At 43.2% G+C, this 144,179-nt stretch overlaps 1 protein-coding gene across 2 annotated transcripts; it reads left to right on the plus strand.

Moving 5' to 3' along the window:
* Positions 1-1,852: 1,852 nt before the first annotated feature.
* LOC117530362 (transcription factor COE3-like) lies at positions 1,853-79,980 on the plus strand. 2 transcript variants are annotated; one of them, XM_034193213.1, is made up of 16 exons: positions 1,853-1,974; positions 4,503-4,659; positions 4,931-4,994; positions 5,117-5,172; positions 5,441-5,514; positions 7,460-7,528; positions 33,136-33,217; positions 34,381-34,498; positions 55,586-55,719; positions 55,885-56,011; positions 59,825-59,913; positions 70,820-70,885; positions 76,850-77,012; positions 77,110-77,301; positions 78,130-78,300; positions 79,923-79,980. In XM_034193213.1, exons 1-16 carry the CDS (start codon positions 1,853-1,855, stop codon positions 79,949-79,951), a joined length of 1,713 nt encoding a protein of 570 aa, XP_034049104.1. In that variant the 3' UTR covers positions 79,952-79,980. The 2 variants fall into 2 exon arrangements, with proteins under 2 accessions (XP_034049104.1, XP_034049105.1); XM_034193214.1 differs by having other exon boundaries at positions 55,589-55,719.
* The last annotated feature ends 64,199 nt before the right edge of the window (positions 79,981-144,179 follow it).

Consider the following 144,179-nt stretch of genomic DNA (forward strand, 5'->3'; position numbering starts at 1 on the left):
CTCCTCTTTGCAGAGTTGATCCTCCCCTCAGAGCCTCGGAGGCCGGCCGACTTCAACCCTCAGCAATCTGCCTGACAAAGTCTTTGTTCTGGAACAAACCGATTGGTTTTTGATATTTTTATGAAATGTTCCGAGTTTCCCAGATACCACAGTGGCTGAGAGAATGCGGCGTTTTCGCACGTTGGCCTGCAGGAATCTGCTGAAATGTGTCGCGTGTGCAGAATGGACAGATGACTTGTGAACAGGAACAGGTTGTTTGTATACAAAAGCAATCATTTCAAAGATAATAGACTGGATAAAAAGCCCAGTCTTAACTTCTTTGAGGTCAACTACAAAGTGATTTTTAAGGTTACATGTTCATGCAAACAGTTATCTCACCCCTGATGCACAGTTCAGATTTAAAAATATGCAACTAAAAAAGTCAATTTAGTTGTTGTAAGTACAGAGATGAATGAACAGGATGGAGGTCAATCACAGTTCTAACTGTAAACTGTGGTATAACAGAAAACCGATGATGTGATGCCTGATAAGAACCATATCCCAGACACCGTCCTCTTGTGGTTGTGTCCTGATTCCTTCAGAACCGCACTTGATGTCAACACCTTAACTTCATGTTTGAGAAGCTCATGAGAAACTTTAACATAAGTGCCGTGCTGAGTGTTTTTTGTTTTTAAAGTCAAAATGCCCTCTGATTCTGCATGAATAACATTACATCATCTGCAAAGAGGAGCACAATAAGACACACTGATATTTTAAGTTATTCATAGAGCTGATGAGTTCCTCCAGTGGGTTGTTTGTTAACCTCTAGGTTCTCTTCCCAGTTGACGTGACATGTTCAAGAATTTAAAGGAGAATCTGGATTGATGAATCTTACGGCAGGTCCGGATCAGGTCAGTGGGCCAACATTTACCCATCATGTTGTGTTATTCAATTACTTGTAGGTGGTTACTTGTAGGTGGTTACTTGCAGATGTTGAAAACTAGACCTGTTGTTTTGTCAGCCTGTTCAGTCCAATCAGATGTCTGATGACAGGGGGTGGGATCAAAGAGAGTAAAAGAGAGAGAGAGAAAGAAAGAGAGAGAGTAAGTAGATGGATGAGTGGGCTTCTAGCTCTCCTTCTCTTGGTTGGTTGGCTCAGGTACCCGCCTCCTCCTCCCTCCCACTGTCTTTATTGCTCTCTCCCACTCTTTTTTCTTACTCTTGCTCTCTCCCTCACACCACTCCCTCTCTCTCTGTGTTTCCATATATGATCAGGCTCCGCCCTGTGGCTCTGATGGCGTCAGCGGCTCTGAGGAAGACCCGTGGGGTTTTTGGGGTTTGGCGTCCAGTCCTGTGGGGCCGCAGGGCTGAGAGTTGCTCATCCCTCCTTGTTCTTTCCTCATCCCTCCATCTTCTTCCTGTCTCTCTTCTTTTTCTTCTTCTGTTCTCTTTGGGGAAAAGAAAAAAGCCATTTTGCTTGCGTTCAATTCGCCGACCCGACTCTTCCTCCTCTGAGGATTTTATTTTTGTTTTTTCTGTTCTGCCTCTTTTTTTTCTGGTTGGGGTTCACTGTGAAGCAGAGACGGAAAATATCGTTTAAAATCACTTAAAACTGAAAAAAAGAAAAAGATAATTCTGGCAGATTTAAAATTTAAATAAAAAATAAGAACATCCCCCTTCCCCACCGTTAAAACTTTTGTAGACAAAAAGTTTCATGTTATTCTTTCTGTTTTCTTCTCGTGCTGCTGAACTCTGCATCGTTTCGATGCTCAGGAAGAAGATGACCAGCAGAGACAAACATTTGTCTGCGTCTGTCCAGTAAAGTTTTTCCTCTTCGTTTTGTCCTGTGCTTTTTCCTTGGTGGTATTCCGAAATGTTTGGGATCCAGGACAATCTTTCCCGCGGTGCAACTGCTAGTATGAAGGAGGAGCCACTGACTGTTCGTTCCTGGATGCACTCGGCCGGCGTGGTGGACGCCAACACAGCCGCTCAGAGGTAAAATCCCCACCGACCCAAAGGGATTCTGGGAGGTGTAGTCCCAGAGGAGCACGAGATGAGCAGATTGGCCCTTTAAAATGTTAATCGTCTTCCAAATTATACTTTGATCATTTTAATATTTATGATCTTAGGAGTCCACAAACTCATATTTTAATTTTGTTTTAAATAACTAAAACACTGGAAATAATAAAACTGAATCAGCATGTAAAACATGTAAATTCTCTGTTTAACATTTCACATTTTCTGAGAAAGATTAATCAGCATTTTTGATGATGAAATGTGTAGAAATGTTTTTTTTTATATTAATACTTTAATAAAAACTGACTCACTTTATGTGTAAAAATGATCGGTTTTTAAAATGATCAATAATATTTCTTTTTACAAGTTTAAAGAGATATTTGTAAATTCTCTGCTATTTGCTGAAGGTGAAATGTATCAGGATTTTATTTTATTTTATAAATGACATTTTTTATTCCAGACAAAATATTGCTATTCTGAGAAACAAGGACAAAAATTATTTTGATCAAAATCTGATACTTTACATGATGTGAACAGTTAAATAAAACATATTACTTGTGTTACAAAAAAATCCTAAAATGACGGTTTTGACTCAAAGCTTCAGGCCAAAAAAATACAATAAGAAATCAATCTATTAAAACAAATTAAAACATTCCATCAGTAATTCATGTGTCAGGTTTTATAATTCACAATCACTTCATCATAAATGAGCATGTGTATCATCCACTATCAATATTTATCTTTGATTTCTGAAAAATAAACAGATTAATTGAAATGTTCAGAATAAATTGTTTATTCATTTCAGTCTTTTTATTCCTGAACATGTTTCAGGCATTTTTCCTTCAAGCTGCACATCCTAGAACAGAAAATCAAAGTAATGTCCAGATTTTATTTTGTGAGAAATGTTATTTCAAATGGGATGTTGCAAAAATGGCTTTAAGAAAAGCTCAAAGTGAAAGAATTTCATGCTTATTTTTTTTTTTTATATTTGTGTAGAATTTATATTTTCAGACCAGAATCCAATCAAGCTGAAACACTTAACATTAGATCAGCATCCCAAAAATGTATTAAATTATTAATTAAAATAAAGGTCAAACCTAATTTTCACACAAATGCCACATTTAAATTTTAGAACATTCATTTAAAATGAGATGTATAAACATGTAAATAACTTTGTTTTTAAATTAAAATGACTTAATTCATAAAATAAAACCTTCAACAGTCAGTGTGTCTGAGACTGTACTCCAATTTATTTTAGTTTTACTGATTACATTAATGTTGCTGTTGTTGCCGATTTAAGCCTCTGTCACATACAACATGCTTTTTTACTTTTTTATTCAATAGTAATTCAACATTTTAGTGTCACATTTGTTATTGAATATATTCTATGAATACATCAGTCCTGCTAAACTGTTACATTACTTTTAATTGTCATTAATTAATCTTTAATGTTTTGAAGCAATGTGCTTTATTTATCTTGATGACTTTAGTATTTAACAAATACAACACTAAAGATAAATGTTTTCAGATGAGAGAACATTTGCTAAATTGCTTCTTGGCCCCCTGAGGTGATTTTTCTTATTGATCAAAATGACTGACCATATCAATCAGTGTGTGTGTGTGTGTGTGTGTGTATGTGTGTGTGTGCATATATGGTCAATTTTTCATCTGATTACTTTCAAATCTTAATTCAGATTCAAACTGCACTAAGATGCTTCAGTTTCATTGCTGAAAATACGTTTCTGCATGTATATGTTTGTTAATGTTTGTTTAAATGCAGTTGCTTAATGTTTAAGATGGTGTATTAGAATATATTTCATTACATTTTTATATTGCAATTTAATGTTTAAATGTAACTCTTTATTATAGTTTATTTCCATTTCCTTTGATTTTATTTTTTCACTTTGCTTAAATGTAAGTGCTGAAGTTTGATAATGTTTGTTTGATTATAACTTTTATTCATTTTTGAAAATTAATTCATGTTTCAGGTCTGTTTACTTCCAAATGTTTAAAGTTTTTTTTTTGTTCACTTCAATTTTATGGATTATGTTTATTTGAATTTTGCTGATTGTGTTTAACTTAAATGTTAATTTAAATTTAGATCATTGTTTTGCATTTAATTGATTTTCTTCTGTTTTATTTTTTATTTAAAGTCTCATTGTTGAAGTGAAAAAATATCAGTTTAGTTATTTTTTGTTTTCTAATTTTGAAGATAAACCAATGATTGATTGATTGCTTGATTGACTGACTGACTGATCTGTTGATGAATTTGATAACAGTGTCACTTGAGTCTTGACTTCTTGTTGTTGCTGGGTGAGGAGCGTTGGAATTATTTTCTACTTTGCCACAGTTTCAGGATGCATTAGGAAGACTTTAATGTGGAATTATTTCAATTGATCAGTGGTTCAGTGTAAATTTCCTCCAGGTTACTGCGGTTTCCTTGTATTGTCTAAAGTGTTGATGTATAGAACCCGTGTGAGCAGTCTGTGTGTTTGTGTGTCCGTCAGCGGTGTGGGGTTAGCTCGTGCTCACTTTGAGAAACAACCACCATCAAACCTGAGGAAGTCCAACTTCTTCCACTTTGTGTTGGCGCTGTACGACCGGCAGGGTCAGCCCGTTGAGATTGAACGAACCGCCTATGTCGACTTTGTCGAGAAAGAAAAGGTGAGACACAAACCAAACAAACACACAACAACGCTACGGCAGAGAACCAGTGTTGAATAGGAGATGAAACCAAATACACCCCAGAGTGAGGACAGAACTGAGATATGAACCAAACACACCCTGCACTTTTCTCTGTGTAAAAATAAAAATAAATCACATAAATTCTTTTTAATTTTTTTTCAATTCATTGATTGTTTTTTTTTTATTCCTAATGAGGTTTATTTTTAAATGTCACCCTTGTATGATTTTTTTTTACATTTTCGTTTCCTAGGAGCCGACGGGAGAAAAAACAAACAACGGGATTCACTACAAACTACAGCTGCTCTACAGTAACGGTGGGTATGCTTGTTTCGTTGCCCAGCACCACCACGACACAGCTTCACTTCCGCATATCTAATTATCTGATTGCAACGTAATCAATAAATTCTGAATAATAACAGTGTATTTGGTTGAGCAGGAGTGAGGACGGAACAAGATCTGTACGTCCGCCTGATTGACTCCATGACCAAACAGGTGAGATATTGATTAATGATTGCGGTAATTTGCTCGTCAATTAACAAAATATTGTTTTTGATCAATAACAAATGAACTCTGATGAATTAGCTCATCAAATCCTCAAGCAGATCAAATCACCGTACTTAAAGAAACTGAATTCTGTCATGTCTAGTATTGGCAATGGAAGACCTTTCAAATTAAAAGCAGCGATCTCGCTTGGCTCATAATGATGCTAACGAGACAGACATGCCCATCATACCTGAGTGTGCACATGTGCATGTTACAGGCCATCATGTATGAAGGTCAAGACAAGAACCCAGAGATGTGCAGAGTTCTGCTCACACACGAGATTATGTGCAGGTAACAATTACTCAATTACTGCATAGACTACTACTACTGCTCCTGCATGGTATACCACTTGTAATGCTAAGGTTATAATTACTACTAATGCATTGAGTACTGCCTGCAATACTACTGCAAGAACACCAACTACTGCATGATACACTGCCCATAATACTGCGTGCACAATCGCTGTACTAAGTGTACTACTAAATATGTGAGTCACGTTTTACAAGAAAACATGCGTGCTATTGTATATACTGTACTACTGTCCTTCCTCTAATTATATGTATTTAGGTAGCAGTAGAGATGTTCTTACATTGTTCTTTGTACTTGTGTGTATACTGTGCTTCCTTATCGATGTCTTTTACCAGTGCACCTGAGTGCTAATATTGCATGCAATACCTGTACTACTGTATATATGGCATGTGATTTTGAGCTATAAAAAATGTACTTACTTTACCGTACTACATGTTGTACATACATGTTGTACACGTAGTTGACATCTTTTTGCGTCCCATATGTTCCTGCTGTGAGCGTAACGCTGTCTATGAAGGACAACCAAACCTTTAGTTATACACCTATTAATGTAACGGCGCTGCCACACCTTGACCATTTAGCCTGCATATGCCGACGTATTAAAAATTTGGTTATTGCGCCGGCGTACGTCTAACAAGTTACGGGTACATTTTCTATAAACGGACGTTGAAGCATACACTCTAAAAAAGAAACTGCTGTCTCAATGAGAAAAATTGATGAAACAATTTGCATAGATTTTTTTTAAGTTATTTCAACTTTCAACTGAGTTAATGCCACAAGACTTCCCTAGTTAAGTTGAAATAACTTTTAAAAAATCTATGCAAATTGTTACATCACTTTTTCTCTTTGAGACAGAGGCTCATTTTTTTAGAGTTCACTGGTATACGTCGTAGTACGGCAAGGTCATCAAAAAATTTTGTGCATGCACAATATTTTTAATGCATGCTAGTGTATGTCTGATACGTCCTGCATACGCGGGCCATAAGTTGTAGGTAAGTTATGCAATTGCTGACACATTAGTTGTAAGTTATACGTCTATCACACCATGACAATTTTATGCTGACTCGTGAAAAATTTGGTGAATATGCTGGCGACATTGAATAAGTAAGTCAAAATAAATCGAGATAATGTCTAGTGTACCCAAAACGTATTTCTAACCTATGAGTAACTTGGTTTGAACCTATGTGTAACTTATAGAACTTATCTACAACACATATTGATGTATGCAGATGTTTTTGACATGTAACAGAGGACCACAGAACTCAGTGAACGTGTCAGCTACCGTAGAATGGCGTATCGGCAGCATTTTTGATATGTCGCATACTCTAGCTAAATCGTGAAGGTGTGATAAGCCCATAATCACCAAATATTTACTTAAACAAGCAGACATGACCAAAGTGCATGTACTACCTCTAACTACTATATGCTATATGATCTGTAGTAAAAGTACTAATTCAGCACTATAATAAATGTACGACATAGTACCTGGGTTCTAAATCATCTATGAATGTGCAGCAGTCATCATCCTCCATCAAACGCGTTCCCTCCATCCATCCCGATCAGCCACCACAGCTGTGAGCTCCTCGGGAATGCAGGGAAGGTACACGCGGGACAACCCTCAGAGGGGAAACCGCGTTCGCACCAGCAACGACCAGCACACTGCAGCCTCTTCTCCTGTATGTGATGGATAACGCAGCACTGCTACACATTCATAGTGTTTTCTGTACAACATGTACTGTGGTACCTGCAGCACCTGTATAAATGAAGTGCTTGATTGGAAGTATGACATGTAGTCCACAGTCGATTATTTTTGTTTAAACTTGAACGTAAACAGAGAAAAGCATCTTTTTATTGGTAAAAGATGAACTGAGAAGTTGATCGTCTGAAACACTTCTCTTGATTTTGTGTTTCATGAACCATGTGTCAGTCGCTGCTGTGATAAGAAGAGCTGTGGAAACCGAAACGAAACGCCGTCTGACCCCGTCATCATTGACAGGTAACACACACACGTGTGTGTGTATGTGATGACAGTGGTGATCAGGGGATAATTATAAGTGTGTGTGTATGTGTGTGTGTGTGTGTGTGTGTGTGTGCATGATGGTGGTGGGAGATGAGTGCACATGTAGGTGTGTGTGTGAAGAGGTGTATGCATTTGTAGATGTGTGTGCATGTGCGGGGGATGAGATATGTGCAGGTGTGTGTGTCTGTGGGTGCAGTGGATGAGATATGCGTGTGTGGGGGGATAAGTGTAGATGTAGGTGTGTGTGCATGTGTGGTGAGATATGTGCACATGGAGATGTGTGTGATATGTGTGTGTGTTGGAGTGGTCAGATGTGTGCATGTGTAGGTGTGTGTGTGATATGTGCGTGTGTTGATGTGTATGTGTTGGAGGGGTCAGATGTGTGCACGTGTAGATGTGTGTGTGCGCGCACACATGTAGATGTGTGTGTATGTATGTGTGATACGTGCACGTGTAGATGTGTGTGTTGGAGGGGTGAGACATGTGCAGGTGTACAGGAGCAGTCACACAGACGTTCAAGTGTCAGATGTTTCATCCACACACACAGATCCAACACCAGAAAGAAAACCTTTGTGTGTCTGTGTCTGTTTGTGATTGAAAACTGGAAGTGCTGAAGAGTGTCACCGTGAGTCAGTCTAACTCCAGGACCAGCTAAGTCTAAGTCCAGGTCAGGATTCTGGGATGTTTTAAAGTCTTCAGTACTGCTGTCAGAACACCTGTGTGATCCTATGTACTAGTGGGATCATCAGGACTGTACGGCTGATCTGGATCTGGATTGTTTTCCAGCAGTGATCTAAGTGTTGGTGAAGATGGTGGTGATTACATTTAAAGGTGGTTAGTGTTGGAATTAAGGGTCCAAAAGTAACTGGAAAGTGATCAGGTGTGTTATTATTTACATTTAAAAGGTCAACTGTTGCATGATTTCTCAAAAAAAAAAAATAAATAAAAATAAATAAAAATGCAAAAACAAACAAACAAACAAACAAAAAGGCAGGTGGCCAGATCAAGAACACTGTGCAGGAAGTATGACTGTCTGTCTGTGTCAAAGTCATCAGTCAAGAATTCAGAGTAAATCCAGAGTTCATCACAAGACGGAAAACTTTCCTCAAAAAACAGAAAGTCCAGCTTCAAGTTTAACAAATTCATTGAAAAATACAAGCCTAAATATTTCTAAAAAAAAAAAAAAAACTAAAAAAAAAACTAAAAACATCTTGAAGACAAAGATGAAGCATCCCATCTGATCTGTGAGCGAGAAATGATTCTTTTTTTTTTTTTTGGGCTGAAAATCTGACTTAATTCAATCTAGTGTTTGCTCATGAAGGTCAAAGACAGAGACGGCGTATGAACCATGTTTCTGATCGCCACTCCATGATTTCTGATTGGCCAGTTGTTCTAATCATTTACTCGGTCCTGTATCACCTGCGGGTGTCAGAAACACCCCCCCCCTTTTCTCTTCCTCCTTCTCCTCCCATGAGGAATCACTCACTTTTGTCCTCTCGCCTCCCCCTCTTCCTCTTTACTCGTGCTCCCCCATCTTTTTCTCTCAGGCTGTGGGGGAGGGAGAGACGGAGGCGGGAGGATACAGGGGAATGGCTGCTGATTTTTTTTTGGGGGGGGGGGGGGTGTTCAGACTGCTGAAATGCGTGATGAGACGGTCTCCTGTGTTTTTGGTGGAGTGCACTGAATGGGAAATATGTCAGGTTTAGACTGCTGTGTTCATTCAGCCTCAAAATGAAACTGGATTAAAACTCAGTTTTAAGACTAAAGTCTGACTGTGGTCTAACTAAATCTGTACTTAAACTAACCTGTCAGACTAAAGTCTGACTGTAGTTAACTAAATCTAGATTTAAATTAAGCTTTAAGACTAAAGTCTGACTGTAGTCTAACTAAATCTGGATTTAAACTAAGCTTTAAGACTAAAGTCTAACTGCAGTCTAAATCTGGATTTAAACTAAGGTTTAAGACTAAAGTCTGACTGTAGTCTAACTAAATCTGCATTTAAACTAAGGTTTAAAATGAAAGTCTGATTGCAGTCTAACTAAATCTGGATTTGAGATTTAAGACTAAAGTCAGACTGAAGTCTGATTAAATCTGGATTTAAACAAAGATTTAATGAGGAAAGTTTGACTGTAGTCTAACTAAAGATGGATTTAAACTAAGATTTAAGATGAAAGGCTGACTGTAGTCTAACTAAATCTGGATTTATACTAAGCTTTAAAATGAAAGTCTGACTGCAAGACTAACGTCAGACGGATGTCTAACTAAATCTGGATTTAATATAAGATTTAAGACTAAAATCTGACTGTCGTCTCACTAAATCTGGATTTAATATAAGATTTAAGACTAAAGCCTGACTGTAGTCTCACTAAATCTGGATTTATTTTAAGATTTAAGACTAAAGACTGACTGTAGTCTAACTAAATCTGGATTTAAACTAAGATTTAAGATGAAAGCTTGACTGTAGTCTATATCTTTATGAAAATACAGATTTCGGACTATAGCCTGACTCTCGTCAAACTGGCTTTAAACTAAGTTCTAAAACTGACTGAAACATCATAGCATTATCTACAAAGTCAAGGTCGGTAAACCTTTCCTTGCCAAAAGCACATAAGATCCTGGTTTCCACAACCTGATCAACACCCAGTCCATGCAAGCATTGAACAGAGTAGGAGCCAGAACACGTCTCTGAGGAACACCAGTATCGGGGTGGGGGGATTCTACCTCTGCTGCCTACAGCAATCACAGCACTTAGGCTAGCTGCATAGGCTGGCTATAATGACCAGTAACTTCTTGGGGATCCCACAAATTGTCAGGATGTCTCAGAGCAAAGTCAAACAAATTTGAAAAAAGCACAGGCTGCAAAGTAGCACTGCTGAAATTCACAATATCTAAACTCGCCCTCAAGTCTAGATCATGACTACAGTCTGATTAAACCAGGTTTAAATTCAATTTTAATACTAAACCACACCTCAACTTTTTGACTAGTCTGAATACTCACTGTTGTCATCTGCAGTGGGTCTGCTCTGTGTAAGTGTGATCCCATCAGATCTCAGAAGCTAAGCAGTGTGGCATCTGGTTAATACTTGGATGGGAGACCTCTCTGAAACGCCATCGGGTGTGTGTGTTTCTCCAGGTAACACTGGAGTTGTTACAGGAAGGGCATCCAGCATAAAACTTGTGCCAAGTACCAGTGCGGATCTATCTGCTGTTGCGACCCTGAACAAAACGGGAGCAACAACAACAACTCATTGTTGTCATCTCCTTCTGCCTCGAAAGACAATGGACTGCGCCGGAGATGTAATTTTGCTGTTGAACAGAGACACCTGTGACTGAACAGTCCGATTTCTGAGTGGCAGTTTCTATCGCAGTGCCTGCACAGAAAGGCACTCGGTAGTGCAGAGGCAGAAGCTGCTCTCATCCTCTGTCGTTCTTTCCTGTTTTGCCACTGTTGTCCTCTCTTCTCCACCGCTCTCTGTGCGCCTTTCTTGATGGTGTGCTGCCAGTTGCTGCAATTGTCTGCAGTGGTCTCCCATGTACTTGGGTTAATTTTGGTGGCCTTCATGTCCCTCTTGCAAACGTCCTTGTATCGCAGCATTGGATGGCAAACTGGTCTGGAGCCTGATGCGAGTTTGCCATACAGAACGTCTTTTGGAAGGCATCCATCGTCCATGCAGTGAACATGGGCAAGACATCTTAGGCTTCACTGGGACAGGAGTGCAAACATGCTCAGATGTTTGCCCATTGAAGTACCTCCCTGTTTGGTATTTGATCCTGCCAAGATATGCTTAAAATATGCAGCAGGCACCAAAGGTGGAAGCTGTTGAGGCGGCGCTCTTGTCTTGTGTATACTGTCCAGGTTTCGCTACCATACAGTAGGGTGCTAAACACGCAAGCGCTGTACACAGAGATCCTGGTATTTGTAGTGAGCTTGTTGTTCTCCCATACTCTCTTGGACAGTATTGCCATGGTGGATGCGGCCTTGCCAATGTGTTTGCCAATCTCAACCTTGAGGAACAAGTTCTTAGAGATCGCTGAGTTGAGTTACGTGAATTCCTTGACGATTTCCACCCTGGAAGTCGTCAAGGACAGTGAGTTAGTGAGTGAGTTAGTTAGTTAGTGAGATACCCAACATCGCCAATGGTGATGTTGGTTATCTCACTAACATCCTGCCTCATCAAGTTAGTCTTCTTTAGGGTAATGGTGAGACCGAATACCCTGCAGGCATGTGCCAGGCAATTTATCAGCCTCTGGAGTCCTGCATGTGTGTGGGAAGCTAGAGCAGCATCATCGGCAAACAGCAAACGGATTTTGGTCTTTGCACTCAGTCATGAGAGATTAAACAGCTTGCCATCTGATCGCCTGTGGAGAAAGACTGCATCAACTGATGCACCAAAGGCATAGGACAACAACAGAGAGAAGAAGATGCCAAAGGCTGTGGGCACTAGGACACCCCCTTGCTTCACTCCGCTTTCAATGGAGAAGGGGGATGAGCCGTTGAACAGTACAGTGCCTTTCATGTCCTCGTGGTATGAAACGATTACAGCAGCTTCAGTGGGCATCCCATCTTCTAGAGGAGCTTGAAGAGGTCCTTCCTGCTGACAACATCTTAGGTCTTGGTTAAGTCTATGAAGGCAAGGTACAGAGGCTTCTTCTGTTCTCGGCACTTCTCCTGGAGCTGTCTCCTGTAGCTCACTGTGAAGATCATATAGATCAGGGGTGGGCATCGAGGGCTGAGACACTGCAGGTTTTCCATGCAACCATTCACCTCAGCAGGTGGGTTGCTGATGAGCTTCTCCTCTGAACATAAACACCTGGTTGTCAATGAAATCACCTGCTGAGACACCTGATCATTAATGAAATCACCTGCTGAGGTGACTGGTTGCACGGAAAACCTGCAGTGTCTCGGCCCTTTATGGCACATGATTGCCCACCCCTGATATAGATCATAGCCTCTCTGCTCTGTAGCTGCAATGAGACTCGGGATGTACTCGCTCAGTCTCTTCAGTACTACCAAATGCCTTCCCCACGGTGCTAAGCAGTGAGATACCCCAGTAGTTGTTGCAATCACTGCGATCTCTCTTGTTCTTATATAGGGTGATGATGTTAGTGTCACGCATGTTGTGGGGGACTGAACTTTCCTCCCCACACTGGAGGAGCAGCCCATGGAGGCGGGGGAGGAGGGTGGGCATGGTACACTAGAGAAGCTCTGCCGGGATGACATCATTCACTGGGGCTTTGCTGTGGATGAGATAGTCGATGGCCTTGCTGAGCTCATCCTCTGTGGGTGGATTGTCCCTCAGGAAGTTCCACTTTTCTTCAGCTGTGCTGACTACTGGCATCTCTGTTAGGGCCATTTCAATACAGCCAGCAAACTGAGTGCTGAGACCCAGATCGGACGTCTTTGCAGTGTTGATGGTTGGGGTTCTTCTGTGCTTCGACTAGTGGTTCTTCTGTGGCAGGAATCATAGTTTGTTACAAATCATTGTGTGGTCCGTGGAAATTGTGTGTGATGCATACATTTTTCAGCTGGGTGCTTCTGGTGATTGCCAAGTCCAGCTGGTGCCAGTGGTGTGATCTTGGGTGTCTCCAAGACACTCAGTGGTGTGGCTTTGTGTTGAACAATGTGTTGGTGATGCAGAGCTTGCAGTAAGAACACAGTTCAAGCAGTGTCTGGCCACTGTCGTTCATCATGCCAATTCTGAAGTGTCCAAGGCAGTCAGGCCAGGAGCCATGGTCCCCACCAACACTAGCATTAAAGTCCCTAAGCAGAAACAGATGCTCCGTAACTGGAACTTTGCCAATCACGCCATCAAGCTCTTTGTAGAACTGGTTCTTGACTTCCAGCGAAGAGCAGAGAGTTAGGGCATAGACACTAAGCATAGTGACGTAGCCTGCAGAGGTGGAGAATCTTAGGGCAAGGATGCGTTCTGAGCTATCTGTTGGTGGTTTGATGGCAGGCAGGAGGCTGTTCACAGCGAATCCAACACTACCCAGTCTCACTTCCTCTATAGCTTTACCCTGCCAAAAGAAGGTGTAGTCCTGTTCATATAGCAAGCCACTGTCAGCTAGCCTGGTCTCTTGTAGGGCAGCAATGTCCACATTTATTCTAAAGAGTTTGGCGTTCATGATGGTCATTTTTCTGAAGTCGTCAATCTGACGCAGCTCGTCAGACCAGGAAACATGGTCCTTACATTCCAGCTCGCGAGTCGCAGGGCTGATAGTTTCTTTTTTTTCTCTTTATTGTTTCGCCTGGTGCAATGGTGCAGTCTGCTTTTCTGTTTATATCCTTAGCTCCAAGCAACCACTGAAGTGGACAAACTGTGGTGGGTCATCTCCTTACTAGCTGGGGGCTGCCCAGCTTAAGGCAGGCAGTAACTGAGCAATGGGACAATGATGATTCCTTCCACTGACTGAGACAACGCACAGCGTCCCACCCTACACCGATTGGGCCAGACTTATCACTCATAGACTGCTGCCTCCCGTGTTGTGGGCCAGACTTTTCACTCATAGACTGCTGCCTCCCGTGTTGTTTTTGTCACTTTGCAGCAGCACTGAAATTACCACTCTGGGGCACAGAATACTGGGCAGGGTGTACGGAGACTCTGCAGTGCCCAGACACCAAAGTCCCCCTGTCCGCCTTGCTGATGTGGTCCAAAGGAGTGTAGAGCAGTACATCTGGCACCAGCATAGCCTCAGGAGTTGGCAGAAGGGTGGTTAGTATTCCATCCAGCTGCCTTAGATGCTCCATTCCAGATTTGTGTAGGGCAGTGGTGTCCAAAGTATTCCAGAAAGGGTCAAGAGGGTGCATGTTTTCTTTGCAGCCACTGACTCCTGCAGGTGATTTCACTGATGGATTCCCATCTGCTCAAAGTGGTGTTGCCTCCCCCCCCCCCCCCACCCTGCCCTGCCCCCCGCCAGGTCAAGACTTTTTTTTAATATCAGAACTTCCCTGACATAAGAGATGAAAGAAGGACAAAAAAAAACAAACAAAAAAAACAAAACTGATTTTAAAGAGTTTTATTTGGCTCACCACACTCACAGATGACATTGATATAGTGAGGAAAATAAGTATTTGAACACCCTGTGATTTTGCAAGTTCGCCCATTTAGAAATCATGGAGGGGTCTGACATTTGAACACCTACCAACCAGCAAGAATTCTGGCTCACAGAGACCTGTTAATTTTTCTTTAAGAAGCCCTCTTATTCTGCACTCACCTGTATTAATTGCACCTGTTTGAACTTGTTACCTGTATAAAAGACACCTGTTCACACACTCAATCAATCACACTCCAACCTGTCCACCATAGCCAAGACCAAAGAGCTGTCTAAGGACACCAGGGACAAAACTGTATACCTGCACAAGGCTGGGATGGACTACAGGACAACAGGCAAGCAGCATGGTAGAAGACAACAACTGTTATGATTATTTATTAGAAAGTGGAAGAAACACAAGATGACTGTCAGTCTCCCTTGGTCTGGGATTCCATGCAAGATCTCCCTTTGTGGGGTAAGGATGATTCTGAGAAAGCTCAGAACTACACAGGAGGACCTGGTCAATGACCTGAAGAGAGCTGGGACCACAGTCACAAAGATTACATTAGTAACACATGATGCTGTCATGGTTTAAAATCCTGCAGGGCAGCAAGGTCCCCCTGCTCAAGCCAGTACATGTCCAGGCCCGTTTGAAGTTCACCAGTGACCATCTGGATGATCCAGAGGAGGCATGGGAGAAGGTCATGTGGTCAGATGAGACCAGAATAGAGCTTTTTTGGAATCAACTCCACTTACCATGTTTAGAGGATGACAACAACCCCAAGAAAACCATCCCAACCGTGAAGAATGGGAGTGGAAACATCATACTTTGGGGGTGCTCTTCTGCAAAGGGGACAGGGCGACTGCACCGTATTGAAGAGAGGATGGATGGGATCATGTATTGCGGTTTTGGCAAACAACCTCCTTCCCTCAGTAAGAGCATTGAAGATAGGTCATCCAGGTCTTCCAGCATGACAATGACCCCAAACACACAGCCAGGGCAACTAAGGAGGGGCTCCGTAAGAACCATTTCAAGGTCCTGGAGTGGCCTGGCCAGTCTCCAGACCTGAACTCAATAGAAAATCTTTGGAGGGAGCTGAAAATCTGAAAGATTTGGAGAAGATCTGTATGGAGGAGTGGAGCAAAATCCCTGCTGCAGTGTGTGCAAACCTGGTGAAAAACTACAGGAAACGTTTGACCTCTGTAATTGCAAACAAAGGCTACTGTACCAAATATTAACATTGATTTTTACAAGTGTTCAAATATTTATTTGCAGGAGTAACATACAAATAAATTATAAAAAAAATCATACATTGTGATTTCCAGATTATTTTTTTTTTAGATTATGTCTCTCACAGTGGACATGCACCTAAGATGAAAATTTCAGACCCCTCCATGATTTCTAAGTGGGAGAACTTGCAAAATCGCAGGGTGTTCAAATACTTATTTTCCTCTCTGTATGTGCCTGGGTGGTTGCCATCCAGGACCCAGTGTGGTTCCGTGGGATGGTGGTTTGTGCTGCCTTGCTCATGGGCAACTCTAGCAAAAGAAATATGTTTTAACAGTTGAATCAGCAACTTTCTTTTGACTCTCATTTCTAAAGATCAGGTCCAATCATGCAGGCTGAAAACAGAAGGTCAGCTGTGGTGCATGATGGGAAAATGTCCCAGAATGAGCTCCAACACTGATGCTGTCAAATGTCTTCAGTGAGATTTGGTTTCTGCTCGATCTTTGACACTTGTTCTGAATACCAGAAGTGAACATTTTTGGCTATACTCTCCATCCATGAAGTGTCTCTGGTGTCTTCAGCATGGAATTATGGGAGGACAGCGTGCTGTCAATCATTGGGCGAGTGTAGGTGTGATTTCCGTCTCGTGGTGGAGGTTGGTTCTGGATGGAATCTCATTACCGGCTGTATTTCAGAGTGACTGACAGCAGAATAATGTTTGGGGCCCCAGAGGGCCCCGGCCAGCTAAATGTTAAATGTATGAAAGCACAGCAGTCAATGGAGAGATGAAGTGTATCTGAATATTTTTCACAGAGTGACCCTGAACACACCATCAGTTCTGTTTCACTGCTCAAACACATGAAACATGTGACACCTGTGTGTTGTCATATTACAACACGTTAAGACATAAGACTTAATAAGAGGAGCACTCATTACCGTTCAAACCTCCATCGAGGCCCAAATCACCCTCCTTATGAGGTTAAAGGCTTGGCGTTCCGATTCTTCATCTCCAAAAATGACTGTTTTCTGTTTCAGAGATTTTGTTGATTGATGTTCACAATACCCACACCAAGGGTACTGACACCCCCATACCCTCACAGATTTTTACATTACCAAGCCGTGGCCACTGACACCCCATACCCTCACAGATGTTCACGTTACTCATAACATAGCTACTGACACCCCCATACCCTCACAGATGTTCACGTTACTCATACCATAGCTACTGACACCCCCATACCCTCACAGATGTTTACATTACCAAGCCGTGGCCACTGACACCCCCATACCCTCACAGATGTTCACGTTACTCATAACATAGGTGCTGACACCCCCATACCCTCACAGATGTTCACGTTACTCATAACATAGGTGCTGACACCCCCATACCCTCACAGATGTTCACCTTACTCATAACATAGGTGCTGACACCCCCATACCCTCACAGATGTTCACGTTACTCATAACATAGGTGCTGACACCCCCATACCCTCACAGATGTTCACGTTACTCATACCATAGCTACTGACACCCCCATACCCTCACAGATGTTTACATTACCAAGCCGTGGCCACTGACACCCCCATACCCTCACAGATGTTCACGTTACTCATAACATAGGTGCTGACACCCCCATACCCTCACAGATGTTCACGTTACTCATAACATAGGTGCTGACACCCCCATACCCTCACAGATGTTCACGTTACTCATAACATAGGTGCTGACACCCCCATACCCTCACAGATGTTCACGTTACCCACACTATGGGCACTGACACCCCACAGATGTTTACTGTACCCACACCATGGGCAATGACACCGCCATACCCTCACAGATGTTTAGGATCCCTATGCTATGGGTACTGATATGCCTATACCCTCACAGATGTTTGCATTACCCACTCCATGACCACTGACACCTCCATACCCTCATGTGTAAATTCAATGTCTTTTCATGATGCATTTTGTATTATATACAAAAATTGAAGTATGATATTTTGTACATGAATTTCCATGTTTGCACAATGTGTGTTTCATACTTAACGTTAAATGTCTAAGGAAACGTTAAATGCAAGTTCATGTTTTCATTAGGGATGGGGTTATTTTCCAAAATAAACAAATACAGTAAAGTTAAAAAAAACTAGTCTCCAGAGGAACACTGGATATGTCCTTCCTGCCAGATAGCAAAGGAAGAATAGAAATATCAGCAGCAGGAAGGCTGTTACAGTTTTAGATCCACAACCCTCTCAAACCATCTGTCCTCTCTGTCCAAGGTGGTTCATCTTGTGTTCCTTCAAAGTGTGTGGCTTTTCTATTAGATGAAGGTAGAATCCTGATCTGAAGTGAAGTTCCTTCTGTGCTGGACCTTGTGTTTGTGCAGTAGCTGGTTCGTTTCGCCAGTGTACATGTCTGAGCAGTTTTCACTGTAGCAAATATAAAAGCACATTACGGTTCTTCATTACTGTGTACGGACGGTTGCTGTGCCCATACTTTGTTCAATCATAACACAGGAGCTAAGCACAAACACATGACTTTTATCAATGTGCTCTGGTTTGATTTGAGTATGGTTGAGGATGTCCTGGGTGGTTGCCATCTGGAACTCAAGGTGGTTCTGTAATGTGGTGGATGTTGTGACGTGTGGTGCCAATGTATACTCCCAGACGTGACCTGATCTGCTACAAGCAAACTTTAAGTCTGAAACAACTTGCGTTACACATCCATGGCATATATCACAGAGGTCCATGTGTTGACCTTTGTTTTTCTTGTTATCCCCGCCCACACATGATCTGTGGAAGAGTTTGAGGCAGCAGCAGCTCCTTTCTATTCCTTCATCTCATCGTAGACAATAAGAGTTTGCACCTAGAATGACCACATATGTTTAACACTAACTCCAGTTAGCGTTTTCTGTAACCTGGTCTGTCGGTCATCGAAACAACCACTGATACAAACAGCTCTGTACTCTACTTTCTGATCTTCAGTCATTCCTTGGAATTTTTTTTTTAATCACTGGTATTAGCTTGGCAAAAGGTGTATAATATGATCCCTTTAATATGAGCGATGATAATCTGTTCTCATAATGAAGAACAACATGAGGAAGAGGAGCTGTCTGTTTCCATTTAGAGGATGAGAAAAGGAGAGATGCAGGGATGACGTCTTCATATCACTTCTTTGTCATTTAATTACCTCTGTCATTGTGACTCTCACGCGCAATTCTTAATGACAAAGATTCGTGGAAAAAATACCAAAGTGATTATACGAATGGGGGGGAGTGAGGGAGAGCGGGAAGAAGCAGTGATTGACAGGTGACATTAGGATGTTTAGCAGTAAAATGTCAAAGTCTGAATATTCCTGTCGATCTGTTTGACCCGTCTGTCTGAGGGAAAGAGGAGGTGAGGAGGAGAAGATGGAGAGAAGAGGAGGAAAGAGATGAAACAAACGAGTTGAAGAGGAGACTTCAGCTTTGTATTTTCAATGCACAGATAAGAAACATGCACGAAACACGCATCTGTAACCCAACATGCATTGACTTCGAGCCAGATATATTAGATTATTGCCAGCATTTCTATAGCTGTCTGTCAGAACATATCAACATTATAAAATTAAAAGGATCATGTTTGAAGGTAATTTTTTTTATCCAAAGTCAGCTGGGCGATGCAGGAATGACGGCACAAATTGCCCAAAGATGAAAGTTACAGAGAGCTGAGTGATACAGATGGACAAAACAAACAAACGGATCCATGTGTGATGTGCTGCTGAACACGCCTGTGACACATTTCCACTTTAGCGCTGTGTTGACCTGACCTTCAGTGTGTGGTGTGTACTCATATGTGATCTGTTAATTAGCTCTGTGTTCACACACACAGACACACACACTAATTTCCATAAATCCTGTCAAACATTCAGCAGTAATTAAAACAACAGGCCTGAACACATCTGACAACACACGTGTGCATGTGTCATCTTATGCCCTGGTCACATGGCAACCAGCAATAGTTGGAGGAAGGATGAAAAGTAAAAAAAAAAAAAAAAAAAAAAAAAAAAAAAAATCAAAGATCGTCGGCAAAAGGTGGACGAAAGATCCTGCATCTGTCCCATCACTGAAAGGTGTGTGAATCAAGCAAAATCAAACAGAAAATGAAACAAAACCAAAACTAACGAAAGAAAAACGAAGTGAATGTTGACCTTGACGCGTTAAGGAAATCAACATGAACCATCCACGATCACATGACCTAAAGCGGGTATAAAACCAAACTGTCTCTGGCTTCATGGTATCAGCCATGGGGAACTGTCCCCCCCGAGTGTCAGATGAAGGCTATACTCCAGAAGACACACAGGCGCAAGTGCATGCAGGCAAACCCAGCCACAAACAGTTGAAACGTGCGTAGATAGTTAAAGTAGTTGATAAAACATTCTTAACGCTATTGTTTCTGTATGGAAATGTTGCTTTCCCATCCCATAAATGAAAGATTCACTAGCGATACAAGGTTGTGTCGTTCAGCTCGCCAAAGCTTTAGTTATTGTTCCGTTCAGATATCATTGCGTTTGTCAACCTTCGTTCAATACGTTGGACTTTGGAGGTTGGACGAAGTTGGACAAAAGTTAAAATGAAACGCTAACGTTACAAAAACTAAGCAAATGAAACAAAACAGTCAAGAATGAATGCAAAACGAAATATGGACAAATTGAGCATGTCGGCGGTATTTGTTCACATTTTTCAACACTTTAAAAATTCTGACAAATCACCAGCTGCAGGAACAAAGCTGAACAAAGGTAAAACGATGCTTCTGAAGGTCAACAAAAGCCCAGATTTCTTGTTTCGTTTGGGCTTCATTGTCCTTCGTTAGTGCCGTGTCACTGGGCCTTTTGCTTTCACCTTAAATGTGACCAGCATTGGGTTGGGTCGACTCCCATGTCAATCATATTTATGGCCTTTTATAATTGCCATCCCAGTGACCCAATCTCAGATAAGCGGTTGAAGATGGAGTATGTATACTTGCCATTTCTCAGGAAAACTGCAAATTTAGACATAAGCAGAAAGTTGAGCTTCTCCAGAACAGAATGAATAGCCTCTGGGCTGAAAGGTAGCTTCCTTACTTCCTACTGAAGCAACATCTTGCAGAGGTTTAAATTTTGAAGTCTTTCACATTGAGGGTGAGGTCTTTTACATTAAGTTGACAGCAGACCAGCAGAGGATTTGACTGAGTTGATGGTACCATCAACTTCTCTTCAGCCACACCAACATGCGGGCTTCTTTTTTCTTTCTTTCTTAATTTCTTTGTTTCCAAGGGTCAGCTGAAAAGTTCTGCCGCCAACGTGATTCTTAAAATAACAAGAAAAATATGGCAATGAAACTGGTTCAAGAATAATCCTTTATTTATTGGCTGTTGCTTCACCAAATGGTTTTTCCTATAATTTCATGGATGTGCACAATCGTTCTCCACTTAACACATGAGCACAGTAGTCGGTACAAAATGGCGATGTACATGGACGTGCGTTTGAAACAACGTGCTGTTTTTGAGTTTGTCACAGTGGATGGTTGTCTGTGGTCATTCATCGAGTGAGTGTTTCTATGGTGATGCCTGTGTGGGTGTCAGTACAGTCAGGAGGTGGGAGGAGTTTGAAGGGTGAAAATCCAGGCACGTCACGTCTGCATGACCATAACAGCCACATCAAGTCCAGGTGTAATGGCATAGTCCTCAAAGAATTCTTGGAACATGGCAACACTGTCAACTCTAATCGCTATATGGACACTTTGTAAAAGTGGGTTTGTCCTGGAAAAGATACAATTCTGCAGCACCACAAAGCTTGTTCACACAAGAGTGAACAAACACACAGGATGCATTGCAGCGGTTCAAATCTCACCCGTCGTCCAGTCCAGCTCTTATGTCCTCCACCTTTTTCCTTTTTCCTGAGCTGAAAAACACTTAAAGGGACCCCATTACACTAAAGACAGGGAGGTACAAACAGCTGTGTGTCGCAGATGCAGAGAGAAGACACCCCATTTCTTCAACTACAGAACGTAAAAACGTATCTGGCATTGGTGTAAGTGTGTGGAAATATGAAACAGTAATGACACTGCCTGATCGAGAACATTCCAAGCTTTAAACAGATATGAGATTCGTTTGAGTTTCTTGTTTGTTCTTCAAATAATCGGATAAGAGGCAGAAGTCATATTTATTTATGTACAGTATTATGATGCAAAAATCAAAGATAGCCATTTTTTAAACTTGTTTAGTAAATTCATTTTTTTTCTACAATTAGTGTTAATAAATTTAGCAACAAGAGGATGTGGCAGCCTGGAGGTTAGAGCAGCAGGCTTGTGACCAAATAATCCCTGGCTTGATTCCTTGTAACAGAGGCACTTACTAAGGTCTCCTTTAGCAAGGACCTTAATCCCCAAGTGGAGCACGTTGAGTGCTGTTTACATAAATATTTAAGTATTTGTATCATCATTGCTTAAGCTATAAATGTTTAAATATGATGCCAGCTCATTTCCCTTACATTCTTAAAGACTTTGTGTCAGTTGGTGCAAAGTAAATGACCTTTTTGGTCCACGGTACTGAAGTCTTATAGGCAGACAGAGGGTCCAACCCAATGTCCTCCCGTGAGGTGTATCACTGGTATTGTGGGGGAGCTTCAGTGTTGACATTTTGGCCATGTGGTGAGGTTCTCTGTGCATCATCCAGCACAGAGGAGCCTGAGTGCTGAGGACCACTGTGGTTGTAGAAGGCCAAGGACACACCCATGCTTCACCAGGCTGCAGCAGATAGTGGTCAGTTTTTTTTTTTAATCCACTGAATGCAATATGCTTCCATAGTTGCCATCTAGGACCCAAGGCAGTTCTGTGGTGTTGTGGATGCAGTGACACACTACACCGTGGCACGCTCCAAGACTTGACGTGCCTCTGGCCGTGGTGCTGAATTGTTGTTGGCAGGGAGACTTTGAGACACGGTCAGACAACTTTTCACCACAGCACAGATGTTGAGAATGAACATTTAACAGACACTCACTAGAGAAGATCCCAAGGACAGAGTCAGAGAACATGAAAAGAACTTGGGGAGGAGCATACTGAAGACTCATTGGTGCCCTACATCTCCTCTAATGTCCAATTACAGCAGAGGTCAGAGGTGAGAACGGATTCACCATGCTAATCAAACGATGAACATAGTGTGAATTAAACATGGAGCTCAGCCAGGTGTGAATTACAGAGAATTAGGGGGGACTGGGAGGGGGGGCACAGAGAGAGAGTGAGAAACTGAGGAGTAATGGAGCAGAATATACTGAAGGTTTTTTATTATCAGGGCCAGTGAATTCAAACAAAGTGTGTGCATGTGTGTGTGTATTTGAGAGAATAGACTGGTATATAAATACTTTAAACTCATGTATCCTTGTACAGTTAAAAAGAACAAATTATTTGACATCTTCCTTATCCAGGTCTAATCACTTCATATCTGGTTAAAACATATTTAACATCTCTTTGAACCAAAAACTAACTATATTGTTACTTCCACCAAGGAGTTACTGTAATGCTTTTGGGAGAAGAAGAAGAAGAAGAGTTTCTTATATAACGTGGGTAGCCAACGAAAGTCTACGACTTGTTTCCAGAAGGGCCCACAGCACGTGTCACTCCTCCCCCAAACACTGACATTAAGAGTGCCAGTCGGGAGCGTGGTTGCCATCGGGAAGCAAACCCGAGTCGCTGGCGTCCCAGTCCAACGTGCAAGCTGTTACACCGCCACCTCCCTTTTGGTGCTATTTATCTATGAGCAGGTTTATGCAAAAACAACTGGACCAATTTTATTCAAACAGTGAAATGGGATATAGGCCAAAGAAATTCACAAGAATGTTGAAAAATCAAGCCAGGTTAAGGAAAGACAATCCTGGATCTGGCCCTTGAATTGGATCTGCTACCAAAACATATTTTCTTTCTTGGCCCATACTGTTTCACCAAATTTCAAGAAAATCGGGTTAACAGTTTTGCATAATTCAGCTCAAATTTACCTCAAATACAATCCCCAAATCAGAAGACATTGGGATTGGATGATAAAAAGCAAATGAAAAAAACTAAATACAAAAGAACAATGCAGTAATTCTGACACTGACTTTTTTTTAAAATTGCAGACAGTATTAACTCAAGATATTTCATGATTTTTTTTCTGATCAACTTATTTAACAATATTCATCCATTCCTGCATTTAAGACCTGCAACACATTCCAAAAAAAAGTTGGGACATTAAAGCATTTAGAACTTTGTGATGTTGCCATTCCTTCTCACAACACTTAAACACATCTGCAAGTGTGCAACAGTTGGGGGTTGCCATTTTTGCATTATTTGCTTCAAAATTCTCCACACATTCTCTATTGGGGATACATCAGGACTGCAGGCAGGCCACTCCAGCACCTGTACCCTCTTGTTCTGGAGCTACATCTTTGTAACGTTTGTAGAACATGGTTTGCATTTTCTTGCGGAAAATCTATGGACATGCCTGGAAAAGATGTCATCTTGAAGACAGCATATGTCGCTCTCAAATCTCAGTGTACCTTTCTGCATTAATATTGCCATCACAGAAGTGGAAATTAGCTTTGCCAAGGGTACTGACAGAACCCCAGACCATGACAGACCCTGGCTTTTTGGACATCATGCTGATAACAGACTGAACGGTCCTTTTCAACTTTGATCCAGCAAAAAAAAACAAAAAAACAAAAAAAAAAAAACTGGAATACTGATTTGTCTGACCACAGTACACATTTCCACCATGTGATGTTCCAACCCAGATGCCTCAGAGCCCAAAGAAGTTGATGCTTCTTTTGGACAAGGCTAACCACATAATACTGCTATTTTGTGGAGTAAAGTTTTAAGTATTGTAGTGCTTGACAATGGTTTCCCAAAGTAATCCCTTGTCCATGTGATTATATCAGCTATTGATGAATGATGAACAACTGTTTTTGATGATGATGATGATGATGATGATGAGTGACTGTTCTTGATGCAATGCCATGAGGGGGAGGACAGTGGAATAGTGTGGTTACAAGGAGTAGAGGTGGTTAAGGTAGATGAGGTTAAATGCTTGGAGTCAACTATCCAAAGTAATGGAGAGTGTGATAGGGAGGTGAAGACGATGCAGGCAGGGTGGAGTGGGTGGACAAAGGTGGCAGAAATTATTTGTAACAGAAGGATATCTGCAAGAGTGAAGGGCAAGAGTGGGGAAAGTCTACAAGACAGTAGTGAGACAAGCTACAAGACAGTGAGACCAGCTATGTTGTACGGCTTAGAGACGGTGGTGCTAACAAAAAGACAGGAGGCATAGTTGGAGGTGGCAAAGCTGAAGATGCTGCGATTCTCTGTGGGAGTAACGAGAATGGACAGGATTAGGAATGAACATACACTCAACAAAAATATAAATGCAACACTTTTGGTTTTGCTCCCATTTTGTATGAGATGAACTCAAAGATCTAAAACTTTTTCCACATACACAATATCACCATTTCCCTCAAATATTGTTCACAAACCAGTCTAAATCTGTGATAGTGAGCACTTCTCCTTTGCTGAGATAATCCATCCCACGTCACAGGTGTGCCATATCAAGATGCTGATTAGACACCATGATTAGTGCACAGGTGTGCCTTAGACTGTCCACAATAAAAGGCCACTCTGAAAGGTGCAGCTTTGTTTTATTGGGGGGGGGGGATACCAGTCAGTATCTGGTGTGACCACCATTTGCCTCATGCAGTGCAACACATCTCCTTCCCATAGAGTTGATCAGGTTGTCAATTGTGGCCTGTGGAATGTTTGTCCACTCCTCTTCAATGGCTGTGCGAAGTTGCTGGATATTGGCAGGAACTGGTACACGCTGTCGTATACGCCGGTCCAGAGCATCCCAAACATGCTCAATGGGTGACATGTGCGGTGAGTATGCCGGCCATGCAAGAACTGGGACATTTTCAGCTTCCAAGAATTGTGTACAGATCCTTGCAACATGGGGCCGTGCATTATCCTGCTGCAACATGAGGTGATGTTCTTGGATGTATGGCACAACAATGGGCCTCAGGATCTCGTCACGGTATCTCTGTGCATTCAAAATGCCATCAATAAAATGCACCTGTGTTCTTCGTCCATAACAGATGCCTGCCCATACCATAGCCCCACCGCCACCATGGGCCACTCGATCCACAACATTGACATCAGAAAACCGCTCACCCACACGACGCCACACACGCTGTCTGCCATCTGCCCTGGACAGTGTGAACCGGGATTCATCCGTGAAGAGAACACCTCTCCAACGTGCCAAACGCCAGCGAATGTGAGCATTTGCCCACTCAAGTCGGTTACGACGACGAACTGGAGTCAGGTCGAGACCCCGATGAGGACGACGACCATGCAGATGAGCTTCCCTGAGATGGTTTCTGACAGTTTGTGCAGAAATTTTTTGGTTATGCAAACCGATTGTTTCAGCAGCTGTCCGAGTGGCTGGTCTCAGACGATCTTGGAGGTGAACATGCTGGATGTGGAGGTCCTGGGCTGGTGTGGTTACACGTGGTCTGTGGTTGTGAGGCTGGTTGGATGTACTGCCAAATTCTCTGAAATGCCTTTGGAGACGGCTTATGGTAGAGAAATGAACATTCAATACACGAGCAACAGCTCTGGTTGACATTCCTGCTGTCAGCATGCCAATTGCACGCTCCCTCAAATCTTGCAACATCTGTGGCATTGTGCTGTGTGATAAAACTGCACCTTTCAGAGTGGCCTTTTATTGTGGGCAGTCTAAGGCACACCTGTGCACTAATCCCACTGAGCTCTCTACTCTGCGTAGCCATCATTGGAATTCGTGAAGTAATCTTGCTTGCCTCTACTGGTGGTTGGCTCTCACTGCGGTATTGTATCACTTCCTGTTCCGGAGCACAGCTGTGTTTTGCTGTATCTGTTAGCTGTTTAATCTGCGCAGTTAGATTGATCTAGTTACCTAGATAACGATTTGCTTCACAGTGTAATCTTCACGTGCCTTAACTAAAGCACTCCCTCTGCTGAATCACCTCTAAATTATTTACACATTATTCACTTTGTGTGTTTTTAGGAATCCGCTAGCTTAGCGCAGCTACTAGCTCTTAGCCGGTTTAGCATGGTGGCTTCTCCTGTCTCTCCCGCACTTTTCTGCTCTGGGTGTGAAATGTTTAGTTATTCCTCGGCCTCCTTTAGCAGTAATGGTACTTGTAATAAGTGTAGCTTATTCGTAGCTTTGGAGGCCAGGCTGGGCGAATTGGAGACTCGGCTCCGCACCGTGGAAGATTCTACAGCTAGCCAGGCCCCTGTAGTCGGTGTGGACCAAGGTAGCTTCAAGATGATAATGCATCTTGCCATAGAGCAAAAACTGAAAAAAACATTCCTTGCAAAAAGACACATAGGGTCAATGTCATAGCATAGGGTCAATGTCAATGAGCAGATCTGATTTGATGCAGGTGTTAATTTGGGGGATGAAAATTTACAGTTGGAGCCATGATTCATGTCAGTCCACTTGGTGCAACAGCTCTCCAAGGTGTGTTCACTCCTTTTTAGATGCAGACTAACGAGCAGATCTGATATGATGCAGGTGTTAGTTTTGGGGATGAAAATTTACAGGGTGATTCCATAATTTTTTCCTCAGAATTGAGTGATTCCATATTTTTTTTCCTCTGCTTGGTCTAAAAAAGTAACCGTTACTGACTGCCACAATCTTTTTTTCTTGATTTCTTATAGTGTTTCTTAAAGCCAGAAAGTTGCCATTTGAAATGACTTTAGTTTTGTGTCATGTCTGTGATCTGCTTTTTTTCTACAAAATTAAACAACTGAATGAACATCCTCCGAGGCCGGTGATTCCATAATTTTTGCCAGGGGTTGTATTTGCTTTGTTTAGAGATTAAATTTAACAATCAGTAATTATTCATGTTTCATCAATACAATGAAACATCTTCAATAAATATTGAAACAGCACTTAAACATTTTCATTGTAAAGTCCCACGTGTTCTCTTCCAGCAAGACTGAATTTATTTATTTATTTTTTACTCCAAATGATATATGCAGTCTATCTTTATAAGTTCATACATCATATATCCACTGAAGAGAGGGTAGTTTGTGTGTCTGTGTGTGTATGTATGTGTGTGAGAGAGAGAGAGCTGTAAATCACACTGTGGAAGTACATTACTGTGATTCGTTTTCACGCTGCAACATTTTCTACATCATAGAGCAGATTAACTCTGTCACCCTGTGTGTGTCTGTGTGTGCGTGTGTGTGTCAGAGAGAGAGAGAGAGAGAGAGAGAGAGAGAGAGAGAGAGAGAGAGAGAGAGAGAGAGAGACCATTTCCTGTGTTTTAGGTTTGCACTTCACCTAACTTTTATAATATTTCCCTCAGAAACATGATCAGTAAAACAGGAGCAGCAGCAGTTTACATGTGTGTGTATCAGGATTTGCAATAAAATTAAATAAAAATGGAATAAAATGAACAAAAACAGTAATTAACATCTCATGCTGCATCTCCTTGCACTCATCTCTCTGAGTGTCCCAGTTCTTTTTCACCAACGTTTTTTCTACTTAACATCTTCGTTCCATCACCAAGTCTTCTTGTCCTTCTTCCTCTGTCCAGATGTCACACCCAGCTGTCTCCTTTACCACATCTGCAGTTGTTTTCCTGTTGTCCAAAATCCCTTCGCCTCCATTCAGTGCCTCTCTCACCTGCTATATGAATTTCACATGACAGTCTTCTTCCTTCAGCTTCCACCATCTGACCCTTTGTTGAGCTCTCACGCGCTTCTTCTTCTTCACTTCAAAGGTCATCCTACAAACCACCATCTGATGCTGTCCAGCGTCACTCTCTCCTGCCACCACCTTACAGTCTCTAATTTGTTTTTGGTTGCATCTCCCACAAAGAATGTAGTCCACCTGTGTGCACCTTCCTCCACTCTGTCACCCTGTGCTCCTCCCTTTTCTTAAAGGAGGTATTCATGACAGCCATTTCCATCTTTTTTTGCAAAATCTACCTTCATCTGTTCTTCCACATTCCTGTGCGTGACACCATATCTACTCATGACTTCCTCATCACCTCTGTTCCCATTGAAGTCCGCTCCTATCACCACTCTTTCATGCTTGGGCACACTCTCCACCACCTCATCTAACTCACTCCAGAAACCTTCTTTCTCCTTCATCTCACAACCTACCTGTAGGGCATATGCACTGATGATATTCATCATCACTCCTTCAATTTCCAACTTCACACTCATCACCATCAGACATTCACTTAACATCCAACACACTCTTAACTCATTGAGTGCCAGCCATTTTCAAAGTTCAGAACATCCCAGTGCCGGGATTTCTTCAGCATTTGAGTGTTTTTTCAAGACCCATAGGAAATTGAGTTCTATGTCCATGTCAACAACAAACATACCACAAGAAAAGAAAAGAGAAGAAAAGACATTGGCTCGATGATACGTCTTTGGCACGGGGCGTTACTATCGGAAAAGACGCGTTTTAGAGTCAATGGCATCGAGTGAGTTAACATACTCTTCTTTTAGAATAACTCCAACATCATTTCTCTTCCCATCCACACCATAACACAACAGTCTGAACCCAACTCCAAAGCTCCTTGCATCACTTCCCTTCCATTTGGTACACTCAGTAAATTTACCTTTCTTCTCTCCATCATATTTCCCATAACCAGTCACACTGTCAACTCTTACTTTCACACTCTCACTTTCATCCTCTCCCACTGCCTCCAGACATGGTCTCCACCTCTTCTTCTTCACTCAGTTTCCACTGGCAGCCTGTTGGACAACAGCACCAGTGGCTGTTAACCAGGGCTTGTACTGGCCCAGGATTGAAATTTGATTTATAATCTGCATGTTTGGTTTGGGAAAATTTATCCCAGATGCCCTTCTGGCTTCTACACTTCAGGCTTGGGACTGGCACTCAGAATGTACTGGTTATACACCGCATGTGGCACAGCTAGACCTTTAAAAAACAAATGCAATTTGTGGCTTTATGCATTTAATGGAGCTAAAACACCTAAACGAAGGCTAAAGTGTTGTTTTACAGTAACTTAATTTATTTGATGTCAAGGTCAAAGGTCAAACTTTCCAAAAATGTTCCAGAATGCAGCGTTTGGATCATAAATCAGTTTTAAATGAGCTTCTGTCTCCAAAACCATCTGTTTCTCTCTTTTACTGTCGCTCGCTCTCTCTCTCTCTCTCTGTGTGTGTGTTTGTGTGTCAGCACTTTGTCCTTCTGTGGGCTCATTAGAAACGAGCAGCAAAGAATGCTGGGTAATCAATATTGTAGAGACCCTCTGAGACCAAAATCATGCCTGACAGACATTTTTGTCTTTTTTGTCCTTGTGTGTCTGTTGTAACCCATTACCATGGAAACCTGTGTGATTCTACAGACATGCACCGCTCTTTAAATTACTGACAAATCAAAGTTGCACCTGTTGTGACTGGCACCTGCCAACAAATCATCTGACAATCAAACACTGGCAGAATCAAGGCATTTCTCCAAAGTGAAGGAAAGATTGTCAGAGTGGAGCTTCAACGGAGAGACACATGGAACTGTTGTGTCCCTCAGCATGGGACAGTTAGTGTTGAATCAGCCTGCTGCTCTTATTTCACCAACCTTTTATGCCAGCTGCACACTATTTAATGATACGATAGGAATGCATGTCATGGCAGGATCGGAAGGAATGCATGTATCTCGATTAGATACACAGGAGTCCGCTTAAATCACGTAAATCCCACAGATGGTTGGTATCACACAACTTTGAGCATGCAAATGTGTGTTCAAGAGGTCAGTGCCGCAGTATTTCTACAGAGTGAAATTTTTTACTATTATTTATTTGCTAGCATTAATTAGCTGGTGTCAATAGCTTGGTGATGTTAGCTACACTGATAGTACAACAGCTGCAGAAGCAATATGCCAGTCGTACTTTCTAATACACGCACATGAACCACCCATTAGAAGATCGCTCAGTCCACAAAAATCTGTGTTAATCAATCATCTGGATTCAGTTGATTTTGCCTGTTAGGTTTAGCTCACTTGATAACACTGAGGCAGGGCATGTTTGGGTGTCATTTGCCCTGCTCAGGGAACCCTGATGTTGTCCAAACTCCACCTCTTTACGTATTTGTGGGCTGGCCAAGAGTAAAGCCCCGGTCACAACCCACCGTGTGTTTTTTTCGCCGTATGTTTTCTGCGGATGCCACGGCCACTATGTTTTTGTGAAACCGTACGGAGGTAGTAGCAAGAGGAGGGAGGGAGTACGTTCAACGCACGTCTCTAGGAGTGTAACGATAAAGAGAGTTGACAATAAAACAGCATGTGTGTGTGTGTGTGTGGGGTCGGCTTTTCTTTTGATGTGTGTGTTAGGAGCAGGACCAGAGCGGCAGGTGTTTTTCGGCATCGGCGATGCATAAGCATGTCCAGCCTATTACTGAAAAGTCACACAAGGTGTGAAACACTGATAGAGGAATATATTCACTACACACTTGATTACCAGCTTTTTAAATTTCAACTTAATTCTAATTTATATATGTGTATCACAATCTTCAAGATCTGATACCTACAATTTAATTCCATAGTATGTGGTGAGTAGCCTACTGCCTCCGTACGGATTTGGTTAATTCAATAGTAATTGAATGAAAATGTGCTGCTTTGAATCCGTACTGAGGCAGTACTCACAACGTGCATCATCTGCAGTGCTGGTGAATCCGCAGCCTGACCGCAGCGAAAGTTCTGCATGCACTAAAACCTCTACGGCATGTCTGCGTGTTCCTAAATTCGTACTGAGGCACTACTTACGACGTACGGATCTCCAAATTTAGCCCATGTTTTTGCAAGTAGACTGCACGCACGTGCAAGTACGGCGGGTTGTGACCACGGCTTTAGGTGGAGTTAGGCACTGCCAAGATGGTGACAATTGAAATCTCAGCATTTGAACTTCAAACCGGCTCTTCAAAAAAACCTCTGGGGGATGTCATGGAGGGCTGTCCAGTATATACCGTGGAACCTGGGTTTTAGAACTTAATTGGTTCCTAAATGTTGTTCTTAAACTGAGTTTTTCTTAAAGTGAAACCAGTTTTCCCATAAGAAACAATGTAAAATAGATTAATCGGTTCCTGGCCCCAAAAAGAACAGTGTGTTTTTACCTTTTTAATAGCATTTCATGCATAAAATGCAGACAAAATACAAAGAATAAGCACAGTATATTATACAAAATACTGTAATTATAATAAAACAGATAATTTAATTTCACCTTACCTGTACAGAAGAGACCATAATAACTGAACGTCTTAACGGATCAGATACCTCTGTTGCAGTGTAACTCTGGTCATTTCTAATGTTGTATGCTAACAGTATTCACACTTTAAGCTGTCGGTAGCTTCACCCGTTAGCTCCACTTACTGCATGGTTACTGGAAAAATGTGTAGCTCATAACTTTTAATGTCCACAACAAAGTAAACCATGAGGAGAACCACTGCACAGTCCCCAAAAATATGATTTAATAAACATTGAAAGACAGACTTTCTTGCTTCTTCTTGTTCTTTTGAGTTTATTGGTGGCTTGAAACCCAACACAGTGCATTACTGCCACCTACTGCAGCGGAGGTGTTTGTGAACAAAGACTTTGAAAAGTGATGCATTTTTCTGTCAAAAAATATGTTCTTAATCCAAGTTGTTCTTAAACAGAGTTGTTCTTAAACCGAGGTTCCACTCACTGTATATGGTCTGGGGTCAGAAGTAAAGTACAGAGTAAAGAAGTAAAGTGAAGTAAAGTACAGAGTAACAAGGTAAAGTGAACAGTCATCGTAATGCATTCGTGGTTCTTCTGTGATATGCTGCATCGTTATATGCGGCCATATTTAAAGTATCATTGTGTAGCATCCTGCCAGCTTTACAAAGTAACAAATTTGTAAAAAAAAAAAAAAAAAAAAACTGAAAAAGCTGATTTTACTGAATGCTCAAACTAATTAAGTAGAGCAATAAGTACAAAAATACATTATTGTCTACTTTAGCTACAACAACATCACTGATAATAATCAGAAACAATAGGAGACCCAGAATACCACTTTGGGGAACACCGGTGGTCAGGTTTCAGAAAGCTAACCTTTAAACCTTCTGGTGTTGCCATTACTTCACAAAAATGTTATGTTTGAATTTAAAAAATGTACTGTTATGAGCTTTTGAAAATTCAAAGCCAAAGAACTATACTTTCTCTGTTTTCTTCCTTTTATAATCAGTTGAAAATGGCTTTTTAAACACTAGCTGAATTTTAAATTTTACTTGACTGACCCATTGATGTCCATAGGTTCTTCTTGAAGTTCTTTCTGAAGTGTAACCAGAACTGTCTGAAGAATGCTGGAAACCCACGAGACATGAGGAGGTTCCAGGTAAAACATACAGAATGATGAATTCATTTCCCTAAAGGGCAGGATGTGCCTTCATAGGACCTGCTGTCCCCATCATGCATTGCAGCAGGAGAGCCTGAGGCTTATTGCTTTGCAGATATAATATGAGGTCAGTAAGAAGCTGTTTGTTTGTCTGGTTCACATTTTCTTTCTTTCAGGTTTTTAAAATTATATCAGGCCAGTGCCGCAGCCAACATGTAATCTTTGAAACAGGTCGGCAAAATTTTTAAACATTTGTATTCCAGATATTAAAAAAAATTACCAAATCTATCAAATATTTTGTTCATGTTTACGGCAGTGACATTCATGTTGGTCATGCAACAGATTTATAAACAGCTGATAAAAAATGTTAATAGTCGTGACACTGAACTAATTTCCCACGGAAATTAATAAAGTATTTCTGATTCTGATTTGCTGACGGATGACTTGAACCTAAACTCACAACTAAGTGGAAAGAAAAGAAGATAATGTCAGCTTTTAACTTCACTTTGGACAAATGGACAGTTTAAAGGAGAATACTATAGCGCCACCCAGTGACAAGGGCATATAATTACAACTTGGTCCCTTCATGGTTTACTGCTGTGAGCTGAGATTGTCAGACACATTTTGGATGTGTTTTTACTCAATAAATATTGCCTCAGTTTTTAAAAAAGAAATATAAAGACAAGAAGAGGATGAGAAAAAAGGCTGGTTTGATTGACAGCCGGTTAGGTCTTCTTAAGCCATCACTGGGTAAGCTGTCGAGTTCACTCGTGTCGCACCAGTCTGCTGCCATAGCGACAGCAGAGTGAAGGATGTGCTTCTAGTTACCTCAACAGTGGAAACCTCAACACGATACCAGCTGAGGTCCATCCACAAACACTCTATGACATCACAGAGGGAGTTAGGCAAAAAAAAAGTTTTCAAAAGTATATCCTCTCACATCCTTAAGATAATTTAGCTTTTTGTTACATCCACCAAAGAGATCATGTAGTCACATTGAATGATTCAGGAACCAAGTTTAAAACAAAACCAGATAAAATCTGGTTTGGTATAGATTCAATCTTTTTATTTTTTGTAAGACTTAACATTTCCTCATCTACACTGTATAAATAAAACTTTTATTTAGTTGCATGTTTGAAATAAAGTTTTCTATTTGTTCATAGGTGGTGGTATCAACAACTGTGAATGTGGACGGCCATGTTCTCGCTGTCTCCGACAACATGTTCGTACACAACAATTCCAAACATGGCCGTCGAGCTCGCAGACTGGACCCATCTGAAGGTGCGAACACACCTGAGTCCATGCACCTGGTTATCCCACAATTAAAATGCTTTAAATAACTTTGCTGTTATAATTCTACAGAATCATCCATTTATCAAGTAAGTTAAAATTATTTAATAAGAGGCTCAACAACTGTGAGAATTACAGCCAGTATTGAGCAGATTAGGCATGACACAGCATTGCAAACAGACATGGATCTATCCTAAATCACATCACACCAAGACATGGACATACCCCAAAGCACATCACAAACAGATGTGGATACATCCAAAATCACTTAAATTTCAATTTCAATTTATTTTCATTTATATAGCGCAACATCACAACAGAGTTGCCTCAAGGCGCTTCACACAAGTAAGGTCTAACCTTACTAACCCCCAGAACAGCAGTGGTAAGGAAAAACTCCCTCTGAGGGAGAAACCTCAAGCAGACCAGAGTCAAAGGGGTGACCCTCTGCTTGAGCCATGCTACTGACATAAATTACAGAACAATTCACAAAACGAATATACAGGAAATGCTGTTGGTGCACAGGACAGGAGGGTCTCCAGCACCAATACCACACCCATCTCTGGATGGAGCTGCACCTTAAACAGAGAGAAAAAACAGAATCAGGCATCAGAAAGACAAAAAAATACAGTATAATTTGTCAGCATTAAACAACAACAAAAACAGGAAATACTAAGGTGATCGCCGGCCACTAGCCCTAAGCTTCACTAAAAGATCAGAATTTAGGTAAAGTTGAGCCCGCGGCACTCTCTGTTTCCTAATAAAATGAATTAAAAAGTTAAAAGCGTAGAACTATACTATGCCAGTATGCCAGCCATATGAAAGGGAAAACAAGTGTGTCTTAAGGCTGGATTGAAAGTCTCCACAGACTGTTTTATTGACGTAGGGAGATCATTACACAGAACAGGGTCACGATAAGAGAAAGCTCTATGAACCGCAGACTTCTTATTCACCTTAGGGACACAAGGTAGTCCTGCACCCTGTAAAGCCCGGGTTGGTACGTAAGGTTTAATTAGTTCAGCTAGGTAGCAAGGTGCCAGTCCATGACTAGTACTCGAATCTTAAAATCTGATCTCACTGGGACAGGAAGCCAGTGAAGGGATGCCAAAATGGGTGTAATCTGGTCAAACTTTCTGCTTCGTGTCAAAAGTCTGGCTGCAGCATTTTGAACCAATTAGAGAGCCCTACTTCTGGACTGCGGTAAACCATAAAATAGAACATTGCAGTAGTCCAATATAGAAGAGATAAACACATGTATCAGGGTCTCAGCATCAGCCATAGACAGGATGGGACGAATCTTCGCTATATTTCACAAGTGGAAGAAAGCAGACGTAATATTTCTAATGTGGAGGCCAAAGGACAATGTAGGATCAAAAATTACCCCAAGGTTCCTCACTTTGTCAGTGTGATGTTCAGTAGTGTTCAGAATAATAGTAGTGCTATGTGACTAAAAAGATTAATCCAGGTTTTGAGTATATTTCTTATTGTTACATGGGAAACAAGGTACCAGTAGATTCAGTAGATTCTCACAAATCCAACAAGACCAAGCATTCATGATATGCCCACTCTTAAGGCTATGAAATTGGGCTATTAGTAAAGAAAGTAGAAAAGGGGGTGTTCACAATAATAGTAGCATCTGCTGTTGACGCTACAAACTCAAAACTATTATGTTCAAACTGCTTTTTTAGCAATCCTGTGAATCACTAAACTAGTATTTAGTTGTATAACGACAGTTTTTCATGATTTCTTCACATCTGCGAGGCATTAATTTTGTTGCTTTGGAACCAAGATTTTGCTGGTTTACTAGTGTGCTTGGGGTCATTGTCTTGTTGAAGCACCCATTTCAAGGGCATGTCCTCTTCAGCATAAGGCAACATGACCTCTTCAAGTATTTTGACATATCCAAACTGATCCATGATACCTGGTATGCGATATGTAGGCCCAACACCATAGTAGGAGAAACATGCCCATATCATGATGCTTGCACCACCATGCTTCACTGTCTTCACTGTGAACTGTGACTGGAATTCAGAGTTTGGGGGTCATCTCACAAACTGTCTGCGGCCCTTGGACTCAAAAAGAACAATTTTACTCTCATCAGTCCACAAAATATTCCTCCATTTCTCTTTAGGTCAGTTGATGTGTTCTTTGGCAAATTGTAACCTCTTCTGCACATGTCTTTTATTTAACAGAGGGACTTTGCGGGGGATTCTTGCAAATAAATTAGCTTCACACAGGCGTCTTCTAACTGTCACAGCACTTACAGGTAACTCCAGACTGTCTTTGATCATCCTGGAGCTTTTAAGGGCTGATGAGAGATTATGGAGTGTTACTGTCGCTTTAAGGACGGCCCACGGAGCCGGACGGCGCGCCGAGCTTAAATTTGGAAGTTTTCAGCTCGAAACAGGCTGACGACGGCGGCTCGGGGCATGGTGCGCCGTCCGGCTCTGTGGGCAGTCCTTAAAGCGACAGTAACACTCCATAATCTCTCATCAGCCCTTAAACTTTTCACAGAAAACCGTATGAATTTCTCGAATGGTGTCCACTCGGATCTGCCTCACAGTTTCTGAAAAAATTTTGATAAAGCAAAGCGCCAGTCTCTCAGCAAGTTGTCAGACAAAGGAATTCCGACGGGAGGGGTGGACCAGTGCTCACTCAAAGCCTGCCCACAGGTGAATGACACAACCGACAGGCGTGAAAAAACTCACCCATGCGCACAAGGGTTCAAGCTTGTCTGATGTAATCACACGTGATTCAAATCCATATAGTTTTTGAAAAAAATAAAAAGGTCCATTTCTTTTCTCACAGACCTCGTACACATGGGCATAACCCAAATCATATCACAAATACACATGGACATAACCCATATCACATCACAAATACACATGGACATATCCCAAATCATATTGAAAATACACATGGACATATCCTAAATCACATCACAAATACACATAGACATGGACATATCCCAAACCACATCACAAAATCACAAATAGACATGGACATATCCCAAATCATATCACAGATAGGCATGGACATAACCCAAATCACATCACAAATAGACATGGACATATCCCAAATCATATCACAAATAGGCATGAACATAACCCAAATCACATCACAAATAGACATGGACATATCCCAAATCACTTCACAAGTAGACATGGATATATCCCAAACCACATCACAAAATCACAAATGGATATGGACATATCCCAAATCACAACACAAAATCACAAATAGACATGGACATATTCCAAATCATATCACAAATAGGCATGGACATAACCCAAATCACATCACAAATAGACATGGACATATCCCAAATCACATCACAAATAGACATGGACATATCCCAAATCATATCACAAATAGGCATGGACATAACCCAAATCACATCACAAATAGACATGGACATATCCCAAATCACTTCACAAATAGACATGGATATATCCCAAACCACATCACAAAATCACAAATGGATATGGACATATCCCAAATCACAACACAAAATCACAAATAGACATGGACATATCCCAAATCACATCACAAATAGACATGGACATATCCCAAACCACATCACAAATACACATGGACATATCCCAAACCACATCACAAATACACATGGACATATCCTAAATCACATCACAAATACACATAGACATGGACATATCCCAAATCACAACACAAATAGACATGGATATATCCCAAATCACATCATAAATAGACGTGGGCATATCCCAAATCACATCATAAATAGGTGTGGGCATATCCCAAATCACATCACAAATAGGTATGGATATATCCCAAATCACATCATAAATATACATGGATATAACCCAAATCACATGATAAATAGGTGTGGGCATATCCCAAATCACATCACAAATATACGTGGATATATCCAAAATCACATTATAAATAGGTGTGGGTATATCCCAAATCACATTGCAAATACACATGGACATATCCCAAATCACATCACAAACAGACATGGGTGTGTCCCAAATCACATCATAAATAGACGTGGGTATGTCCCAAATCACATTATAAATAGACGTGGATATATCCCAAATCACATCATAAATAGACGTAGATATATCCCAAATCACTTCACAAACAGATGTCGCGGCTCGTCTTTAGTCTTCTCAGGATGTCGTCTTTTAGATAACACAAACTAATTGCAAGTGATATGCTAGAAAATGACACAACACTTTAGAATAATTCAGCCTTAAGCAAGATAAAATGCACAGAGTTTTTAAGTTTATTTAAGCCTTCGACACAAAGCTTAGACAAACTGAGTCCTCTAGAGAGACTGAATATGACAACCGCGCTCGTCTATTTATTGGAGACCCGCGGGCATCGCTCCTCCTTCGACTTTTTTATTTATTTCATTCCCAAGACATGGTTTTCTATTGGAAGCGTCCTCTAGTGAACCCTAAGCAGGTGTTAGGCCATTATTTCAATGTGACAAATGCTCCCATTAAAACATGAAGGATTTACAACTGATTTTTTTAAAAGACCTTCAGCCACAGGTGCAGCTGGCCTGAGGCCCCCTCCGCACGTGGCCTCAGCCACACGTGCAGCTGGCCTGAGGCCCCTGCACGCGGCCTGCGGGAAAGCACCTAAAAGGCCTTGGAAAGCCCCTGACAGACTAAATGACTAATAGAGCCCTTTTTTGGGTTGAACACCTGCTAGTTCAACCAGAGGACATACAGTTCGGATCAGGACACTTGATAGTTCATCACAGTTCAAATATGGACCTAAAAATTCTTCTACAGTCCCTCCTCTGGGACTCGAAAGAGTCCCATTACATCAACTATACTCTTGGGTTGTTTACTGACAAGACATCCTCATTTGTGCATTGCAATAAAAAAGAAAAACACATCACTCGACTTACTGATAACTCTGGTGCGGATATGAATATCAGTGATACTTCACACGGTAAATATATTGCAGTGCAGGTGAACCTACATACTAAGGCACAAGGTGAGCAATTAGCCGGATTATATCAACGCCAGGTGACATTCAAACAATGAGTTTTGGTGTAATTCAAGGCACTTAAAATGGCCACATAAAACAAGTTACAGCAACTTCTTAATCATGGCAAAGTAAAGGCTTTACATTGACATCAGTGCAACCAATCATCTTCTGGCATCTATTGACTCACTCAACCAGAGGCTCCAACCCATTATACTTGGTTCTACATATTATTTTGTTAAAGCGTCACACATTTATTATTTAAATGCATCAAATAACCCCTATGTTACCACTATTTAGTCAACCAATCAAGAAACTATTCTAAGGTTAGCGCAGCTATGTCTAGTTAAATGATAAACACAATAAATGGTTTCCCTTCATGTCCGTCCTTAAGTCATTTGCCTTAGTCAATCATATAATGGTTTTCATTATAGGCCATTTCTCAACATTCTCCACTTTGTTTTTCTTCTTTTTCAGCTTGTTTTCTAATGCCCTTTTTTGGCCAGACGCCAAATTTAGGCGATGCATGTCTCTTGAGGCATGCTATAATTTAAGAAAAAAGGGGTCCCTATGGTGCATCTTTACTACTAAATCTACAAACACGCCGTGTAAGGGTCCCCTTTTTATAACTTTGCAATGTGATATCTATGTGTATGCATTTAGCTTTATCTGTGTTACGCAGATGATGGTAAGGACAGACATTTACCCAACCTTCGTTACTAACATATATCCTTCTTTGTTTTTATTTACACTCAGATTTCTGAAACCAGTCTGCAATTCAAACTCAAGAACCAAGATCATAGTCCGTGTTCAGTGCCATTACGTCAGTCCGCGCTCCTCAGCATTTACTCAGCATCTGAAGTTTTGGGAGAAGTTGGGGAACATGGGGAGGTTGGCCTTTCAGGGGTAGTGGGGGGAGGATCAGGAATTCTGGCTTTCAGACAGTCGTGCAGTTCTCTGATGGATCTTTCCAGCTCCTTGTGCTGCTTGGCCAGGTTGTACAGGGCCCCCAGAGAATTCTTGCACACATTCAGGGTGGTGGTGGCCAGCCCTAGCTGTTCCCTTTCCATATGCTCCATCATGCAGGCTAGCATGTCCATACTAGACTGAAGACCACACAGTTGAGTATGGAGGCCCTCCTGAGCACAAGAGATGTTGGCATTGTCACGGTGTATCCTGAACAGGTATGCAGCTGTCTGACTTAGTTGTGGCATGATTTCCTCAAATAGCTCATGGGGAATGTGATTTGTGAGGGGCAGGAGCTGCTCCAAGGTTTTTGGAACAGACTCTTGTGGAAGACGAAGCTCTCGAACCAAGATTGCCATGTCCTGTGGGGTGACCATGACCAGATTAAGGTTGTGCAGTCCAGGGGACAGGAAGTACAAGGGGGAAGGCATTTCGTGTGTGGGGGGAGTATTGTTGATGTCGCACAGGCAAGTGGGTGGGACACTCTGGGCATTTAGCAGCCTGTACAAAGCTCCCCTCTGTCCTGGTGGGTGAGTTCGGCTAAGGTCTACCCCTGCTGATCATCCTCCAGAGGTACTGGGCTGATCAGAATATCTCTCCTGCCTTGGGGGTGGAAAGCTGGGGACAGGTCCTAGCAGTGAATTGGGTCTAGGATGCACTCGGGCAGTTGCTGCATATGGCCGACCTTGGCTGCCTCCCCTGGAGGGTATCGTTGCCACTGGCACATGTGACTGTCTCCATGGCATCTGCGGAAGGGGTGTGTTCCTGAGTCCAAAGGGTCCTTCAGGTGATGGTGGAGTCCTCGGGCCGACTCTTGCTGCAGGCAGATTCTGTGAAGCCGTCATCGCCAGGTGCTGGAATGATGAAGATCCTTCTATTGCCAACTGGTTTAGCTGCTGGATGGAAGGCGGCTGTGGCGACCAATCATGTCTCGACCATCCCTCCTGTATATCCTCTTCTCCAAACAGTTCTGAGAGTCCAATCAGACTTGATAGAGGCAGATCAGGCATAGGTCCCTGATCAGAGGAGTCTGGTCTCTCAGCCATACTCCTGTGTCCTAGTAATATACATATACGTTCATTATTACAGCTCCATATCATTCTTTCAGATATTGTCTATCCTATCCCTCATTTTTGTGGGTGCATGTGTGTGAATGTAAATGTGCGTGCATGTCTTCTTCCTCGTCTACAATATCACCAAGCACGGTCCATCCCAGTCCTCCCTATCTGGGGTATACGCCACAATATTAGGGAGCTGGGGGCTGTCGGGGAGGATAATTGGTATTTCATCCATTTCCATATATTCTGGTTCTCTGTCTGTTTCGTTTGTGCTTTCTTCTAGGGCTCGGATGGCTAGCAGTGGGAGCTGTCCTACTGTGGATGAAATCAATTTATTGACCAGAAATTTTATCAAGGGAATACCACAACATATTACCAGCAAGACCGCCACCCCTGTTAGTGCCAAGATTACACCTATCTGGTATAACCAGTCTTTCCATGATATCCACCCTCTCCTTAGAGTCCCAAACAGTGAAAACAGTGGGCCAATATTCATTCCATTCCCTACAATGTATCCAGAATCGTCAGTTTCATTTCTCCCTCCTATGGAGTTACTTAACAGTTCCTGTTGCATCTCCTCAAGTGTGATTAAGAGCTCTGTCAAATTTCCGTCTTCCCCTGTACGCATGGGAATAGCTGTGCAACATTCGGTGGCTTTGATCATAATACAAACTCCTTGTTCATCAGCCATCATCATCTCAATAGCTAATCTATTTTGCATTGTCATTAGCGAGGTGGCGTGCAGTTGTTCGGTTAAGGCTCCTACTGCTGCCAATGTCCAGTTCAGGTATCTTTGTTGATTATACCACAAGTAATTAATCCACTGCACCTCCTGGAACCTAGAACGGATTTTTGGAGTAACCCCGAACAGAGCCAATGCCCATCCCCATTTATCTGCATCTTCATCTGCTTTAACTCTGCTACTGTCTATGGCTTCTAACTGTCGGGGTATCCCTTCTGGTATCCCGTTTCTTACTGTGATGTTGTAGTCTGTTTTAAACGTCATTATTCCTCTTTTCTTACGAAGTTTCTGTGGCATGGGTTGTATTGAATTCGGCATTTCAATTACTGTTATTGCTCCTGTGAGCATCACAGGAGCACAAAGGCCTTTCCAATTCGGGGACAGCGATGACAGGAGTTTCCTTTTTTGTCCGCATATCCAAAAGATGTCAGCTAAGGGTACTGTTCCCTTAGCTAAATTTGGAGTAGATACCCATGAAGCATGGGTGAGATTCAGTCCAATTACAGACCCCCCTGTGGCCGGTACTATTTGTTCACACTGTATGCCTGCTGCTGGCAGGGTGTGACAGACGGTAATGTTCCATGCTGTTTTGGCCGGTTTGTATTCTTGCTGCTTTTGCATACACTGTATGTGGTGTTTTGGCTGGGTCGTCCCTACCTGCCAATCGCTTATGTATTGTGCTACTAAGCCTTTAGCTATACAGAATGGGTGTATCATCCCTTTCTCTATTTTAATCATAGGTGGAACGGTTCCTTCTGTACTTAGGGGCACTGGACAAAGTTTACTGTCGGCAGCATATTTTTCATCACCTACTGCCATTTTCATAACACATTGTGTATAGCATTCTGCTTGGTCTGAGTTATGTTGGGGGCTCCTATAACAGTTGTTGATATCAGGTAGGGGTTTAGCCTGAGGTATCACACCTTTCCGGTGACAGGCTATGCAAGGCTTTTCACTGATCTGCCTAGCCGAAAATTTCAACCATTGGTAAAATAAATTGGTCTTCAACCCTTGTGTGCGGGCTAGGTCTGTACTGGGATCCCATCTCCCTAAGTGACTGCTTGTTTCTAGGCTTCTAATTGTCCTCTTTTTCCTTGGTTTGATTTTTACCCATTTTGTGGCTTCATGTACTGTAACAGTTACGTCTTGCTTGGTTTCCCTGCATCCTCTTTTATCACAAATTACCTCTATGTTGAGTGTTCCCTCCTCTTCACATTTGATGCTAATGGCTTCGCCTAATATGTAATCCCCCAGCTTTCCCTGTATTCCTATGTTCTTGTAGGCTTTTGATTTAATGTATACCAAATTATATGTTTTTCCTGTGTTTAGAATGCCTTGTTTAGCTGCTATTGCGGCCATGGCCACGGCACAGTCCGTTGTATGTTTTGGATGTCTATTTTCTCCCATACTGACCACCAGTAGTATTGTCAATCCCTTGAATAATTCCTTAATCATTGCTCTGATGACTGTTGAGATGTGCTACTAGATGTTCTACTAAGTGAGCCGTCACTAGATGAGCTGTCACTAGGGATGTGTGGTGTATCTGTGCTTTGTCTGGGTTGTACTTCCTGCGGTTCTTCTGTCGGTAAATCTACTGAGTTGCTGTCCGAGTCTGATGTCTCCTGTGGCCTGTCTATCTGTCGGTCTGTATTTCTGTCTGTCTGTTGGCCTGCGTCTCCAGTTGTTTCTGAGTCTGCATCTGAGTCTGTCGCTGCTCTATCTGGCAGGGATCCACTACTCTCTGAAGCTGTGCGTCGTCTTTGTTCAATCAGTCTCTGTGAGCGCCTTGGCCAGTGTTCGCCTGGCTGCAGGGAGGCGTGGCCTTCCCTCGGTGCTTCTTCTGGCTGCAGGGAGGCGTGGCCGTCCCTCGGTGCTGCTGTAGGGTCTCTGGCTTCTCCTGCTTCCCCCCTTGGCCCGGCGGCTCTGCCAAGACGAGCTTGCCGAGGCCGCAGGGGCGCTGGGCCACCAACCCTACAGCAGTGGTTTAAATGAAACCAAGTGTCCTTACCGTCTACTTTGACTGCTGTACGTGAGGCAAGAATAACTTTGAAAGGACCTTCTCGGCGGGGCCTGTCCCACTTCTTTTTGAACACCTTGACGTAAACCAGATCACCAGGCTGGATGCTCTGATTTTCGAGTGGAATCTCTGCTTCTCTGTCTTCTGTAGCACCTTTGACCTGCAAAAAGATAGTTTTGTGTATTTGGGTTAACTGTCTCAGATAATTATGCAATTCGTCTTGTAGCTGCTCCAGCGATGGTCCTTCGTAGGGTCCTCTCAGGTATGGAATAGGCATCGGCCGACCTGTAAGAGCTTCAAATGGTGTCAAATGGGTTAGTCGGTTAGTTTGTGAGCGCATTGACAATAAAGCAAGCGGCAACGCATCCAGCCAGGTTAGTTTGCCACTGCTGTCTGCTATGATTTTTGCTAGTTTGTTCTTTAAAATGCCATTAGCCCGTTCCACTGCCCCATTTGATTGAGGGTGATAAACACACCCAAACTTCTGTTTGATACCCAATTGTTTGAATGTTTCTTGTGTAACCTTGGCTACAAAAGCCCTACCGTTGTCAGATGAGATAGTATCTGGAATGCCAAATCTTGGAAAGACATCTCGGCACAAGAATTTGGCTACCGTTTTATGGTGTTGATTTGCAGAGGCTACTGCCTCAATCCATCGGCTGAATCTGCATATCACTACCAAAACATATCTCATTCGTTTAACTCGATTTTCAGCTCCCATGTCTATGAAATCCATCATAAGATGTCTGAATGGCCCATCAGGGACCGGAATGTGGGCTAAAGGGGCTGTGAATGATTTCCGGACATTGTACTGTGCACATACCTCACACTCATTCAACAAACGGTCCACTGTTGCTGCCATATATGGTGACCACCAGACAGCTTTTAGTTTGTTCATAATTTGGACTCGCGAACAATGATCGGGTCCGTGGGCCCAAATGATTGCATGTCGTAATAAATTGGTGGGTAACACAAAATGTCCATGACTACTGCGCCACAGCTTGTCCGCTGGCCCCTGACTGCGTGTCTCAATAGCGCCTCGTTTAACCCACATTCGTTTTTCTTCTCCACTGGCCCTACTTTGAGCCACTATCAGTGCGTCAAGTGAAACCAGTGGGGCACAATCTTGGATGGTTAGCAGGGGAAACATATTTTCTCCTTGTGCTCCTTTGTGCGCTGCGTCATCTGCTAGGTTGTTACCTTGAGCTATGATGTTATTATTCTTTTGATGACCTGCACATTTAATGATGGCTACCTCAGACGGTAATTGGAGAGCTTGTAACAGTTGGGAAATCGCTTCTCCATGAGTGACAGGGGTGCCATCTGCTCTCAGGAATCCCCTTTGTTTCCAAATGTTTGCATGTACATGACATACGCCATAAGCGTAGGCTGAGTCTGTGTAGATATTAACACGTTGATCTTTAGCTATCTGGCAAGCCATAGTTAAGGCTTTGATTTCTGCCAGTTGGGCTGAACAAGGCTGATCAATTCCTTGGGACTCCAGTAATTCAAAGGTCTCGCCATCCGTGTTTAGTTTAACAATCCCCATACCCGCATGCAATCCCGCGGCATCCCGAAAGCATGAGCCGTCCACGAACAGGGTTAGATCTGCATCTATGGCGTGATTATACAAATGTTCTCTGGCTCTCAAAAATTTCTCTGTCTCTGCCACACAGTTATGTGGAGTACCATCTAACGGTGTGGTCAATTTGGTGGCGGGATTCACCGTGTGACAACGTTGTATTGTTATTTCTGGGGCGGACAACACAACTTCATATCCAGTGCGTCTAGCTTGTGTTAAGACAAAACGTTGACTGGTTAGCAGGGCATGTAACTGATGCGACGTGTACAACGTTACTGCATGTCCCATGATTATGGATGATGCTTTTTGAAATGCAAAAGCAGCTGCTGCTAGACCCTGATAGCATGGTGGCAATCCTGTTTCAATGTTGTCAAGCTTTGTACTATAATAGGCCAATGGTTGTTTTCCTTCATTTGTTTCCTGCATTAGTACAGCACAAGCATATCCAGTTTTTTCAGTAACATACAAATGGAAAGGTTTCCCATAATCTGGGTTACCTAACGCGGGAGCAGATTGCATGTCTGTTTTTAGGGCCTCAAAAGCTCCCGTTGCCTCATCTGTCCAGACGAGGAGAGCTGCATTGCTTGTTTGCCCCACTGCTCTAATCATGGCACGCAAAGGTGCAGTTTTTATAGCATAATCACAAATCCACGGCCGACTGTACCCTGCCATCCCAAGGAATGAAAGCATCTGTCCCACTGTTTGGGGTTTGGGAGCCTTGATTATAGCCTCCACTTGGCTTGGGGCTATACATCGCGTGGTCCCACACAACTGTCTTCCCAAGTATTCTACTTGTTGTTTGCAGAACTGCAATTTGTCCTTACTTACTTTATGACCTCCATCTGCCAATGCATGCAATACAATTAATGAATCTTTTTCACACTGTTCTTGAGTCTCTGATGCAATAAGGAGATCATCCATATATTGCACCAATGTACTGGGTATGTCAAGGTGTTGTAAATCTTCAGCCAGGACTTTGTTAAAGATGGCTGGGGACAGGTTCAGTCCCTGAGGTAGCCGTGTATACGTTAGCTGTTGTCCCAGAAATGTGAATGCAAACAAATGTTGTGAGTCTGGGTGCACAGGCACACTGAAATAGGCTGAACACAGATCTATTACTGTGTACCATTTTGCTCCAGCAGGGATGCTTGATAGTATAGTATGCGGATCAGGTACTATAGGTGCATCCATTTCTATTATTGCATTGATAGGATGCAAATCATGTACCAGCCGATACTCTTTGGTATTGTTTTTAGGGATAGGATAGATAGGAGTATTGCATGGGCTTGCAGTTTTTATTAGAACTCCAGCTGCCATTAGTCCCTTAATTACTGGTTTTATGCCTTCAATAGCCTGAGGTTTTAATGGATACTGCCTTTGGTGAGGCAGTTTTGCTCCCGGTTTTACTTTTATTTTTACTGGTAAGGCTGTTTTTACTAGTCCTACATCCGTTTTGCTTTTGGACCACACCACTGGTGGTATTTGCTCTAACAATTTCTCTTGTTGGGCCGATAACACCATCTGTCCCTCTGGTCTAGGATTGAGCTCCACTTTTTGAGCTATAGCCTCATCATTTACTTTTAAATTAATTCGTATAAACTGCTGGTCTTTTGACAGATGTACTTGTGGACTTTCCATGTTTTGCCATTCTTCAACTTCTGAGGCTGTCTTTACCATTGGACCTAGGTCATGGGATTCGTACTTTTCTGAGACTAAAAGGGTCACATGAGGCATGGCATTCGGCACTTGATACCATTGTTGTTCAGCTGAAGTTAGCTTGACAGAAGCTGCGGCCCCTTGGGGGCCTAAATAAATTTCTGTGGTGGTTATGTGAAACAGCCGTTGATTCATCAATGCATCCCAGCAGCATGCATAGTCAGTTTGTTCTTGTTTGGCATCGAACATCAGGGTGACATGTAAAGGTAAACTAGGTGTATATACTGCTTCATAGTGTTGTTCGGCCCAGGGCTTCCATTTTTCCCATTGCAGTTGAAGATTTGAATTTTCTGGTTGTAACTTCAGCCAGTATACCATGGGTTGCACAGGTCGGACCTTGTTTTCCATGTCCATAAGCACCATAATGTTGGCGAGTGCTTCGTCGGGAAAGTGTATTTGCAGTCCTTGATGGGTACACACTATCTGGGTTTGTAGCTTACATAAAATGTCTCTTCCCAGCAAATTCACAGGTGTATTTTGTGAGTATAACAGGGGTGCTTCAATTGTTTTTCCTGCAATCGTTACAGGAAGTGGGCGTGTAAACGGTATTATTTGAGTCTTCCCAGAGAAGCCGATGGTCTTAATTACAGACCCAGAGAGGGGGAGATGAGCGCCCATTTTCCCTATGCAAGAGTATGTTGCCCCTGTATCCACCATGAAAGGGAAATCTCTGTTTTGTATATTAACAGTGACGGTTGGCTCTTCCTTAGGTATCATCGAAATAGCCAATGCCACCGTTTCCCCCTCTGTCTTCTCTAGGCCTCCCTATTGCCAATAGGCAGAGGGTCCAACCCAAGGTCGGGCCGGACAATTTCTCATTCGATGTCCAGGTTGTCCACAGCTCCAACACTCATTAGAGGGTTGATCCCCTATTGGGGGTGTTGGTCCCATAGGCGGTCCCGCTTGACTGTTCCTGGGAGCTGAGTTTTGGAATCTGCTTCCAAATGAAGGTTGGTGAGATCCTCTTCGCCACCCTCCTCTTTGACCTTGAAAGTTCCGTGACTCTCCTCTCCACCCATGACTGTAGGTGGGTCCATTTCCGGGTGTGCCAGTGCTATGGTAGTGATAGTGATGCTCCACTGGTGCCGAGACTTCTCCTGCAGCAGTGCTCCCTGCTGCTCCTTGGGGGCTCTGTGTGGCTGTTACCACAGGTGCCTGTATGGTGGCAGCAGTGTTTGTCGTAGGGGCTAGGCTTGCCGACTCAGAAGGAACAGGGGTCATCATTGGTGCCTGGGTCTTTGTTTTTTCTTTCTTGACTTTGGTTAGCTCTCCCAACTGCATCTGCACCAATTTTTTCGTCAGGGATTTTGCTGCATCTTCTTCTTTTTGTTTTTCTTTCTTGTAGATTTCAAGATGGTGACAAATATGCTCAGAGTATAAAGCCCAATTCATTTTTGATAGTCCCACGACTCCATCTAGGGCTTTCTGAACCTCATCTGGTAGAGCCTTTTTTACAGTTATTTTAAACAGGATTTCAGTTGCTGGAGAATGGTTCCATGCATTTCCTGTTTCCTCCGCCCATCTTTTCTGGAATCGGTGCAGGAACTTCTTTGGGCACTCTTCAGGTGTCCACTCCTCATCATCCAATTTAGAGGGATCCAAGACCTCAGGGTACTTTCTTCTCAGTCCTTCCCACATGGAGTTTCTATAGCAATTAAAGGGGACTTCATCATGTTGATTAGTGCCCATCATTTGTGTTAGTCCAACCTTTCCTGCTAATTCTTCAGTGTCATGTTTTCCCATGACATGCATTAGCAAGGCTTTTATGTCACCTAAAGACAAGGTTACCCCTGCAGTGCCTTCTTCTAAGGCAGTTATCCATCTCCCAGCTCCTTGGGTGATGTCTGGCAGTCTGTTGGCCAGCCCCACCATGTCTGTCCAGCTCCATGGGGTATACACATAATGACCATTTCTAACCACCAATGGGCATATGAGGTCTTCGTCCTCCTCTTCTTCTGTGCAGGCTCCATACTGTCTTCCAGATCGAGTGCGACTGACTGGTTCCAGGCAGTCCATCCAGTCGGTTATATTCTGTTCTAAAGCCGCTATGTCTTTGGCTACACATTGTTGTCTTTGCCTGAGTCGGGCCTCTTTTGCACTCTCAATGATGATCTCACCAGAAATGTTTCGGGTGGGTGGCTGTATAATGTGATTCTCTTGATTGGGCGTCGACTGTTGTAATATTCTTCTTTCCTCGGTGTCCCTATGTCTTTGTATTCTTTCCTTCGCTAGCCGAAGTTGCTCAGCTAGTTCTTCATTATCTCTTCTGGCCAGATCCAGTGTGTCACAGAAGCTCTTGTGCCACTCTTCGGAGCCTCTATAGCCTGTGAAGGTCCAGTCGGCTGACTTATGGTGGGAGGGGACGGTTTTCAGTGGACCTCGATGTGCAGGCGGAGCCTTCAGGTCTCTCTCTTTATCCTCGTCTGCCTCCGTGTCACTGTTATTTGTGGCCCCCCCTGCTGGTCGTGGTGTGCGACCACTTACTTTCGGACTTGGAGACCTTGTATGATCCATTTGACAGACTGAGGACCTGTCTCCTTGTGGCTCTCGAGCTTTTAGTGTCAGTGTGAATTTGCCCTCCACATCCATGCCTTGGTCCTCTTCACGAGTTCCTAATACAAATTGTCCAGCTGTCTTCCCCATATCATGACGTTTATATGGGGGTGGCTCTGCTTCCCAGCTCGGTGCACTGGCTTTAGTCTCTTTGGATCTTTCCTCTGTCATTTTTTCTCTTTTCTGCTGTAGCCTCTGTGCTTCCTGCTTGAACAAGGCCAAAACTTCTTTTTCTTCAGTGCGTTTTTTGTTGTTTTTTACGTTCTTCTGCTGATCTTTAATTTCTTTTTTCTGTATTTCTACCGCAACTGCTTCACACATCACCGGATCAAATGATCCCACCAAAGGCCATTGCCTGCCCCCATGTGACCTTTTGTGCCACTTTCTCATACATTGGTTGGCCTTAGTGCGTTTTCCTGGATATTTTCTTAGTACTAAGTCTAGCGGGGTACTTTCCCGACCTTGACCTTGAGAGTTACCCATGTAACCCTGACAAACGCTATGTGAGGTGTTTCTATGGTGTTCTGGTAGTCCCTCAGGGGCTGTCCTGATCCAGACCAATAACTTGCTGGCTGTAACACCTATTTTGTATTTTAAACCCTTAAAAGGATTAAATTTCCAACTGCTATGCCCGTCTTCTTTCTCTTTAACTAAATATGAAAATTTACCTGCTTCCCACCGAACCTTCCTTGGGACCACAGTCAGAGTCAACCTAGGAAACAGTTCTTCACCTGGATTGGTTGGTAGTGTTACTAAATGATTTAATGGTATGCTAAGTTCTTTATTAGGGTCAGCACAAAGCAGCTCCAGCCACGGGGTTAAACCCTGATGCCACAGATGTCTTATCAGCAGCTCCCAATTAATTAGAGGGAATTGTTCTTTCTTTTGCTTCAGATTGATTACCTTAGTAATCTGCCATAATTTCTGATTGATCTCTTGTTCGTCCTGCCAATGTTCTGCTCCTACCCTGTCAAAATAGGTCCTTTCCAGCCAAAAATGTGTCCTGATTCCCTGGGTTTCGATGTCTCCGTCAGTCAAGTAATGTTCTGGGAGTATTATTTCATCATCACTTAAGTCTCCCATCAATGACTGTCCCAAGCATTGATCAGTCTGTCAGCTTTTTCACTATAATCTAAGCTTTATCTCTTTTGATTTATAACCAATTTTATTTATTTAATCCTCTTACAACCCTAACACTTCCTAATGTCTTTGCTCCCGACTTTCTATTTTCCTTCTAATTTTTTTTAACTTTCTGCTTCTAGTCTTTTTCTGCTATATTTGTTTATTAGTTTTCTCTCTTTGAAATAATATCTACCTTCTCTGTATTTACATAGCACTCTTCTCCTGTCTTTTTCTTCACTGTCTCTGTTTCACACTTTCCTCTCTGCCTGTCATGCACCTCCCAAGTCCTCCTGTTGGGTCTAAATACCTCCCCCTCGTACTCTTTCACATTAATCTTGTATGTCAGCCAGCTTGCAAGCCCTCACAGCTTTGCTTGCACCTCCCCGCTTACTCTCCACTCTCCCACACACAATTTTCAACAGCTTTATACACAAAAATTATTAAAAACAACTTTCTATATATCTCTATCTAGACTTCTGCCACTTTTCACTCCGCGGCTTTAAACAACCTTTTTATTCACTTAACACCAATGTGTTCTGTTTAAGCATGTATCTCTTCTTCACGTTAGACAGCTTCTCCGGCGCTGTCAGCAACTTCATATATTACTTTTTTCAAGCCCTCTTTGAGCGTACAATATTTCATTTACTTCTACGCCTTACCGCGCCTCGCATGCGTATCCTGTGCTTAATATATTATTTTTCACCAGCTCCTTTCTGAGCATACAATATTTCATTTACTTCTACGCCTTACCGCGCCTCGCGTGCGTATCCTGTGCTTACTATATTATTTTCACAAGCTCCTTTCTGAGCATACAATATTTCATTTATTTCTACGCCTTACCGCGCCTCGCGTGCGTATCCTGTGCCTTTCTGCACTTTCTTCTACCTTTTCTTTTTCACTTACTGAGCTCCTCGTGAGCTTAAGGTGCCTTTGCACTGAAAATACTCTTTTTCTTGTCTTATAAAAAACTCATATTACTGTGTACTTAATTACTTATTCTTCTCCCACGCCCCACAAGCGTGTATCTGGTGCCTTACTGCACTATTTTCTGCTTCATTAATTCTCATGTATTCTGCACTAACTCTTCATTCATTTTATTTTTTTTTTATAGTTTTTCTCTTTTCTTAAAAAATGACGTCCTTTATTGAGCTCTTTTACTTACTGTCAGCTGTGCCACTTTGCACTTTTAAATCTCTTTATCACGTACGGTATTTCTACTGCGCCCCCTCAGGCGCTTATCTTGTGCTTCCTCTGCACGTATTCTCTGTTAAACTCTTTTTCTCACTTATTTCACTTCAGTCTCTGTTAAACTCTTTAAACAACCTTGTATTACCTTGTATCTATTTGTCAGTATACTCCCCTAAATTAACCCCTACAGCGCATGCTATCAGCCGGCACGTTAGTAACGAATTTCAACACCAATTATTCTCCAAGCATCCAGGTTAGTTCTTCACGCACTCTTTCCGCACCAGAGTTCATGAACATTCCTGACCTTTCACTCACACAGACATTCTTTTTCCCGGGAACACACACACCTTCTGAGCATTTTATCTACAAGGCCTGATAATTTTCAATCTTATCTTTTTTTTTTTAGTCTCTTATCAATTTTCTTAGTCCAGGTTCTTTTGGGTAAGAGGCAATTAAAAAATATCACCTGTCAACTTGGGCGGAAATCCCGACTCACTCCTCCAGATCGTGCAGAAATTATAAAAGGTTTCTGCTTACCTTTTAGTCGTGATCACTGTTATTTACGGTCTGGAGGGATGAGCTGGACTGCCCCAGGCTGCCGGAATGCCCCTGGACCCTCCTGAAGCTGGCTCGCCAAGTTCTGTCGCGGCTCGTCTTTAGTCTTCTCAGGATGTCGTCTTTTAGATAACACAAACTAATTGCAAGTGATATGCTAGAAAATGACACAACACTTTAGAATAATTCAGCCTTAAGCAAGATAAAATGCACAGAGTTTTTAAGTTTATTTAAGCCTTCGACACAAAGCTTAGACAAACTGAGTCCTCTAGAGAGACTGAATATGACAACCGCGCTCGTCTATTTATTGGAGACCCGCGGGCATCGCTCCTCCTTCGACTTTTTTATTTATTTCATTCCCAAGACATGGTTTTCTATTGGAAGCGTCCTCTAGTGAACCCTAAGCAGGTGTTAGGCCATTATTTCAATGTGACAAACGCTCCCATTAAAACATGAAGGATTTACAACTGATTTTTTTAAAAGACCTTCAGCCACAGGTGCAGCTGGCCTGAGGCCCCCTCCGCACGTGGCCTCAGCCACACGTGCAGCTGGCCTGAGGCCCTTGCACGCGGCCTGCGGGAAAGCACCTAAAAGGCCTTGGAAAGCCCCTGACAGACTAAATGACTAATAGAGCCCTTTTTTTGGGTTGAACACCTGCTAGTTCAACCAGAGGACATACAGTTCGGATCAGGACACTTGATAGTTCATCACAGTTCAAATATGGACCTAAAAATTCTTCTACACAGACGTGGATATGTCCCAAATCACATCATAAATAGACGTGGATATATCCCAAATCACATCATAAATAGACGTAGATATATCCCAAATCACTTCACAAACAGACGTGGATATATCCTAAATCACATCATAAATAGACGTGGATATATCCCAAATCACATCACAAAAAGATGAGGACCAGGGTTCTAACTGGAACCCTTTTAGTGCCAGGTAAATTACGTGATCACGGCTCATAGTCAGGGGTGCAGGGGCCACCAGCGGGGGTCAAGGGGGCAAAGCCCCTGAAGATATAGGGTTTCATAACTATAAAATGTTATTGACGAGCCCTATTTTAACCAATTTTGAGTGGTTTTAGATGCATTAAAAGCAAGAATAATAGACAAAAAAGGTATTTATGTTATAATATTTGTAATACCAAAGTTCTTTTTAAAATGTTTCTTTCAAATTCTAAGTTAATAAAATAATGTTGAAAAGGTTAAAAACACATTAATATTTGATGGGCATATAGCATTTGCTCTATTCTTCTTCTTTAATCCAGTGAAGCAGGTAGAGTTTTCTTGTCATGACAGTTTTTTTCCAACATGTATGAGTGGGACTGTATTACCTAAAAAGAAAAAACAACAAAAACAACAAAACCACTAATTGTCTTGTTCGAACAAGAGCTGAATGAGGCTCCTTATCCCCCCCCCCCTCTCTCTCTCTCTCCTAACCCCCCCCCCCCCCCCCCCCCCCCCCCCGCTCGCTCTCACCATTCCTCTGAGCTTTTTGAAAACGGGAGCCTTTAAACTGTAAAATAAACTGTAAACTTCTGAATATATCAGCATCTGCAGACAGTGACATTCTGGATTATTTTAATGGAGGTTTTTTCCTTTAAATCAGAGTGGATTGGGACACAGACGCATAGTGTCTCAATCCTCTCTGATCTGTTTTAAGTGCTGAAAGCAACTGACTGCTGATCTCTCTGCCGTTTGCAGTAACGCTGTAAAAAATAGTGTATGTCTAGTTCTGAAGTTTTGGGTTCTGACAGATGCAGGCAAGGACCAGTAAATCTCCTCTTATGGACACTGGTGGGATTTTCTAACGTAAAACAAATCAAAGACCAGCAGTCCTATCAAGCTGCTTGTGAAGTCTTCTTTCTAATGGCAGGGTGATGGTAGTGACTGTTGTTTGATAAATGTGCCCTTTACGGCACCATTTTCCAGAGAAACGTAACATTAACTGCACCAGGTGGTGCGTCGTATTGTAAAGTGCAGCTGCAATGAGGTGACAATTAAATCTTGTATCCTTCGATGACATAATCAATGCAATATACTACACAAAAAGCTACTTCATTCAAAGACACTTGGAGAAATTGTCAAAAAAAAGACAGACTCTGTCTTCACACTAAAGTCTGTGTTATATGCTCTTTGAAGAGAAATTACCCCAGTGGATTATGGGTAAGAAGACGAGACGCCTCAGCATCCCCAGAGAGGACAGACCGTGTGTGTCGTTTTACAGGCCGTTCAGCCTCTTTAATTGCCCTCCTAATTAAAGATGGTAACCATGGAAACCGCCCTACCAATCAGAGTGCACACTCACAGCAGAGTCCCGTGGGTTTGAACCCTCACACTATTTCTTCTTTAACAATCTGAACCTGCTTCAGTGTTAAACAATCAGAGATTTCATGGAGTGTAATATCGTCACAGTCTCGCTCTTCTTGAACCTTTTCTTGTTTTTTTGTCATAACATGCAGAAATGATCACGGCCTCCAACAAAGGACAAGATGTTTTTGTCTCTCCTTTGCCTTATTGAGTCTTGAGCCCCAACCATCACATCTCTCTCTCTCTCTCTCTCTCTCTCTGTGCGGGCCTCGCTCGTCCAGCAGCCACGCCCTGTATCAAGGCCATCAGTCCCAGTGAAGGTTGGACAACTGGAGGAGCCACCGTCATTCTCATCGGAGACAATTTCTTCGATGGCCTGCAGGTCGTCTTCGGCACCATGTTGGTGTGGAGTGAGGTAATGCACTCACTGACTGAGTGTTTTAATGGCCTCTAGTTGAGTAGATCATTTCAGCAGTAAAATCCGAGGTCTTACTTTGTTGGAGAAGATGCAGGAAAAAAAAGGGAACCAAAAACAGAGTTTCATCTATTTCTTGACTTGTCTGTCTTTCTGCCCGTCCAGTTGATCACCCCCCACGCTATCCGGGTTCAGACTCCTCCACGTCACATTCCTGGGGTCGTTGAGGTCACGCTGTCCTATAAGTCCAAACAGTTCTGTAAGGGAGCACCCGGGCGCTTCGTCTACACAGGTAATCCTGAACTCGACCCAAATCAGTCCATCTCTGCAGTCATCATCAGAAATACATAACTTCTGGTCACATGGCTGTGGAAACAGTTTATTGAGCCACTTATTACATGCACGTGCACCAGCAAGTTTCCAGATCCACGGACACAAGGTTTATATATAAAGCACCTTTCAAAGATAGACTGCTTCACATGAATGCATAAACCTAAAACACAAACATGAGAAAGTAAAAAAATATATATTCCTGTATAACTGTAATAAAAATTAGCAATTAATGCAATTAAATGATGAAAAGAAGTACTCTATGTTTTGCACTTACATTAAATTTCACATGGTGATTGTTTATCTGGTGATATGCATCACAGACAGGTTTCATCAGCATCATTGAGTTTGTTTGATTGGTTTTGCTCGAGCTCTGTGTCTTTCTGATCATGAAGAGTGAACACTACTGAGGTTAGAAGAACCTGCACTGCTTGGATTTTGTCCTTGGCTCTTTTTCACTGGCTCGATGAGTCGTTCCTACGTATCTTCATGGAAGAATTTTTTAAAGGTCAGCTACTGCAGAGACGGTTCAAAGTGAGCCTTAACCTTTTAGTCCAATTTAATGCTGCTGAAACAGTTCTATTTACCTGATGATCTGATTGAATGGGCGGTTATCAGTCCTGGTCAGCAGCTTGATCTTGGACAACAGTTCAAAGTACCACCAGCTTGCAACAGTGAATTAACAGACAAAATGCAAACACGTTCACCGGACTTCAAGAAGAATTCGCCAGAATTTGGTTGTGACGACTCTCAGTCTTTCACCATCACTAATGGCAATAATTGAGGCAGTAATTGAATAAATCAATACTACTAAGTTTATGTTATTTATAAAAGAGAGAACAGATGAGTCATTAATCTGGATTTAAATGGCTCCACAGAATCAGACTGCTTTATTTTAGCAGGCAGGCCGTTCCACACAAAAGGTGACCTGCTGACTTCTTCTTTACCTTTGGAACACTACAATTCTGCCTCCTGAGAACACAGAGCACAGGCCAGTACCTAAGGTTTAATTAGATCAGCCGATGAAGGATATTGTATGTTAATAACAAATCCTTAAAATCTGATTTTATGTGAACAGGAAGCCAATGAAGGGAGGCCACAATCAGGGTAATATGGGCAAACTACTTGGTTAGAACTGTAGTAGCAACATTTTGAACTATTTGAAAACCTCTGATAGTGGACTGCAGTCAATCAGAAAATAAGACATTGCAGTAATCCATTCTAGATTAAACAAAGACTTGAATCAATGTCTTTGCATCAGCCACAGACAGAATACAGTATTTCGAGTCTTCATATTATGTAGATGAAAGAAAACATTCTTTGTAATTTCTCTAATCTGTAGGTCAAAGTATAGTGTGGGTTCAAAGGTCACACCAAAATTGCTGATTGCAGATGAATCCATCGCTGGCATGAGCTGATCAAACTGATATCCATGTTTTGTAGGACCAATGACCACCATTGTAGTCCTGTCATTTAACAGAAATAAATTACAGGACATCCAATTTTTCACTCAAAGACAATTCACTAAAAATCCTAATGTGAGAGGGATTATCTGCATTAATTGGGAAAGCCCATCAGCAAATCATTATCATAACAGTAAAAGTAATTACACAGCATTGCAGTATCTGTTCAAGAGGTGTTCCGTAAAGACAGAATAGCAGAGGGCCTAATACAGAGCGTTGCGGTATGCCATATCTTACTAGCAAGTTCTGACATCATGTTGCTGAAGTAATGTTAATGAGATCAGTTTGATAAATATGATGTCAACCATAAGAGACCCGTGAGAGTGATATGCATCAATATTTTATCTCACTTAATGGATGCTAATCCTGTTCTTCTGGATTTATAAAAAGTCTAGAGTAAAAGGTCTACCAGTCTGTGCCAGTGTCATCACCCTACAGAACCATCCAGGGTTCTGATGGGCCACCACCCAGGCAGACCAAAGGTCCATTCCCACCTCCTGTACCCAGTCATGTATCCGTCACAGCCAGGTGACAAGTGGACAACATACTGAAATGATGAGCAAATGTTCCACATTTTGTAATGTTGACACTGATATGAGCAAAGAACAAAAAGTGTGTTTCTGCATTCTGTGTGGAGGACACGTCTGTCTGTCATTCTCTGTCCTGTGTCTTTGAATGTGTCTTTCAGAGTAATACGACACATTTAAATCCCATTAACCTTCAAACCTGCACACTATGTGTTCAAGACCTCTGAACCACTATGAAGCATGTGTCCACGTGTCACATGATCTCCACACACCAGCCATTCAAATCCATCAACAGACAATAAAATAACAAAACTGAACAGAGAGTGTATGATGTTTCAGCAATATACAACATATATACTTGGGCAAAAACAGCATGAAATAACGACAAACCTTAAACCACAAACAAGATAAGATGTGGAGAATAATGATTTTAAAAAATGTGTGTGTTCTGGTGGACACTTTGAACAGAAAAATGGAAAATAACAATAGATGAAATTCATTTTGTGATTGCAAACTGCAGTCACGTGACTCAGGAAAAGATACGGCAAATTTCCAACCACCAAGACAATGAAAGAATAGAACGGTGACGCGGAAGACATGAGATAAAAAAGGGGAAAAATAGAAGGCAGATCTGAGCAGAAAAAAACCCCACAATACCACATTCCACAGAACTCTGGATCTTTAAAGGAGAACTTGAACTCTATTTTTTCATATTTTTCAGTTCATCTTTTCACGAGAGAAAAACACTGTGTGGTATCTGGATGCAATTTTCTTTGGGAGTGACAAGGATGGACAGGATTAGGAATGAACATATCAGAGGGACATCACAGGTTGGACGGTTTGGAGACAAAGTCAGAGAGGTGAGACTGAGATGATTTGGACATGTGCAGAGGAGGGACCCAGGGTATATAGTGAGAAGGATGCTGAGGATGGAGCCACCAGGCATGAGAAGAGGGAGGCCGAAGAGGAGGTTTATGGATGTACTGAGGGAGGACATGCAGAGGAAGATGCAGAGGACAGGATGAGATGGAGACAATCTGCAGTGGCGCCCCCTAAGAAGAACTTGAAAACACTTCATTCTATTTTTTTCCTTTAATAGACCTGTTTCAACTTTTTTCAGTGTTCACACTTCTTACTTGATCTTTCTTCACTTCATTCTGACAGGTGTGATGTTTGTTTTAGCACAATAGCTTTAGCTGATCACAGACATCACACTTGTGCAATTATGACCAATAACGTGCTGGCTGATCCTTTAATGATCACATTAAATTCAGCTCTGAAGAAAGTTTGAAGAAACGGATAATATAAAACAATGTGAACAACACAAGGTCAGACACACATGCACACGCACATCCTCAAACAATGATAAGCGACTCATTGCTTCACTCTATGAGTCTTCAAGGACTCTCTCTATGTCTCTCTCTCACGCTCACACACACTGCTGTGCAGTCTGATTTATCATCAGCAAACACTTTAAAGTGAAAATAATGTTGCACAGGAGACGGGAGGAGGAGAAACGCAGAGGGACGGCGAGTCATGCTTACGTTATTCGACTAACATCAGAACAGCAACCAGTTTATATCTGTACAGTGGAAAGTTAGCTGGCTAAGGTTTTAGTAGCATTAGCATTCTGACATCTCCTCCAGACAATCAATAGAATATGGAGAATAACGTGGGTGGAGTTTGTCAACATCTGGTGGGCGGGACTTATAAAACTAAAATTGAGTTGCCACAATGGATTTTGTTGTTTAATGACTAAAAATGCTTTATGCTCCTCCTCCTCAGCGTTAAATGAGCCCACAATAGATTACGGCTTCCAGAGGCTACAGAAGGTCATCCCTCGTCACCCTGGAGACCCCGAGAGGCTTCCAAAGGTACAACACACATACACGCGCTTTTGTGTTTTGTAATACAGTGATCATACTCACTGTTGTATCATGAGTGTGTGTTTGAACAGCAGTTTGGTTTGATGTTTGATTGATCAGAGTTCAGTCAGGTCACTGAACAGAACCAAACACAACAACACTGCCAGAGGTCCATCAGAACCAGCATGGACATGGAAGAAGAGGTAGATGAAGAAGATTATCAGAGTGATACAGTAGAGTCTCATCAGCGTAGCAACGTATCCCACATCCTATGCTAGTCTGCAAAGCTGTGCACAACCACAAGGTCACAGGGGTCAGGCAACGATCTGTTGTCACTCGATGAACTTCACTTCATGTTGACATAATCGGACGAAACCGAAACACAGACTGAAGGATTTGGCAAACCCACTGATGAAGACTTTTTATCAGCAGATCGACCCCGTTTCTATGGAAATAAGGCGACATTCAACGACTGCGAACAATTCTACAAACAAGAGATTCCTAAATAAAGTGTGTGTGTGTGTGTGTGTGTGTGTGTGTGTGTGTGTGTGTGTGTGTGTGTGTGTGTGTAAATCTTCTGTGCAAACAGGAGGTTCATCAGCGAGTGCAGCCATGTGGCAACAAAGAAGATTGGCACATGCACAGACACACAGACGCACGGACACGATTATCACGCTGTTATCTGATTTATATAAATCACTTGGTTTTTGATGCGTTTGTCCACCTCGCTTTCTCGCCGGTGCTTTTTTATTTGCTCGTTCACATTAAGGTGAAACTACTTCTAAAAATTATGACCCCCGGCAGCCTGTCGTGACCCGATGAACACATTATTTGCTTGCGGATGAGCTTCATGCGCTCCTTCCTGGGGCAGCTATATGCTAACTAGCTGCTGTAGTTGCTTGTCAAGACAAAATAATGAGCAGACGTGCTCACGAGTTTCACAGTGCAAAGGCAACTTTGGTGTTAAAAGTACTGCTGTCACGTTTACTAAAGAGATGCAGCAGCAGGAAAAGACCAGTACACGTTTCTTATTATCTGTAGGAGGTTTCCATTCTGAAGACAACACTTCAGAGAGAACAGTCGGATTCATTTGGGTTTGCAGTAATCTTTTTACGTCTGCCAAGAACATAACAAAATCATCGGCATTTATTTATTTGTCTATCTGACTGTTAGCAGGATTACGTCAAAACTACTGCACAAATTTTGACGAAATTTTCAACACATATACATATTACACCATGAAAGACTCCATAAACTTTTGAAGGTGATCTGGATCCAGATCCGGATTCTTGATCAAGTTTCACTTTATATAGGCTTTGAAGGATTGCTGTTAGCAGAATTATGTTAAAACTACTGCACGGATTTTGATGAAATTTTCAACACATATACATATTACGCCATGGAAGACTCCATACAATTTTGGAGGTGATGTGGATCCAGATTCTTGATCAAGTTTTACTTTATATAGTCATTGAAGGATTACGTCAAAACTACTTCACGGATTCTGACCAAATCTGCACCACAGATAGATAATTGGCCATGGAAGACTCCATTAAATTTTGGAGGTGATCCAGATCCAGATCTGGATTCTGGATCAAGATTTCACTTTATATACACTTTGAAGTATTACATCAAAAGTACTTCAGGGATTCTCACCAAATCTGCACCACAGATTGATGGTAGGGCATGGAAGACTTCACTAAATTTTGGAGATGATCCGATCAGGATTCTGGATCAAGATTTCACTTTATACAATCTTTGAAGGATTACGTCAAAATTACTTCACAGTTTTTCACCAAATCTTCACCACAGACAGATATTAGGGCATGGAAGACTCCATTAAATTTTGGAGGTGATCCGGATCCGAATCCAGATTCTGGATCAAGATTTCACTTTATATACGCTTTGATGGATTACGTCAAAACTACTTCAGGGATTCTCACCAATTTTGCACCATAGATACATATACTCAACAAAAATATAAACGCAACACTTTTGGTTTTGCTCCCATTTTGTATGAGATGAACTCAAAGATCTAAAACTTTTTCCACATACACAATATCACCATTTCCCTCAAATATTGTTCACAAACCAGTCTAAATCTGTGATAGTGAGCACTTCTCCTTTGCTGAAATAATCCATCCCACCTCACAGGTGTGCCATATCAAGATGCTGATTAGAAACCATGATTAGTGCACAGGTGTGCCTTAGACTGTCCACAATAAAAGGCCACTCTGAAAGGTGCAGTTTTATCACACAGCACAATTCCACAGATGTCGCAAGATTTGAGGGAGCGTGCAATTGGCATGTTGACAGCAGGAAAGAGCTGTTGCTCATGTATTGAATGTTCATTTCTCTACCATAAGCCGTCTCCAAAGGCGTTTCAGAGAATTTGGCAGTACATCCAACCAGCCTCACAACCGCAGACCACGTGTAACCACACCAGCCCAGGACCTCCACATCCAGCATGTTCACCTCCAAGATCGTCTGAGACCAGCCACTCGGACAGCTGCTGAAACAATCGGTTTGCATAACCAAAGAATTTCTGCACAAACTGTCAGAAACCGTCTCAGGGAAGCTCATCTGCATGCTCGTCATCCTCATCGGGGTCTCGACCTGACTCCAGTTCGTCGTCGTAACCGACTTGAGTGGACAAATGCTCACATTCGCTGGCGTTTGGCACGTTGGAGAGGTGTTCTCTTCACGGATGAATCCCGGTTCACACTGTCCAGGTCAGATGGCAGACAGCGTGTGTGGCGTCGTGTGGGTGAGCGGTTTTCTGATGTCAATGTTGTGGATCAAGTGGCCCATGGTGGCGGTGGGGTTATGGTATGGGCAGGCGTCTGTTATGGACGAAGAACACAGGTGCATTTTATTGATGGCATTTTGAATGCACAGAGATACCGTGAAGAGATCCTGAGGCCCATTGTTGTGCCATACATTCAAGAACATCACCTCATGTTGCAGCAGGATAATGCACGGCCCCATGTTGCAAGGATCTGTACACAATTCTTGGAAGCTGAAAATGTCCCAGTTCTTGCATGGCCGGCATACTCACTGGACATGTCACCCATTGAGCATGTTTGGGATGCTCTGGACCGGCGTATACGACAGCGTGTACCAGTTCCTGCCAATATCCAGCAACTTCACTCAGCCATTGAAGAGGAGTGGACCAACATTCCACAGGCCACAATTTACAACCTGATCAACTCTATGCAAAGGAGATGTGTTGCACTGCATGAGGCAAATGGTGGTCACACCAGATACTGACTGGTATCCCCCCCCCCAAAAAAACAAAACTACACCTTTCAGAGTGGCCTTTTATTGTGGGCAATCTAAGGCACACCTGTGCACTAATCATGGTGTCTAATCAGCATCTTGATATGGCACACCTGTGAGGTGGGATGGATTATCTCAGCAAAGGAGAAGTGCTCACTATCACAGATTTAGACTGGTTTGTGAACAATATTTGAGGGAAATGGTGATATTGTGTATGTGGAAAAAGTTTTAGATCTTTGAGTTCATCTCATACAAAATGGGAGCAAAACCAAAAGTGTTGCATTTATATTTTTGTTGAGTGTATTAGACCATGGAAGACTCCATTAAATGTTGGAGTGGATCAGGATCAAGATCCCAATTCTGGATAATTTCTTATATTTTCAATCTGGATCCGGATTGGTGGACGTCAGAAATCTCTGATTGCTCTTGTTTTTTTGTTTGCTAAGATGCATGTCTTGCACCTGATGTGGCTGCAGCACATACAAGAAGAAAGACAACGTTCTCCACCTGCGTTCATTTGTAATGCAGGAGGAAGACATCAGGACTTACTGAAGAACAGGGAGGAGGTCAGCTGGTGGGAAGAAAGGTCAGAGATCCTCGGTTGGATTTCTTGTGAGACAGCAAAATCACTAAGGTGCCTTTGAGCAAGGCCCTTAATCCCCAAGATGCTTCCTGTGTCGCGTTTGAGCACCTTCTTGCTTTTTTATCCAAGGTCACCTATAGGAGAGGAATGTCACGTTCAGGATTTCTCCAAAAAGGAGGTGAAGCTGGGGGAAGGCAGGAAAAAAAAGGAAAAGAAAGAATCCATGCGTGATGACAGGTGGATAAAAGAATGTGACTGGATGGAACAATGAGGGGGTGGGGTTAATGTAAGAGTCCTTAAGAAGTTGTTAATGAAAAGCAGCAAATTAAGTGACTGTGTGTTTAATTAAGATAACACTTAACGAGTCACTGCACCATCACACACACACACAGAAATACACATCATACACACATACAGAAAAACACACCAAAATACACACAGAGCTTTTTTGTGTCACTTCTAACAGAAACGCTGCTGAAAATTGAATTGTGCGTGTTTACGTGCCTGTGTGAGAAATGGCAGCTTGTCTTTTTTCTCAGTTGCACACACGCTTCATCCTCACGTGTTTGTAAAAATGCTACACCTCGTGATAATGTTCGGCCATTCTGTCACTACACATATTAGGTTTTTTCGCTTTACAATCTGCAAAAATGCTTTTCATGAGACACTTCAGCAGCAAACTGGAAATGGAAGGCAGTCTACACTAATAAATAAATGAAATTATTGTGCTTAAAATAGTAATACTCAAATAAAGCAGTTTGATCCAACTTTAGTAATATACATGTTACCCTTGTTAACTAAATTTTGACAAACGTCATTTGAGTATAATAATTAATAACAATTTAATAACTTGCTTTATTTGTCATTGTGCATAGAGTGCATCCAAAGAGTATTCACAATGCTTCACTTTTTCCACATTTTGTTTTGTTACAGCCTTATTCCAAAATGGATGAAATTCATTTTTTCCTCAAAATTCTACACACAATACCCCATAATGACAATGTGAAAACTTTTTTTTTTTTTAGATTTTGGAAATTTATTAAAAGTAAAAGAACTAAGAAATCACATGTACGTAAGTATTCACAGCCTTTGCCATAAAGCTCAAAATTGAGCTGAGGTGCATTCTGTTCAGAAAACAATTTGCTGCTTTGAAGGTCCCAATGAACACAGTGGCCTCCATCATCCGTAAAAGGAAGAAGTTCGCCTCCACCAGGACTCGTCTTAGAGCTGACCACTTGTCTAAACTTAGCGCTTGGGGGAGAAGGACCTTAGTCAGGAAAGTGACCAAGAACCCGATGGTCACTCTGTCAGAGATTCAGCATTCCTCTGTGGAGAGAGGAGAACCCTCGAGAAGGAAAACCATCTCTGCAGCAATTCACCAATTAGGCCTGTATGGTAGAGTGGCCAGACAGAATCCACTCCTTAGCAGTGGTGGGCACAGCTAACCAAAATGTTAGCTTTGATAACTGCTAATATGCTAACTGAAAAGTTACCTTTTATAACACTAAACCAATAAACTGCTAAAAAATTTAGCAGAAGTTACAGCTAACTGCTAACTTTTAGTATTGGCTTGATGTACACTGTTGGCTACTGATAAGCCAGTTTCGAGTTTAAGCACAGCTGAGGCTTCTGAGTAACATCAAAGGCGATCACAAACCCAAAACGAACAACAAGCCAGAGCTTCTGTTTTATGTCATTTTTACAAAGTGAAATTATTGCCCATATCTTTTAAAGTAATGCGCTAATTCTGAAGGTTTGAGTGTTAACCGACACACGCACCAAAAGGCATTATGGGAAAATGCATAGAGCATTGCCATCTATTGGATGGGAGTGTGAATAGCGACCAATATGTGATCATTGGTCGCTATTTGTTGTGAATAATGCTTCACAAACAGAATTTTCAGTTTTGCAAATGCCATTTTTTTAACAAGTGAAAAAAATGACATATTTACAAATACACACTTTTTTGTAAAAACCAACACGCATGTTACAGTAATTTGTGTGTTGGTTTTTAAAAATAAATAAACCAACCACTATGCCCAAAATGTTAGCGGACTGAAAGTTAGCGGAACTAAATTTTGTGGAAGCTAATTGGACCACTGATGGTTTTCAAAATTAGCTGAAAAGCTAAAACTGCTAACAAAAAGGTTTGCCTCACAAATTAGCGGTTAGCGGATTAGCGGAACTGTGGCCACCATTGCCAACAGCAAACCAACAGGCATCACACTGCTGTCACGCTTCCTTCACACGGATTGGCAGTTGAGGTGTCTCATCGCACAGCATTTGCATAAAATAGACTTCTTGTCAATTTTTACCCCACCTAGCTTGTCTCTTCTTGCTGTAAAACATCCACTCTGATTGAAAGTGAATGGCAGCAGGTTGCTTTGCCTCTGTCTCTTACAGCTAAAGTGACCAAGGGGTGATGGGGTCCCAGCCATGCTGGATAGCATTGTAAACAATGTCAGTGTACTCTCTGCTGGAAAAACTATGTAATGACACCATTTCCAACAGTCAAAGTGTTTATGCATTGTTTATTTGGTGAATTTAAATTTTCATATCTGCAAAAATAACACACATACTGATACACTGGTAAAAGCCTCATATTGGCTGATATTATCAGTCAACCGATATATCGGTCGGGCTCTATTTACAATAAAAATTAAAAATTAATTAGCAGGTGTTGCTATGTAGCTCTGGGTTCAATTCCCAGTGTGTATATCATACTGCTAACCAACTCTACAAATGCCAATAACTTTCCCAGATTATGTGAGTTTACTGAGGGAATATCACACAATTTTACAAAATCACCACTGATTTCATAAACATTGATGGCAGTCATATGAAAAGGTTCTGACAGAAAGATTTAGGAGAGGAAACTGAATAATAAAGACGGTTAAATATTTTAGCAGAATGTCGTAAGTATAATAAGAATGCAAGAGAGAAGCTGACTCAGTATAAAATACTGCTTCAGTTTGATCAGGTTAAACAGAACAACAATTATGAAACGTCAAACAGCAGTGAGAACTTGTTTGGGGAATGTCCTCGAATTACATCATTCTGGATTAAAGTGTTGGATCTCGAAGTGGGTAGTATGACTCAAAAACTCCTCTGACGCCGAGTCTGTGTTTGTTACAACATCAAGGATTAGACATCTGGACATCAGGCAAGGTTCCACATGAAAGGCCTGGCAGGTACACGCCAATACATAAAACACAACTCTGTACTCAAACAGCAGTATATTTTATTGATTTATCTCTGTCTATATTATATTTACTGTCATTACTTCTCCACTGTTTGTTGAACCAGCTGTGATGTCACACACAGACTCTGATACAGTATGTGTGTCTGTTTTTGGTCTACCTACTGTACATGGAGACATTTATCCTTAAAAGAAACAAGTACAAAACAAAATTAGGATTCAAACTTTGCAAAATACAAATGATATCAGCACCTGTAAAGTTTCCTTTTGACAATGATAAATCATGCTGCATGTGCAAACCTCACCTATTTGCATGTTACCTCTAACAATTTTGTGCTCTCTGGTGGACAAACCCCAAATGACATATTGGTGAAGTCAATTCAATTCAATTCAATTTTTTTTTTTATATAGCGCCAAATCACAACAAACAGTTGCCCCAAGGCGCTTTATATTGTAAGGCAAAGCCATACAATAATTACGTAAAACCCCAACGGTCAAAATGACCCCCTGTGAGCAAGCACTTGGCTACAGTGGGAAGGAAAAACTCCCTTTTAACAGGAAGAAACCTCCAGCAGAACCAGGCTCAGGGAGGGGCAGTCTTCTGCTGGGACTGGTTGGGGCTGAGGGAGAGAACCAGGAAAAAGACATGCTGTGGAGGGGAGCAGAGATCGATCACTAATGATTAAATGCAGAGTGGTGCATACAGAGCAAAAAGAGAAAGAAACAGTGCATCATGGGAAGCCCCCAGCAGTCTACGTCTATAGCAGCATAACTAAGGGATGGTTCAGGGTCACCTGATCCAGCCCTAACTATAAACCTTAGCAAAAAGGAAAGTTTTAAGCCTAATCTTAAAAGTAGAGAGGGTGTCTGTCTCCCTGATCTGAATTGGGAGCTGGTTCCACAGGAGAGGAGCCTGAAAGCTGAAGGCTCTGCCTCCCATTCTACTCTTACAAACCCTAGGAACTACAAGTAAGCCTGCAGTCTGAGAGCGAAGCGCTCTATTGGGGTGATATGGTACTACGAGGTCCCTAAGATAAGATGGGACCTGATTATTCAAAACCTTATAAGCAAGAAGAAGAATTTTAAATTCTATTCTAGAATTAACAGGAAGCCAATGAAGAGAGGCCAATATGGGTGAGATATGCTCTCTCCTTCTAGTCCCCGTTAGTACTCTAGCTGCAGCATTTTGAATTAACTGAAGGCTTTTCAGGGAACTTTTAGGACAGCCTGATAATAATGAATTACAATAGTCCAGCCTAGAGGAAATAAATGCATGAATTAGTTTTTCAGCATCACTCTGAGACAAGACCTTTCTAATTTTAGAGATCTTGCATAAATGCAAAAAAGCAGTCCTACATATTTGTTTAATATGCGCTTTGAATGACATATCCTGATCAAAAATGACTCCAAGATTTCTCACAGTATTACTAGAGGTCAGGGTAATGCCATCCAGAGTAAGGATCTGGTTAGACACCATGTTTCTAAGATTTGTGGGGCCAAGTACAATAACTTCAGTTTTATCTGAGTTTAAAAGCAGGAAATTAGAGGTCATCCATGTCTTTATGTCTGTAAGACAATCCTGCAGTTTAGCTAATTGGTGTGTGTCCTCTGGCTTCATGGATAGATAAAGCTGGGTATCATCTGCGTAACAATGAAAATTTAAGCAATACCGTCTAATAATACTGCCTAAGGGAAGCATGTATAAAGTGAATAAAATTGGTCCTAGCACAGAACCTTGTGGAACTCCATAATTAACCTTAGTCTGTGAAGAAGATTCCCCATTTACATGAACAAATTGTAATCTATTAGACAAATATGATTCAAACCACCGCAGCGCAGTGCCTTTAATACCTATGGCATGCTCTAATCTCTGTAATAAAATTTTATGGTCAACAGCATCAAAAGCAGTAACAGAACAAGCACAGAGATGAGTCCACTGTCTGAGGCCATAAGAAGATCATTTGTAACCTTCACTAATGCTGTTTCTGTACTATGATGAATTCTAAAACCTGACTGAAACTCTTCAAATAGACCATTCCTCTGCAGATGATCAGTTAGCTGTTTTACAACTACCCTTTCAAGAATTTTTGAGAGAAAAGGAAGGTTGGAGATTGGCCTATAATTAGCTAAGATAGCTGGGTCAAGTGATGGCTTTTTAAGTAATGGTTTAATTACTGCCACCTTAAAAGCCTGTGGTACATAGCCAACTAACAAAGATAGATTGATCATATTTAAGATCAAAGCATTAAATAATGGTAGGGCTTCCTTGAGCAGCCTGGTAGGAATGGGGTCTAATAGACATGTTGATGGTTTGGATGAAGTAACTAATGAAAATAACTCAGACAGAACAATCTGAGAGAAAGCGTCTAACCAAATACCGGCATCACTGAAAGCAGCCAAAGATAACGATACGTCTTTGGGATGGTTATGAGTAATTTTTTCTCTGAATAGTTAAAATTTTGTTAGCAAAGAAAGTCATGAAGTCATTACTAGTTAAAGTTAATGGAATACTCAGCTCAATAGAGCTCTGACTCTTTGTCAGCCTGGCTACAGTGCTGAAAAGAAACCTGGGGTTGTTCTTATTTTCTTCAATTAGTGATGAGTAGAAAGATGTCCTAGCTTTACGGAGGGCTTTTTTATAGAGCAACAGACTCTTTTTCCAGGCTAAATGAAGATCTTCTAAATTAGTGAGACGCCATTTCCTCTCCAACTTACGGGTTATCTGCTTTAAGCTACGAGTTTGTGAGTTATACCACGGAGTCAGGCACTTCTGATTTAAAGCTCTCTTTTTCAGAGGAGCTACAGCATCCAAAGTTGTCTTCAATGAGGATGTAAAACTATTGACGAGATACTCTATCTCACTTACAGAGTTTAGGTAGCTACTCTGCACTGTGTTGGTATATGGCATTAGAGAACATAAAGAAGGAATCATATCCTTAAACCTAGTTACAGCGCTTTCTGAAAGACTTCTAGTGTAATGAAACTTATTCCCCACTGCTGGGTAGTCCATCAGAGTAAATGTAAATGTTATTAAGAAATGATCAGACAGAAGGGAGTTTTCAGGGAATACTGTTAAGTCTTCTATTTCCATACCATAAGTCAGAACAAGATCTAAGATATGATTAAAGTGGTGGGAGGACTCATTTACATTTTGAGCAAAGCCAATAGAGTCTAATAATAGATTAAATGCAGTGCTGAGGCTGTCATTCTCAGCATCTGTGTGGATGTTAAAATCGCCCACTATAATTATCATGATAAAGCATGATAAAGGGGCATGGTGCCCTATTTTGTGCAATTGACAGACAAAATCCTCATTTTGCACTGTTAGTAACTTGAGTGCAGCGGCCTTTGCACAAATATTTACACATGCAAACCTTCAGTAAATTAGGCCCATAGTCGGAAACAGGCTCTCCCCCCTCCCTCTGTGTGTATTTGCCCGTGTGTGTGTGTGTGTGTGTGTGTGTGTGTGTGTGTGTGTGTGTGTGTGTGTGTGTGTGTGTGTGTGTGTGTGTGTGTGTGTGCGCATGTGTGTTTCATATACATTTTGAAACAACAATGTCTGGTTAGTGCACTTGGTTTCAGTGTGGAAGGTTCCCGGTTCAAACCCCACCCCTGCCACATTTCTCCATGTAATGTGGAGTCGCGTCAGGAATGGCATCTGACATAAAACCTGTACCAAATCAACATACAAATCCACCTCGGATTTGCAGTGGCGACCCCGAGTGCAAACAAGGGAGAATCCGAAGGGACTAACTTACCATTAGGGGGCGCCACAGCAAATCATCCTTCATTTCTATTTTAAAGTGTGTACATGTATCCTTTCTCCTCCTCATCTTCATGCTCCTCCTTCGCAGGAGGTGTTGCTGAAGAGAGCGGCTGACCTGGTGGAGGCGCTCTACGGAATGCCTCATAACAACCAGGTAACATGCTAATATACTATTAGCATCAGATTTAGAAGACGTGAATGTTGTCTAAACACTAATACAATGTTTGTGATTAAAAAAAGCGGTCCTTTTTATTTTTTTCAAAAAATAAATGGATTTGATTCATATGTTTTTACATCAGACAAGCTTGAACCCTCGTGAGCATCCGTGAGTTTTGTCATGCCTGTCGGTGACGTCATTCACCTGTGGGCAGACTTTGAGTGAGGTGTGGACTCCCCCTCCCGTCGGAATCTCTTTGTCTGAGAAGCTGCAGGGAGACGGCGCGCGTTGCTTTATCAAATTTTTTCAGGACCGGTGAGGGATATCCGTGTGGACACTATTCGAGAAATTCAGCTGGTTTTCGGTGTAAAGTTTAATGGCTGATGAGAGATTGTGGAGTTTCTTTCGCTTTAAGCACAGCCCACAAAGCGGATCGGCGCGGTCGGAGGTGGCGTCCGTCTGGCTGTTTCGAGCTGAAAACATCCTAATTTAAAGCTCTGTTCACCCAGGACGTCGTCAGAGAACAGAGAAGTTTCAGAAGAGGCCGGCATGAGGAGTTTATGTGGACATTCCACTGTTAAAGGAGATTTTGTAATAAAAGAACGTGCGGACGAATTTGCCGAGTCGGGTCCGTGACGACATGGCAAATCCGTCTGCGCCGCGACATGAAAAACACTTCCGTGTTGAAAACCATTTGTAAAATTCAGGCGGCTTTTGATGGCTTTCAACAAGTGAGTATCTGAGAAATTGTTTAACAGCTTGGGCATGTTCCAACTTGTCCGTTAAGGTTTCCAACGGAGGTGTTTTTCCTGTGGCGACCCACCTGCGGTCGGGTCCGGCCCGACATGCGAATCTGCCCGCACGTTCTTTCATTACAAAATCTCCTTTAACAGTGGAATGTCTGGATAAACTCCTGATCCCAAATTCTTCTGAAAGTTCTCTGTTATCTCACGACGTCTTGGGTCCACAGAGCCTGAAATTAGGAAGTTTTCAGCTTGAAACAGCGAGACGACGACGCCTCGGAGCGCAGATCGCCATCAGGCGCCGTGGGCCGTCCTTACGGCGACAGTAAAACTCCAAAATCTCTCATCAGCCGTGAAAAATTTTCACCGAAAACCAGCTGAATTTATCGAATGGTGTCCACTCAGTTGTGCCTTACAGGTTTTGAAAAAATTTTGAACAAACAAAGCAGCAGTCTCTGAGCCATTCCTAAACAAAAAAATCGACGAGAGGGTGGGCCACTCCTCACTCAAAGACTGCCCACTGGCAAATGACGTAACCGACAGGCGTGAAAAAACTCTCGCATGCCCACGAGGGTTCAAGCATGTCTGATGTAATCACATATGATTCAAATCCATATAGCTTTTGAAAAAAATAATAAGGTCCGTTACTTTTCTCACAGACCTCATACATCACTAGTGTTGAGTCCTGTTTAATTTTTAATAATTACTCACTTTTAGAAAATCAACCATTAAGTGTTGTACTGTGGTCAATCAGACGTCTACTGAAATGGCTCAGTTGTGTTCTGTCTCTGTCCATGGTGTTGAAATGGTCTAGTTGTCTTCGGTTTGTGTTTATGGTGCTGAAACAGTTCAGCTGTTTTCAGCCACTGCCAATCATTCTGAAACCATACAGTCTTCTTCTGTCTCTGTCCATGGTGCTGAAACAGTTCATTTGTCTTCTGTCTCTATCCATGGTTCTGAAATGGTTCAGTTGTCTTTAGCCTATGTCCATGGCACGGAAATGGTTCAGTTGTCTTTGGTCTCTGTCCATGGTTCAGACCGTTCACTCAACATATGTCTCTGTCCATGGTCCGACACTGTTCAGTTGTCTTCAATCTCCATCCGTGGTGCTGAAATGTTTCAGTCGTCTTTAGTCTGCGTCCATAGTGGTGAACCGGTTCACAGGCTGACCCTTCCTCCCTTTCAAGAACACAGGACAACAGCAGAATCGCTAAATGATATGCATGACTAACTACCTGAGACATTGGACTGGGGGGCAAAGGCAGAGACCCCTGGACACATGCCCCAGGGTCCCCAGTCAGAATCCATGCACCCCCAACCCCCTGGTCATAGACCCCACTTCCCGCATGCGTTGACCAAGCCTTTCCAAGACCCCCCACCCCCCCAAGATGCTAATAAAAACTGTCAAAGGCCAAGAGGATACCCACATTTTACCTGCTGTGGCACATAGACGGGCATTTGCATGAGGTGATGGACCAGTTGGTTTGTCTTGGTGTCTGACATCCAGGACACAAAGCGGTGCCGTAGTGTGGTAGATGTGGTGGCACAATAGCATCAGCACATGCTCCCAGATCTGACCTGACCTGACATTAAGCCGAACCTTTAGCCAGTGGATTCCAACTCGTCATACTCTACTCAAATATGCTTCATTCTCACTCATGAATTTTCTTCTTTTTTTTTTTTCTTCAACTAAGATGTGTCCTTTTATAAAACATATTCCTCCACCACTTTCCACTCCATGCCTTTTTTCCATCCTCCTCCCCTCAGACCTGTCCATTGGTAGGTCTCTGGGGACACTGACTCAGACTGTGATCTTCTTTTTCAGGAGGTGGACATGTCTGTTCTCTCCTTGTAGATCTGGGCTACATCTGGAAGTCCATTTACTTTTTTATTGTTCATGTTACGGTGGCAGTGATTGTTTGTCCATGGGGTTCTCTTCATTCTCTGAGAATTCCAGGGATGAAGGGCATCAGTGTTTCTGTACATTAAGATCCACTGGACAAACTGGGATTTCGGACTTTATAAGAAATGGAAATTAATTTATGGTCACATACTATAATGAGTATGTAAACATTTTTTTTATGCAGATGCATGAGATTTTGAATACTCTCCTGTATGTAACTATTGAGAATCTTGTGAGTTAATACGCAAAGCAAAGATAGTGTTTGCTGAAAAGTGTGCGAGCAGGTGAGAAGAGCAATAAATCAGAGTGAACTGGGCCTAAACATGATGTTTTTTAAAGCTTTGTTTTATTCATGTGTTCACTGACTTTCATGGAAAATGATTCAGCTCATGTTCACACGTTTCAGTGTGAGATAGAAAGATGCTGTTTATAGAAGAGGAAATTTCCCATGAAGCTCAGTGAGCAGGAAGTCTTAGCTGTAGGTTTATGGCTCGTAATCCAGAGTGTGTGTTCCATCTCCCCGACACGCTTCTCGACCCACAACTTCATCAAACGTGCACACGTGCACTTGGGCTTATACTGAAATGAGAGACTAACCTTGAAAAGAGACCAAAGGTTGTAAAGAAATGTAAATCTGCAGGGACAATAACAACACATCACAGGGTACTTTAACCAGTTTAAATATCACTAAATTAATTTACATCATTTTAAACATCACCAAGTGAATTTAAGCCAGTCTCCCGTTGCTGATTTGTGGCCCCAATTGATTTACCGGTTTCAAAAATAAAGATATCAGGCCCGATTGTCCACAGCATCAATCTAAAGTTGTGTGTCATAGGATATCCACCAAGTTAGCGCTGAGACACTGACAAAATACACTGACAAAATAAAAACCAAATCCACCTGACAAATTACAGTAAAAGATGCATATTTAAAACAAAATATAAGCCTTGCCGACCAAATTGCCTACAGAAAAATAAACTGTGCAAACAATGGAATTGAATTAGAATGGGAATAACCCCCTTGTGTCTGATAATTTGCGGATGTTCATGCTGTTTATACAGTTGCAAATATACGAAGGCTGTCAATAAAGTAACGGTCCTTTTTATTTTTTTCAAAAACTATATGGATTTCATTCATATGTTTTTACGTCAGACATGCTTGAACCCTCGTGCGCATGCGTGAGTTTTTCCACGCCTGTCGGTGACGTCATTCGCCTGTGAGCACTCCTTGTGGGAGGAGTCGTCCAGCCCCTCGTCGGAATTCCTTTGTCTGAGAAGTTGCTGAGAGACTGGCGCGTTGTTTGATCAAAATTTTTTCTAAACCTGTGAGACACATCGAAGTGGACACGGTTCGAAAAATTAAGCTGGTTTTCAGTGAAAATTTTAACAGCTGATGAGAGATTTTGAGGTGATTCTGTCGCTTTAAGGACTTTTCACGGTGCGAGACGTCGTGCAGCGCTCTCAGGTGGCGTCATCAGCCTGTTCAAGCTGAACACCTCCACATTTCAGGCTCTATTGATCCAGGACGTCGTGAGAGAACAGAGAAGTTTCGGAAGAAGTCGGTTTCAGCATTTTATCCGGATATTCCACTGTTAAAGGAGATTTTTTTAATGAAAGATGTGCGGACGGATCCGCGCGTCGGGACGCAGCCGACGCGGTGCGGCGGCACAGGAAAAACACCTCCGTGTTGATAACCATTTGTAAAATCCAGGCGGCTTTTGATGGCTTTCAGTGGAGTGAGTATATGAGAAATTGTTTAACAGGCAGGACATGTTCCAACTTGTCCTTAAGGCTTTCAACAGAGGTGTTTTTCCTGTGGCGGAGCGTTAAATCTCCTTTAACAGTGGAATATCCGGATAAAATGCTGAAACCGACTTCTTCTGAAACTTCTCTGTTCTCTCACGACATCCTGGATCAATAGAGCCTGAAATGTGGAGGTTTTCAGCTTGAACAGGCTGACGACGACGCCTGAGAGCGCTGCGCGACGTCTCGCACCGTGAAAAGTCCTTAAAGCGACAGAATCACCTCAAAATCTCTCATCAGCCGTTAAAATTTTCACTGAAAACCAGCTTAATTTTTCGAACCGTGTCCACTTCGATGTGTCTCACAGGTTTAGAAAAAATTTTGATCAAACAACGCGCCAGTCTCTCAGCAACTTCTCAGACAAAGGAATTCCGACGAGGGGCTGGACGACTCCTCCCACAAGGAGTGCTCACAGGCGAATGACGTCACCGACAGGCGTGGAAAAACTCACGCATGCGCACGAGGGTTCAAGCATGTCTGACGTAAAAACATATGAATGAAATCCATATAGTTTTTGAAAAAAATAAAAAGGACCGTAACTTTATTGACAGCCCTCGTAGCTTTACCAGTGACGCATAAGCGGAGCTAGTAAAAAGACGTTTTACGTAAAACTGCTATTTGCAACCGTACAACAGAATGCATGTCCACAAATCATCAGACACAAGGAGGTTATTCCCATTCTAATTCAATTCCATCGTCTGCACGGTTTATTTTTCTGTAGGTAATTCGGTCGGTGAGGCTTACTATGGAAAATCCATCAAATGTGAAACGGTAATTCTGTATCAGAATCCACATCAATACTTTCGTATGGTATCTTAAATTCATGCATTTCGGGGGTGGCATCGGTACACGACTTTCTCTTGCTCTTAGCTAACAGCGCTAACAGTTAGCAGTGCGCGCAGCTGGTGTTTTGTTGAACTGTGCATCTCATCGCATAAATCGACAGTTCCGCATCCTGACTATATTGCGCATCGGTGCGCATGCGCAGTTGCGCGGAGGACAGGAATGACATCTCGTCAGAACACTGGTCAGGGCACAGAGTAATACATCCAAATGTGAATTGGGTGAATATTTTGCCACCGTTACCCCAAAATTATACAGTCTGAAATCTCACACGCTTAACCAGTCACATTCACGGAAAACATGTAATTGGATTAGAATTCCCCTTATCTGCACAGATTACATCCATTATTCACCTTTGTGGATGACAATTCATACAGATATCACAAATGTTTTTGAACGTGTTCCCGACTGGCCACAGTGTTCTACAATGCTGATTAAACACATTTTCAGACCAGTTTTCACACGACCAGCTTCAAACTATTAAATAACCAGGCTCACTGAGCTGTAAACCAACAGGAGACTGGATTGTATGAGTGTTTAAAGTGATTTGATTGGCTCCAAAGCATAAAGTTAAAACCAAACCATTAATAAATTAGTCATCAGTAACAGTCTTTCAATGCAAATGAGGTTTCATTGCCTTTGGGTTTGTTCCATGTTCTCTTGGCAGGAAATAATCCTGAAGCGAGCAGCAGACATTGCTGAGGCGCTCTACAGTGTTCCCAGGAACCACAACCAGATCCCATCTCTGAGCAACACTGCCTCACATGGCATGATGGGAGTAAATTCCTTTGGCGGGCAGCTAGCTGTCAATGTCTCTGAGACGACACAAGGTAGGATACAGAGGAAAGAAGGAAGTAGAAAAGCGCCACCCACAGGGTCAACAAGCTGATGCCATTTAACTGAAACTAAAATATCTTCCTCTTCCAGTTGGTTACAGTCGTAATACCAGCAGTGTGTCACCACGAGGATACGTGCCAAGCTCCACCCCCCAGCAGAGTAACTATGGCAACACTGTTAGCAACAGCATGAATGGCTACGGCACCAATGGGATGCCAAACCTCGGGGTATCGAGCTCACCGGGTTTCCTTAATGGCTCGTCTGCAAACTCCCCTTATGGCAGTAAGTTCTTACTACTACAACTACTACTACTGTTACTGCCACCGCTGTTACTACCACCTATAATAATACTATGAATACAGATACTGTGAATAATACTATTACTACTCAATGAACTGTGATGTACCCACAAGAACAAGTGATTAATCTGGATCGACATTAGATTCATTTTTATACATTTTCAAATATTTTCTGTTTGACTTCTGTATTTTCGAGATTACTGTACTTAGTCATCCTACCAATGCAAATGTAGCATTTACAGTATAATGTATTATTTTTCTATTTTGTTTTGCATTTCCTGATGTGTTTTCTTCTATTTTTGAGGATCACAATGGAAAAAACTAATTAGCTTTATTTTACAGTATTATGCTCAGCAATTTAAGTTTTATATCATTTATGTACTTGTAACTTTAATAAATAAATCAAATTTAAAAAAAACAACTACTACTGCAGATACTGCTCATGTTACTACTAGCTGTAGTAGATTCTGAAACCGACACAACCACTACTGCTATGAGTAGAGTCTACAAAGCTTCTTGAGTTCCACCCCAGTGACAAAGTAGTACCTAGTTTCTGAGCCAGACAGACAACAAGACTTTGTGCAATGGTTTTGAATGAGACCTAAAGTGTATCTACTGCATGGATGATTAGTTCTGGACTTTCTTTAGCCATTTCTACTGGGGTTTGTGTTGTGGTAACAGTGATTTGTTGTTGTAAACACTGAACAGCATTACACCATCTCCATATTTTAATTGAAAGGTTTTATTAACTGGTTTCTGGACTTTCCCTCTGAAGACAAAGATGAGTTTAAAGTGATATTTCTGTTTGCAGTTGTCCCCTCCAGTCCAACCATGGCCGTGTCTAATTGTAACTCCTCCCATGGAGTTTTCTCCTTTTCCTCTGCTGTCAAGCAGAAGAGCGCCTTTGCGCCTGTTGTCCGGACCCCTGCATCACCACCTCCACCGCCAAACTGCTCTGCCAACAACACCAACGGGTTGCAAGGTGAGTGGAACCCTATTTTCTTTTGTCCATTGACTCAATGAAGGTTGGTGATTGGCCTTTAGCTAAGACCTCACCTCTTGGGTAGGTCGTTCTACTTGAGGTCATTTTCATACTTGGTGTGAAATTTTTCAGTTGTTTTGTCTTACTTTGGTGACTTTCATCCTTCTCTATGACTTCCTAGCCATCCTGGTGTCTGTGCCAAGCCCAGCACGGGGGCTGGCTAAATACTTGATTGAAATATAACTAAACTAGTCAGTTAAATGTTTCCTCACATTTCCCTGAATACTAAGTCATTCTTGCAGGAATCATATTTACCACAAACTACTAATTGGTACAAAATGGCAAATTATAATTAATGTCCAAAGTTCTGTTTCAGCCATAATAGAGAGCTGACTTTTTCAAATGCAATCAGTGATAACAGATTTCAAAGATTCTAGAAATAAAAGTAATTACCTGTAAAAGCTGCTGGAAGACTAATTGTCATAATTTGGGGTTGACTGGGGAGCCACTGGTTGTCTTTAAGGGCATAGCGGACGAACCACAGACTTCTTGCTTGTAAGAGCAAGGAAAAAATCTAAGTCTTCTGGAGCAAACATGAATCTTCATAAGTCAAGTTCTTCCTTTGGAGCCATCAGAAAGAGATTAATGGTATCACAAACAGGTGTACAGTCTGTTATTCAAAAAATCTAAGAGCCTCACAACATTGGGACATTGGTTAACAATGTGAAATCATTAACCTTTAAGAGACAATCATCACCATGACTTGGAAGGTAATAGTGTGCCACATTATGGATTACACAATACAGGGTGTTTACACAAAAAACAACGTGAGATATGAGGCCAATGAGAACCCTCACTAGGCCAGAAATATTTTTTAATGACGCCAATGAAAAATAACAACAAATATCCTTTAATTTAGACACCAATAATCATTTTTGGGGCATTGGCAGCTCTATAGCACTCAGGCTGTGATGATCACTGTTGCATCGTTAACCTGTTATGCTGCACTCCACATGTGGCTCAAACACCTATTAAATACTTTTCTTATAGATGTAACTGGCTATAAAGTCATTTTCACATGAAGCCATAACTTAACAGTAATGGAAATATGGTCTAAACTGTAATTCTGTGGTGTGAACCAGTGGACTTTTGCACTGTTGAGTTTAATTAATGAGAGTTAATTAAACAGCCACCGATTTGTTTAATGTAAAACTGTAAGGATCTACAATTCATTAAGGTTTTCGCCCAACTTTGAAGGGGCATTCCACTGAACTGTCACTCAAAGCAAACGGATCACAAAACGCATTACAGCCCACATCATAAAATTGTGGTTATGTGACTTCCCAGCTGTATTACTGGTCTCTGCGCAGCTCAATAAATTGTACAGATTGAAAACAAGAAAAGAGGGATGGAAGTGGACAACATAGTTGAGGGCTGCTGGGAATGTTTACCCATAATTCCACACACAGTGATGTGTGTGTGCGCACGCACGTTTGTGGGGGGAGTGGAGGTGGGGATTCTGTTCCTGTTTCTAATTTTAATATAAAAAAAGACAATGAATTATGAAATGTGCTCCATAAATAAGCAGTCTTCTTTCCCTGTCTGTCTCTCTCTCTCTCCAGCCATGTCTGGCCTTGTTCCTCCAATGTAAAAATCCAAACAACCTTCTCCCTCGTTCCTCCAACACCAATCACCTCAAAGGAGCAAAGGAGAGGCATGTCGGGCCCTCTGGAGGCGGGGTTTCAGGCAGCAGCTGAGCATGAAGGACTATTGATCCTTTTTATGATCAAAAAAGATCAAAGCACTGTCTCTGTGTTTTCAGTTCGCTCATGTGTGTGTTCGACAGTGACCTCTGTGATGTCACTGCCTTCATGTGATGTCATCACCTCATGTTGTGAATTTATTTGTGTGAACAAGACAGTGAACAGAACCAAATGTGACATTAACGGCCGCATCCCAACATGCTTTGCAGGATACGAGAAGTTTCACACTTCACAAATACCCATGAAGGTGATGATTGAGGATGTTTCTAGAAAACGCGAAAGCACGGACGCTTCACACTGTGAAGGAGGTGGAGGACAGATACGTACTTTCTAAAATGAGAGAAAGAAAGAACTTTATCTTCAGAACCAATGAAGAAAGATGCTTGTTGAGCTGAAGAAATGAAAATAAGAGTGGACAGGGAAAGAATGAACTGCTATTTTACATTTATAGCAACACTCTAACCACAAGGGACAGTATGCAATGAAATGAAATGCCTGGACACCAACTCCAGGTCTAAAGACACTACCTTGCTCAAGGCAGCAATGGGAACGTGAACCTAATGTGCATGTCTGATAATGGAAGAAAACCAGAGTCAAACTGGACAAGATTGAAGCTGCAAGAAGTGAACATATCAACTTCCTGCTGGGAGGTTAGAGTGGTCACACAGATGCGGCCCTGGTTTGATCCAGGTACGATCCTGGCTTGATCCAGAATTTATTCAGCTTTGATGCAGGTATGATGGAGTTTAATGCCTATATGATACTGTTTGATTTGTTTTTTGCTTCTGTTTTGTATGATCTTGGTTTGATCCTGTTTGGTGCCGATATGATCTTGTTTGATATGCATAGATATATTTCTGGTTTTGATCCAGATTCAAATCAGGTGTGATCCAGTTATAATCAGATTGATTCCAATTTGAGCCAGGTATGATCTGGGTTTGGTCCACTTATGATCCTCTTTGATCCAGATTCAATTATGTTTAATTTAAATATGATCTTGGTCTGGTCACGATATGAGGAAAGTTGAGTAGAAGGATAGCTGATGATGATGATGATTAACATACAGTGACTTCAAACTTCTTGCAGTTGGACTTTAATCTAATTGGCTCCCTGACAGTGATGTCACAACAGCTGACCTCAATCCATTGGTTTAGCTCCATCACCATTGGCCCATCAAAGTCCAGGATTAACTCAAATCCAAAGGAATTACTTGAGACTTTCAACTATCCTATTTGGCCACACCCACCTTAAATTATCCAAACATGGAATTGTTGCTGATGTGGTCCATGTTACAATCTGTTTGTAAATCTGATTTAGAACGGAATGCACAAATGGCACAGAACCCAAAAAGTCAATTCCTGTTCTCATGTTTCCAGCAGGACCTGAATTGTGGTGATGTTTTACTCTACCTCAACATGACGGATTATGTGGGCGGGTTCTCTGACGGTCCAACAGATACCAAGCAGAACCAGTTCCAGAGCCAGAACATGTTTTGTTGTTGTTGTAAAAGCAGACAACAAAACATTTTCAGTCACATTTTTAAATAATTTTCTTTTTCCCATCAATTATTCCTTTAGCTCCGCCCAGTTTATCTTTCTTTTGTTTTTGTTTTTCTGCTTGTACTGTAAAAATATGGGTTTTCCCAGACTCACACACAGTTCCGCTAGAGGGGCGGATGCAGTAATGTGCGGCACCGGCGCATGCTTCCAAACCGTAATAAGAAATCCTGCATCCTGATAGGCTCCTGCAAAACTGTTTCCTTGTTAAGCTTTGTCCTTTTGATTAATTCTAGCCCCGCCTTGTGCACTTCAAGCCTGCCCCTCCACCTCATAGTCACGCCCCACTTGTGTTTTCTATGTGACGTCTCACTGCGTGTGGATTTTTGTGCCAAAGTTGTAACAAACAATTACTGCGTCCCAGACGAAGGAAACCTTTTGTTTGTGTGTTTTTGTAAATATTGTATTTAAATTTCTTTTTGTAAAAATGTCATATTGTCTTCATGAGATGTACTTGTGTCTATGGTGAAACCAGGCTGAATAAAATAACACTGTTTTGTATTTTAAAAAAATATATCTGGACATAATCTCACACACAGACCGTCAGTCTGTTTTTAATGTGACTTTTTTTTTCTTTTCTTTTTTGGGGGGCTGTAGCGTGATGTCACAGAGAATAAAGTCAACAGGTCACTATAATAATGTGGAAACTTGCTGTTGTTTAAGCCTGCTCGATATCCCATGATGCTTCACTGCTATATTTGCTCTCAATGTTATAAAGATGTCACTCACAGGCAGTTAAAAAATTATAATAATGATAATAACTGAATAGATGACATCATTCAGATATGCATCAGGAAGGAATGTTGCTTGTTATTGATTCCTTTACTAATATAATAAGTAAATAGAAACGTTTTGTGCCGCGGGTTCGATATGGAGCGGGCCATTTGATTGGCTGTTTGTTGACCGGCGTACTGAGCTCTGGCCATCACGCTCTGTTTAACAGTAAAATCAAAGTAAGAAGTCCTTTCCGTGAGTTTGTTGAAGACGTCAGTGTAGGTTGGACTCTTATCGTTTGGACTTTCATTCTGTTTAAAGGTGATTATTAAAATGTGGTATTTGTTCAGCGCTGCTGAAGGGAAAACAGGATTAATGAATTCTGATTAAACGGCCGCGGAGACAAAAGCACAAACAGGATTTGATTAAGATGAATGGCTGATAGCCTCAAAGCTCATTAAAGACTTTTATTTATTTCAAAGTTTGAATTCTGATTGTTTAACGTGTGAATTGAATTAAATTCTTATTCCATCCTGTCTCAGCCACTATCGCCCTCTGCTGGTCAGCCCAAGGTCTTCCTGATGGATTTAAGGGTGGGGCTAATCGTGTTTGAATCACTCAGGCTCGCATGATCACACATAACATGAGAATGTGACTGTGAGTTTGACACAAACGGACACTCTGGCCAGTGTGTCCACAAGAGCAGAATTATTTTCACGCTGTGCCATGTTTTAAAAAGCAGCGGGTCTGAAACTCATCTTGTTTTTTAACATGAAAACTGGGTTTGCATCGTCACTGACTGTCGAAATCTATAAGCCGGTTAGCGGAAAAAGTGCCCCGCCTGTCACCATGGGCACAACCCTGGTAAGACATTGTGGCGCCGTCAAACAACACACCACCACAACCTCAGCAAGACTAACGACAAATGGCCATGAAATCTTACAATGACACGGTGTGCAATGCCACCATGACACAGCTGCAGCTTTCGCACGCCAAATCCTCCAATGAACTGGGCGCACCACAAACAGTGTTTTCACCACAGTGAAACATGTCGAGGGGGTGCAGCGTCTTAGTGGTTCACACCGCTGAAGGTTCCAGGTTCTATTCCCGCCTGATTTTTGTTCTCCCCGTGTTAGCGAGGGTTCCCTCCGACTTCCTCCAACTTCCAAAGGCATGCAGGTTTGGTGAAATGGTGACCCAAAATTGACCGTCTTTGTCTCGTGTCCATCTTTGTCCCTCTCTTTCTGGCTGTCTTTGTCCATTCTTCCTGTCTTTGTTCCTCTTTCCATCCATCTTTCTCACCCTCTTTCTTTGTCCATCTCTTTCTGTCTGTTTCTGTCCATCTTTGTCCTTCTCTTTCTGTCTGTCTGTGCTCCTCTCTTCTTGTGTCTGCCTGTACTTGCAGCTCTGTCTCTCTGACTGATGCTCTGCATTACTGTTGATCGATAGATAACCTATTGATCGGCCTGGTACTGATTGTTCGGCATTGACAAGATGTGTGTGGCTGTGGATGCAGTCACAGCCTGCTTGTTAACACACCTGTCTCCCTAATAAGTGGATGTATAAGCTGGTTAAGACACCTGAGCATACCTTGCCTTACTGAGTCCAAATAAGTGTTGTTTTTAACAACAGAGACAGATAACAGAGATGCAGGTAGAAGTCGGTATGTGTGTTACTTGGTCCATTCTCACCTTTGACCCCACTGTGTTGCCATGGTAGCAGATGTGAATCAATATGTGCTTGATTGAAAGATGAAGAGAGGTTGATGGCTAAAGTTTCTTTTTAACCTCTATGTGCCTGAAGATTACAACTACTTTCCACACTAAGGGTCTGATTTACTAAAGTTTTGCATGTGTAAAAACTTGTACATACATTGGAACATTTGCAAAAAAAAAATTAAAAATTAAAAAATGTGCAAGCAGTGCACTCATGATTGCCACTGAGGATTGCATCTTTCCAAAGCACAAAATAGCAGATATTGTCCATTTAAAGTGTAGGTGAGGTGACACCAAAAAATGTGCACAAATAATCACAAAAAATTATGAAATGTTGATTTTTTTACAAAAAAATCCTGAACAATTAAAGTCAATGATAAGTGCGCAGGTGAAGGATAAACAACAGCTCTATTTCAGCCCTCAGCCATACTGTTGCTACATCATCACCAAAATGGGACCTGCTGATTCGAGCCCAAATCAAATGTAAACACGGCGGAGGTCGAGCTGTATTCAAATGATTTTTTTTCTAGTGTGGAGCTTTTTTTTAAGTCCAGTGTGAAGGTGTTTCTGAAGAAGCTGTCGGGGACACGGCATTATGGTTTTGAGCCTTAGTTAGATGACAATGAGGGAGACAAAACCTTGGAAGAAAACCTTCAGTCTGACAACAGTGATGATATTGGTAGAGTTCAGAACACAGAATGGTGATTATAAAATAAATAAATAAATAATGCAGGCGATTTCAGCATGCGGGAGATGATAAACTTTTTTCCCATCTCTGTGGTCATATTCGACTGATTTTTTTTTTTTTACTATCCTTGACATCAGAAAAAAGTGATGAGGAAGTGTGAATTTTTTATTGATTTCTTTTTTCTTCTTAGAAACAGGTACATATGTTTCAAATCTGAAAAATGACACGAGGGACTGAAAATATCAGCTATTCTTAAAATAAATCTTGTTTCCTTCTTGAATAAAGTTACTGTACTGTACATTAGTAGCGTAATAAACATGCTATTAATAAATATTAAAACCATTCATGCAAGGAGTAAATAATATAGTCTTACCTGTCCGTTTGTGAGATCATCTTCAGTCTGATGAAAACGTTTCCACCTTTACAAAACAATGTCTGAATATAATTTAATTCCTTATGTCCTGGCTGAAGAAAAGTCCATTTGTCACAGGTTTGGTGCCAGTTTACAGCACCGGCTTTAATCGGTTAATTGTGGCTGATCATTTGAGTCTCTGCTATGAATGGAGCTTCCTCTTGTTCCACTGCGGGCCAGTTTGCACCGCAAGTTAAAAGACCCCCAGTCCCACATCTGCTAATAACGTCTCAGTCTGCACACAGCAAAATTATCCCATGAGCCACACAACAATAAAATATAATAAAATAATGTGAAAATAATCAGTTTTGCCTCCGTGTTGAGCGGAGAAGCTGCAGACACCATGCGTCCGTGCTCGTCAATGTAAGTGTTCCACTTGCCAATCAAAAGGATTCTGCTGGCAAGAATTAACCATTCTGACACTGAAAACACCGTGCAGCTCCGACCCGAACCACTCAGTGGAAACTGGGCTGTCAATAGCCTGTAGAAATCCATAAATTAATCTATAAATTAATGGGGCTATTAAGATAATGGTTCCGGCGCTGATGCCACGTCCTCCTTCTTTTCCAATGTCGGGAATTGCCCGGAAGTTCTTGGTTTTTAGTGGTGCACAGTTCAAAATCCGAATATTTATCTCTTCAGTAACAAGAAAGGATAAATTTCAAAGTGTTGTTTAATTCTAGTCTTAAATACTCAAAAAAAACATAACATATAGTGTCACCTACACTTTAACACATTTGCCTTCATGGATGTGTGTCCACCTGAGTGCACAAAACTGTGGGTATTGAACATGCAAATAGGTGATGTTTACACAAGCAACATGATTTACCAAGGCTAAAAGCTATTTCACGGGCTGAGATTTTGTCTGTATGTTGTGAAACTTCAGAACCAGTGTTGCACGATCAACACAGACACATAAATTTGATTCAAAGTAATTTGCTGTGAGCTGTTTGGGTTTGCATTTCTTTATTTTCACTCACATTCGTGGCCTAATTTTGACGAAATGAAACATCCACTGCCTACATAAAATTAAATGTGACATTTATCATGTCTTTCTATGTAGTTGAAATTTAAATACAAAGTCCATGCCTGTCCAGTGGTCACCACAAAAGTCCACGGTCAATATCATGGACAGCTCCATGAACAGTATGGACAGCAGCCACCTACAAATAAAACACAAAAGTTTTTCATTCTGAATCACGCCCACTGTGATTATGTGAAAGTGAAGAGAATATTAACACTGGAGTGAAACACACCCGCGAATTAACACTGGAGTGGAAGCACATGCGAAGATCGTCACCTTAAACCGACAGTTTAATGCGAGTGGTGCTGAATGTGGACTTGTACCAAACACTGCGCACCTCCTGTGACAAACCATTTTCAAGGCACCTTAATTTTTTATTTTTTTTATTTTTAAGTTTTAAATAATTGACATTTTTAGTTAAAATGTATTTGTCTTACAGTGCACATATCTGTAAGTGGCTGATAACAATTGTTCTTAGTAAATTACCTGCAAAACATCCACCAACCCAATGCATAAAAGTATGGGACGGCCACCCAATTTAATATGTGTTACATGGAATCTTAGCAAATTCATGCTCAAAGTTCTTGCCAACTGTGGGAGGAGCTTCTGGACAACCCTGCAGATGGCACTGTCAGCATAGTCCTGATTAACGGAAAGCTGAAGAAGAAATGGAGCATTTTGGATGTTATTGAGGACGCAGACCTTTAGAAAAGGCATTTTGAACCCTCATTAACACATCAATTGTTGCTTTTTGTGTAGGCGTGTCTTAAATGGGACCCGCCCATCAGGTTACACTCCATTCTCTCATAATGAGATGTGATATGTTGACTGACCAGAGGAAAGCACAAACATGAACACATGTATGTGATAAATGAATGAGTTGTACAGCAGCTGCAGCACCACTCGGCTACTGATCGATTACACTACTTTTAAAAACATTTGTGACTCATCTGTTTGTGATGCCATGTTTTGTGTCTCACACACAGATAAAATCTGTCTGTGGCCTCAGACGTTTTATCAATCAGCCAATCAGATTACCGAGTCCATGCGACCAGGGTGCCGTGACGACCAGCGGCTGGAAGCACTGAAGGACTCCCCAGAGGGCAGCCATGTTTGTAGATTAAACTGAAACAAGACAAACAAACCAGAACAACAAACTAATTACCTGCAAACACAGCGGATGGGCTGAGTTTGCTAACGAGGCTTAACGAGGTCAAAAGGTGTTTACAAAGGGGAGGGAGAGCGGGGGAGCGGGAGAACGCTAGAGCGAAAGAACGAGAGAGGATGTGGTTGTTGATGCTAACAGCATGTAGCGACACAAGCTAATGTTCCATCAGTGTTTTTGTCTCAGCTGAATAATTGATGTGTCGGTGTGTTAAACTAAAAGTGTGTGTGTGGGGGGGAGTGTGTTCAATAAAACATCAGTTGTCGTGTCGAGAGATGAATTATGAATCGACACATTATGAAGCTGCTCTGTCAATCACACAAAATGTGTATTTGACCCACAAACCACTTTTTGTCAGAGACAAAACACTGTGAAGAATGAAAGGAAGGAAGGTAGGTTAGGGAGGGTTGAAAGAAAGAAAGAAAAACTTGAAGAGATAAGGAAAAATTAATGCAAGTAAAGACAACAGGAAAATAAGATTTTAGAAAAAAATAATCTGACAAAAATAATAAAAACTGGGTTTGTTCCTCGTTTTTAGGTGAAACTTGAACCTTTAAAGTTATGAATAGTTGTTTTTTATATAGCAGACTCATGACATTGTTCCATTTTGAACCAACATGACTTCAGCTCCACCTGTTTAAATCAACAGATCTTTCTCAGGAAACGTGGACATGGGTTCATCCTGATCAAACCTCTGGTTTGTGTTCCCGCTCCATTCTGTTTGTTGGACACATTATGTAACTCATAAGAAGGAAAGAACATGCAACTGTTTTACCAATCCATTACAATACATACATATATATATATATATACATATATATATTCTAAATAATTACATTTCAGGCAAGATTCCAAATGCGTTCTCCACCACATGACACACACAAGACAAACTGCAGAAGTAGATAATTTATCTGTGGAGTGATGAGAGATGGTTTCATCAGCCAAGTTCTGACAGCAAATGCTTATGTTGTGTGGGCCGCTGAAGAGGAGGTACTGCTGGCCCACCACCACTAGAGGGCGCCCTGCCTGGAGTGCGGGCTCCAGGCACCGGAGGGCGCTGCCGCCTTACAGGAGCAGCCAGGATGACAGCTGCCACCCATCACTGGAGACAGCTGATCCCAATTAACAAGGAGGTATATCAACATCTCCACCTCATTTGCCGAGATATCGCCTTACCAAAGAGGTAACCATCTCAGCCTGCACACACGTGTGACTTTAATTGTAGTCTCGTTTGATTATCTGTAGGACAGCTGACTACTAGACAACATTCGGATAAGTACTCACCTTCCTACATTGTTGTTGACGAGAGGTGGAGGTGGACTCTCCACCCTCCGTGTTGCTGGGTGCAGCCGCATCCACACCTGACTGTTTCTGTTTCTTGCCAGCAGTACCGGATCCGACGAGCGGAGGCAGTGGCCACCTGGGAATTCGGGACTTGGCGGCTCCAGTATTCCCGGGGTTCGGTGGCAGAGGAAATCGGGTTGGTTCCGGTTCGACTTGGACAGACATCTCCTATCGTCGAGCCTGCCCACACGACACCGTTGTAATTGGACTCCATTTCAATATTGTAATCGGTTGTATTTGTTGTGCCTGTTTCACAGCAGTAAAAGCAGTGTTATTCGACTCCTCCATTGTTCGTTCATTTGCGCCCCCTGTTGTGGGTCCGTGTTCCTACACTTTCACAACAGGATATCTCGGCCAGCGTCATGGATCCCGAGGGGCGTCAACCGGCTGTTGAACGGCCAATGGAAGAACAGGACGCGCAGGCGTCCGCAGGAGGGGTAATCGGTGAGTTGCAGCGGATCCTCTCCGCTTTCACGACTCGGTTAGATTTGATGACCGAGCAGAACGTCCTCCTGAACCGCAGGGTGGAGGCTCTCGCCGCGCAGGTGGAAGCGCGCCCTTCGGGCGCCGCTGCGGCTCTCCCTCCCATAGACCCTGTGCGTAACATTGACGTTCCACTGGTCATTCAACGACCCCTCCCACCTTCCCAGGAAGCATACATAAGCCCCCCAGAGCCGTACGGAGGCTGTGTGGAGACGTGCGCGGATTTTCTTATGCAGTGTTCGCTCGTCTTCGCACAGCGTCCAGTCATGTACGCGACCGATGCTAGCAAGGTAGCTTATGTAATAAACCTGCTTTGCGGCGAGGCACGCGCTTGGGCTACAGCGCTCTGGGAGCAAAAGTCACGGCTCCTTCAGACATATGATGGGTTTGTGAGGGAGTTCAGAACCGTGTTCGATCACCCCAATAGAGGAGAAACCGCTTCAACCGTGCTACTGTCGATGAGACAGGGGCGTCGGCGCGCAGCTGCCTATGCAGTCGACTTCCGCATCGCGGCTGCGAGGTCCGGCTGGAATAGCACTGCCCTCCGCGCCGCCTTTGTAAACGGACTGTCGTTGGTTCTCAAGGAGCACCTGGTGGCTAAGGACGAACCGCGGGATTTAGACGGGCTCATCGATCTTGTCATACGGTTGGACAACCGGTTAGAAGAACGTCGGCGGGAACGAGACGAAGGGCGTGGCCAGGCACGCGCCGTCCCTCTCCCTTCCGGATCCGACCGCGCTCCGCCTTCCCCATGCTCCACGGCCCCTGCGCTCCGTGGGGCCACGGCTCCCCCTGCTGACGAAGCTAAAGACACGAGTAGGGCAACATTTAGGGCACCAGATGCACAGAGGAGGCAGGCCCACGGAGCTTGTTTTGTTTGTGGCTCGACAGAGCACCACGTAAGAGACTGCCCCGAGCGGTCAAACTCCAAACGCCCGCTCCTAGAGACTGGGCTAGGGGTGGGTCGAGACATTCACGTGGGACACACCCACATTGCTACACGACTCCCAGTCACGATCCTGTATGAGGACTCAACCCTGAAGGCCCCAGCACTGGTGGACACGGGCTCTGAGGGGAATCTGTTGGATAGCAGATAGGCTAGGGAGATAGGGCTCCCTCTGGTGGCGCTTACCTCGCCTGTACAGGTTCGGGCACTAGATGGCTCCCTTCTCCCTCCGATCATGCATAAGACACCACCTGTAACTCTGGTGGTGTCAGGGAATCACTGGGAGGTGATCGAGTTTTTTGTGATTCAGGCCACCTCCCGTGTGATTTTAGGATTTCCCTGGATGTTGAAGCACAATCCCCGGATTGATTGGCCGTCCGGGGTAGTGGTTCAGTGGAGCGAGACCTGCCATCGGGTGTGTCTAGGTTCCTCGGTTCCTCCCGGCTCCCGAGCTAAGGAGGAGGTCAGAGTCCCGCCCAATCTGGGGGCGGTGCCGGTGGAGTACCATGACCTTGTCGACGTGTTCAGCAAGGATCTGGCGCTCACTCTTCCTCCCCACCGTCCTTATGATTGTGACATTGATTTGGTTCCGGGCAGTGAGTTCCCGTCCAGCAGGCTGTACAACCTCTCACGGCCTGAGCGTGAATCAATGGAGACCTACATCCGGGACTCGTTAGCTGCCGGGTTGATCTGGAATTCCACCTCCCCGATGGGTGCAGGTTTCTTTTTTGTGGGTAAAAAAGACGGCGGTCTTTGTCCATGCATTGATTATAGGGGGCTGAACGAGATCACGGTTCGCAATCGATACCCGTTGCCCCTGTTGGATTCAGTGTTCACGCCCCTGCATGGAGCCGAAATATTCACTAAGCTCGATCTTAGAAATGCGTATCACCTGGTTCGGATCCGGAAGGGAGACGAGTGGAAGACGGCATTTAACACCCCCTTGGGGCACTTTGAGTACCTGGTCATGCCGTTCGGTCTCACAAACGCTCCCGCGACTTTCCAAGCGTTGGTTAACGATGTCTTGCGGGATTTCCTGCACCGGTTCGTCTTCGTATATATGGACGATATTCTCATCTTTTCTCCGGATCCTGAGACCCATGTCCTGCATGTACGTCAGGTCCTGCAGCGGTTGTTGGAGAACCGGCTGTTTGTGAAGGGCGAGAAGTGTGAGTTCCACCGCACGTCTTTGTCCTTCTTGGGGTTCATTATCTCCTCCAACTCCGTCGCTCCTGATCCGGCCAAGGTCGCGGCGGTGAGAGACTAGCCCCAACCCACAAGCCGTAGGAAGTTGCAACAGTTCCTAGGCTTTGCCAATTTCTACAGGAGGTTCATTAAGGGCTACAGTCAGGTAGTTAGCCCCCTGACAGCCCTGACCTCTCCAAAAGTCCCCTTCACCTGGTCGGATCGTTGCGATGCCACGTTCAAGGAGTTGAAACGGTGCTTCTCGTCTGCACCTGTTCTGGTGCAGCCCGATCCTAGTCGCCAGTTAGTGGTTGAAGTGGACGCCTCGGACTCAGGGATAGGAGCCGTGCTATCCCAGAGCGGAAAGACCGATAAGGTCCTTCACCCGTGTGCCTATTTTTCCCGCAGGTTGACCCCAGCCGAACGGAACTATGACGTCGGCAATCGAGAGCTCCTTGCGGTGAAAGAGGCTCTTGAGGAGTGGAGACATCTGTTGGAGGGAACGTCAGTGCCGTTCACGGTTTTCACTGACCACCGGAACCTGGAGTATATCAGGACCGCCAAGCGGCTGAATCCCAGGCAAGCCCGCTGGTCACTGTTCTTCGGCCGTTTTGACTTCCGGATCACCTACCGTCCCGGGACCAAAAATCAAAGATCGGATGCCTTGTCCCGGGTACATGAAGATGAGGTCAAAACGGAGTCGTCGGATCCCTCGGATCCCATCATCCCGGAGTCCGCTATTGTGGCCGCCCTTACCTGGGACGTGGAGAAGACCGTCCGGGAGGCCCTGACACGAGACCCGGACCCCGGAACCGGACCGAAGAACAGACTCTACGTCCCACCAGAGGCTAGGGCTGCGGTCCTGGACTTCTGTCACGGTTCTAAGCTCTCCTGTCATCCTGGGGTGCGAAGAACCGTGGCAGTCGTCCGGCAGCGCTTCTGGTGGGCGTCCCTGGAGGCCGACGTCCGGGGTTACATCCAGGCCTGTACCACCTGCGCCAGGGGCAAGGCCGACCACCGCAAGACATCGGGTTTGCTACAGCCGCTGCCCGTGCCTCATCGCCCCTGGTCTCACATCGGCCTGGATTTTGTCACGGGCCTCCCTCCGTCCCAGGGAAACACCGTAATCCTCACGATAGTGGACCGATTCTCCAAGGCGGCCCACTTCGTGGCCCTCCCGAAGCTACCAACGGCCCAGGAGACAGCGGACCTCCTAGTCCACCACGTCGTCCGTCTGCATGGGATACCATCAGACATCGTCTCCGATCGCGGTCCCCAGTTCTCCTCGCATGTTTGGAGGAGCTTTTGCCGGGAACTGGGGGCCACGGTCAGTCTCTCGTCCGGGTATCACCCCCAGACCAACGGACAAGCAGAACGGGCCAACCAGGAGATGGAGCAGACCCTACGCTGCGTGACAGCCGCGCACCCGACGGCCTGGAGTACCCACCTGGCCTGGATCAAGTACGCCCACAACAGTCAAGTGTCGTCAGCCACCGGCCTCTCCCCTTTCGAGGTGTGCTTGGGGTATCAACCCCCGTTGTTTCCGGTGGTTGAGGGGGAGGTCGGTGTGCCCTCGGTCCAGGCCCACCTACGGAAGTGCCGTCGGGTGTGGCGTGCCGCCCGTTCTGCTTTGTTAAGGGCCCGGACGAGGGCGAAGAACCATGCAGACCGGCGGCGGGCCCCGGCCCCCACGTATCATCCCGGGCAGGAAGTGTGGTTGTCCACCAAGGACATTCCCCTACAAGTGGACTCCCCAAAACTGCAAGAACAATACATCGGTCCGTATAAGATACTTAAGGTCATCAATCCCGCCGCAGTGAGGCTCCAGCTTCCGGCCTCACTGCGGATTCACCCAGTGTTCCATGTCTCTAGGATTAAGCCTCATCACACCTCACCCCTCTGCACTCCGGGTCCGGCGCCACCTCCTGCCCGGAATCATCGACGGAGAGCCGGCTTGGACCATGCGCCGGCTCCTCGACGTCCGACGGATGGGCCGGGGTTTTCAGTATCTGGTGGACTGGGAGGGGTACGGCCCCGAAGAACGCTCCTGGGTGAAGAAGGGCTTCATCCTGGACCCGGCCCTCCTGGCCGACTTCTACCGTCGCCACCCTGACAAGCCCGGTCGTGCGCCAGGAGGCGCCCGTTGAGGGGGGGGTCCTGTTGTGTGGGCCGCTGAAGAGGAGGTACTGCTGGCCCACCACCACTAGAGGGCGCCCTGCCTGGAGTGCGGGCTCCAGGCACCGGAGGGCGCTGCCGCCTTACAGGAGCAGCCAGGATGACAGCTGCCACCCATCACTGGAGACAGCTGATCCCAATTAACAAGGAGGTATATCAACAGGACGGCATCTCCACCTCATTTGCCGAGATATCGCCTTACCAAAGAGGTAACCATCTCAGCCTGCACACACGTGTGACTTTAATTGTAGTCTCGTTTGATTATCTGTAGGACAGCTGACTACTAGACAACATTCGGATAAGTACTCACCTTCCTACATTGTTGTTGACGAGAGGTGGAGGTGGACTCTCCACCCTCCGTGTTGCTGGGTGCAGCCGCATCCACACCTGACTGTTTCTGTTTCTTGCCAGCAGTACCGGATCCGACGAGCGGAGGCAGTGGCCACCTGGGAATTCGGGACTTGGCGGCTCCAGTATTCCCGGGGTTCGGTGGCAGAGGAAATCGGGTTGGTTCCGGTTCGACTTGGACAGACGTCTCCTATCGTCGAGCCTGCCCACACGACACCGTTGTAATTGGACTCCATTTCAATATTGTAATCGGTTGTATTTGTTGTGCCTGTTTCACAGCAGTAAAAGCAGTGTTATTCGACTCCCCCATTGTCCGTTCATTTGCGCCCCCTGTTGTGGGTCCGTGTTCCTACACTTTCACAACAGCCTAACTGGCTACGAAATTATTATTTTATATAGCATGGCGTCAAGCGGGACAAAGTGTGGCATCCAGTGGGACAAAGCGGGATGCATTGGCATGACAAATTGTGCTGCAGTGCGGGATCAAATTCGTGCAAGTGTCAAGGTGCCTGTAAAACACAGACCTCGTGAAACTGGTCCACAGTGATGATCAAACAGTGAAGGGGCACAGCAACCCAACAGAGTCAGATTATTTGATTTGATTTGATTATTTAGCACAAAATAAAACTCATACAAAATAATGTATACACATAAAGCAACAAAAGAGAGAGAGAGAGAGAGAAAAAAAAATACAATATAAGTAATGTGCAAGGGAGTGGTGGAAGCCAAAAAGGCTTATAGAGAATCCACTCCCGAACAAAGCAAACATAACAGAATACAACAGAATTACACCATTTTTTCCAGTTTATAACAAATCATTGTAAATACTCCTGCAGATTCTTCGCTTTTAGTCCACTTTTATACGTATATAAGGTGATAGATGGATTCACAAGATCTACATTATCATTCCAAGATTTAACGCCATGATATCTGATGTGATGCTGATAACGAGTCACTCCATGCAACGGTAAATGCAAATGTGCAGCATGCCTGGTCGGATAATTATGAATTTGATGGTTATACACAAAATAATATTTAATGAAAGAAGGCCACTTAATATCATAGAGAGCTCTGAAAACAAACGTACAGGTCAAGAAAATATTTATATGGAAAATATTTAAGAGCTGCAATTTAAAAAACAGAGGTGCACTTGGAGCACAAGGTTTCGAACAAGTAGCTTTTCAAGCAAATTTTTTCTGTAGAAGAAATATTTTGTTTATATAAGCTGCAAATACAGTATACAGTATTACAATAACTTAAATATGGATAAACTAAACTATAATATAATGTTAAAAGACATTTGTGATGTACTAAATATCTTATTTTGGTTATGATTCCTATTGACTTGGTTATTTTTTTACAAACATGATCAATATCTTCTCTCCAAGACAGTTTCTTTATAATAAGATACCCCAAGTTTCCTGAAAAAAACGATGTCTCAGCTGACGTCACTGTCACGGCAACATCATGGCAACGTCAGAAACAGGAGTAATGAATAACATCAGGGCTTCCTGCACTCAGCCATCAAAACTGTATCTGTACGTGGTGAAAGTGCTGAACTTATTTTAGATTAGACAGAACTTTATTGATTCCTTGGGAAGACTGCCTCAGGGAAATTGAGGTTCCACCAGCATTGTATAGCAGCACACAGTGAATGAAGCACACAGAGTATCAAAAGTTAAAAAAAAAAAAAAAAAGCAGTGGCATTCATGTCTCTGGATCCTTGGACTTTGAAAGCTTATGGAGTAAAGATGTCAAAGGTCAGAGGTGTTTGGTGATGCTAATATATTTGCAGGGGAACAAAGGTCCAAATCTTTAACCAGTGACCAAAGGGGTAGACTGGATGTCTTTGGTAGCAGGTCTCTTTGAGGATCCTTGGATAGCACTGGAATGACTTTGTGTCAAATGAGTGATTACTGCTGGAAACTCAGATGAGGAGTATCGCTAGCATTAAGGGGACATTACATTTCCGGCACAGGTGCTTCATTGTTGAGGACCGCAACACGGACGCTACCATCTTTCATATGGCTGTGGCAGATTGATGGCTACTATGAACAGATGGGGATGAATCCACTGTCTGCCTGGGTAGCTCTCATCCAGGGTCCATGGTGGGTCCATGGTAGTTCCATAGTGCGATGGATATGGCGATGCACAGCACCTCCCAGAACTGATTACTGAAGCATGAATAGGACTGCTGTATGTACTCAGTGAGACAATAAGTTCATGAGTGAGTGAGTCCACAAAATTTCTGTAAATAATTTTGACAAAACTACAGCATGTTAAGCTCTTACATTTTAGGTTCTGATAGATACAGGTGAGGACTGGTGAACCTCCTATTTTGGGACAAGTTAGCATCTTTTAACATGCTATTAACACAAAACAGGCAGAACCACAAAGTGGATTGTGAAGGCTTGTCGTAAATCACAGTCTTGGAGGCCACTGCTACTTTAATAATAATTATTTTTTACTATATCAATAACTGAATGCATATCATAAATCCAGCATAAATTGTAATCATACAGGCCAAACGAGGTAGGTTTGGTACCACAGTCATTATGTGTACGTAGCGCACCCGGTGTTCAATACTGTGTAAGGTGCGTTTGAGTGTTGCACTCTTTAAATACCACAAATACACTGCACTTAACTACAACTCTGGTTTTGCTGGCCTGTGGCTGCACAGATGAGTGCAATTCTACGCTGTATTAAGGCGATGTAGGCAACACGTTGTGGCACCCAAACCACACTGGCACTTTGCACAGGAAAACAGGGGTCCTACACAACCTGGATATGATGCTATAACATGAAATATATTTAAGCATCAGACAGTTTAAGTGGTGACTAATAAATTGATTTAACATTGATCAATTAACAGAGAGAGGAGGTAAGATTAATCAAATGTATTTTATTTGAATGCAAAGTAATTAAAACTGGACATCAACATCATTAACCTCAAATACACAGCAAGGAGAGAGAGAGAGAGAGAGAGAGAGAGAGAGAGAGAGATTTGCTGCTAATCCTGTTAAATTAATGAGAACAAAGTTAATTTGTGGTTTTGACCCTTTTCTGCTCAGAAATAAATGATCACACATACACACACGAGCGAGAGACCATGTGTTTGTTCTCTCTTTAAGCAGTCAGATGAGGTCATCATAAAGCTTTTCTTTTTAAATTAATCTCTTTCATTATTTTTGACCCTCTGAGTTTGTGCATATGTGCACATGCACACACACACACACACGCATTTGACTGTGCCAAATGAACAGTTACTTGAAAGTCAGATGTAAAGAAATGTCAGCCACAGCATTTTGTCCATGTGGTGTGTTTCCCTGGATGTGATCCAGCACGCAGATGCCTCAGTGTTGAGGACCTCAGCGGCCAGAGAAGATCAGCGACACGCCCACATTTCATCTGGCTGCAGCAGATAGATGGTTACTATGGAGATGTGGGGATGGACCGGTGGTCTGCCTGTGTGGCTCCTAGTCAGAAGCTGAGCCGGGATGGTTCCAAGGTGTGGTGGATGCTGCTTCAGTGCACAGATCAGTGCATGCTCCCACATCTGACCTGAAGATCATCATCATCTGCATCAAGAACTTCAACATCTACGTCTTCTTCCTTCCGGTAATTCATAAGCGTGACCAGGTGTGTCAGCTAATGAATTCAAATTTCAGTCTTAATTCCTTCTGGAATCTAAAACCTTTTTCTGCAGATCTGAGGTGGTTCTGAGTCGTCAGCTGATCCCTTTTGGGGTTTTGTCTGTTCAGCTTTTTTCTTTTTTTTTCTGGAGTAAATTGGTTTTTGGTGAAGTGATGCTGAAGGTTTGAGGAATGAAGCATTAGTGTCGTCAAGCTATAGATTTCATGATATTTTCTTGTGTAATTTGATCTGTCAGACTGTCCACAGCTCCTCCTCCTGCGCGTCTCCTCCTCCTCTACTCCTCCATGGGTCATTTGTCATGGCGGAAATCACCACTCAAATCTTGGACAGTGCTAATATCTCTGTCATTCAGCCTCCCCCTCGTCACTCCTGCTCACTTTTTCTCCTTTCTCATCTCCGTGGCGATGATGCTATCAAAGGGGAGGAGGTGACAGTCTATCAGAGCACCTCCTCCTCTGCTCGTGATAACGGTCCACTGCTTATAATGTTAAGGAGATGATAAGGAATAATCGTTTCTGTTCTTCTCTTCATGTATCTGCTATTTATCAGCAAACTTTTAGAAGAAAAATAATAAGTGGAGCACAAACGATGTGAGGATCATCAGATAGATGGACAAGTCCGTTATGAAGCTGATTCAAAGAGTTTTATCGGCTAAGTGATGAAAACGAGATTAAACTGCAGCACTTTGTCATTTCAAGTTGTGCAAAACACAGACTTATTAAAGTGAAATCTTTCATCTGCTGTACGTCACCAAACCTTCTTTAAGACGGCAATAAAATCCCCAAAAACCATGATAAAAAGAAAAGGCAAAAGAGACTGAACTATTGTGGAATAATGCATGGGCAACAACACTTTCTTTGTTGCAATAAAAAAATTGAAGTGTGGGGACTCACAAAGCTGTAGGACAAATAGCAACACAGTGTTAAAATAACTAATTAACTCTCGAGCAAATGCATATGGTCCCATTCAAAACAGTCTCCAACTAAAAGTGTAAAATCCAACTTATTTTTAACAGTTGTCCTCATAGTCATTACTGAAGTTTGTTCCTCTTTTTTTCTTCATTATTAATTTTTGAAAAAATATTATTACTATTTTTTTTTTTTTTTTTTTTTTTAAGGAACAGCATCAAGACTTTTCTTATGTTGTGTGAGCTGAGATTTAAATAGACTGCGAGTGTAATAAATCAAATTGTCTGGGGACAGCGCCTGAAAATGTTTTCTTCTCTATATTTTCAAATTTCTTGTTTAATTAGAGCCGTTTGTCCAGACACAATCAGCACTGACTACCGTTCACGTACATTTCCAATTAATGTCGATTCCACTGAAGCTGTTTAACTGAAGCTCATTAACATACTCAAACTGAAGCTTCTACTGATTCTTAGTCAGTTCGTTACTTCCAACAACCCTCAGAGGAGGGCGGAGGTTATGTGATGGGCCTCAATTATGCATGTCTCCACCCTCAAAAAGACTCCGCTGGCAAAGGTTTCCTCTAACAGCGATCATCGATTTTGTTGTTGTTTTGGGTTTGTGCATTGTGCACTATTGTTTCTCTGGTTGTGTTTTGAAATTTTAGTTCATTGTATAATTTATATTGTTCATGCACACTTCCTTGGTATTTGTTGTTAGGAGTGTGTGTGTGTTATATATATATATATATATATATATATATATATATATATATATATATATATATATATATATATATATATATGTATAGTGAATAACCCTGTTGTGTCTGATGATTTGTGGACGCTCATGCTGTTATATGGTCGCAAACTGACGGATATTTGCAACCGCATAACAGCATGAATGTTTGCAAATATCAGATACAAGGGGGTTATTCCCATTCTAATCCAATTCCATCGTTTGCACGGTTTATTTTTCTGCAGGTAATTCAGTCAGTGAGGCTTACCGTGAGGCAGCGCCGCTCCAACAGCGGTCAGGGTGCGGCGTAATCCATCAAATGTGAAAATCCATCAAACCCATCAAATGTAAAATGGTAATTCTTTATCAGAATCCACATCATTATTTTCATATGGTTGCTTAAATCCACCCATTTTGGCGGCGGCAGCGGTATGCGACTTTCTCTTGCTCTCAGCTAACAGCGCTAACAGCTAACAGCGCTAACAGCTAGCAGCGCGCTCGGCCAGTGTTATGTCGAATTGTGCGCCTCTTCGCATAAATCGACAGTTCCGTGTCCCGACACGCAGTTGCGCGGAGGGCTGGCCTGTCGACAGGAATAACATCTTGTCAGAACACCTGTCAGGGCGTGGAGTAATATTTTGCCACCGTTACCCTGATATTATAAAGCCTGAAATCTCAAACGATTAACCAATCAGACTTGCGGAAAAAATTTAATATATATATATATATATATATATATATATATATATATATATATATATATATATATATATATATATATATATATATATATATATATATATATATATACAGTATACAGGAAGTATACAGTAAAATAAGTATTTGAACACCCTGCAATTTTGCAAGTTCTCCCACTTAGAAATCATGGAGGGGTTTCAAATTTTCATCTTAGGTGCATGTCCACTGTGAGAAACATAATCCAAAAAAAAAAAAAAAACGGAAATCACAATGTATGATTTCTTAATAATTTATTTGCATGTTACTGCTGCAAATAAGTATTTCAACACCTGCCAATCAACAGAAATTCTGGCCCTCAAAGACCTGTTAGTCCGCCTCTAAAAAGTCCACCTCCACTCCACTTATTATTCCAAATTAGAAGCACCTATTTGACGTCGTTAGCTACATAAAGACACCTGTCCACCCTACACAATCAGTAAGACTCCAACTACTAACATGGCTAAGACCAAAGAGCTGTCCAAAGACACCAGAGACAAAATTGTAGACCTCGACAAGGCTGGAAAAGGCAACGGGGCAGTTGCCAAGCAGCTTGGTGAAAAAAGATCAACTGTTGGAGCAATTATTAGAAAATGGAAGAAGCTAAACATGACTGTCAATCTCTCTCGGACTGGGGCTCCATGCAAGATACCACCTCATGGCATATCAATGATCCTAAGAAAGGTGAGGAATCAGCCCAGAACTGCATGGGAGGACCTGGTCAATGACCTGAAGAGAGCTGGCACCACTGTTTCCAAGGTTACTGTGGGTAATACACTAAGACCTCATGGGTTAAAATCATGCATGGCACGGAAGGTTCCCCTGCTTAAATCAGCACACGTCCAGACCCGTTTTAAGTTTGCCCCATGACCATTTGGATAATCCAGAGGAGTCATGGGAGAAAGTTATGTGGTCAGATGAGACCAAAATAGAACTTTTTGGTCTTAATTCCACTTGCCGTGTTTGGAGGAAGAAGAATGCTGAGTACCATCCCAAAAACACCATCCCTACTCTGAAGCATGGGGGTGGAAGCATCATGCTTTGGGGGTGTTTTTCTGCACATGGGACAGGACAACTGCACTGTATTAAGGAGAGGATGACCGGGGCCATGTATTGTGAGATTTTGGGGAACAACCTCCTTCCCTCAGTTAGAGCATTGAAGATGGGTCGTGGATGGGTCTTCCAGCATGACAATGACCCGAAGCACACAGCGTATAACCAAGGAGTGGCTCCGTAAGAAGCATATCAAGGTTCTGGAGTGGCCTAGCCAATCTCCAGACCTAAACCCAATAGAAAATCTTTGGAGGGAGCTCAAACTCAGCGACAGCCCAGTAACCTGGCTGATCTCGAGAAGATCTGTGTGGAGGAATGGGCCCAAATCCCTGCTGCAGTGTGTGCAAACCTGGTGAGAAACTACAGGAAAGGTTTGACCTCTGTAATTGCAAACAAAGGCTACTGTACCAAATATTAACGTTGTTTTTCACAGGTGTTCACAGGTGTTATGTGACATCACTTTCATACAGACATGAGAAAAAAAATGACGAAGGACTGCGAGAGATGGTAAAGAGAATTCCCAGAGGGAGATCAAACTGAGCACTGATAAATATGTACTTGAAGGAATGTCAGCCAGCTAGCTCAAAAATGAAGGATGGGGTGAGTCTTTAGGTGTGGCGGCTGCTCCAAAACAGGGGGTCCAATCCAGCTCCGACCATGTGCACTGGTTCAACAGTCAACTGCAGCTCGGCGGTAGCACTAAACTTAGCATTCTTTTTTTTAATGCAGGGCACCGAAAAATTAATCCAAAATGCATCCAATAAAGTCGACATTACGTAATCCGGATGCAAACTAACTGTACTTGTGTTTCATGTGGTCTCGTCTTGGGTTGTGAAAGATGCAGTGGAAAGCAACACTTTAATTCAAAAGGTGTTTATCAATATTTTACAAAAATGATATCGGGGCGAGCGGTTAGCAATGATGCCTCACCGCAAGAAGGTCATGGGTTTGCTTCCTGCGCTTTCTGTGTGGAGTGTGCATGTTCTCCCCACGTGTCTGCCTGGGTTCCCTCCGAGTGCTCCGGCTTCCTCCCACATCCTGTGATTGCTGGGATACACTCAAAAAACTGACTCATTGGATTGGATTTCCATCTAATATATATGTAGTCCCAACTAAATTAAATTAAATTATCCTGCAAGAATGTGCTCTTTTGAGTTGGGGCTATATATATTTATTTGATGGAAATCCTGCTCATAATTGAATTGAGTTCATCCAATGAGGGTTATTTTATTTTATTTTTTTTTTTTGAGTGTAGGCTCCAGAACCCCGTGACCCTTGACTGGAGTAAGCGAGTGTAGAAAATGGATGGATGGAAAAAGGATATCTTAACTGACATTAGTTAATGTGGTATTAAACATTAATACCACATCAGGGTCCACCCTCATGTGGTTTTGAGTGTTTTTGCTCCAGTGCTGATACTGCCACCTGCAGACCCATGACCAGCCAAACAGCAAATCCAGAACAGGAGCAGTTCAGGGTTCAGTGTCTTACTCAAAGACACACACAGATCGAACAAACTGTGACGACCTCCTCCTGACCCTATGACCCGTAGGTTAGGGGTGTCAGTCTGATGTCAAACAAAACTGTTGAAATAAAAATGTTGGCTTGAGACAGAACTAAAAGTGTGCATGTCGAGGTTTTATCAGCCACATGATTATTGACACAAATCTGTAAACCAGGCATCATCTCTAGGCCCCCAGTCAATAACTCAGCCTGTTAGTGTCTCTGTGGCCAATCAGAGCGCAGCGTTCCTTCAGAACTCACTCTGATAAATCAGTGTCTGTGATGTGATGCTCAGTGGCAGATTGATCCTGTTAAAACACGGGAGCAAGTCCGCATCTCGTTAACAGTTAACCAGCTTGTATGCTTGTTGATAGTTCATCACCGAGCAGCTCGTTAATATTAGATGGACAAAGAGACCAGCCGTCCAATCAGATCAGATCAGCAGAGAGACAGAGACGGACAGGGAGAAGAGGAGTAACTATCTCCCCCATCAGTGGGTCAACAATCAATTCTCAAAAAATTTCTGTAGCAATTTTTTTTTTTTTTTTTTTTACATGACGGTTTATATTTCATAAAATCCTTCATAAACCTTCATTAAATTGCAATTAAACAAAAAAAAAACTTTGATGGTGTGTTGCTGGTCCACAATCATTAAACAAAACCAAATGTGTGTTTTAAGTGGACAAACATCTATTAAAAAAAAGAAATCACATGTACATAAGTATTCACACCCTTTTGCTCTAAACTTTGTTGTTGCACCTTTGGCAGCAATTACAGCCTCAGGTCTTCTTGAATATGATGCCACAAGCTTGGTGCACCTATCTTTGGGCAGTTTTGTCCATTCCTCTTTGTAGCACCTCTCAAGCTCCATCAGGTTGGATGGGGAGCGTCGTTGCACAGCCATTTTCAGATCTCTCCAGAGATGTTCAATCGGATTCAGGTCTGGGCTCTGGCTGGGCCACTCAAGGACATTCACAGAGTTGTCCTGAAGCCACTCCTTTGATATCTTGGCTGTGTGTTTAGGGTCATTGTCCTGCTGAAAAATGAACCGTCTCCCCAGACTGAGGTCAAGAGCGCTCTGGAGCAGGTTTTCATCCAGGATGTCTCTGTACATTGCTGCATTCATCTTTCCCTCAATCCTAACTAGTCTCCCAGTTCCTGCTGCTGAAAAACATCCCCACAGCATGATACTGCCACCACCATGTTTCACTGTAGGGATGGTGTCTGGTTTTCTCCAAACATGACACCTGGCATTCACACTAAAGAGTTCTCTCTTTGTCTCATCAGACCAGAGAATTTTGTTTCTCCTGGTCTGAGAGTCCTTCAGGTGCCTTTTGACAAACTCCAGGCAAGGCTGCCATGTGCCTTTTACTAAGGAGCTCTGACAGAATGACCATCGGATTCTTGGTCACCTCCCTGACTAAAGCCTTTCAGCTCCGATTGCTCAGTTTAAACGGGCGGCCAGCTCTAGGAAGAGTCCTGGTGGATCTGAACCTCTTCCATTTATGGATGATGGAGTCCACTGTGCTCATTGGGACCTTTGGGCCTCGAGACAATCCTGTCTCGGAGGTCTACAGACAATTCCTTTGACTTCATGGTTGGTTTGTGCTCTGACATACACTGTCAACTGTGGGACCTTATGTGTAGACAGGTGTGTGTCTTTCCAAATCATGTCCAATCAAGTGAATTCACCCCAAGTGAACTCCAATTAAGCTGTAGAAACATCTGAAGGATGATCAGTAGACTTTCCGGATGCACCGTACAGCTGGGTTCAAGTCAGGAACTACTTATCGAGTCAAACCTGTATCAAGTCAACATGTAGATCCATTTAGGCTCTGCTGTGGCAACCCAAAGTGAATTTTCTACAATTAAAACAAAACAAAAAACCGAAGAACTGGACTCGTCACAGAAGCACTATTCCCAGATATAAGTGCAAGGCACCGACTCTCCCCGACTCTGTCTGTCCCTCTATATTATTTGTTTCCATGTACATGAGGATGTGGGGTTATTACGCCTATAATTACTGCATGTCACCAGTCTGTCTCCGTCTTCATATCTGCCAATAAACCTGCTGCTGAAGCAGGGAATCATGGGAATGAAATTAAGTCTCGATTTGGAGTGAGTGCCGGGCGTCTGGAGCGGCTCCCGGGTTAAATGAATAGAGGACTGCAGCTGCGTTGGTGAGGCTGTTCATTTGTTAGCACACGCCACAGGTTCGATTCCCCCAGAGGCCTCTGCGGTTGTGTGCGTCGCAACCACCACCGGGGTAACTTCCCTACATCGCATCGCTGAATCGAATATGAAGGCAGATGATGTTCCCCGTGGAAACGCGGTGTAAATAAACTCTTATGGAAATGTCCGTCTGTAATGTCGTTTTGTCACAATCAATTTCCCATTACCCATCACCGCGGCGACGCACACCGTAATATAGCGGACGCACAAACGCACACACAGGCCGCCGTGACTCAAATTCAGTTTGAATGGCGAAGATGGAAAATGAAAAGAAACCAGGAGGGAGCAAATGAAATGAAGGTTAGAGCTGAAAACAAGGTTAGTATGTAGAGGAGGAGAAGAGGAGGACAACCGAGGAGAGGAGAAGAGGAGGACGAGGTACAAAAAAGAGCTGAAAACAAGTTTAGTATGTAGAGGAGGAGAGGAAGAAGTGAAGGACAGGATGAGTGTGAGATGAGGAAGGACTGAGAAGGAAAAGTGGATGAGGAGCAACAAGAAAAAGAAGAGAATGTTGAGAAATGAAATTTAAGAGGGAGGAGATGTAAAAAAAGTGATGAAGAGGAAAGGAAGAGTGAAAGAAGAAGGACCTGAAAGGCTGATGTAGACAGAAGATTTCTCTGGGTTAACACTGTTACGGTATCTAACAAAAGTAAAAAACTTATGCTTGTTATGACTGATCAAAACAGAATTGAAAAAACTACCTTAGCATACAACAAAATACAATGAGAAGTGGCCCAGGGTATACATGGAGAAGGATGCTGATGATGGATCCATTAGACAGGAGAAGAGCAAGGCCAAAGAGAAGGTTTATGAATGTGTTGATGGAGCACAAACAGGTGGTTGGTGTAACAAAAGGAGGACAGCGTCCCTCGGGGGAGCAACCAAAAGAAGATTTACACAAGTTGGCATGTTACCAGTCAACTTTCTGAAGTTATAATGGTGTAATTATTCTGGGGCAGCAAGGTGACTCAGTGGTTAGCACTCTTGCCTCACAGCAAGAAGGTCTGGGCTTCGATTATACCCATGTTCTTTTTTTGCTGCATGTTCTCACGTGTCTGCACAGGTTTCCTCCCACCATCAAAAGAAATGCACATTAGGATCTGCTCCTTTCTCTGCCCCTAACCAAGGCAGCACTTGCGCTGGATGGTGGCTGCCCCGTGCCCCGGTGGATGATTAAATGCAGAGGACCACTTTTGTTCTACATATCCATGTATGCACAATGACAATAAAGACCCTTCATCATCAACTTATTCTGATTTACTCTTTCTTTGAGATGATGCCTGCCCTGCACCTACTTCAGAGTGATACCACATGGGCAGTTGGAGTGACAACTGGGGATCATCTGAAACATAATAAATGATCTGGCATTAAATGTAATCAGTGATTTACTGATGCAGACTGTTTGTCCTGGACTCTGGGCGTAGCGTCCTTTGTAACCTTAAGTCATTTGCTGTGAACACTGGACTGATGGTGGTTGCTTAGTTGCAACATTTGAATCACTATGTTCCAACGAAAACTGTGCTTTTATCTGTTATGCTGCGTTTACACATAGGCAGGACGCATTATGAATGTCATATTTGCGTCATTCTTGGCACATTCCTGCCATTCTTAACGTGACTTAACGCATCTGAATAGGTTTCTTAATAGTGTGTTGGTGCGTGATATTTGTGATTTTCTTGGAGCATGTTTTTGGCTGTCAAAAAAATCTTCCACAAATGTCATGCACCACCCTCATTTCGCCTCATGTCTTGGAGGTCGCAACTGAGCATGTTGATTCGTCTTGATTAGTGGTGATCCTTAATAGAGCGTGACAGCGTTCTTCTCTGACGTGCACACAATTAATCCCTGCTGCACTGCATTCAGTTTCATTGCTGCAGTATGCTGAAGAAGGACAGTGACGCCAAGTCAACTAAAAGTTTCATTTCAATGCTCATCAGCGTGCTCCTGCAGGTGTTTCACCTGCTGCTGCTGTGCCTGATGTTTGGGGAAACGAGCGAGATGAGAGCTGCATGGAGCCACAAATCTGGATCTCTCTGTCTCCTCCTCCTCTCTGTGCCACTCCATGACACAGAGCCCAACTAAACATACAGCCACAAAGTTCTTCTGCTGTGGAATAATGTAGATTTTGAGGAGCAAACTGGAGCGATCTGAATTGTTCAGGAGCTGATGGTAGGATGAACATGGGTGTGTGTGTGGAGACAATTTGCCTCATTCACAAAGTGATAGAACGTAACGATGCGCTGTTACATGCAATAGCCCAGAACAGCACGCAACAGCGCGGAACATTATTCTTGACCGTGTGTAATGGTCCCTGATCATTCACCAGCAACACGTGCCATTAATCGTAATGCGTGGCAACAGGTTGCAGCAGTTCTTGAGGACACCTGACGCCTCTGCCTCAAATCATCACATTCGTGACCAGCAGCCAAGAATGTATACTTCATGGCATTCGTGACTTGTCATTGTTATGTGTAAATGCAACATAAGTTTGACCAAAGCAGATGGTCACTCCATGGAGTCTGGTCTGCTTGAGGTTTCTTCCTATAATCTAAAAAGCAACAACAACAAAAGCCTGGGGGAGTTTTTCCTTAAGGATGGAAGGTTTTAATCCAGGCTGGAGCATATCACCTCGGTGTTTATGCTGTGATTTGTCACTGTATAAATAAATTAACTTGAATTTAGTGTTTTAAATTTTACTTTTTTATGGTGAGGTCCCGTCTGACGTCTGATTTTAGTTGGTTGATGTAAGGCAACAAAGAGGAGTCACCAAGGAGACAATAAGGAGGCAAGAGCTGATGGTTATTTAGCTCAGCCCTCATGAGGTTTGTAGCTGGGTGGATGTTTTTACAGAGTGGTGCTGATCCAGATGTTCTTTCCTCTTCCACCTGAGGCGGAGACAATGGTGGTGTAAAGTCTCTATAGATGTTTGAAGGCTCCAGTCAGTGTGACGCTGTCTTCAGGCTAAGAATGTGGAAAACATTACGTCGGATAAGAAAAGACCTTTTTAAGAATGCAGCAGCACAGTGAGATGTTTTAACACTTTTTAAACACTTTGTGATCTGCTGAGGCAGCATTTAGTCTTTGGTCTTCTTCAGAGCAGCTAATTTCATGTGTCTGCATGTAACAGTAAAAATATCAAAGTATGTAAAAAAAAAACTGTAACACTGAAGTATGTGTGTTGTACTCCAGATCAACAAATACTTCTGCTGACACCACTACAGAAGTAGTCCTAAAAACTACAAATATGAAACTTCTCTTTCCATATGAGGAAATCGAAGCCTTTGAGTCAACATTAAGATGAGAGCTCTGTTCAGTGATCACTTTATGTTTAATATTTTATAATAAATAAGTCATAACTACTAAAAAACAAAGACTGACAAAATAAACATCTGAGTTGTTATTTCTTGGCTGTAATTTAAGATTAGTGAATCTTTACTTCAGACTTGGTAAAGTCAGGATGAGCTTTATTGGACCTGAAATTTCTCTGACTTGAGTCGTGGACTTGACTGGGGCTGGACCTCTGCAGGATTCAGGATCCCATGGATTTGATTTGACCTCAGGCTGGATGTTGATTCAAGCCTTAAAATTTGAATATTTCATTTAAGGTACAGTGCATCCAGAAAGTATTCACAGCACTTCACTTTTTCCACATTTTATGTTACAGCCTTATTCCAAAATGGATGAAAGAATTTTTTTCCCTCAAAATTCAACACACAAAACCCCATAATGACAATGTGAAAACTTATCTTTTTAGATTATTGCAAGTTTCCAAAAAAAAAAAGAAAAAAGAAAACAAAAAAGAAAAACAGTTATTCTCAAAGGTTTACATACCCTGACAGAATTTGAGTTTTTTTTTGGCCATTTTTCTGAGAATTTTAAAGATAACTCAAATCATTTCACTCATGGTTAGTGGTTGGGTAAAGCCAGTTATTGTCAAACAACTGTTTACTCTTTTTAAATCATAATGACAACAGAAACTACCCAAATGACCCTGATCAAAAGTTTACATAACCCCTGAATACTGTGTATTTCCTCCTTTAACATCAATGACAGCTTGGAGTCCTTTGTGGTAGTTGTGGACGAGGCTCTCTCATGTTAAAGCTGCCACTGAATATGTCTTGGACTTTATTTACATGAATTACGAAGAAATACAAATGGTATGGCACTTTATGGTAAATCTGCATGGAATAGACAGTTCTCAAATACTGAGTGGCTGTGCAAGAAGGAGAAGAGTGAGGAAAGCCACCAAGACATCGAGACAACCCAGAACAAGGTATAGGGTTCAGTGACTGTGACTGGAGAAATTGTGCACAGTGCAAATTTTGCATTTTGCATCACCACTCTTAGCTTCATATTGGAGTAGAGCGGAGAAGGATATTCTTTCACCAGAACAGATCAAATCTAGGCTTGCATCTCAGATGTACCTTCTGGCATTTTGTAGCTAAACGTTCAGGTCTTCCTTTTAAGATAAACCTCCTCTATACCACTTCATCATGAAGACGGATAACTGGGGACACAAATTATAAAGGTGCATCAACAAAGTACTGAGCAAAGCGTGTGAATACTTACGTACATGCGATTTCTTAGTTTTTTATTGCTAATAAATTTCCAAACCCCCCTCCCCACCAAAAAAAAATCTTTTTCATGTTGTCATTATGAGGTGTGTTGAGTTTAATTTTGAGGAAATAAACTGAATTTACTCCATAACGTGATGCGCTGTGCTCTTTTTAAGAGGAGCCCTGTCTGTCAACATTTGTTTTAAAACATCCAATCAAAGTGCTGCGTTTGTGTCACTGAATGTGGTCCATGATCCAGGACGGTGGAACACACTCATGTTGGGTTTTCATAAAATTTGAGGAAACATCATAGGAAACCTTTTAGAGTGAAGGCATCATGCTTTAAGGACCGCCAACAGCTGTCTAAACAGATAAGAGGCCCCTGAGGGTCCTGGTGGTCTGAGCAGCTCTAATGAGACATTTGATGACACTCGTCTTAAATCTGCTTTCTGAGTACAACTGCCATGTGGTTAAAATAGAACTGCATGACACACTAACTGATTTAATATTATTTATTGATTAACAGTGCAGTCTGGTCAATATTTCTGTTTATATGCCAGAAATAAATATGTATCTGTTAATATTAACTCAGCTGTAAACCCAGAAACATGTGACTGATTCGTTTATAGACTGATGCAGGATTTCACAGCAGGCAGGAGACAACAATCAATTAATAATCAACTGATCAAGATTATGTGCTTATAAAATAATTGAACAGTTCATCCAGAACACTTTGACATTTAAACTACTATTAAAGCAAAGTAGGGTCACAAACTCTGACCTCTGGCGTTCCTCTTGGGTGTGTTCTGGCTCCTACACTGTTCAGTTCTTCCATAGACTGGGTGTTGGATCGGGTGGTGCAAACAGCGATGTAGGTCCTTTTGTTAGTGAGGAAATATTCACTGACTTTGATTTCTTGGACGATGCTGTGATCGTTGTAAAATCAGTGGATCTTCTGATTACAGCACTTGAGAAGCTGAATGTGGAATCTGAGTGTCCAGGTTTGTGAATGTCTTGTACCCAGTAAAGATCCAGGTTTTCAGTGACTCTCTGGGTTCTTTGCCTTTGAGATCCAGAGAGGGCGGGGATGATCTTATGGAGTCATGAGGTCAAAGGTCATTGGTGTTTCGTGATGCTGATATATCTGCAGGAAAATGAAGGTCCAAGTCTTTAGAGTCCTGGTGCTTCCTGTATTAGTGTACGGTTGTCAGAATTGAACTGTGACCAAACTCCACATCAGACACCACATTGTCATTAAATACGTAAATAAATGAATGAATAAATAAATACCTTCCTGAGAATTCCGGGAATTCTGTGAACAATCCAAAAAACAGCTGCTGGGGGAAAAAAAGGTCTGTTGTCATTACAAAAGCCTTCGGCGGCTAAATAAGAATGATTTTTTTAAATTTTTTTATTTGCCTCTTTTCATCTGGTGTGGCATTAAATGTGCTCCTTGGTGCAGTGGATTAGTGATTAAGAGTCTTTATCCCAGACATGCACTTGGGGATTAAACTCATCACTTTAACAAGAGGTCATACCATATTTCCAGGGAAATTAATGCTAAAAGTTTGTGATACATAAAGTTAGAAATAAAAATATATTTCACAAAAATAAAATTTGTGTTCGTACAATAAGCAAAATAACAAGGTATATTTGATGGTGAAGTGATTAACAACTTTCAAAATAAAACTGAGGTAATTTGAGGTCACACTGCCTTGCTCCTGGGCAACTGAGCAAAAGCACATATGAGTTCTTGTTATGATGAATGGCAGTCACTATGGCGACAGACCTGATATGGAGACGTAACCAGACAATGAGATTCTTACTGGAGAGCATCACTCATCCTCTTCATATCGACACGGCGATGAGGCGTGCACGTGTGTCAGGTTAAAATGAGGCCATCGATCATGCAGGGGCACGGCTACACGTGCACCCTCATGCTCACTGAGCATCTGTGGATGTGACAAGCTGACTGCCGGACCAATTAAAAGGCCATTACACTCAACCAGCTGTCGGAGTGCACGGTGTGCATGTGCACGTAGCTGCACAGTTCATTGATGTAAATTATACAGTAGCAGTTATGAATGAACTCGGTTCAGACAGCTGGAGTTTTAGCACCACAGCACCAGCTCCTTTGTGAGGGTCAGTCATTAAAGACGGGGGACGTTCTGCCATAACGGGAAGACAGGAACAGCAAACTCAGGCCAAAGTTCATCTTACCGTGAAAAATGTGCTCTGACTATCAACCTGTGAGCGTAGAATTACGCCTGAATGAGTTGATGATGAATAAGCATTTGTTTAGGAAAACACATGACTTCACACGTCAAATGTGGACATGAAATAGTGTGTGAACTGTGTACTGACTACATACTGCTGGCTCTGTGCTACTTCAAGTACAAAACAGTACAAGCTCAGTTGAACATCAGGCCTCGACAGTACACATAGTTCACCTGACCAAGGGCACGCTCATGTTTCACAATTCACATGACCAAGGACATGCCCACGTTTCACCTGACCAAGGACACGCCAATGTTTCACCTGGCCAAGGCCACGCCAACGTTTCACCTGGCCAAGGACACGCTCATGTTTCACCTGGCCAAGGACATGCTTATGTTTCACCTGGCCAAGGACACACCAACGTTTCACCTGGCCAAGGACACGCCAACGTTTCACCTGGCCAAGGACACGCCAACGTTTCACCTGGCCAAGGACACGCTCATATTTCACCTGACCAAGGACACGCTTATGTTTCACCTGGCCAAGGACACGCTCATGTTTCACCTGACCAAGGACACGCTCATGTTTCACCTGGCCAAGGACACGCTCATGTTTCACCTGGCCAAGGACACGCTCATGTTTCATCTGACCAAGGACACGCTCATGTTTCACCTGGCCAAGGACACACCCACGTTTCACCTGGCCAAGGACACGCTCATGTTTCATCTGACCAAGGACACGCTCATGTTTCACCTGGCCAAGGACACACCCACGTTTCACCTGGCCAAGGACACGCTCATGTTTAATCTGACCAAGGACACGTTCATGTTTTATAATTCACCAGACCAAGGACACGCTCATGTTTCACCTGGCCAAGGACATGCCAATGTTTCACCTGGCCAAGGACACGCCAACGTTTCACCTGGCCAAGGACATGCTTATGTTTCACCTGGCCAAGGACACGCTCATGTTTCACCTGGCCAAGGACACGCTTATGTTTCACCTGGCCAAGGACACGCTCATGTTTCACCTGGCCAAGGACACGCTCATGTTTCACCTGGCCAAGGACACACCCACATTTCACCTGGCCAAGGACATGCTCATGTTTCACCTGGCCAAGGACACACCCACGTTTCACCTGGCCAAGGACACGCTCATGTTTCACCTGGCCAAGGACACGCCAACGTTTCACCTGGCCAAGGACATGCTTATGTTTCACCTGGCCAAGGACACGCCAACGTTTCACCTGGCCAAGGACACGCCAACGTTTCACCTGGCCAAGGACATGCTTATGTTTCACCTGGCCAAGGACACGCTCATGTTTCACCTGGCCAAGGACACGCTCATGTTTCACCTGGGCAAGGACAAGCTCACGTTTCACCTGGCCAAGGACACGCTGACGTTTCACCTGGCCAAGGACACGCTGATGTTTCACCTGGCCAAGGACACGCTGATGTTTCACCTGACCAAGGACACGCTCATGTTTTATAATTCACCAGACCAAGGACACGCCCATGTTTCACCTGGCTGCAGCAGACAGGCATTGCTTTGGAGAGGCAGGGATATAGTGGATGTCCGCCTGTGTGGTTGCCATCCAGGACCTAAGGCTGTTTTGTGGTGCGGTGATTGTGGCGGCACGCAGTATCATGGTGTGCTCCCTGACTTGGCATCTTTCACCCCTAATAAAAGCTCTGAAAATTTAAAGACTGAACGTTAAAGTCAGAGAAATCCTGTGCGTCTAAGGGGAGCTCACCTTCTTTTGTGAATTTCTTCAAATGTCCACTGCACACACGTGCACTGTGACATGCACGTATGTGCTGTAATGGCTGTGAGATGAAACACACAGAGAAGGACACTTTCCTCTGCTGGAAAATTATTTTCCAATATTCTGATCAATTTATCTGTCGGGCGGGCAATCGAGGCTGAAGTGAAATGAGAGAAAAGAGAGCGACGGGAAATGTTATTTGGCTATCAATCACTCTCTCGCTGTCCGTCAGGGGCGGAGTATTTAGATTTCTGTTGAAATTACTCCTTCAACACATCTGACAGGAGAAGGAGGAGCTGAGGAGGAGGAGGAGGATGTGAAAAGGAGGTTTTGTGAAACTGGACGTGAGACACGAAGAGGAAGAGCGGGTTTTGTGAAAGCGGTGCTGCTCCTTTGGGAGGAGAACGTGTGAGATAAATCTGACAGAAATATGATTCAGATATTTCACAGGAAAACATGACGGCTGCCCCATTTACATTTAACAAGACTGACAGAGGAGGAGGAGGAGGAGGACGGGAAAGGAGGAGAGGGTCGGAGGTATATTATTCTTTTCTATTGTTTTATTTTTTAACACACACACATAATAATAATAATAATAATAATAATAATAATAATAATAATAATAATGATTACACAGTAATTCGAGAAACATCTGACTGCGTTTCTTCCCCAATTCCTCCGAGGTGGTGTGGATAACAGTCAACCTCAGAATTGTTAGGCAAGTTCAAGGTCACTGGGGTTAAAGGTCAAAATGATGATAACTCCCATGTTCAGACTTGGCACAGGTTGGTTCTAGAATTTCCCAGGGGACTTATATTTACCAGGGGTCAATCAGTGTGGTCAAGCTAATTGGGGTCAAATGTCAAAATTTGTAACTTTTTCATTCAGATTTGTATTGAACGCGACGCACATATGCGGTGAGTTCTGGACCCGCCCAGCATCGTCAAGTCTGACAAAGGTCAGTTATTGGGGTCAATGGGGTCAGCTCCTCCCACCAAACCTGGTATGTCAGTGAAGGCTGACCCTGAAATGACCTTCAAAAATCCATTCTGGTGAAGGTCAAGGAATTTGAATTTTATCTCCATTTGGACCATATGTGGCCCACACTTCAGTGGACTCCACAACTGCTCTGGCAAGGACAGGCCAAGGACGATCATTTGTATGAAGGGCAAGGTCATGGGGTGAAAGGACAGATTTCCATAGCAGTTACTGCCTTTATGCCTTTGGGTACTATTTGTAAAAAATTTTTAATTAAAATACTACGACTGCTAATGTAACGACCCATCTCCAAAGAGTGTGTTCAAACAAGGTGACCTTTGCTTTATTAATGGGTGCTGACAAACACGTCACTTCACAGCCTGACAGCTGGCAGGAAGTTCTGCTTCCGCGGTGACACACAGACAGGAAGTGAAGGCTTCTGCTGCCTCGTTAATTAACCCCACTATCATGTTCATATCTCGTTAATAATCTGACGCTAATTGATCTCTCTCTGTGTGTGTGTGTATGTGCGCGAGACAGATGTGTGGAATTTCTCCTGACAAGCTCACACTTGTACATGCACGCTCATTAGCACGCATTAGCTTTAGCGCTCAGTGAGACAAGCTGAGAAAAAGGTTGTCCATCAAACACTTGCTCACTTTTTAACTCCATTTCCTGCTCTGCTTCACACACACAGACTCGAGAACAAGCCATGCTTCTCTCTCTGTGAGGAGTCTTAACGCCTGAATAAATCCTGTGACCCCTAACCCAAATTCAGCGCCATGACTGGCTCCTCCAGCAAGCTTTGATTGGACTGAGGTCTGGAGGTCTGTAGAGCATCCTGGTGCCGCCATTCTTCCTGGAGGCTGAACAGTGTCCACGATGACTGGACGTCTTTAAAGCAGCACACTCACAGAATGAGGGTACAAGCTTTCAGGGGTAAAAATGTTCAAAGCAGTACCCAAAGATCCTCCAAAGAGACCTGGTACCAAAGATATATGTATGTCACTGCCGAGATAAGTAAACACCTCTACAGGTTCAGTACTTTCACCACATCATATACACTTCTGACAGTCGAGTCCAAGAAGTCATTAAAAGCCTGGATCCAGGATAAACACAAATCCAGACACTCAGCGTCTTAAGCGCTACAATCAGAACAGCCACTGATTCCACAAAGATTAGAGCACCAATAAAAGCACCGAAGTCACCGTTTTCTACAACCCAACCAAACACCCCGTCCATGCAAGAACAGAACAGTGCAGAAGCCAGAACACATCCCTGAGGAATACCAGTTTTGACCGGGAAGAAGCCAAAGACTCCACCTCCAGTCCACACAATCTGTCCATAGGCTAGATAGGATGTCCAGCATCTTTCTGGGGAAATTTGTGACTTCTTAAAATTGTCTACAGAGCACTCTGTTCAGCTAAATCACATGCTTCACGTTAAAAAGCTGTTGAATGTTTCTATTCAGTCAGTAATTGGCTCTCTCATTCACAGTACAAAATCATAGTGTCTGACATCATCGTCTACCGTCTTCTCCTGCAGACATCACAATATGACATCGCCAAACCCTAAAAAGACCATTTTAATTATTTAATTACCAAATATGCAGGATGAAATGCGGATTGTTTTGTCAACATGATTCACCAGAACTGCATTTAAACGTTTGCTATGGTATAGTGTTAAGCAAACAAAAATCACAATATACTGAAATACCAAATTGTAATACTTGCCGATTTGTATTTGCGATACATATCAACAACCTAGTATCATGATACTGTGTCATATCATTCCCGTCCAACTGGAGACCCAGGACACATTTAATTTCTTAATGACTGATATCGTTAAACTCAGGGGGCGATCACAATGTTCTTGTGACATTCCCTGAATGAAGACCACTGGCTGTAAAAGTGATCATTCAGCTGTTGTTGAAAATCATAGTGTCTGACATCATCGTCTACCGTCTGCTCCTGCAGACATCACAATATGACATCGCCAAACCCTAAAAAGACCATATTAATTATTTAATTACCAAATATGCAGGATGAAATGCGGATTGTTTTGTCAACATGATTCACCAGAAATGCATTTAAACGTTTGCTATGGCATAGTGTTAAGCAAACAAAAATCACAATATACTGAAATACCAAATTGTAATACTTGCCGATTTGTATTTGCGATACATATCAACAACCTAGTATCATGATATTGTGTCATATCATTCCCGTCCAACTGGAGACCCAGGACACATTTAATTTCTTAATGACTGATATCGTTAAACTCAGGGGGCGATCACAATGTTCTTGTGACATTCCCTGAATGAAGACCACTGGCTGTAAAAGTGATCATTCAGCTGTTGTTGAACCTGAGTTTTCCTCATGTTCCAGACATTTGTTTTAGGCTCATATTGGGATGCGATCTTTGTGCTTCCTGCTGTGATTCTTAATGAGTGCCATGTTGATGTGCTGCTAATTAGCCTCATTAAGGCGCTGCAATGAAAATACATTTATTTACTGAGTGAGACCATATGTAAACAATACCATTAATGGGCTAACGGCTGGTAGCACAACGCCGCACGCTCGCTGACAGCTTGTTGCTACTACACAGTAATTAATCACAAGCACACCCGTGCGTGTATGCATGCACGCACTCACACACGTTGATGATTTGCAGCAGATGGAAATTCAAAGTGTGAGTCAGCGATAAAGAGACATTAAGATGTAATGAGAGATTCACAGTGCTGTCATTTTCTTTTGAAAAGAAAATAGTAAGTCCCTTCGGCTGCTGCCTCGTGTTTTCACTCAGGGTCACTACAGCAGATCCAGAGTAGAGCTGCGTATTGATTTGGCACAGGTTTTACACCGGATGCCCTTCCTGACGCAACTCCATATTAGATGGAGAAATGTGGCAGGGGAGGGGTTTGAAATTACACAAAGCCTATTTTTAAATGTTATTGTAAAGTTTCTTATCCACATTCTTCTTTGGTTTCAGTTCGTATCTGTCCAGCAGTAGTGTGGAGCTGAAGTTTTCTACAACATGTCAAATAATAAAAATATGTCACATGCATCCAAAAAAATCTACTTTAGTTTAGTGTAATTTAATAACATCATGTTGCAAACTGTGTGTGGATCACAAACCTGCTGTCAAGTAACATACAGCATTTATGAGGTTTATAAAGGTGTTGTGTGGGCCGCCAGAAGAGGAGGTACTGCTGGCCCACCACCAGAGGGCGCCCTGCCTGGAGTGCGGGCTCCAGGCACCAGAGGGCGCAGCCGCCTCACAGGAGCAGCTAGGGTGACAGCTGTCACGCATCACCTGCAACAGCTGTTACCAATCAGCAGGGGTACATCAGCAGGACGACGTCTCCACCTCTTTGCCGAGATATCGTTCTACCTGGAAGGTAATATTCTCAGCTGACTGCTTGACAGTAACCTTTTGTGATTTTTGTGAGTGATAACAGACCTTTTTCCAACGAGAGGTGGAGGTAGCTTTCCTGCCATGCGGATTACTGGGTGCAAACGCGCCCACCTTTAATTGTGTTTTTGTTCCTCGCCAGCAGTACCAGGTCCGACACGCGGAGGCAGTGGCCACCTGGGAGTTCGGGACTTGGCGGCTCCAGTATTCCCGGGGTCTGGTGGCGGAGGAAATCGTGTGGTTCCGGTTCTGCTTTGGACAGGTGTCTCCTATCTTCGAGCCTGCCCACACGACACCTTTGTGAATTGATTCTGATCTATTGTTGTAATCTGTTGTATTTGTTGTGCACATTCACAACAGTAAAGTGTTGTTATTTGACCTACTCCAATGTCCGTTCCTTTGCGCCCCCTGTTGTGGGTCCGTGTACCGACACTTTCCCAACAGGATATCTCGGCCAGCGTCATGGATCCCGAGGGGCGTCAACCGGCTGTTGAACGGCCAATGGAAGAACAGGGCACACAGGCGTCCGCAGGAGGAATGATCGGTGAGTTGCAGCGGATCCTCACCGCTTTCACGGCTCGGTTGGATTTAATGACCGAGCAGAACGTCCTCCTTAACCGCAGGGTGGAGGCTCTCGCCGCACAGGTGGAAGCGCGCCCTCGGGGCGCTGCTGCGGCTCTCCCTCCTGTCGACCCTGTGCGTAACAGTGACGTTCCACAGGTCGTTCAACGACCCCTCCCACCTTCCCCGGAAGCATACATAAGCCCTCCAGAGCCGTACGGAGGTTGTGTGGAGACATGCGCGAACTTTCTTATGCAGTGTTCGCTCGTCTTCGCACAACGTCCCGTCATGTACGCGACTGATGCTAGTAAGATAGCTTATGTCATTAATCTGCTTCGCGGCAAGGCACGCGCTTGGGCTACAGCGCTTTGGGAGCAAAATTCACGGCTCCTTCTGATATATGATGGGTTTGTGAGGGAGTTCAGAACAGTGTTCGATCACCCAAATAGAGGAGAGACCGCTTCAGCCGTGCTGCTGTCAATGAGACAGGGGCGCCGGAGCGCAGCTGTTTATGCAGTCGACTTCCGCATCGCGGCTGCGAGGTCCGGCTGGAATAACACTGCTCTCCGCGCCGCCTTCGTAAACGGACTGTCGTTGGTCCTGAAGGAGCTCCTGGTGGCCAAGGATGAACCGCGGGATTTAGACGGGCTTATTGATCTCGTTATACGATTAGACAATCGGTTAGAGGAACGCCGTCGGGAGCGAGGCAAAGGACGTGACCAGATACGCGCCGCCCCTCTCCCTTCCGGGTTCGAAAAGGGGCCGCCCTCCCCACGCTCCACAGCCGCAGCGCTTTGTGGGGCAACAGCTCCCCCTGGTGACGTTGTTAGGGAAACGCACAGGGCCAAAATGGGGAGGCTGATCCGTGGAGAGTGTTTTCTCTGCAGCTCAACAGAGCACACACAGAGAGACTGCCCCAAACGGCCAAAACGTCAACACTCACCCTTAGAGACTGGGCTAAGGGGGGGTCAAGACATTCAAGTGAGACACACACAAATTGCCACACGACTCCCAGTCACAATCCTGAGCGGGGATTTAACCCTTCAAGCCCGAGCACTGGTGGACACGGGGTCAGAAGGGAATCTGCTAGACAGCAGATGGGCAAAGGAGGTAGGGCTCCCTCTGGTGGCGCTTCCTTCGCCATTGCAGGTGCGGGCACTAGATGGCACCCTCCTCCCTTTACTCACACACAAGACACAACCAGTAACTCTGGTGGTGTCTGGAAACCACCGGGAGGAGATTGAGTTTTTTGTAACTTCTTCTACCTCCCGCGTGATTTTGGGCACCCCATGGATGTTAAAGCACAATCCCCGGATCGATTGGCCGTCTGGGGTGGTGGTTCAGTGGAGCGAAACCTGCCATCGGGTGTGTTTAGGATCCTCGGTTCCTCCCGGTTCCCAGGCTAAGGAGGAGGTCAAAGTCCCTCCCAATCTGACGGCAGTGCCGGTTGAGTACCACGATCTTGCTGATGTCTTCAGCAAGGATCTGGCACTCACCCTTCCCCCGCACAGTCCGTACGATTGTGCCATTGATTTGGTTCCAGGCGCTGAGTTCCCGTCCAGCAGGCTGTACAACCTCTCACGACCTGAGCGTGAATCAATGGAGACCTACATCCGGGACTCATTAGCTGCCGGGCTGATCCGGAACTCCACCTCCCCGATGGGGGCAGGTTTCTTTTTTGTGGGCAAGAAAGATGGCGGACTTCGTCCATGTATTGATACAGGGGGCTGAATGAGATTACGGTTCGCAACCGATACCCGTTGCCATTATTAGATTCCGTGTTCACCCCCCTGCATGGAGCCAAAATCTTTACTAAGCTGGATCTTAGAAATGCGTATCACCTGGTTCGGATCCGGAAGGGAGACGAATGGAAGACGGCATTCAACACCCCATTAGGTCACTTTGAGTACCTGGTCATGCCGTTCGGCCTCACAAACGCCCCCGCGACGTTCCAAGCATTGGTTAATGATGTCTTGCGGGATTTCCTGCACCGATTCGTCTTCGTATATCTAGACGATATACTCATCTTTTCTCCGGATCCTGAGACTCATGTCCGTCATGTACGTCAGGTCCTGCAGCGGTTGTTGGAGAACCGGCTGTTTGTGAAGGGCGAGAAGTGTGAGTTTCACCGCACATCTTTGTCCTTCCTGGGGTTTATCATCTCCCCCAACTCCGTCGCTCCTGATCCAGCCAAGGTTGCGGCGGTGAGAGACTGGCCCCAACCCACTAGCCGTAGGAAGCTGCAACAGTTCCTCGGCTTTGCAAATTTCTACAGGAGGTTCATTAAGGGCTACAGTCAGGTAGTTAGCCCCTGACAGCCCTGACCTCACCAAAAGTCCCCTTCACCTGGTCGGATCGTTGCGATGCCGCGTTCAAGGAGTTGAAACGGCGCTTCTCGTCTGCACCCGTTCTGGTGCAGCCCGATCCTAGTCGCCAGTTAGTGGTTGAAGTGGACGCCTCGGACTCAGGGATAGGAGCCGTGCTTTCCCAGAGTGGGAAGACTGATAAGGTCCTTCACCCGTGTGCCTATTTTTCCCGCAGGTTGACCCCGGCCGAACGGAACTATGACGTCGGCAATCGAGAACTCCTTGCGGTGAAAGAGGCTCTTGAAGAGTGGAGACATCTGTTGGAGGGAACGTCCGTGCCATTCACGGTTTTCATTGACCACCGGAACCTGGAGTATATCAGGACCGCCAAGCGGCTGAACCCCAGGCAAGCCCGCTGGTCACTGTTCTTCGGCCGTTTTGACTTCCGGATCACCTACCGTCCCGGGACCAAGAACCAGAGATCGGATGCCTTGTCCCGGGTACATGAAGATGAAGTCAAAGCGGAGTTGTCGGATCCACCGGAACCCATCATCCCGGAGTCCACTATCGTGGCCACCCTCACCTGGGACGTAGAGAGAACCGTCCGGGAGGCCCTGGCACGAAGCCCGGACCCCGGAACTGGGCCGAAGAACAAACTATACGTCCCACCAGAAGCTAGGGCTGCAGTCCTGGACTTCTGTCACGGCTCCAAGCTCTCCTGTCATCCAGGGGTGCAAAGAACCGTGGCAGTTGTCCGGCAGCGCTTCTGGTGGGCGTCCCTAGAGGCCGACGTCCGGGATTATATCCAGGCCTGCACCACCTGCGCCAGGGGCAAGGCTGACCATCGCCGGGCATCAGGTTTACTCCAGCCGCTGCCCGTGCCTCATCGCCCCTGGTCCCACATCGGCCTGGATTTTGTCACGGGCCTCCCGCCGTCCCAGGGTAACACCACCATCCTCACGATAGTGGACCGATTCTCCAAGGCGGCCCACTTCGTGGCCCTCCCGAAGCTCCCAACAGCCCAGGAGACAGCGGACCTCCTGGTCCACCACGTCGTCCGGCTGCATGGGATTCCAACAGACATCGTCTCCGATCGCGGTCCCCAGTTCTCCTCGCAAGTCTGGAGGAGCTTCTGCCGGGAACTGGGGGCCACGGTGAGTCTCTCGTCCGGGTACCACCCTCAGACCAACGGGCAAGCAGAACAAGTAAACCAGGAGGTGGAGCAGGCCTTGCGCTGCGTGACTGCCGCACACCCGGCGGCCTGGAGTACCCATTTGGCCTGGATCGAGTATGCCCATAACAGCCAGGTGTCTTCAGCCACCGGCCTCTCCCCTTTTGAGGTATGTCTGGGGTATCAGCCCCCGTTGTTTCCGGTGGTTGAGGGAGAGGTCGGTGTGCCCTCGGTCCAGGCCCACCTGCGGAAGTGCCGTCGGGTGTGGCGTGCCGCCCGTTCTGCTTTGCTAAAGGCCCGGACGAGGGCAAAAGCCCATGCAGACCGTCTGCGGACCCTGGCCCCTGCGTATCGGTCTGGGCAGGAGGTGTGGTTATCCACAAAGGACATCCCCCTCCAAGTGGACTCCCCCAAGTTACAGGACCGTTACATCGGCCCATTCAAGATCCTGAAGGTCATCAGTCCAGCCGCAGTGAGGCTTCGGCTGCCGGCCTCACTGCAGATCCATCCTGTGTTTCATGTGTCCCGGATTAAACCTCATCACTCCTCACCCCTCTGTACTCCGGGTCCGGCGCCGCCTCCTGCCCGGATCATCGATGGCGAGCCGGCTTGGACTGTACGCCGGCTTTTGGATGTCCGTAGGATGGGCCGGGGCTTCCAGTATTTGGTGGACTGGGAGGGGTACGGCCCCGAAGAACGCTCCTGGGTGAAGAGGAGCTTCATCCTGGACCCGGCCCTCCTGGCCGATTTCTACCGCCGCCACCCGGACAAGCCTGGTCGGGCGCCAGGAGGCGCCCGTTGAGGGGGGGGTCCTGTTGTGTGGGCCGCCAGAAGAGGAGGTACTGCTGGCCCACCACCAGAGGGCGCCCTGCCTGGAGTGCGGGCTCCAGGCACCAGAGGGCGCAGCCGCCTCACAGGAGCAGCTAGGGTGACTGCTGTCACGCATCACCTGGACGACGTCTCCACCTCTTTGCCGAGATATCGTTCTACCTGGAAGGTAATATTCTCAGCTGACTGCTTGACAGTAACCTTTTGTGATTTTTGTGAGTGATAACAGACCTTTTTTCCAACGAGAGGTGGAGGTAGCTTTCCTGCCGTGCGGATTACTGGGTGCAAACGCGGCCACCTTTAATTGTGTTTTTGTTCCTCGCCAGCAGTACCAGGTCCGACACGCGGAGGCAGTGGCCACCTGGGAGTTCGGGACTTGGCGGCTCCAGTATTCCCGGGGTCTGGTGGCGGAGGAAATCGTGTGGTTCCGGTTCTGTTTTGGACAGGTGTCTCCTATCTTCGAGCCTGCCCACACGACACCTTTGTGAATTGATTCTGATCTATTGTTGTAATCTGTTGTATTTGTTGTGCACATTCACAACAGTAAAGTGTTGTTATTTGACCTACTCCATTGTCCGTTCCTTTGCGCCCCCTGTTGTGGGTCCGTGTACCGACACTTTCCCAACATAAAGGAATACTTTACACCATGTATCATGCTTAGTTATCATGTTAAGGGGTAACATATGTCATAGAATCCAACGGACGCCGAACTTGTTTGACCTTTACTTTGGAGACCAAGCATTCAACACAGTCAGTCTATTCCATTTTTTAATCCTTTTATTTCAACCAATAATTTGCATCACTTTTTACCAAAACTGGGGCAACTTTAACTTTTGACCCCTGTACAAACTGAAACTGAACGTTTTTACCCCATAACTCCAGAACATTCAGTCACAGACAGTCCAAACTATACCTTTTTGGAATTGTTATGATCAGACAAATAATGTGGTATAGTTTTCAACATGATTAGAGCATTTTAAAATTTTGACCCGGTGCAATTCTTTATTGACCCCGTTGCTCATTAGAGGTCAGCTCCAGGATGGTTCCATATCTGTTCCACTAAATCTCTTCAATGCACATGAAGCAACCACTTATTTGACACAAAGTCATCCCGTGGTACCCAAGCATTCTTCTGAGACACTTGGTACCAAAGATACTTATGGTCTCATCCAGGTCTCACAATCATACAGCAGAACTGGAAGCACCAGAACTCTTAAGAACCTGGACCTTTAAAATCAAAGCATCCACTGATTCCACAAAGATCACAGCGTCTTCTGCAAAGTCAAGGTCACGGAACCTTTCCTCACTCTCAGGATGTCCCAATTCAGATTGTGCACCCGTGTAAGGATAGTATTCCCCGAAACACTTCAGGCTTCAGAGCTTCAGATACAGCGGAGACTGAGGCAAACCCTTCTGAAATGAGACGGTCTAGCACAAGGAGTGTTTTGCTGTTGTGCTATTACGTTTCCCCGCCACTACTTCCTGCCACCAGGCAACCTTGACAGTTGCATGTGCCAAGGTAGCACAGTGACCATAACATGGAGCTTCATAATCATTTTTCAATACTTATTTCATCTTTATTTAGGGGTAGGGATGGTGGCCATGCAGTGCGGAAGGTTCTTGGTTCAAGAACACCCCAGCCTATTCTCTATGTAATGCGGAATTGTGTTAGGAAGGGCATCCGGCGAAAAAACGTGTGCCAAATCAACATGCAGATATGCTGTGGTGACGCCAAGTGAAAAACAAGGAAGAAGCCGAAGGGACTTAGTACTTACAGTAGTGTTCAGAATAATAGTAGTGCTATGTGACTAAAAAGATTAATCCAGGTTTTGAGTATATTTCTTATTGTTACATGGGAAATAAGGTACCAGTAGATTCAGTAGATTCTCACAAATCCAACAAGACCAAGTATTCATGATATGCACACTCTTAAGGCTATGAAACTGGGCTATTAGTAAAAAAAAGTAGAAAAGGGGGTATTGTAGCATCTGCTGTGGACGCTACAAACTCAAAACTATTATGTTCAAACTGCTTTTTAGCAATCCTGTGAATCACTAAACTAGTATTTAGTTGTATAACCACAGTTTTTCATGATTTCTTCACATCTGTGAGGCATTAATTGTGTTGGTTTGGAACTAAGATTTTGCTCATTTACTAGTGTGCTTGGGGTCATTGTCTTGTTGAAACACCCATTTCAAGGGCATGTCCTCTTCAGCATAAGGCAACATGACCTGTTCAAGTATTTTGACATATCCAAACTGATCCATGATACCTGGTATGCGATATATAGGCCCAACACCATAGTAGGAGAAACATGCCCATATCATGATGCTTGCACCACCATGCTTCACTGTCTTCACTGTGAACTGTGGCTTGAATTCAGAGTTTGGGGGTCGTCTCACAAACTGTTTGCCGCCCTTGGACCCAAAAGAACAATTTTACTCTCATCAGTCCACAAAATATTCCTCCATTTCTCTTTAGGCCAGTTGATGTGTTCTTTGGCAAATTGTAACCTCTTCTGCACATGTCTTTTATTTAACAGAGGGACTTTGCGGGGAATTCTTGCAAATAAAAACTGTCTTTTTTTAATTTATCAACCATTTGGTGTTGGGAAAAAAAGCCATTCAATGACTCATGGGATAGTTTGGAAGGATCCAGCTGATATATCCCTCATTTGAAAGAAGCCTGAGTTCATCCGCTGCTTCACAAGCAATGTTTGAAATGGGACACCCAAGTCACGCCATGTATGATGCCAACAGCCGATGATTACAGCCTTCGAAGCGTGCAGCCGCCAAATTGGGACACAGCTACAGAGTATCCACATCAACCAAATCAAAGCCTCAAAAAAAAAAAAAAAATCAAAGAAGCATCACGCGGAGCGAGGATTCAGCTCATGATGGCTGACTTCTTTCGTGTGAAGACAGACTGACCTCGTCGCTAAGCGGCACCTGGAACTGAATCCTTTTCAGAATACACTTTCAATTTCCCAACAGACAGCGGTGTAACACCCGTGTACTTGTTGCAGTCAAAGTGATGACTCTTTGCTTTCCAGAGAGGGAAAACAATTCCAGTCCGTAGGAATGAAACCCGTCTCCCAGACTGAAACAAAGATCTCAACCCACCGAAGTTTAGCTCCAAAATTACAGACCCCTGCAGCTGTCCCCGTCCTCAGCTCTTCCACAGACTTTGCAGCCTCACTGAGACTTGGTTCTGACTGGCTGATCAGCCACCAGAACCCTGGCACCAGACATGCCCAACCTCCTGGCAGCATGAACAGCCTTATGAAGCTGATGTATGGAGGAAACCTGTTTTGTGAGGACAGGTTTTGTCTGAAATGAGGACAGGTTCCGTCTCCATTTAAGACCAAACCGATGTCAGCTGGTTGTCGGGGTGCGAACAGTTCTGATAAAGCTCCAGCTCTTAGCTGCTGACAGGGATCCGAAACCACACAGGAAGAAGTCTTTACACTGAAAGTGTTCTGATTGGAGCTGTCAGCTGTTTTCTCCCTGCAGGTGAGGCGTGTGCATGCACGTGCACTGAGGGATGCTATTTAATGTGCGGCGTTAATGAAGCGCTGCAGGACATTTTCTGTCTGCACTTAAAGGAGCAGTCCACTCCATCACACCTTCACGCTCTGTCAGCGCCGAGACGCTGCTGTTCGCGCTCGGCCCACGAGGTGACTTATCTATTTTTGCAAACTTGTTAATCTAGCGGGACACTCGCCGAGAGCACACTCTTGCCAAAAAACAATCAATTTTTCAAACTTTAAATCAATGTCATCATTGTCAGACGCGTGTGAGTACAATTTACTGGAAGGAATCCTGATCCCGCTCTGGTTTATGGTCTCTTATGGGACGTGTACTGGTAGGACCATATATATGTGGACACTGGCTGACTGTTCTTGGTGATGCAAAATCCAAGTCAGTTGGTTAGCTGAAGGAATTACACCACTTTTGCGTGTGGTCCCCTATTTTTAACGGACTCAAAGGTGTGTGTTGGACAGTTTAACGTGCGTGTCACTGTTTCTGTATTTCACTGACTTGATAACAGCGGTGATGTCTGTGAATTTGATGCTGACAATGTTGGCATTAAAGACACAGTTTGACACAACCAAAATAAATAAATGAATAAATAAGCAATTTCTGATGATCCGATACATGTGTAAACTGTGTTCTCATAAACAAACAACAATAAGAAGCGGCGCTCCTCTTCATCATCTTCATTTCTGCTCGCAGATCTAATTCTGTGAATATTAAACATCTCCTGCTCCTCCCCCCTCTCCCCAGTGACCACTGTCTTTAAATGAGACATCCCCCGCCCTCGCCCCTTTCCATCCACATCCCCTCTGCTGTTCCTGTTACCATAGTGACAACAATCCTCTAGTGATTAGTGTTAATTATCACCATGGAAACACCATCAGTAACAGTGTAATATTGTGTCAGAAGGTGGAGAGAGAGAGAGAGAGAGAGAGAGAGAGCAACAAAGAAACACTACAGAAAAGAGCAAAAGGAGAGCAGAAGAGGAAAGGAAAGAGGAGGAAATAAAAGGAAAGGACGAAACAAAAAGAGATGAGAGGAGTGGAAGAAGAAAGGATTTTCATGAGGGGTGTCCAAAGTTTTTTCCCCCAGAGGGGCAAACATATGAACAGAAGGAGCATGAAATAGCTCCAACCTCACTCACAGCCCCTCACCAACAAACAGCCCCCCCATCAAGAACGGTGAACTACTGCTAAGGAACAACAGGAGGCACCCGAGACCACAGCCACCCCCAGATCAACCAGACACACGGTCAATGATCCCTGATTGGCCCCAGGAGCTCCCAACAACTTAAGCATAATGCAGTTACTGAAATATTTACACTATACACACACACACACACACACACACACACATATATATATAGAGAGAGAGAGAGAGAGCGAGAGAGAGAGAATCTTTGTATATATTTACACTCTTTCTGTGTATCTGCAGTATTTGCATATATTTGTAGAGTCTGTATGTATTTGTACTCTATGCATATATTTGTAGACTTCATATATATATTTGTAGACTTGGTATGTATTTGTCATCTTTGCATATATTTGTAGACTTTGTATGTATTTTTAGACTTTACATATATTTGTAGTTTTTGCAAATATTTGTACTTTTTGCATATATTTGTAGACTTTGTATGTATTTGTAGACTTTGTATGTATTTGCAGACTTTGCAAATATTTGTATATTTTGTATGTATTTGTAGTCTTTGCATATATTTGTAGACTTTGTATGTATTTGTAGACTTTGTATGTATTTGCAGACTTTATATATATTTGTATTTTTTGCATATATTTGTATTTTTGCATATATTTGTAGACTTTGTATGTATTTTTAGACTTTGCATATATTTGTATATTTTGTATGTATTTGTAGTCTTTGCATGTTTGTAGACTGTGTATGTATTTGTAGACTTTACATATATTTGTAGACTTTGTATGCATTTGTAGACTTTGCATATATTTGTAGACTTTGTATGCATTTGTAGACTGCATATATTTGTAGACTTTACATATATTTGTATTTTTGCATATATTTGTAGACTTCGTATATATTTGTAGACTTTGTATGTATTTGTAGTTTTTGCATATATTTGTAGTCTTTGTATATATTTGTCAACTGTATACTATATTCATAGAGTTTGCATTTATTTGTAGATTGTATATATTGTGAATTTCTCCTCTGTGAGATCAATATTTATCTTTATCTTTATATTTGTCAACTGTATATATTCGTATAGTTTGCATATATTTGTAGACTGTATAAATGGACTGAATTTATATAGCGCTTTTCCATCTGCATCAGACGCTCAAAGCCCTTTACAATTATGCCTCACATTCACTCCGATGTCAGGGTGCTGCCATACAAGGCGCTCACGACACACCGGGAGCGATAGGGGATTAAAGGCCTTGCCCAAGGGCCCTTAGTGATTTTCCAGTCAGGCGGGGATTTGAACCTGTATATATTTAGACTGTATAGACTGTATACGAGGTCTGTGATAAAAGTAACGGACCTTATTATTTTTTTCAAAAACCATATGGATTTGAATCACGTGTGATTACATCAGACATGCTTGAACCCTCGTGGGCATGCGAGAGTTTTTTCCCGCCTGTCGGTTACGTCATTCGCCTGTGGGCAGTCTTTGAGTGAGGAGTGGCCCACCCTCTCGTCGTTTTTTCATTGTTTAGGAATGAGACTGCTGCTTTGTTTGATAAAATTTTTTTCAAAAACTGTAAGGCACAACTGAGTGGACACCATTCGATAAATTCAGCTGGTTTTCGGTAAAAAATTTTAACGGCTGATGAGAGATTTTGGTCTGTAGTGTCGATTTAAGGACGGCCCACGGTGCCTGACGGCGATCTGCGCTTCAAGGCAGCAGCGTCTCGCCGTTTCAAGTTGAAAATTTCGACATTTCAGGCTCTGTTGACCCAGTAAGTCGTCAGAGAACAGAGAACTTTCAGAAGAAGTCGGCATGAGGAGTTTATTCGGACATTCCATTGTTAACGGACATTTTGTAATGAAAGAACGTGCAGGCAGAGTCGCATGTCAGGCCGGACCCGACCGCGGGGGGTCGCGACAGGAAAAACACCTCCGTTGGAAACCTTAACGGGCAAGTTGGAACATGCCCAAGCTGTTAAACAATTTCTCAGTTACTCACTTGTTGAAAGCCATCAAAAGCCGCCTGAATTTTACAAATGGTTTTCAACACAGAGGTGTTTTTCCTGTCGCGGCGCACACAGATTCGCCGAGTCGTCACGGAAACGACTCGGCGAATTTGCGCGCACGTCTTTCATTACAAAATGTCCTTAAACAGTGGAATGTCCACATAAAGTCCTCATGCCGGCCTCTTCTGAATCTTCTCTGTTCTCTCACAACGTCCTGGGTGAATTAAGCCTTAAATTAGAATGTTTTCAGGTCGAAACAGGCAGATGACGGCGCCTGGAAGTGCTGTGCGACGTCCCGCTCCGTGGGAAGTCCTTACAGCGACAGAAACACCCCATAATCTCTCATCAGCCATTAAACTTTTCACCGAAAACCAGCTTAATTTCTCGAATAGTGTCCACTCGGATATTCCTCACAGGTCCAGAAAAAATGTTGATAAAGCAACGCGCGCCGTCCGCAGCGGCTATTCAGACAGAGATTCTGACGGGTGGGGTGGAGCACTCCTCACTCAAGACCTGCCCACAGGCGAATGATGTCACCGACACGCGTGAAAAAACTCACGCATGCGCACGAGGGTTCAAGCATGTTTGACATAAAAACATATGAATCAAATCCATTTATTTTTTGAAAAAAAATAAAAAGGACCGCTTTTTTCATCACAGACCTCGTATACGAGGGCTGTCAATAAAGTATAGGTCCTTTTTATTTTTTTCAAAAACTATATGGCTTTCATTCATATGTTTTTACGTCAGACATGCTTGAACCCTTGTGCGCATGCGTGAGTTTTTCCACGCCTGTCGGTGACGTCATTCGCCTGTGAGCACTCCGTGTGGGAGGAGTCGTCCAGCCCCTCGTCGGAATTCCTTTGTCTGAGAAGTTGCTGAGAGACTGGCGCTTTGTTTGATCAAAATTTTTTCTAAACCTGTGAGACACATTGAAGTGGACACGGTTCGAAAAATTAAGCTGGTTTTCGGTGAAAATTTTAACGGCTGATGAGAGATTTTGAGGTGATACTGTCGCTTTAAGGACTTCCCATGGAGCGAGACGTTGTGCAGCACTCCCAGGCTCCGTCGTCAGCCTGTTTCAAGCTGAAAACCTCCACATTTCAGGCTCTATTGATCCAGGATGTCGTGAGAGAACAGAGAAGTTTCAGAAGAAGTCGGTTTCAGCATTTTATCCGGATATTCCACTGTTAAAGGAGATTTTTTTTAATGAAAGACGTGCGGGCAGATTGCAGCGTCGGCTCGCAGCCGCCGCGACGCTCCGCCACAGGAAAAACACCTCCGTTGGAAGCCTTAAGGACAAGTTGGAACATGTCCAGCTGTTAAACAATTTCTCATATACTCACTCCATTGAAAGCCATCAAAAGCCGCCTGGATTTTACAAATGGTTATCAACACGGAGGTGTTTTTCCTGTGCCGCCGCTGCGTCCCGACTCCTTAAAGCGACAGTATCACCTCAAAATCACTCATCAGCCATTAACATTTTCACCGAAAACCAGCTTAATTTTTCGAACCGTGTCCACTTTGATGTGCCTCACAGGTTTAGAAAAAATTTTGATCAAACAAAGCGCCAGTCTCTCAGCAACTTCTCAGACAAAGGAATTCCGACGAGGGGCTGGACGACTCCTCCCACAAGGAGTGCTCACAGGCGAATGATGTCACCGACAGGCGTGGAAAAATTCATGCATGTGCACGAGGGTTCAAGCATGTCTGACGTAAAAACATATGAATGAAATCCATATAGTTTTTGAAAAAAATAAAAAGGACCTATACTTTATTGACAGACCTCGTATTTGTAGTCTTTGAATACAGCATTGTGTAAATGATTTAGGCACATTTAATACACCATAATAAGTGTTAAAAAATTATGAAATTGATAAATATTCATAAATAAATTAAATGTGTGATGAATTTCAACTTTAATGATAATCGATATGAAAATTGGGTTCTATTTACATGTGGCGTTCGGTATATAAGCCGCAGCAGAGTCACAAGACCACAAAAATGATTTTAAGAACACCATGAATTAAAGTAGGAGTAATTTTGATTTACAATCATTTTAATATTGCATGAACATTTGCAACCGTGACTGTGTGGTATTCTATTGGCCAGTACACTTACAAAGAAATTATTATTATTATCATTATTAGCAAATATAACTCACATATTCACTTTTGTTTGAACTGATTTTGTGTTGACATGCCAAAGGGGTGGGGAAGGGGCATCAAATGCTACTATTATTAGAACTGTGAGATGCCTAAAACCTTTGCACAGGACTGTATCTTTGTAGTCTTTATAAATATTTGTAGTGCTTATGTATGTTTGTTGTCTTCATATATAGTTTTAGTCTCTGGGTATTATTTGTTTTCTTTGCATGTATTTGTAATCTTTGCAAATATTTGTAGTCTTTGTGTACAGAGTATTTGTAGTCTTTACGTATTTGTCGTAGTTTTGTATATTTGTAGTCTCTGTGTTTATTTCTAGTCTTTCCTATATTTGTAGCCTGTGTGTGTATTTGTAGTCTGTGTGTATTTTTGTAGTCTTGTGGATCTTTTATAGTTTTGTGTATATTTGTAGTCCAACAGAATAGTTTTGTGACTGTGGAAAAGCAGCTCTAATTAAATAGTCAACATAATAAAGATCCTGTTCCAGAATTTGTCCGTTTCACAGCAGGGATGGTGGCCAAGTGGTTAATGCGCTTGGTTTCAGTTCGGAAGGTTCTGGGTTCAAATCCCACCCCTGCCACATTTCTCCATGTAATGTGGAGTTGCGTTAGGAAGGGCATCCGGCGTAAAACCTGTGCCAAATCAACATGCAGATCCACCTTGGATTTGCTGTGGCGACCCCGAGTGCAAACAAGGGCGCAGTCGAAGGGACTTACTAGTCTTTAAGGCAACAATCCAGTCTCTGGACGGAACATTACACAATTACATACATAGTCGATTACTGCAGTGTGAAAGTACTGCAGTGCTTCTGGTATTACTTTACTTTCCTTTGTGTCGTCTTGGTGACATTTTGGGAGGAAGAGGTCGTGTTGAAAATAGGTTTTAGTTGATTAGCCTTTTCACAAGCTGCTTAAGAGGCGCTCAGCTGATCCCCCGTGGCTTTGAAACATGCACACGCCTCCATCATTACCCGCCGTCTTCTTCTGCTCTCCATATTATGGCGTGGGGGTGTGTCATCATGGAACTGAGTTATGGTGACACTTAAATTCCTCCTTAATGAGATAATTGTTTGCTGCTGGCAGTTGGGAATAAATTTTACCTGAGTTAAAGAGAAAATAAAATCCTGCTGAAGCACACTGACTGTTGTCAATCAGGACAGAAGTTTCACCCACTGACCAATGAGTCATGTGACCTGATGCTCAGACTAAAAACCACATCAGTGCCAACTTATCCAGTAGGGATCCACTGGGTGTCCTGCCTACAAGCATGAAATTAAATTAATTCACCATCATGCGTTTGCAATTTTTTTCTTACATGATGTTTATCCTTTCTATACTGTTTTCAATGTTTCTGAACACGGAATCATTTTTCAAACACGAAGTCTGTTTGAATCAGATGGTACATTTGGGTCAGTGTTTCCAGATACCTTATTATATTGCAATATTTATTACACTGTACATCATATATAGTGTGTGTGTGTGTGTGTGTGTGTGTATATATATATATATATATATATATATATATATATATATATATATATATATATATATATATATATATATATATATATATATATATATATGAGGTCTGTTAGAAAAGTATCTGACCTTTTTAATTTTTTTCAAAAACCATATGGATTTGAATCATGTGTGATTGCATCAGCCAAGCTTGAACCTTCGTGCGCATGCTTGAGTTTTTTCACGCCTGTCGGTTGCGTCATTCGCCTGTGAGCAGGCTTTGTGTGAGCACCGGTCCACCCCTCTCGTCGTTTTTTTATTGCAAATAAATGTCGGGAATGATTTGGAGCTTTGCTGCATCAATTTTTTTCCAGAAACTGTGAGAGACCTCCAGGTGGACACTGTTCGGAAAATTAATATGGCTTTCAGGGACGATTTTATGGGGATTACACAGATTAAGGAGTGATCCAGCCAGTTTAAAGACCGCCCACAACTGCTGAGAGTGCGCCGCGCTTCGAGCGCCGATCGACAGGCTCAAACCCCACTGAAACAACCAGATCATTTCCAACGTGAAGGCTTTGTTGATCCGGGACGTCATCTGACTTTCACAAAAAGGCAGAAGGCGTGGACATCAGCACTTTTTCGGCACATTCCAATGTTACAGGAGTTTTTTTCATGGAAAGAAAAGTGGAGGGACGCGCCACTGAGCCGTTCATTACGCGGCACAAAACCACCACCGTCTTGGTCTCACAGGACGGCTTTCAGGTGGATTTCAGACGGCTGTCAGTTGCTTTTCAGTCGTGTGATTATCCGAGAAATTGAGCATGAGCAGGACATGCCCCAACATGTCCTGTGAGGCTTCATCACGGCGTTGCTTTGCGCCATGCGGCTCCACCGCGACACGCGGAACTCCGCTCCTCTTTCCATGACAAAAACTCCTGTAACAGTGGAATGTGCCATTCATTTCTAAACTGGACGCTGTCTTGATCCGGTATGTCGTCTGACTAGCACAGGAATTGTGAAAAGACGTGGACATCAGCACTTTTTCGGCACATTGAGACAGACGTGCGGAAAGTAGAAAACTTTCAAAGCATTTTGAAGTAGCAGCTATAAAAACACACTGAGCCCTTATTTAAGAAGGTTAAACTTCATCTTTTTTTTAAGTCCTAATAATTATGAAATGACTGACTCTGTAGTGTAATGAAAATGGATGTAACTTTTATTTTTTTCTGATTATGTAATGAAGTTGTCAATAAAATTTATCTATCACAACAGCAGGTGGCAGTAAAAGACATTTGCAGCAGTAACAGTGGCACCTAGTGTACACTGAAGTAGAATGGGACTGAAAGATTATAATAAGTTATGAGAATGCATGAAATTCAAGACAAGACTGGTAAGAAAGTGAAATAAAAACATGCTGACATTTGTTTGCAATAATTAAGAAGCAATGCTTTCACAAAACTATACTGTTTTCATGCATGGGGGGCTTGCCTGAGCGCTATTTTTATGCATCAAAACAGGGCCCGTAGCGTCCGAACCATAATAGTTGGTGCAAATGTAATGGCAGATTTGGAATCTGTGGATGTTTTTGCCCTAGAAAACATCTTCAGATCATTTTCAGTGACCTAGTTGATGAAATACGGATAAAAAAAAAATGTCATACATGGAAGCTGGACAGATTCACATGGGTGCAAGCAACTGAAAATTTTTTAACTGAATGTTTTCTATGAGTGGATGGCCAAGCTCCGAAGGAGGGGCATGCACCCCCAGGAAATTTTGGGGAAAAAATGGTGCAATTTAGTTCTTTCCGAGAGCATTTTGGTCAGTTTTTCTTGGTTTAAAACACAGTGATATTTGACTCTTATAGTGGAACAAAATATGGCTCAAGTCTTGATTTCATTAACATTTCTTTACTATCTTGTATGTATTGTCTGTAATAAGTTTCCACAAATGGACTGACTGTCTGCAATAACTAACTTTAATTCTGCTTTCATTGTTTTCATTCTACATTTATGAAATTTTAAGTGTGTCTTTAAAAAAACAAATAAATAATAATTACACCCTTTCTGCTTTTAGTAAATAATACACTTCACACATGATAACTACTGCCAATGAAAATTCTTTGGCCACTTGCAATTTAAAACTGATGTAATAGTTAAAAAAATTAATTAAAAAAGACCATCACCACATCAGTACTACATATTAATGTCAAATTCCACCACCAGACCAACTGATTTCTAAATAAAGTGTTGTGAAATGCCATCACCAAAATGCAGCACTTTCAAATGCCACCAGCTGTAATATAAACAATAGAAATCATAACCAATGAATATAGCTGTACAGTATTTAGCACAGTGCTTTAATTTCACCTCAAAATATTTTATTTTGCAAAATATATCAAGTCAATTTTGAATGGTTTAGCTATTAAAGAGTAAAAACTGAAGGAAATCAATTGTAAGACCTGAAAGAAGTTTCTGTAGGAAGCATTTTAGCCATAAGGTCAAGTGAGAGGGGGAAGTGTTGGCTTTTTAAATACTTAATAGACACTGGACTTATCGAGAGGATTTAGTACTGCTGTAACGGACTGATGCAGCAGGTGGCAGCAGTGCAACAATAAGGACGCCGGCTGCCATTAAACCCCATAGAAGAAGAAAGGGTACATTTTATTTACTGGACAGGGACACTGGAGGAGCACATTTTGTGACAAAATACAGCCATACAACATATACATGTGTTTTTTAAGTTAGCTGTATTATATAATGATATACACGGAACATGGAAACAAATTTTGACGGAAATAGGTATATAAACGGAGGTTTTGCATCTATGGATTCATACTCGCTAGGCAAAAACACCATCTGGCGGAAATTGACGGTATATCACAGATCGGTGGTTCAAATTAAGTACAAACTGTGGGCAATGAAGGAGATTTGTGAAAGATCAAGAGCGTAGAGATGATGTGTGAGGTGAGCAGATCCAGAGAACATTGAGGACAAAAAAATGGGACCCCCACGCTTAGTATATCGATGACGCAGAATTAACATAATTGTATCTTTCACCTTTTGGATGATGATGGTATTATATCATGGTATAATTGATTGTATACTACATGCCTTTAAAGTGTCAGCCAAAGCTGCGCTGCACACATTTCACTTCATGCCTGCAGCAACAAGAATGCCCCAAAATGTTTTTCTAGTTTACTGTTGTGTGTTGGGGGGGTGTGGCTGGACATTTTGGTGTTCTTTTCTTTTCTTTGCTCTCCAGGCGGTATGAAAACTGATTTGTCTGTGGAGAAGGTGCTGGCTGAAGAGTCCTTCACCCTCATCAACATTATGTGCATCACCTGTGGATGGTGCTCACGTGCAACCTTAAAGACTTTCAGCTGAAGCAGATAATGAGATGGCGTTCTGCATTTAAGCCATGTGTGATTCAAGCAGAATTGCCGGGAACTCGACCTTGTGATGTTCGTTTGTGAGACGCTGAGGACCGCGCCTGGGTTTGACACATCGTGCCTGTGAAGGAAGAAGGGTGAGGGACACATGCTGTCAGCACACATCTGAGGTGATTAATTGTTTGACTAATTGTTGATAGTAACTTGGTATTTTGTTACGCAGTAGATTTGAATTGTGATGAGAATTGTGCAGCTCGCTTCTCACTGCCGTGGCGTGCGGAGTGGTAATCCTCCACCTGTTGTGAGAAGCTGCTCATTTATATAAAGCTTAAATACAGACCTGAATGTGTTGCTGATAGTGTGTGCCTTTTGAAGGATATTGATTGTAGCTGCTGACTTACCTCACCTTTTCTATCCTTCGCAGAGAGTCGGTTTGTCGTGTCCACCTGGGGGGTGTTTGGCGATAAAGTGAGTCCAGAAGCGCCGGGCTTCGATCCTTTTAGGCGCTGGAGAGCATGCCAGCCTTCACTCCACCAGACTGACGCATTTTTTGTTCATACACTTTGTTATGCACTAGAGGGTGGAAAAATAAATTGTTTTGTTATTGGAACCGCTTTCTGGTTATTTTAGCGCTGGGTTCCGTCAGACGCAGGTCCGCTCCTCAACCCGCGTCGACACATAACATTTACGTTCCAAAAATTTGGGGAATGGTAAATGGACTGCATTTATATAGCGCTTTTGCATCTGCATCAGATGCTCAAAGTGCTTTAAACATCAATGCCTTACATTCACCGCAATATCAGGCTGCTGCCATGCAAGGCGCCCACTACACACCGGGAGCACCTGGAGAAACTGGGGGATTAAGGACCTTGCCCAAAGCCCTTAGTGATTTTCCGGTCAGACTGAGATTTGAACCGAGGATCCTCTGGTCTCAAGCCCAACACTTAATCACTAGACCATCACCTCCTATAAACTCCTATAAGTGACTGGAGGTAGATCTGCTTCAGATTACTTCTGTTCCTTCGGGCAGCTTTAAGCTTTTTGCTGGCGTTAATGAATGCTGGTGTTTAGCAGCCTGCGTTTAAAGAATGCGTGCAGTGCTGCAAGATTCTGCACGTCTGTCCTCATTAATAAATAAAAAGGAGTCATTTCTTCAGCATAATGTTAAATTAAACATCCAGATTTTCAGTGAGCACAAAGATGTCTAACTGAACGGAAGCTTTTAAGAGCAGAAAATGACAAATTTATGTTGTTATGACACTCGGAAAACCAAAATCCCAGAGGAGTAGCTGCCGTGAAACATTGATGAAGCTCATAGTTTTAGAGAGAAAATCAATTTTCTCAGCATAAATGTTTGAAAATGTCATAATGCTTAAAGTCAGATGAACATGTTGGACGTTTTGTTTCCAGTCTGTCATCTTTCAGACGTCGTTTTACTCTGTCTATGGTCGATATATTTGATGTAAAACACACTTTAAATGTCTATGGACACATATTGTAGCCTTTTAGACACCCAAATGCATGCTGGGATCAAACCCAAACCTTAACAACTCCTTTCTATTGCTCAGGAACAGGCATCCGAGAAAGTCACGCTTTGAAAACCCGACAGGATCTGGATGACTGTCCACGATAAACCAGAACATTCCGTCATTGTGCTGTGATCTTGTTTTAACCATGGCAAACCTTTTTCCCCCATTGTGAACTTTGACATACTTCGGTAATGTCAGGCAAGGGGCGGCAAAGTTGTGCGAAAGCTATACTACAGGTGTGCCATGGATATTTTTGCAAATGTCGCATGGGACATCGTCATCAAACTGTGATCTTCACAAACCGGTTTGTCACACTAATAGAACATGACCTTTGAGGATGCATATCTGTTAAAGTAAGAACGAGGCTGTAGTCATTTTACTGTCTGGTCGGGGAACTGAACCTGTGACCCACTGGTCAAAAGGCTGCTTCTCTAACCTTTCAGCCTACAAGCTTTTAGTCATAATATATTTAAAAAATATATACAGTAGTTCTCCCTAAAAGCCAGAATAAATATTTCATTTGTTGCAAACTACGATGGTGAGTTAGTGATGGTGGTGGAGCCATCACTAACACAGAGGGTGGGGGTTACTGTTATCTGGCATGTCTCTTGGGTCCTCGTCTGTGCTGTTGGGTTGATGCCTGTGCACCCCCCCATCCGCCCCAACCAGTGCTTAGGAGGTCACCATTTGGTTGGTTGTCCTCGGTCCAAGTGGTTTACATACTGAGGTCTTTCTGGGGTGGGGATGAGGCTCCTGTTGCTTCCCAGGTCAGCCTTGGCACTCTACCTTGATGCCTCACATTCACCAATTCATAAACACACCAGTGTCAGTGTGCTGTCATGCAAGGTGCTCTACCGTACAATGGGATCGATTTTCCTTGCCCAAAGGACCTTAGTGGATTTCCATTTTGGCACAGAGTTGAACCAAGGATCCTTTGGACTTGAGCCCACCGCTTTAACCACTGGACCATTACTTGCCCAATTTATGTCCCCCCCTCCCCGAACACCTACAAAAACCTTGTCATAAGCACACATGTAGGGTCTACAGTTCAGTTGGACTGTGCAATTGGGGGGCGTGCCTTCCATTGGAGGCAGTCAGGCCCCTCCTGACCATCGCGCATTTAAATTCCATATTAATAATGTTGGGCTCAGTATGCAGGTGGGGGTTGGGCATACTGGAGACTGGGAGTTTGGAGGGTTGCTTGGCTTCCTACCTTTCTACATCGGGATGTCGGTGCCCAATCTGCATCATTGCAGAATTATTGGCAAATATATATTTCCACGCAACCCATGGGCCACATCGGGTAGCCCATGGGTTGCAGATGTGGGGGGGGGAGACGATATGGAGGGGTGGTCTATTTGCTGTGGCCCCGCTTCTTTGTTCCCTGCCCTGCATGCCTGTACTCTGCTGATTTCCAACATATTACAAATACCCAGCATAACATTACTCAGTACATAATGCAAGGAGGTGGGGGAGTGGTCAGGGAAGGACTCAAAGAGGTGTGGTCAGTGATTGCAGCCAGTGGGGTCATACTCCCACCTATGATCACAGTGGAGGGGGGGGGGGGGGGGGTCATGGGGCATGTGTCCAGGGGTGTCTAACCATATAGCAACTATAATGTACATATAGACTGATATACGCACACATACATGTAACTCACGTTCATTCAGTATACTATCTATCTACCTAGTTTGTTAATAAACTCTATGTGTTTCCACGCAGTCTTTGTTGTTGTCTGTGCTGTTGGTTCAGATACTGTGAAAGTGAACAGTTTATGTGTAGAAAATAATCTACATCTAAAGTAGGATTATTATTATTATTTTATTATTATTATTATTGTTTCATGGGGCCTGTGGTTGGTATGTTAAGACTGGATGTTCAAGTTGTAGCACATGTCTGATTTTGCTGTAGTTGTCGTTGTACTGTTGAAGATGTGCTGGTGTTTTGTTTCTTGTAAAATAAATAAATAAATAAATGTTTAAAAAATAAAATCCTTTTTCATTTTGAATGTTTTCATGTGTTTCTGCTACAGAGGAATTTAACGTCTAAATTTAGAAATCTTTTTTTATTTCAACTGCATTTCATAAAAGCATCAAAAATAAAAGCTAATTTGAATAGTGATACATTTTTAAATATGAGATCAAGATCACAGTAACGATGACTCTGGATTCTACGCTCACAAATCATTAATATTGAGTTTGGGTTTTAATGCGGACCTCCGGTCTTATTGATAATAATCATATTGCTTGGGTTTTTGTCTCATTTGTACATTTTTATTGATTTGAAAGTAGTTTTTGAAGACTTAAAAAACTTTCTCAGCAATTCCACTTATTTAAAAAAGTTCATCACTTGCTTTTGAGAGCGGATGAATGACTTTAATTTCTTCCTTGTCTCTGGTTGCCATGCAGACAAGTGAAGGACTACAGGTGAGGTCGCAGTCAGGTCCATAAGTATTTGGACAGTAATGTTGTCTGTGTTCACCACCACAATGTACTTTACATGAAACACTCCAGATGTTCTTTTAGTGTTGACTTTCAGACTCCCACCATTTTCAAAAGCCATAAGTAACTAGACAAACTAAATATAAGCATTAGTTTTACTTTTATAGGTAGGTTTCTTCCGACAGTCAGGGGAAGAACACATGAAGAATTTCATTCAAGAATCATGTAAATCTGTCTGGAGGAGGCAGGTTTCAAAAACAAGCAGACGAGTGAGAGAAGCCACCAAGACACCCAAACAATTCTGAAGGAGTTATAGGCTTGTGTGTGCCGTGAATGTAGATTTGATGTTTTATTTTAAAGATTGTCTTCAGAGATTAGTTTTCACTTTGAGTTTAAAGTGCATCTGTTAAAAATTATATATAAATACATTTAATGATTTGAAGTCCTGATATAATAGGAGCTAAGTATCCAACATGTGAGCACGCTGTTGGAAACCACAGGCTGTGTGAGAATCACAGGTGTCGGAGGTTAAACGGCGCTGTTACGACACGTTAAGCTGAACATTCGGTGTCAGACAGTTTTACACCTGATTGGCCGAACATGCGCTCGTTAGCACAGACGGGCCGTGAAGGTCTCTGTGTGAAAACGGTGACATTTCACAGACTGAGTGTGTGCAGTCTGACACGCCTGATAAGAGCTTTTCATTAAACGTGACAGAGATCATACAGAGCACATATTCAGCTCGGCCGCGTGTTCACACACTAATCAGTCACACCCATGACATCACAAAGCCTTAACCATCAGGTCTGGGTCTGTACGTGAAGGATCCCGCCACTACTGCCATCTGAAGTACTTTCCAGTTTTATGTCCATCCTGGTTTGTGGTGGACACACACAGCCACAACTCCATGGGTCTATTTCAGGCACCTGACAAAATTAAGGTAGGGTCATCCACCAGCAGCTCGCCAGGAAACAAACTAACCCTCCTGTGCCTGCTCACCAAAAGGAGCATCGGTTTCTAAATCACATGTGGTCTGGCTCCTCGTCAGGGACCACTTTGCCTTGAGAGACCCAGTCAGCAGCAACACAGTTCCCACGACCTCAGAGGCTGATCCACAAGTTCCGTCTCATTCCAGCCCTCATCCATGGTCCTGAACTTTGTGTTGAATAGAATATAACATAACTATCAGCAGCAAGAAGAAATTCCTTTTCGTAGGATTAATCTTTAGACATGAGTTGTGAAATCCTGAAAGAAGCAAAGTAGAACATAAAGGAAACAGTTGAGCTGCTTCAACTGTATAATTAAGCAGGGTTTAGAACAAGTCCAACTGGAGGTTTTCTCAGTATGTTGAACTGGGAGGAGATTCTGAGGTGGTTCAGAGATTACATAAGGTCATCCAGCCTCTGAAGACCTTTTGGGATTTTTCCAAAAACGCTGCAAGTTGTTGCTGGAAAAAAAGCATCTGGCCTGTGTTACTTACCCCACTACCACCTGAGCTGGAAGAGCAGTGATGACTGATGGAAGGATGAACATTGATGGGGGGGGGATTCAGTGCTGGTGCATCAGGTTTCTCTGATCTCCTGGTCTGTTGTGTAGATATTCCTACATGCCGTGACTATGTGATGGTTGGCTATGGTTCTGTCTGTGTTCGCCGTGTTGGTGGTCTGGGTAAGTGCCAATGATGTGGTAAGTGCATGTGGTGGAGGTAAACGCACATGGTGCGTGTAAGCACTGATGATCCAGGTCAAAGCAGTTGGTGCAAGTCAGCACTGATGGTGCAGATACGTACTAGTGGTGCAGGTTAGCGCTGGTGGTGCAGGTAAACACTGGTGGTGCAGGTAAGCGCTGGTGGTGCAGGTAAACACTGGTGGTGCAGGTAAGTGCTGGTGGTGCAGGTAAACACTGGTGGTGCAGGTCAACACTGGTGGTGCAGGTAAACACTGGTAGTAAAGGATAGCGATGGTGATGGAGGTTAGTGCTGGTTGTGCAGGTCAGCGCTGGTGGTGCAAGTCAGTGCTGGTGGTACAGGTCAGCAGTGGTAGTGAAGGATAGCGATGGTGATGGAGGTTAGCGCTGGTTGTACAGGTCAGCGCTGGTGGTGCAGGTCGGTGCTGGTGGTGCACGTCAGCGCTAGCGGTGCAGGTCAGTGTGGTGGTGTAAGTCAGTGCTGGTGCTGCAGGTCAGCACTGACGGTAAATGCTGGTGGTGCAGGTCAGCACTGGCAGTGCAGGTCAGCGCTAGCGGTGTAGGTCAGTGCTAGCAGTGCAGATCAGCACCGGTAGTGCAAATGCATGCTGGTGGTGGTGCAAATTCAAATAATAATGATTATTATTATAATAAATTTGAAATTTTGTGGTGCAAGTCAGTGCTACAGACCCACATGAAGGCAACGGTGTGCGATTTAGCAAGCCATGAAAGTGGATCACCACGATTTACTACGTAGGCTCTCATGAGAGCTGACCAGCAAGCACTGAAACCATCGCTGATGGGCAGAAAAGCCAACGACACCACACACAGGAAGATGAAGGCAAAAAAAAAAAAAAAACACAGACATCATCCTGCCCTCTGCAGGATGGACCTCAAATCTAAGAAAGCTTCATCCGTGTAAAGGTGGCAAACTCCAGATAAAATCATCCTGCACGAAGATGTTCTGAACCATCGTCAGAAACTGGTTCAAACATGATACATGAAGTGGTTTAATGCGTAATGGTTCGTGGTGTATTTCGGCAGCTGTGCCAGTCAGTCAGTCTGTTTGAGTCCACTTTGGTGGTTTTGGTCTCTAGAGCCCAAAGCGATCACGTAACTCAGGTGTGAACGCATTTCTCTCGCTCCGTGTGTGAAGGTGTTTAATGCACTCGTTTGTCTCATCAATCTGTCACTCTGGAGACCTGTCAGTCCATGCAGATCTTAGCCACTCAGAGCTCGCAGACAGAGCCACACTTCCAGATTACACAGCGTTGTCTTGCGTTCGTCTGTCACCGTGACGACATGTGTAAACATAAACAACGGTTGAGTGAAGCTTTTGGAGATTTACTCACAGCAAGATGACGCCTTTGTTGTTGCGATGAGAAGCTTCCCTTTATGACAACATCCTCTTGATTTTATCAGAAACATTGTCTAAATCTGCAGTTTTATTGTGAAAGGATTTAGAATACCAAAGTTTGAAAATTAATACAAAGAAAACAGAATATCTGAGAGATTCAGAGGTACGCTAGGGGAGAGAGGTGCTGAAGGTGTGGATCACTTTAAATAAAAATACGAAGACTCTGGAGTGTTGTGTGGTCCAAGAAGGAAGGTAAAGGTTAAAGGTCATGTTTACACTGGTCTAGAGGTCATTGTGCATCAGATGGAAATGAGATTAGAAATGCAGACCACATATCATTTATGAGGTATGGGAGTCATGGGCAGTGAAGGGAGTGCAGGACAAGAGATGACAATCCTGAGATGGAAAAAGAAACCAGAGCAACAGCGAGCGCAGGAGACATTATTATTACACATCTGATGTTCATTCAAGAATTATTTCTTTGTTGCCTTAATTGCAGCTGTGCTTTTAACTGTCATTATGGATTTTATTGTTTCCAATCATCAGTTATTGACCAGATAAAGTGATGGACAGGCAGGTGGGTGTTGGACAGTCGGTGTTGATTCTGCTGAATAAATGTCAGCTTTGTTTTCTGTCTCCTGTCTGTGTGGAACCTTCTGGAATATTAACGAGGTAACGCTGCCGAATATTAAAAGGTGAAACTTTGTGGGGCAGCAATAAAAAGTTCAAACAGGAGAAAATGAAACAGATATAGTTTTAAAAAAGAAATGAAATAAAAGAAGAGAAAGTCAAATGGCACTGAAACAACTTTCATTAGAGAGCAACAGAGGGCGAGCGAGGAATGAAAGAGAGCGAGCTGTGTCTTAAGATGAGATATTAAAAAAAAGAGACATGAGACAGACAATCTGGGTTATTTAAAAGTTACGTGTGTGTGCTGAAGTGATAGCAAAAGCAGTACAATTACTGCAAGTACTTGAGAAAAACACATTAGCTGTAATACTAGTACTTTATTGGTGCAAGAG

The sequence above is a fragment of the Thalassophryne amazonica genome, chromosome 18 (genome assembly GCF_902500255.1).
Source record: "Thalassophryne amazonica chromosome 18, fThaAma1.1, whole genome shotgun sequence".
NCBI lineage: Eukaryota > Metazoa > Chordata > Actinopteri > Batrachoidiformes > Batrachoididae > Thalassophryne > Thalassophryne amazonica.

Bases quoted from the DNA above. Each gene is read 5' to 3' on its own strand.
- LOC117530362 (XM_034193213.1), top strand. From the start codon at position 1,853: ATGTTTGGGATCCAGGACAATCTTTCCCGCGGTGCAACTGCTAGTATG. The intron at 4,995-5,116 runs GTGGGTATGCTT...TTGGTTGAGCAG, and splicing joins ACAGCTGCTCTACAGTAACG to GAGTGAGGACGGAACAAGAT. The intron at 77,013-77,109 runs GTAGGATACAGA...TTCCTCTTCCAG, and splicing joins TGTCTCTGAGACGACACAAG to TTGGTTACAGTCGTAATACC.